The sequence below is a fragment of the Urtica dioica genome, chromosome 8 (assembly GCF_054948205.1).
Source record: "Urtica dioica subsp. dioica isolate 48M chromosome 8, U.dioica_male_clone48M_v1_H2, whole genome shotgun sequence".
NCBI lineage: Eukaryota > Viridiplantae > Streptophyta > Magnoliopsida > Rosales > Urticaceae > Urtica > Urtica dioica.
Genome location: NC_142763.1, coordinates 14,014,768 through 14,157,026, shown reverse-complemented (window position 1 = coordinate 14,157,026; position 142,259 = coordinate 14,014,768). Strand labels below are relative to the sequence as shown.

At 40.7% G+C, this 142,259-nt stretch overlaps 13 protein-coding genes across 15 annotated transcripts; 8 read left to right on the top strand and 5 right to left on the bottom strand.

The window, feature by feature from the left end:
• The first annotated feature begins 3,622 nt into the window (after positions 1-3,622).
• On the top strand, positions 3,623-4,090 carry LOC149388387 (uncharacterized). Its single transcript, XM_089622411.1, has one exon. The coding sequence runs from the start codon at positions 3,623-3,625 to the stop codon at positions 4,088-4,090; it is 468 nt and encodes a 155-aa protein (XP_089478537.1).
• A 4,351-nt stretch (positions 4,091-8,441) lies between these two features.
• On the bottom strand, positions 8,442-10,448 carry LOC149388386 (uncharacterized). Its single transcript, XM_089624410.1, has 2 exons — positions 9,605-10,448; positions 8,442-9,526 (listed from the first exon to the last, which is right to left on the bottom strand). Exons 1-2 carry the CDS (start codon positions 9,809-9,811, stop codon positions 8,684-8,686), a joined length of 1,050 nt encoding a protein of 349 aa, XP_089480536.1. The 5' UTR covers positions 9,812-10,448; the 3' UTR covers positions 8,442-8,683.
• Positions 10,449-18,510: 8,062 nt separating this feature from the next.
• On the top strand, positions 18,511-41,932 carry LOC149388383 (uncharacterized). Of its 2 annotated transcripts, XM_089623193.1 has the most exons (16): positions 18,511-18,524; positions 18,940-18,957; positions 19,073-19,157; positions 19,481-19,787; positions 21,238-21,336; positions 21,452-21,510; positions 21,611-21,880; positions 21,971-22,059; positions 22,148-22,204; positions 22,284-22,512; positions 25,078-25,237; positions 25,338-25,508; positions 25,680-25,713; positions 26,209-26,341; positions 41,404-41,440; positions 41,569-41,932. In XM_089623193.1, the coding sequence occupies exons 1-6, from the start codon at positions 18,520-18,522 to the stop codon at positions 21,466-21,468; spliced, it is 531 nt and encodes a 176-aa protein (XP_089479319.1). In that variant the 5' UTR covers positions 18,511-18,519; the 3' UTR covers positions 21,469-21,510; positions 21,611-21,880; positions 21,971-22,059; positions 22,148-22,204; positions 22,284-22,512; positions 25,078-25,237; positions 25,338-25,508; positions 25,680-25,713; positions 26,209-26,341; positions 41,404-41,440; positions 41,569-41,932. The 2 variants fall into 2 exon arrangements, with proteins under 2 accessions (XP_089479319.1, XP_089479320.1); XM_089623194.1 differs by lacking the exons at positions 21,611-21,880; positions 21,971-22,059; positions 22,148-22,204; ... (5 more) ...; positions 41,404-41,440; positions 41,569-41,932 and having other exon boundaries at positions 21,225-21,336; positions 21,452-21,500.
• On the bottom strand, positions 23,053-24,153 carry LOC149388385 (uncharacterized). Its single transcript, XM_089622410.1, has one exon. It carries the CDS (start codon positions 24,151-24,153, stop codon positions 23,053-23,055), a length of 1,101 nt encoding a protein of 366 aa, XP_089478536.1.
• On the top strand, positions 35,263-35,988 carry LOC149388384 (uncharacterized). The gene is made up of 2 exons (XM_089622409.1): positions 35,263-35,544; positions 35,680-35,988. Exons 1-2 carry the CDS (start codon positions 35,263-35,265, stop codon positions 35,986-35,988), a joined length of 591 nt encoding a protein of 196 aa, XP_089478535.1.
• A 24,423-nt stretch (positions 41,933-66,355) lies between the features above and the next one.
• LOC149388382 (protein FANTASTIC FOUR 2-like) lies at positions 66,356-67,174 on the bottom strand. Its single transcript, XM_089624493.1, has one exon. It carries the CDS (start codon positions 67,084-67,086, stop codon positions 66,439-66,441), a length of 648 nt encoding a protein of 215 aa, XP_089480619.1. The 5' UTR covers positions 67,087-67,174; the 3' UTR covers positions 66,356-66,438.
• A 9,425-nt stretch (positions 67,175-76,599) lies between these two features.
• Positions 76,600-77,342, bottom strand: LOC149388381 (uncharacterized). Its single transcript, XM_089622408.1, has 2 exons — positions 77,217-77,342; positions 76,600-77,172 (listed from the first exon to the last, which is right to left on the bottom strand). Exons 1-2 carry the CDS (start codon positions 77,340-77,342, stop codon positions 76,600-76,602), a joined length of 699 nt encoding a protein of 232 aa, XP_089478534.1.
• Positions 77,343-82,563: 5,221 nt separating this feature from the next.
• LOC149388380 (putative transmembrane GTPase FZO-like, chloroplastic) lies at positions 82,564-89,002 on the bottom strand. Its single transcript, XM_089623218.1, has 11 exons — positions 88,413-89,002; positions 87,018-87,559; positions 86,823-86,891; positions 85,993-86,190; positions 85,341-85,472; positions 84,958-85,044; positions 84,405-84,833; positions 84,096-84,263; positions 83,632-83,859; positions 83,340-83,455; positions 82,564-83,066 (listed from the first exon to the last, which is right to left on the bottom strand). Exons 1-11 carry the CDS (start codon positions 88,900-88,902, stop codon positions 82,784-82,786), a joined length of 2,742 nt encoding a protein of 913 aa, XP_089479344.1. The 5' UTR covers positions 88,903-89,002; the 3' UTR covers positions 82,564-82,783.
• A 4,542-nt stretch (positions 89,003-93,544) lies between these two features.
• Positions 93,545-98,850, top strand: LOC149388379 (ARM REPEAT PROTEIN INTERACTING WITH ABF2-like). The gene is made up of 19 exons (XM_089624435.1): positions 93,545-93,911; positions 94,002-94,162; positions 94,256-94,428; positions 94,525-94,645; positions 94,739-94,813; positions 94,897-94,991; positions 95,258-95,333; positions 95,423-95,530; positions 95,892-96,020; positions 96,294-96,362; positions 96,489-96,548; positions 96,754-96,877; positions 97,147-97,286; positions 97,421-97,484; positions 97,609-97,688; positions 97,785-97,849; positions 97,945-98,062; positions 98,150-98,274; positions 98,465-98,850. The coding sequence occupies exons 1-19, from the start codon at positions 93,653-93,655 to the stop codon at positions 98,559-98,561; spliced, it is 2,139 nt and encodes a 712-aa protein (XP_089480561.1). The 5' UTR covers positions 93,545-93,652; the 3' UTR covers positions 98,562-98,850.
• Positions 98,851-103,408: 4,558 nt separating this feature from the next.
• Positions 103,409-104,068, top strand: LOC149388378 (uncharacterized). The gene is made up of 2 exons (XM_089622407.1): positions 103,409-103,716; positions 103,804-104,068. The coding sequence occupies exons 1-2, from the start codon at positions 103,409-103,411 to the stop codon at positions 104,066-104,068; spliced, it is 573 nt and encodes a 190-aa protein (XP_089478533.1).
• A 96-nt stretch (positions 104,069-104,164) lies between these two features.
• Positions 104,165-108,374, top strand: LOC149388377 (uncharacterized). Its single transcript, XM_089622406.1, has 6 exons — positions 104,165-104,831; positions 104,873-104,984; positions 105,126-105,597; positions 106,974-107,145; positions 107,932-108,031; positions 108,152-108,374. Exons 1-6 carry the CDS (start codon positions 104,165-104,167, stop codon positions 108,372-108,374), a joined length of 1,746 nt encoding a protein of 581 aa, XP_089478532.1.
• Positions 108,375-109,506: 1,132 nt separating this feature from the next.
• Positions 109,507-113,256, top strand: LOC149388376 (phospholipase A1-Igamma1, chloroplastic-like). The gene is made up of 2 exons (XM_089624129.1): positions 109,507-110,612; positions 112,788-113,256. The coding sequence occupies exons 1-2, from the start codon at positions 109,660-109,662 to the stop codon at positions 113,035-113,037; spliced, it is 1,203 nt and encodes a 400-aa protein (XP_089480255.1). The 5' UTR covers positions 109,507-109,659; the 3' UTR covers positions 113,038-113,256.
• Positions 113,257-115,604: 2,348 nt separating this feature from the next.
• Positions 115,605-118,681, top strand: LOC149388375 (P-loop containing nucleoside triphosphate hydrolases superfamily protein). 2 transcript variants are annotated; one of them, XM_089621607.1, is made up of 12 exons: positions 115,605-115,718; positions 115,934-116,061; positions 116,143-116,186; positions 116,299-116,376; positions 116,515-116,707; positions 117,210-117,240; positions 117,335-117,393; positions 117,502-117,575; positions 117,835-117,921; positions 118,078-118,139; positions 118,241-118,269; positions 118,351-118,681. In XM_089621607.1, exons 1-12 carry the CDS (start codon positions 115,652-115,654, stop codon positions 118,444-118,446), a joined length of 948 nt encoding a protein of 315 aa, XP_089477733.1. In that variant the 5' UTR covers positions 115,605-115,651; the 3' UTR covers positions 118,447-118,681. The 2 variants fall into 2 exon arrangements, with proteins under 2 accessions (XP_089477733.1, XP_089477734.1); XM_089621608.1 differs by having other exon boundaries at positions 117,788-117,921; positions 118,351-118,461.
• The last annotated feature ends 23,578 nt before the right edge of the window (positions 118,682-142,259 follow it).

Here is a 142,259-nt window from a genome sequence, read left to right as displayed (position 1 = left end):
GGGATCCCGAGAACAACCACGTACGGGCTCTCCATCAGCAAAAACATTCCTTTCATAGGTACCAAGGAACTCCCGCTACATCAAGAAGTCAACATGTCGAACCGCGCAGCCGTCTCCGAGAGTAGCGCTCCCCGGCGAACAGAGAGCGTGGCGCTCCACACGCGAGCGCCCAGGAAGCCCCCCCGGCGGGCGCAGGTCTATCGACAGGCGCAGTACCGACGACCGACCCGAGCGCCGCCAATACGGCGAACCCCGCCGGATCGGTATTCATCGAGCGAGACGACCGGATGGAACGCCTCGAGAACAGTCTATTCTTACTGGTGAGGGAATTCGCAATAGACAGGGAAGAGCGGGCCATGAGGCGTCACGCCCGGGAGAGAAGCGGACGGGGCGAGATGTCTACTCGGGCAGTCACGACGAAGACGGTCAGGACGACGCGCCCGACCCGAGCATACGAGACATCGGACACAACCACCAAGAGGAGCGACGGACGGCCCACGAGCAGGTACCGCAGCGCTCGGAGACTCGCCGCGACGAGGGGCAAAGAGACCCACGAGCGCAGCCTCGCGCCCCCTTACCCCAGGCGTCCCGCTCTGCAGCCGGAGCAGGGACCGAGTCGCGAAGGTCCGCCTTCGAACATCTAGGATTGGGGGAGGAAGTCGCCGACAGCGGGGACGCGAGGAGGTTCTCACCGCCGCGACGCGCCAGGGCGCCTAGAGCCAAACATGGACTTGAGGCGCTACCTCAATGCAACATGGGAGATCCCTAGGCGCCAGCCTGCCTCAGAGACCCATGAGCAGCAGGAGGTTGCTCCCGCGGCTACGACGACTCTGACGCCTCCGGCGCCGTACGCCACCCAGGCATCGCACGAGAGAGGGCGCACCACTAGGTTCGCGTCGGCCGCTACGCAGGTCGGGAACGACGAGTTGACCAACATGGTCAACGTGCTAAGGGAGGAAGTCTGAGAGCTGCGAGCGGCGCCGACAAGAACCCCCTTGGTGAGAATCATGCTCGAGGGCGTGGCTTTGCCATTCGCGGCACACGTGCTCGCTGACGACCCCCATTTCCCATTTCGTAAAAGAGGCCTCGCCCGAACCTCTATTTCCATTTTGTAAAAGAGGCCTCGCCCGACCCCCCTTTCCCATTTCGTAAAAGAGGCCTCGCCCGACCCCCCTTTCCCATTTCATAAAAGAGGCCTCGCCCGACCCCCCTTTCTCATTTCGTAAAAGAGGCCTCGCCCGAACCCCTAATTCCATCTCGTAAAGGGGGCCTCGCCCGATCCCCCTATTTCCATTTCGTAAAGGGGTCCTCGCCCGAACCCCCTCATTCCCATATTCATAAAGTGGGTCTCGCCCGACCCCCTTTACTCCTACCGTACTCCTGCCCTAACTCTCATCACCTCACTATAAATATCCGAGACAAACACTTATCAAGGGCTTGCTTTTTCTCTCTCTAACCAGACTCTCTCAAAACCCCTATTCATCTATTTCTCTCACTAGAATCACCTTTGAGACTGAAATCAAGAAGAAATAGAATCAAAGCCACTCCACTCATACATTTTCACACAAAAACGAGGAACGATCTCCTTCCATTCTCTCTAGAGTGGGAGAGATAGGTTCACTCTCTCTCAAAACCCAAGGCTCCCGAGCCAAATTATATTCCCTCTACGATCGTGTCCAAGAGCTTGAGAAACCAATTCTCTCGTTCTTCATTCGATAAGAGGAATATCTCATTACAAATCTCACAGATTCGAAGACACGTGGCCAAGTCCGCTCAGGTCACGTGTCCATAAGTGTTGAACCAAAAAATGGCTTAACATTTCGGCGCTAGAAGGAGGGGATCCCGAGAACAACCACGTACGGGCTCTCCATCAGCAAAAACATTCCTTTCTTAGGTACCAAGGAACTCCCGCTACATCAAGAAGTCAACATGTCGAACCGCGCAGCCGTCTCCTAGAGTAGCGCTCCCCGGCGAACAGAGAGCGTGGCGCTCCACACGCGAGCGCCCATGAAGCCCCCCCGGCGGGCGCAGGTCCATCGACAGGCGCAGTACCGACGGCCGACCCGAGCGCCGCCAATGCGGCGAACCCCGCCGGATCGGTATTCATCGAGCAAGACGACCGGATGGAACGCCTCGAGAACAGTCTATTCTTGCTGGCGAGTGAATTTGCAATAGACAAGGAGGAGCGGGCCATGAGGCGTCACGCCCGGGAGAGAAGCGGACGGGGGCGAGATGTCTACTCGGGGAGTCACGACGAAGACGGTCAGGACGACGCGCCCGACCCGATCATACGAGACATCGGACACAACCACCAAGAGGAGCGACGGACGGCCCACGAGCAGGTACCGCAGCGCTCGGAGACTCGCCGCGACGAGGGGCAAAGAGACCCACGAGCGCAGCCTCGCGCCCCCTTACCCCAGGCGTCCCGCTCTGCAGCCGGAGCAGGGACCGAGTCGCGAAGGTCCGCCTTCAAACATCTTGGATTAGGGGAGGAAGTCGCCGACAGCGGGGACGCGAGGAGGTTCTCACCGCCGCGACGCGCCAGGTCGCCAGGGCGTCTAGAGCCAAACGTGGACTTGAGGCGCCACCTCAATGCAAGATGGGAGATCCCTAGGCGCCAGCCTGCCCCGGAGACCCATGAGCCGCAGGAGGTTGCTCCCCCCGGCTACGACGACTCCGACGCCTCCGGCGCCGCACGCCACCCAGGCATCGAACGAGAGAGGGCGCACCACTAGGTTCGCGTCGGCCGCTACGCAGGTCAGGAACGATGAGTTGACCAACATGGTCAACGTGCTAAGGGAGGAAGTCCGAGAGCTGCGAGCGGCGCAGACAAGAACCCCCTTGGTGAGAAGCATGATTGAGGGCGTGGCTTTGCCATTCGCGGCACACGTGCTCGCTGATGACACTGGGGGAAGCTTCCGCCCGCCCGTCATGCCGCTCTACGACGGAAGCACATACCCTCTTTACCACATTCACCAGTACCAGACCAACATGAGGATGGCGGGACAATCCCCGTCAACAATGTGTCAGGCATTCTGCCTCACCCTCACCGGTACCACGTTCGAGTGGTTCTAAAGGCTCGGACGAGGGTCCGTGCAATCGTTCGAAGACCTCCAGGAGAGGTTCCTCACTTGCTTCTCCGCCTCACGGATCCAGAGAAAGGAAAAATCATACATCCTGACGATCAAACAGGGCAGCTCCGAGACGCTCCAACACTACCTTAATCGGTTCATCGAGGAGTCCAACAAGGTGGACGATTACGAGGATGGCGAAGCTGTCTACGCCTTCATTGATGGCCTACGAACCGGCGACCTTTTGACGTCGCTGGTAAAGCAGCGACCTGCTACGATGCCGGAGCTCATATCACAAGCCACCCAGCATATCTCTGTCAAGGAGTACTACGAGAGTCGGAGAATCCGTGAGAGGGGAAACCGGCGCAGGGACGAGGATGAGGTCGACGACGACTAGCGAAGAAAGAAGAGCTAGGGCCCCAACACCGCGTTCTCGAACGTCCGACCCCCGCCAAGACAGAGACCCCTACTAGTCGAGAAGTTCCAGAGGAACACCGACTTCACACCACTCAAAACGACACCAGATCGAATTATGGCCTTGCACCTAGGACATGTTCACCGTGCCCCGAACCTTGGCGAAGGACCCCTCGAAACGCAACAAGAACAAGTACTGCCATTTCCACAAAGATCATGGTCACCTCACCGCCGAATGCATCGAGCTCAGGAGGCAGATCAAAAATCACATCCAGAATGGCGAGCTGAAGGAGTTCGTGATGGCCATGGTCGTCAATCCGGACCCCGCGCCGAGGAGGCAGGTTCCCCAAAACGACAGGTGGCAGGAACGTGGGAAAGAAGTTGTCGCGGGTGGAAACAACAACAACGACACCCGAGGCAACGTGGCCAACGCCCCACTCAACTTGGTGACCACTATATTTGGAGGACCAGAAACGGGGGATACCGCGCACGAGCGAAAAAACTATGCGCGGGCGGCGGCCGGAGAGGGCCCATCCCACCATATCAATCTCACCCAGAGCACTTGCCCGGCCACGCCGTTCAAAACGATCCACTTCACCGAATAGGAAGCCCGCCATGTGATGCATCCGCACAACGACGCCATCATTGTCAAAGCGCAGATAGCAAACAATATGGTGAAGAGGATTCTCATTGACAACGGGAGCTCGGCCGACATCCTGTTCAAGACTGCCCTTGACCGGATGGACCTTGGAGAAATCCGCCCGACCCCAGTCAAGACCCCGCTCTTCGGGTTCGCATGAGAGTGCATTTACACGGAAGGTTCCATAAGACTCCCAATCACATTTGGACATGAGGGGGGAGCCCAGGTCACGCGCCTGGTGGATTTCCTAATTGTGGATCGACCTTTTGCTCACAATATCATCATAGGGCGACCGACGCTCAACAGACTCCGCGCAGTCACCTCAACATACCACCTCCTCATGAAATTCCCGACACCGAAAGGAGTAGGGGTGATGCGAGGAAGCCAAGCCGACTCCAGGGCATGCCACGTCCAGGGGTCCCGCATCAGGAAAGGCAACGCCATGGTAGGGGTCATATGTTAGGTCGGATATGACCTCCCAGGCGAGATCAACAAGGCGTAAGCACTCGAGGACCTGGACCCACGAGAAGAAGCCGACACCAAGAAAGTAGAGGCGTCTAGCGATCTCGTGCTTGTGATACTCGACAATGTCAACCCCGAACAGGTCGTCATGATCGGAGCGCACCTGCCGGCCGAATTAAAAGACCAACTCGAAGCATTCCTCCGAGAACACAAAGACGTTTTCACATGGATGCATGCGGACATGCCGGGATCGACCCAGAGATCATCTCTCATCGGCTCAACGTGCTCCCCGGAGAGAATGGGAAAATCCAGAAGAGAAGGTCGTTCAACTCAGAAAGATACCTCGCGATCAGCGAGGAAGTGGAGAAGTTAATCACCGCCAAGTTTGTCCGCGAGGCCAAATTCTCGAGCTGGATCTCCAATGTGGTCATGGTGAAGAAGTCGAACGGAAAATGACGAATCTGCATTGACTACACCGACCTCAACAAAGCATGCCTGAAGGACTGCTTTCCCCTGCCGAGAATCGACCAACTAGTCGACTCCACCGTAGGACACAAGCTCATGAGCTTCATGGACGCATACTCGGGACGAGCTGAAGACCACTTTCACCACCGATCGAGGACTATTCTGTTACCAGGTGATGCCGTTCGGGCTGAAGAACGACGAAGCCACTTATCAGCGCTTGGTAAACCAAATGTTCACCAAGCAAATCGGGAAGACGATGTAGGTCTATGTCGACGACATGCTCGTCAAAAGCCTCAAGGCGCCGGACCACGTCAAAGACCTGGAGGAGACCTTCACCCTTCTCCGAAAGTACAAGATGAAGCTAAACCCGAACAAGTGCGCGTTCGGTGTAGAGTCAGGGGAATTCCTGGGATTTATCGTCAACCAACGAGGCATCGAAGCCAACCCCGAAAAGATACAGGCACTCCTGGACATGAGGTCCCCAACCAAGGCAAAGGAAGTCCAAAGCCTCACTGGGCGTGTGGCTGCGCTAAGTCGGTTCGTCTCCAAGACCACCGACCGATGTCAGCCTTTCTTCCAAGCCATCAAAGGAGGAGCCGACTTTGAGTGGACCGACGAGTGCGAAACCGTATTCCAGGACTTGAAGACATACTTCGCCACGCCACCACTCCTAGCGAAGCCCAGAGACGGCGAGACCCTCTATTTGTACCTCTCCGTGTCAACGAGGGCGGTCAGCGCGGTCCTAATCCGAGAAGAAGAGAAGATACAATGGCCCGTGTATTACGTAAGCAAAGCGCTCTTAGACGCTGAAACGCGATACCCGGAGATAGAGAAGCTGTCGCTCGCTCTGGCTATGTCCGCAAGGAAGCTCCGACCATATTTTCAAGCACATCAAGTTATAGTAAGGACCGAGTACCCAATCAAGAAAGCCCTGCAAAAGGGAACTTCGACAAGGATGGCCGTCTGGTCCCAGGAACTAGGTGAATACGGGGTGGAGTTCCAGCCAAGAACGACGATCAAGGGATAAGCCGTCGCTGACTTTATCGCCGAATTCACCTACGATGTGAACCTATGTCAGGATGAGGAAGATAAGCAAGGCAAAGAAGTCGTGGAAGACAAGGAAACAGGTAAGAAGAGGAAGGCCGCCCCTGACGGGCCAGTCTGGAGTCTGCACGTAGACGGAGCGTCCAACGTCCGTGGATCAGGGGCAGGAATCGTCTTCGTCAATCCAGATGGGGAAAAGCTCAAATATGCCATCCATTTCCAGTTCAAAGCTTCGAATAATGAGGCTGAATACGAGGCCCTCCTGACCGGACTCGACTTGGCTAGGAAGCTCGGAGCTGAGAATCTCAAGATCTACTGCGACTCGCTCCTCATCGTCAACTAAGTAAAGGGAGAATACCAAGCCAATGAGGAAAACATGGCGGCGTACCTAGAAGAAACCAAGCTCCGACTGGAGTCAATCCCTTGGTACGAGATCGTATAGGTCCCCAGAGGCTCGAACGCCGAGGCCGGTGTCTTGGCTCGAATGGCTTCAGGCGGTGACAACGAAGAGCTAGGTAAGGTGCCCGTCGAAACCTTGAAGCTTCCGTCCATCAGCAAGGAGGAGGTGAATCTAATCGAAGAAGAACCCCAGGTGAACTGGATGACTCCGATCATCAGGTACCTCCGCGACAATATCATCCCCACCGACCAAGCCGAAGCCAAGAAGGTGAAGTACCACGTGTATAAGTATGTCTGGCGGGGATCCACGCTGTACAAGAGAGGGTATTCACAGCCGCTCATTCGATGCTTAGACAGCCGCCACCGACGAGACGCCTTTCTCCCTGACCTACGGGGTCGAGGCCGTCATCCCCGTCGAGATCGGTGCCCCATCATTCCGGACAGAAAACTTCGACGAAGAGAGCAATAATGAAGCCCTCCGGATGGAACTTAATGTGATCGAGGAGAAGAGAGCCGAAGCGTTCACCCGCCTGGCTGCGAAAAAGAGGATCATCAAGAAGCATTACAACTCGAAGGTCAAGGCCCGCCGTTTTGTCGAAGGAAGCCTCGTCTTGAGGAGAGTGTTCCAAAACACCCAAGTTCGTGGGGCATGGGTGCTCGGACCAAACTAGAAAGGGCCTACCGAGTCCGGAAGGTGATACACGACGGGACCTATCACCTCGACAAGATGGACGGCACAGAGATCAGGCACCCGTGGAATGCGGAACACCTCTGCCAATACTATCAGTAGGAGTTAACATTTACTTTCCAAAAGCGGCCTTCGGCCCAAGTGTAATTTTATTTTGCCAAAGCGGCCACCGGCCTAAGTGTACTTTGAATTTCTCAAAAGCAGGCAACGCGCCAAAGTAATGAATGAAGTCGAAACTCACGTTCAGTTTGCCAAACTCAGCTTCTAATTTTTCATACAATTTGACTCAAATTGCATAAAAAACTGGGGGGTTAACGGAGCAAGATGAACACCAAGCATAAAACGCAACGACAAATTAAAAAATACAAATAACATGCACACATGCGAAAATGCAGGAATACAGGCATTGCAATCATGACGATGAGGGCCTCGCGGCGTCAAGTCCCCGACCGACCTCAAAGCGTCTACGGGATCCGAGAAATGGGGTTTTGCAATGATGAAACTCCAAACAAGTCTCGAAAAATCCCGTACGACCTGAGATAAGGGGACTTGCGCCATCAAGTCCCCGACCGACCTCAAAGCGTCTACGGGATCCGAGAAATGGGGTTTCACAACGTTGAAACTCCGAACACATCTCAAAAATCCCGTACGACCCGAGATGATGGGACTTGCGCCATCAAGTCCCCGACCGACCTCAAAGCGTCTACGGGATCCGAAAAATGGGGTTTCGCAACGTTGAAACTCCGAACACATCTAAAAAAATCTCGTATGAGGGGACTTGCGCCATCAAGTCCCCGAACGACCTCAAAGTGTCAATGAGATCCGAGAAATGGGGTTTCGCAACATTGAAACTTCGAACACATCTCAAAAAATCCCGTGCGACCCGAGATGAGGGGACTTGCGCCATCAAGTCCCCGACCAACCTCAAAGCGCCCATGGAACCCCGAGCGTATCTCAAAGAGTTATGTGCGACCCGAGATGAGGGGGCTCGCGTTTTCGAGTCCCCGACCAATCTTAAAACCTTTACAGGATCCGAGGAGAAAATGGACTCACTGCTCCGAGACCAGAAACACAACTCAAAGAATCCTGTGAAGCCCAAGATAAGGGAACTCGCGCCATCGAGAACCCAACCCACCTTGAAGCCTGCTCAAGGCGCAAGAAGGGAAAAGGCGGCAAGAGCCCCGCACAAGCTCAAAGCATTTCCATACAACAGACACGAAGCAAAAAAAAAACAAAAAAAAATAATATTTCACAAGTCTAAAAGATAACACTCTCATTCCACCATTTTGACACCACAAAAAAGAGTTCTGGGTAAGTATCTAGCAAGGTGCACAACCAACCGCACCACCCAAAAGTCATAAGCTAATTAGGTGCACAACGGACCGCACCGAGCAAAAGAAAAACCCCTCAAACAAGGGAGGTTAGATAAACGCTACATCAACGCAAACAAAAGCGAAAGCTAATGCAAAAACTATAAGCCAAAATGCTACGAAAGCAACATCAGTCTTCATCGCCAGAGTCGCCGTCTCGACCGTCTTCCTCGTCGCGCCCGTCCCCCAAGTCCACTTGCGCCTCGCCCTCGGAAGGACCATCTTGGCGATCCCCCTCGGCGACAATCGCGGACAGCTCGGTCGGATCCCCATGAGTTACATGAGGAGGGTCGGGGGGAATGTCTGCGGCATCAGGCACGGCAACCGCAGGCCGAGCTGCGCGAAACTCTGCAGGAGCACCCTCGACGTCAAGGAACGCGTAGGTAAGCGGGAAGCTCGCGTTCTCCTGGAGGAAACCGCGATGGCACAACGCGACTCCCTTCCAAAACATCTTGTCGGAAGCTTCCTCCCACGCGGCATTGGTCGCCTCCAGCGTTTCCTCGGCCAGCCTCTCAAGCCGAGCAATGTTCGCGGTCGCGTCCGCCAAGCTGTCGCGAAGAGGCGCGATCGTCTTCTCGCCATCTCCAAGCTGAGCTCGTAAGGAATCAAGCTTTTCAGCGCTAATCTTCACCTCGTCCCGGAGGGATGTCACCTGCCCCTCGAAGTCAGTAATCTTGTGACGGGCGTCAGCCACTTCGACGACCCGCTCGTCGGATGTCAACATTAGCGCCCTCAGCTCCGAGGTGCGCTCACCTAGTTCTTTCTTCAGCCACTCCACTTCAAGACAAGAAGCCTCCTGACCCTCCTTGAATCCGATGTCCCGTGCGGCCTGGACCTCAAGCTTCAGCCGACCCACCTCCTCGCGAAGGGAGTTCCTCTCCATGGCAACTTCCCTCTTGTCATCTCCCATCTGCCTAACGAGATCGCGAGAGGAGCGGAGCAGCTTGGAGTTGTATGTACTCGCGATAAAGAGCTACGGAATAACACAAGACATGAAATACAAGAATAAGCAAAGTATTGCAAAGCAAATGGGAAAAGGAAAATGACTCACCGTGCGAGAAAGTGTCACCGCGTGATCCATGGAATCGAGTTCACACTTCTCAATCACCGACTTGAGCTCTCGAATCCTAGTCGCTTTCAGATCAGTAACACAGCGTTCGCCGAGATCGTCCACAAGCTCGGTGAGAGTCAGACGGGACCGCGCTGCCTCTTCGCAGGCGGTGAATCGGCACCAGAGCCAGGGCGCCCCGAACCCCATCACCCTCTGATTGGGGAGGAACGCGAGCGTCACAGAAGTGAGTCACGGCCGGGCCTTGGACACCTGACATGTTCTGAAAAGCCGCGGGCAGGTCCAACGAAGGCGTAAACCTCATTCTCTCGCTTGGAGCACGTGAAGCAGATGTTAGGCCGGGATCGCAGGCGCCCGACCCGGCGCGAGAACCAGCGGGAGGATCCGGAGGGACGTGAACTTCCTCCTCTCACGATGGTCCTCTGGAGCCATGCATGTACACCACATAAACAAACTTCGTCAACGACGAACACAAGACAGAGAAGCATAAACACGCGAGCAAGGAAAAATCTCGTCTAAAGAGCTAACAAGACACTAAAACAAGCAGGCTTCTACCATCCCGCGCCTCCATCGACACCGAAGTGGCCGACGAATTAGAGAGAGTTGTCATGGGGGCGGGGTCGCGTGGAGGTGACAGCTCTGACGAGTTTAAAGGAGAGGCCTCCCCCGACGACACTCGGATCGGAGAAGCCGGACCGGCGACACCACAGAGGGCATGGAGGAACCCCCAAGAGACGACGACGAGTCGCCGGCCGCCGATGCATCAATGGGGACAGACTCGCGAAACGGAAACCATCCCGAACTGGCCCACCGCTCAGGTCCGAGATACGCGGCACCCTCGTAACCCCCCTCCACAACCCCTCGAAGTATTTGACAAACTCCACAATGCCGCTTGAGGTCTCGCCCGGAGGAAAATCGATCATCATGCCAAACCGCCTAAGAGCGACCCCCAGCGATTGGTCAGGCGCCCAGGCCCAATCGGACTTCCATGACTTAGAAATTTTCAAAGGAAAATCCTCCAAGAATGGGTCATTGGAGCGACCTCGAGGGGAATACAAGCCTGGCGCGCCCTTGTTGTGATAGAATGTAAACAGGGCACGAAACTCGTCTAGTGTCATAGCGCGGCCGCATTTTCCAAACCACGCCACATGGCACGCCACCACATAGCGATAACAAGTCGGGCTCAATTGCAGGGCGTGGAAACCAAGGGCGACGAGGAGGCGCTGCAAAATGGGTTGGAGGGGAAGGCCCATTCCGTGCCGCAGACTATCGAGATGAACGGCAGTAAAACCCGCCGACGGACAGCTCGGGATCTCCCCCTCCTGGGGTATGCGAAGCTCTATGTCGGATGGGATGCCGAGCCCGTCCCAAAGTTTCTTAACCTTGGCAGAGGTAGCAGAACTTGGCACGTCCAAACCAGAAAAGTCGTGCGACTTCGCCGAAGAACCGCATGGTCGAGGCCGGGCTCGCTTCGGAGCAGGAGCAACCTCGCACGCAAGCGACCCTTCCGGCCCATGTCCCGACCCCGGGCGTGACTTCTTCCTCTTTTTCTTCTCAGGGAAAGGACTATATTCGGGATCCTCGCGGGGGCCGACGTGATAGCCGGCGCTCGTAAGGAGTCCACGCGGACCCTATGAGCCGGCCGACCCGACCCCTTATTTGTCAAAACCAACTTGATAGGAGGAACCCGAGGAGCTTCATCGCGATCCGACCTATGAGCATGCGAATTTTCATCCACACAGGGTTCCGGGTCAAGAAACTTACCCCCGCGTTCTGCGTCCGCGCTCGTCGAATCCGGAGCCACCGAAGTGCGACAACCTTTTCGGGAATGAGTGTCGGGTCGAACTTGTGCCATGTTTGCACTCGCCGCGAGAACTACAGTCCGACCCCGCGAGTCAATCGCTGCCCCGACGAGGACCCGTTCGATGGGCCCCGAAGACGTCGGGCCCAAGACAACCCTCGCCGAACCGGCCTCACCGTTCGCTGTGGCCATGGCGAACAATCCATCCTCTTCGACGAGAGAGGATGGAACCTCTGCCATTTCCAGGCCTGGAAGGCACGAAATCGTAAGCGAAAAACCCCGAAGCGCGCGGCACCAAGGGCGAAAAGTAATTACTCGAATCAGGGAGGGAGATGAGCATACCTTCACCACACGAACCTGAAACGACAGGAGAAGTCGACGTCGAACAAACCAGTCCCTCACCAGGCGAAGCACTGGGCAAGGAAGACTTTGGCAAGCCAAGTTCGGACCGACCCACACTACGCGCGCCAACGAGAATAGACCTGGAAGGAGAAGCCTCCAAGCTTTTCAGGTCTGGGAGAGATGCAGCCGAAACTCGTGAGTTACACGGGTCACAAGGAGCGTTGGAAGAAGTAGCCGGCTTTGCTTGATTCGCTCTAACTTCGCCAATAGGCCGGTAGCTACTCCATACCCGGCCGAAGAGACGAGAAGTCACCACCAGATCCGAGGCGAGACCGTCTCGCGAGCTGGGAAGGCAAGACCGATCACAAAAGGCGTTGAAGCTTGAACCCGAAAAAACCTGGTCCTCGCCAATAAGCTCTGTCAGTGTGGATCTCACCTGGGTCGCGCTGGGAGAGAACGCCGTTGGGTCCAAGCGGGGCGCGCCGTGGTCGCACGAAGAACCGGAGGCGTGTTCGCCGAAGAAAGGCCCGAATGGGGATTTTTCTCGCAGGTCGGAGGAGCTACGCGAGGGAGACGCCAAATCTTGAGAGTGGCACGGGTCGCGAGAGGGCGGCTGGGGGAGAAGGGCCTCGAGGGGAAGGAGATCCGAGCCTTAAGAGACCAGACCCAGCGCCGTCGAGCTGACGCGCGAACCAAGAGGCGTATCGCGAGTAGATCCAGAAGCCGAGCGCGATGAAGTCGGGTCCAGATCCAAGCAGTCCGGCTGGAGTTGGTCCACACCCAGGCCGCGCGAAGAAGATGGGAGCGAGGCAAGGCAATCGCGCGCATCGGAGGCCGCGACTCGGAAGCCGAGCCTCGGAGCGTCACCGGGGAAGACGACCGCCGAGCTTGGGCGACGCCGTCCTTCTTCGCGAGCGCCTGCAAAAATCGAGTCCTCGCCGAGAAGATGGGTCAAGGATTTTTCGCCATTTTTGATTAGTGGAGCAGGCGAAGAAGATGGAGGAGACTGGTGAAGAAGAATGCCTTGGAGGCGATATTCCAGTTCTACCCTTTGGTCTTCATTCAGCGAAGTGGACGAAGAAGAATGGAGGGGAGGGCTGGTGTTGCACGTGACATGAGTTTGACAACTCAAAAATGTGGTTGGTGTGTTGTCTTGACTTTCCAAAGGGTCTGTACAAATGATTCCCTCCAATGATTCGTGTTGGGAATTCAAAATAGCTCTAAAGGATGGACATTTTTCACCATCATTTTGAAAGCTCTTGATGGCGGCCTCAATCATTTTCATCTTCAAACTCAAAAAAGTCACTACATGGAGGTGAGAATGGTAGGTTCGAGTTTTTGAACCCCTCGAAATCACCATTTTCGAGGTCATGGGCCCCACTATCATCATGTGGGTTGGTGAAATCCATCAATGAGGTAGAAGAAGCACGTGGAAAGCAATGGGTGAACAGCAAAAAATCATTAAACTAGAGAAGAAATAGGAAACCCACCTTGAGGAAATATGGATTTTTCTCCAAAGCAAATGAGGCTCTCTCTCTCTAAAGCTCCACACAAGTACCTGAAAAGTGAAAACACAACAACAAAAAAAAAGGAGAGTGTTGAAGAAGAAATTAAGCTAAGAAAGCTTAAATATATATATATATATATATATATATATAATTAAAAAAAAAGGAGAGGAAGCTGTCATCTCCGATAGGCTCGCGTCGGAAGCCGAGGATGATCAAGGGACCAACGGGCACGCTATGACTCACCGGGAATATCACAGAGTTTCTTGAACAACCAAATTCTCCAAGAAACTGGGGGTTAATGTTGTGAGGGATTTTTTCTCACGCGAAAAAACATTAAGGCCCAACCCAAAAATAAAGAAAGCACGGCGAGTCCAACCCAAGGAACAAGGTGGGAAGATCGGAGACTTGACCGAAGGGTATGGAGCGACCCACCCCCATCTCGAACAGGGGACCTCGCCCGACCCTCCTTTTCCCATCTCGCAAAAGAGGCCTCGCCCGACCTCCCATTTCCCATTTCGTAAAAGAGGCCTCGCCCGACCCCCCTTTCCCATTTTGTAAAAGATACCTCGCCCGACCCCTCTTTCCCATTTTGTAAAAGAGACCTCGCCCGACCTCCCATTTCCCATTTCGTAAAAGAGGCCTCGCCCGACCCCCCTTTCCCATTTCGTAAAAAAAGGTCTCGCCCGAACAACTATTTTCATTTCGTAAAAGAGGCCTCGCCCGAACCTCTATTTCCATTTCGTAAAAGAGGCCTCGCCCGACTCCCCTTTCCCATTTCGTAAAAGAGGCATCGCCCGAACCTCTATTTCCATTTCGTGAAAGAGGCATCGCCCGACCCCCATTTCCCATTTCGTAAAAGAGGCCTCGCCCGACCTCCTTTCCCATTTCGTAAAAGAGGCCTCGCCCGAACCCCTAATTCCATCTCGTAAAGAGGGCATCGCCCAAAACCCCTATTTCCATTTTGTAAAGGGGGCCTCGCCCGAACCCCCTCATTCCCATTTTCATAAAGTGGGCCTCGCCCAACCCCCTTTAATCCTACCGTACTCCTGCCCTAACTCTCACCACCTAACACTGTATTATCCGCCAGTTCGGTAACAACACGCCCCGGCCGGCCAAAGCTCGACCTCCAGGCGAGCTCGACCTCAGCCTCACGAGCGACCTCGGCCTCACGAACAACCTCCAGGTGAGCTCGACCTCCACTCGGCCGCCCGAGCTCGACCTCCAGGCGAGCTCGACCTCGGCCTCACAAGCGACCTCGGCCTCGCGAACGACCTCCAGGCGAGCTCGACCTCCACTCGGCCGTCCGAGCTCGACCTCGGCCTCACGAGCGACCTCGGCCTCGCGAACAACCTCCAGGCGAGCTCGACCTCCACTCGGCCGCCCGAGCTCGACCTCGGCCTCACGAGCTCGACCTCGGCCTCACGAGCTCGACCTCGGCCTCACGAACAACCTCGGCCTCACGAGCTCGACCTCGGCCTCGCGAGCTCGACCTCGGCCTCACAAGCCTATCCTCGGCCAATGGGGCCCACCAATGACGCCATCCTATGCTATCCTCTGCCTGGCCTACGTTATCATCTGCCGAGCCTATGTTATCCTCTGCCAACCTACATCATCCTCGGCCAAGGGACACGCCAATGACGCCAGCCCGTGTTATCCTCGGCCAAGGGGGCCCACCAGTGACCTCTTGGTCGCCTATAAATACAGTCGCCACTCACCTTCTCCAGGTAACCCATTTTTGAGCCAAAAACGCTGTAGAACTCAGACTTCACTCGTTTCCTCATCTTTGGCCTCTCACCCTCTAAATCCTCTATACTCCACCTTAATCCCACTAATGTTGAGCGTCGGAGAGGTAAACAGAGGCACCCCCTCTGTTTTCCCTTCTTAGCTCACGGTCCTCTTACCTTTTCCAGGTACCCCGGAGAGCTCAGGCACCATCGACAGCCAAGGGAAGATCTGGGCAACCAGGTCCGACACGCTCGAGCCCAGGCACTTGGTCCGGCCTCGGGTCTAACCGCCTGTGGCTCCTAAATCATTGTCCGAAAAATAGCGACAACAATCGTCCTATCGGTTTGTGGGGGCTTTAACTGTTGATGATCGCTCCGAACCCGTCTTTTGTGCACAATGATTTTTGTCTCCTATTGATATATAGTCATGCATTGTAAGACTTGTATAGTTTGTGCTCAGATTTCGTTGTTTTCTAGTTTCTTTTTTTAGTGTGTGGAAGGCATGTTTTCGCGTCTCTCTTGTCCCAAGTCTTTACCCCAAAGAAGGTTTGAAACAAATGGAAAAATGAAACGTAGTGTGTGATTTGTTCCACATTTCAGTAGTGTCTTTTCTTTAATTTTGTTCCGCCATTTGTGTTTTCTAGTTATCTGTTTTTTTACAATATCATGCCTCCCATTCTTTTTTATGAGACCCTCGTTATGTCCTAATTAACGAGCTCCACTTGGTCAAAGCCGGGACCGTTCTCGCCAACGACACCGCCAACCAGGCGTTTTGCATGGCCAAGGCCGGCTCCGACAAGAAGATGCCTTAGGCCGTGTTGGACTGGGCTTGTGGGCCCGGGAAAGTGGGTTGCTCGCTCAATAAAAGGTTGACTTCCACTGCCGGGGTTCGAACCCGGAATCTCAATAATCGTTTGTGATTAACCATGCGCTACAGCGGATCTTTTAATCAAACTAATGAACTTATTAATATATCTATAACATTGTAATGGTATTTTAATATGAAAGTGGTTTTTTCCCCCCTTATTTGTGTTAAAAGACAATTGTTTTTGCCGATATTTGTTGTCTCAATTGATGAATGTAGATATAATTCTTCATCTTCTGAAAAGAAAAACCCTCTCTGCAATTAGATCACTTGCACAATTGGAAAATATAAGAGTAGCTAATGTCTTCTGTATGTCAAAATTTTGGGACCAAGGTGTATTAGTTTTTTGCTAATGTGATCCTGACATTTCCGTTACAAGTTCATGTTTGTGGTTTGCCGTATTTTTTAGCTTACATTATTCTAAAGCTGTCTTACTATGATTGTCCAAAAACTTACTATTTCCCCTACTCTTCAAATGTTGACGTTTGGAATCTTGAACATATAATAAATGGTAGGTCATCGATTAAAATAATTTATCTTTATCTAACCTTGATTTGGATAGGATTACCGATTTATGGCCATAATTTTGGTCGTTGATTCTTGCAGTCCCCACTTAAGTTTTGGATTAGCAACCAAGTCAAACGTGATCTCTCAATAAACGTTACTTGCTTAATCTCGTCGGGGTTCGAGTATGGTTGTGATACACTCCGGAATAATTTCTAGAATAGACTTAATTAGTTTATGGGCCTATATAATGGAATATATTTCCTCTCTAACTCTCTCTTTACCTCTTCCACTTCCCTTTCCTCATATTTATATGGAGTAAATACTCACTCGAAGAGTGCTCACCTGATAGGCGAAGATTGTATCAAGTTGAGCCTTTCTTATATGACTGAGACATTGAGTTTTTTTTGTCATTTAGCTCAAATAATTGAGCCAAAATTGAGGTAAAAAGATGAAGGTAAAAAGCAAACACTTGTTACAAATTCTAAGATATCATACAAAGGAGTTGTCGTTATATATAGTGTTCATTTTAATTCAGCTTATTTGGTCGATTTTTGTCCGGTCGAGTTGGTGTCGATAATAATGTTGAAAATTTGAGCAATAGCTAACGAAAATCTTTGACCGATTAAATATATGCGGTAAACCAAAAAAAAAAAAGTAAAAAAATTGCCGGGTGAAGACCTAAAAAATGATATATTTAAATGCTTGGTTTCAAGATAAATTTCCCTTTGTTTTTTCCGAGGCCCCTTAATTTGTAGTAAAAAAAAATGAAGGGGGAATTACAAAAGTAACTATTTTTAAGTGTAATATTTTAAAAATAATGTCTATTTTAAATGCTTTAAAAAAAATTAACTATTAAATTATTATTTTTATTTAAATTAAACTGTAAATAATAAATAAAATTAAGCTGAGCCAAAATAGTACACAAATATTTTTAAAAATATTATAAAATAAAATAAAAGTCGGTTTACAACTTAAAAACAAATAGTAAAGCTTTTAAATATGTTAGTTTTGTGATAAATTGCTACCAAAACTATTTCCACGAAAACGACACCGAGTTCCAATATTTTCAAGCTTCAAACTATATTCGTGTATACATTTGTAAAATAGGTAAAAAAGTAAAATTAAAACTGGTTCGAGAGAGAGAGAGAATCGATTTCTGAATCTCGCTAAGATTCCCGTGCCAAACTTGATATTTAATTTCTCCGATGCCACACAAGGCGTGGCGTGGGGGGACTATTTAAATGAAAGGCACTGAGAAGCAGAGCTGGGCAAAATCTCCCTCCAATGTCGCCTCCCACTTTGGAACCAGTGGACTCTCCGTCGCCATCTCCACTGGATTCACTCATCCTATTGGTATATCTCTCCTATATTATAAGTACCTATCGTTATTTACTGTTCATCTTATTTTGTCCAATCAAATTGATGATTCACTTTATTTCTTCTTCTCCATTCTTCCTCACCGCCTCTCTCCCTTACCTCACCTCACCGCTGTCTTTCTCTTCCTCTCTCTCTCTCACCGGCTCTCGGCCCCTCTCTCCTGAACAACGCCACCACCCTTTCCCCCTCTTCCTCTCTCTCTCACCCGCTCCCTCTCCTTCGTCCTCTCTTCCTCTCTCCCGCGCGAGCGCCGACCCCGACTGCGCGCGTGCCTCTGCCGACTGCGCGACCAGCGACCGTGCGCCGCCATCTCTCCCTCTCGCCTGTTGTCTCTCTGTCCTCGCGCTCAAACGACGCTTCCGAAGAATCTCGGTCGCCCGATTCCGCTGTCTTCGTCATCGGCTTCCAGACTTTTAGGTTTGTAAATTAGGGGTTTTATAATTTTTATTTCTAAGGTTTGATATTGGCATCTGATTTGGGGAATTCCGAAATCGTGGTTGTTTGGATTTGCGTAGGCATACATAAAAGCATAGTGTTCACTATCAAAGTAATCCATGTGTCTTCTTAGTGTTGAATTGGCAAATATAGTATAGCATTTACTACACCCCTTATTTATCCAATTTTCTTGATACAATTCCATAAGCAGAGCGCAACGAAATAGAGAAAAATATCGCCCAGGAAGAGAGAGAGAGAGAGAGAGGCAGCTGTAGAGGAAGACAAAGAGACAGCGAGAAAGAAAAAACGAGAACTAAGGAAGCGAGGAATTGAACACGATGAGGTGATTGAGAAGATTCTAACCGCGAAGTCGCAAAGAAAAGAAGTAGTCTCAAATTTCAAAATTATATATTTAGGGTTGTGATTTTGATTCTGAGGTTGAGTCTTGGCCAATGATTATTTTCTTTGTAGCTGTTTGGTTAATCGTAGTTGCTGATTAACTTTGTTTTCCTGGATTCGCTATTACTTCTATTTCGAATATTTTTTATATTACTGAAATTAAAAATAAAAACAACTATTACTGGATTCGCTATAAAATCAACATATTATATGTGTTTGTTGAAGAACAAAATATTAAACTGAAATTAAAAATAAAAACAACTATTACTGGATATTTGATTTAGCTGTTTTTTCATGGTTTTATAGTTTGCTGGTATCTTCGAATTTTCAAATTAAACTTTATTATTGTTTTACTGCAGAGTACTAGGTTCCTATGCGTAATATATGTGCTCAATTCAAAGAATTCAGCTTCAAATGCCAGAAATCGAAATATAAAGTGCGCCATTTGTTTCTTGATCGTATTTCAGATACTTCTATGTCATGTTTATGCAGGGAATTGGCAAAAGATTTTTTGGTTGCTGGTACTGCCTCAGAGTCTCTTTATGGTGCCTGTGAGGCAATATTCAAGACTGACATGGTACTTTTCATACAAAAAAAGTTTTGTTTTTCATCAGTATAAATATTACTCATGTAGCTATTAAATTTACAAACTTAATATTTCTTGCTCAACAACTTGTACTTGAAAAGCAGATGATGCGCTTGTTTTATATTGAGGTTGATAAGAAAGCTGATGTTTAATACTCAAGAGTCAAGACTAAAAAAAGCCTTATAAACTATGGTAATAAGACTTGGTGGGAGATGAAAAAAGACTGCGTTAGGGTCAAAGTAAATCCTTAAATAAGCAATTTGTTTTAATGAAGGCCATTCTCCGATTTTGACTCTTCTTCCTCTCTTTCACAGGTTTTGATTTTCTTGCCTGATTTTGCTTCTTCGCCCCCCACGGCTCATTCGCCGCGACTCAGACTCGGCCTGGAGATCGCCATCACCGGAAGCGATGGTGATAGCTGCATCGAAGTCGTCATCGGTGATGTCGATCGACAGATAGGTCAGCCTCGCGCGGCGTTGCCGGATCAAGTTCCGCCGGGAATCGGTCTTCGATATGTACACTTCTTTCGCAGTCTCTCTCGCCTCCGGCAATCTCAAGCTCGATGCTTTCCACCACCTACATCGCTCAGGATTTTCATTTCCTCAAGGCCTTCGCCCAAGCGTGAGTCTTTTTTTTTGTCTTCTGAATTGTTCAGTTATTTAATATGGCTTTGATTCATGGCCTGTTACCAGCGTTGTCTGATTTGTCTGAATCAGAGGGCTTTTCCTCGTCTAAGAGTTGAAAAATTTGTATCTAAAGGGTATAGGTTAAGCCTATATTGTAATTTTTGGCATCGCTATTAACTGAATGTGTAGGTTTTGCATTTAACTTGATCCTTATAAAAGAAGTAGGGTGGTGGATATAAGATTACCATGAAATTGGTTAGATGAGATATCATTCTTAAAAGAAATTATAATTTTGTCTAGGTAGATTTTATTTTTTCCGTTATTGTTAAGGTTGCCGGAAAAACAAAACCTTAGGTAATCTTTATTAGCTGGGTGTCTTGGGTTCAATTTTCTTTTTCTTTTTTTGCTTATCTATTTAGTTTACTGCTGTAGCGGACAAAGAGTTAGCTGATATGTGATTCTAAATATTAGGCTTTCATATTTGTTAGGAAATTATTTTAGATAAATATATGAATTGGACTGTTTTACTCCTTAAACTTCATATTTGTTTCTTTTAGTTTTATGCATGAACTCACAGTTTTTCTCTGTAATGCTGGATATTGAGTTTGTATGATTTTAAAATACGTATTCCTTTTGGTTAAACATATTTACTTCAAATTCAATCTGGCGTATATCTCGATCAATAGTTATTCGTGTGGATTCAAGATTAGGTTAAGAAATTGTCAGTTTCTTCCATAGATGTTGCTGATTTAGGGGATTTTTTTAGGACAAATATAGGCCCTTTTTATTTGGCGATTATCCCTCTCTCGTTGCTCTCTTATATTTTTTAATTATATTATCAGAGTTGATCATCATAGACCATTTTTATTATTATTTTGAAATCGTTGAATTTCAGTTCCAGTGCGCTAATTTTTTATGGTCTGTAAGTGGAAGCTTCATAAGCTATATTTAGTGTTAATTGTTCAGTGCTTGATTGGACATGACTTTTAAGCTAAGCTTTAAGACTGGACATGACTTATTGTTAATAAATGGCTGAACAATCTGGAGATATCAAGAGAATAGACCTGATCGCACGATGGTACTTGAAGAAACATGTGCAAGTTTTAAGAGTTCGTTCTCATGATATTTAATGGCGTGTTCATGGTTATGATTTCTTCTTCTTCTGATTGTGCGGAGTAAAGTAATGGTTTGTACAAATTATGTATATGTTTACTTTGTGCAACTATATGTATGTTTAGCTTTTTCTTCTTTTTCTTTCCTTTGGTCTTAATGTGATCGAGACAGACGTTTTATGGAACATTCACGAGCCAAGTCGAGGCCATGTTAATTTAAAATTTTACAATGAAACATGATTAGCACTCTGTTTTTTTTTCTCCCTGAAATAGAAATGCCTTTTTTATGCTTCTCTTCGATAATCGTGCTCTTCTTCCAGTATGATTTCAAAGGAAACAAAGATCTGTTCGGTTCGTCAAGGCCATGGGTGAGGCTGGTATGTATGTGCATTTACGGTTCGGTCCTTATGTTTGTGCTGAGTGGAGCTATGGGTTAGTACTGTATTAAATTCTCTCACTGTTTTTCAGTTTGGGTTAATTAGAATTTAGAAGATATATCTATCGTTGTTTTGATTCAAATTATGTCAACATTGGTTTCCATGTGTAGCTGCATTTCATCCCTGAAGTCGAGCTTCGAACTGATAACGGTCCTTAGAAGGTTAGAAGGTCAGGTTCTCATATTTTTCTTCTTCCAATTGTCTTTCACTTGTTTGATTCTTTGCTATGTCTAAAACTAAGCTATACATTCTTTTTATCTATTTTTCAGGCTGAATGAAGCGATTCACCGGCAAGATAATCAGCCTGGTGAAGCAAGAGAAGCTCTACGCTTCACATGGCGGACCCATTATCTTTTCTCAAGTTTGATTCATTTTTTATTTAGAATTTGTTAATCATTGAGAACGAGTATGGAAACACTGCGGAGCCGTACGGGGCTTCAGGGAAATCGTACATCAGATGGTTGGCGGGTATGGCTTTGGCTATGGACACTGGAGTTCCGTGGGTCATGTGCCAGCAAGAAGACACTCCCGATCCCACTGTGAGACCGTTTTCTCCAATGAATTACATCGATCTCTACACTCTTTTTTCCTTTTTTTTTATAATTATTCTAACGAGTGACTTGTTGCAGATCAACACTTGCAATGGATTTTACTGCGATCTGTACAGCCCGAACTCGTACAACAAACCCAAAATGTGGATGGAGAATTGGGTTTGATGGTACTTTTTTTTAAATTCTTTTTCATGTAACCTAGGTCCCTGTTCGTATTTATAAGTCATTTGATGAGTAATTTTTTCCTTCTTCCAGGTTTCTTGCTTTTGGCGGATCATTGCCTTCCAGGCCTACGGAAGATGTTGCTTCCAGGTACTAATGAATTCTAGATTTTCACAAAATACACGACCAATTAAAACAAAAGCTGAGATTTTGATCTCCGGAACCCTAGAAGACTGACCTTTGCTGAGAGATTCCGGCGAGGGCTCGATGGTCTGGAGAGTGAAGGGGACGAAGGCGAGTCGTGGAAGCCAAATGGGGTCTCGGATCTCGTCCATGACCTCGGGAACGGAGACGAACTTGTCGGCGCATCGACCTCGGGTTCGACGTCGGGGCTGGTTGACTCTTGAGGATGTTGGACCAGCAAGGTTTTGGGACTTCTTCATCCGCCATTGTTGTAGGTAAGAGATAGAGAAAGACAGAGCGCGAAGTTTTGTTGATATCTAAAATTCTGAAACCGTAATAACTGGATGAATGGTTTGTTCGTTGATTCGGTTTAGATGTCGTTTTTCGTAATCTCTTTCAATTGTTTGAAAAACGACATGTATTATCTATCCCCTTCTCCCCTGTTGTTGCAGAACCTGAGAAGAGAAAATATATGCACGTAATAGTGATAATATGTAGAACAACAAATAGCTTTGGTGCAGCGAAACATACTGCTTTTCTGAGATTTTTCATTGCTATTTATAATGAGTACAAACATAACGTAACTGAATAAAAACATGGCTTTAGTGGCTACAATTTCGGCCACGATCACACAATTAATTTTGCCTCAGTCCTCCACTAGCCTAACAGACTTTCCTAAAGACCAGGACTTTATTTAAAATAAATAAATATAAAACTAAAGCAATCCACGTAAACGAGATTAAACCAACAAATCACCCCCTTAATCTCGTTACACAACATCAATTGCATCAATTTGCTTGACGCCTATCATGTGACTATTGGTCGGTGTCGAGGTACCGCACGCTGTCAGCCACATCCATGGGCACCGCTTTCTCCTCGTTCAGGTACACCGCCTCGGGCGCCTCTTCGGCAGCTTGACCCAAAGTACAGGTCTGCGCCATGAGCAGCGCCGGCTCATCGTCTTCCTCCGACTCAGCACGCGCGAGATTGGTCTGCTCTTGCTGCTCTCGGTCACGCATCGCCTTGCGGCACTCCTTAGCCCAATGGCCGGCTATGCCGCAATAGCGGCAATTACCCTTCTTGCGTTCGCCGTTGTCGCCTCCGTTTGACGATGACTTTTCCTTTGTCGGAGACTTGCACTTCTTGTCGCCACCGCCGAACGATCCTTGCCCACGCTCGCGTTGTCGCTGCCGGGCTTGCCATTCTTCTTCCGTGAGAAGTAGGCGCCCACCGGAAGGCAGAGGGTCGTCGAGTTCGCCGCGCTCCTCTACGACTAGGAGCCGCCCCGTGAGTTCTTCGATGGACAAAGACTTGAGATCCACCAGCGATTCGATCGCCATGGCCATCTGTTTGTATGCGCGCGGTACGCTTCGAAGGAATTTGAGCACCGCCTTGTGCTCGGTCACCGGATCGCCCAACACCTCGAGGTCGTTGACGATCGCTGTGAGTCGAATGCCGAAAGACTCCACCCCCTCGCCGTCTTTGAACGTGAGGTTCTCGAATTCGGTCCAACGTGTCTGCGCCTTAGCCTCTCGGACGCGCTCGACGCCGACTCGCATGATCTTGAGTGTGTCCCACGCTTCCTTCGCCGTCTCCTTGCTCCCAAGCGTACGGATCAGTTCTGGCGGCACTGCCCGGAGCAGCACCGACATGGCTCGCCGGTCTTCACGGAGATCCCCGGGGCCATCTTCGACGACATCCCACAAGCCTTGCGCTTGTAGTTGCACCTTCATGAGGATCGCCCAGTCCGCGTAGTTGGTCCGCGTAAGGGCCGGAAAGTGCGCTGCACCGTCGCTCTCCCTGACGACTCGCTCCACGATGCGCAGTTCGCCGCTGCCACCGCTGCTCAGCCGTGCCTTCGGCGGAGATGAAATCGCCGCCTTGCTGTTGTTGCCTTCTTCTCCTCGTCCTGCCATTGCCGAAGCGGATCGAACACCGAACAGCTACAAAGGTTTGGATCGAACACCAAACGCTCTGATACCACTTGTTGTTGCAGAACCTGAGAAGAGAAAATATATGCACGTAATAGTGATAATATGTAGGACAACAAATAGCTTTGGTGCAGTGAAAACATACTGCTTTTCTGAGATTTTTCATTGCTATTTATAATGAGTACAAACATAACGTAACTGAATAAAAACATGGCTTTAGTGGCTACAATTTCGGCCACGATCACACAATTAATTTTGCCTCAGTCCTCCACTAGCCTAACAGACTTTCCTAAAGACCAGGACTTTATTTAAAATAAATAAATATAAAACTAAAGCAATCCACGTAAACGAGATTAAACCAACATCCCCCACGTGCGAAGCACGTTTCCCCTCTAGTATACATATATATATATATATATATATATATATATATATATATATATATATGTTTACTTCATTTTCTTTTTATATGTTATGGATTCTCGTAAATCGAATTTCTTCTTCTCAATGTTGGAACCTCGTGGTCGTTATGTTATTCCTATAGCGAATTGTGGCTAGCTACACTGTTGTGTTGTTTATACAAAATAGCCTGCTGTGAATGCACTTTCGTAGTTGAGTCTAATGTAAGATTCATTATGCTGAAATCTACACATTTTGACTGGTTATAGGACGAACTTATGTATGGGTTTTTTTTTTTTTTTTTTTTTTTTTTTTTTTTTATATATATATAAACAGTACATTAGTTTATTAAGTGGATGCACTGTTACGAATCTTCTATACGATTGCCCTGGATTAGCAGCTTGGTAAATCACGGACAATGAAAGTTATAGCTTTGTCCGTGGATTTCTAGTTCTAGGGTATTGAAATGTCATAATTGAGATTAATAGTTTGTTGCCCTGCGTTAATAAGGTCGGTTCTTTACGGTGGTCTCCGCTTAGGATTGTACGAACCCTCGAAGTACGCTTGTAATCAGGCTTTCGGATCCACCAACATCTTCGTCAAGATCGCTTCTGGTTTGTTTTCCGGTGCCATCGCAACTGCTTTGACCAACCCAATCGAGGTTTTGAAGGTCAGACGTAAATTATAATAAGCAATCTTATATACTCATGAATGTCTTGTTTCGATTTCCTCGTTTCTCACAACTGAATGCATTCTCATCTTTTTACCAGGTACGGTTACAGATGAGTTCGAACTCGAGCAGAGGAGGAGCGGGTGAGGAATTGAGGTGAATCGCGTCTCAGGAGGGAATGAAGGCTCTGTGGAAAGGAGTCGGGCCTGCCATGGCCAGAGCTTCTGCGCTGACGGCATCGCAGTTGGCGACATATGACGAAACCAAGCGGGTCAAGTTCTAAGCCGATGCTACTTTTCTTCACTTTGAGTATCCCACGGAAGTAATTTCCAAATCGTTCGGTCCAATATTTAGTTAGTCACTGGAAAGAATTTCTGGTCTATTATGCATTTTTTTTTATTTTTTTATTTTAATATTTGTCCCAAAACCTTTGCTTTTGCAGATTCTTGTGAGGAAGGGTTTCATCTTCATCTTGCGTATGACATCTCAACCCACTTTCATTTTCTTCCGATGTTTTAATGTTCTCTATATTTACTGACTTTGTAGTTGGTGCTTTTTTTATAATTGTCGTTTAGAATGGTTTTAAAGATAACTGGAATAGTAATAATGATAATAATCAAGTAAAAGTTTGCGATAAAGATGGTCTCCTAGAGCATGTCAACATGATGTTGAAAAATGTGTTACTTCCAAATGTATGAAAAACAGATCATAAACTTTTAGATTCATTAAATTTCAGGCTAAAACAAGTTGTTTGTGGTTAAAATATAAACTTTGTCTGGCCTAGAGAGAGAGAGAGAAGGAAAAACCAGCCTAATAAACGGACTAAAATGCTTTTTCCTTGCATTAATTCTTGTGTTTTTATTTTCATAACCTAGAACTTTTTTTTATTATTAATTATTATGTTGGTGAATGTGTTTACCACTTAGCTAACTTTTTATACTTTTGGGGTCATTATTTTGCTTTTGATGAAGTTCAAGTTTGGTTGCTGGTGGAATCAGCACCTTGATAACAGCTCCCATGGACATGATCAAAACCCGCCTCATGTTGCAACGAGTATCTAAAACGGTTGGCAACTACCGAAATGGATTTCATTGTGCATATAAGGTAACCGTCAAATATTCATTTTTTTATATTATTATTGTTACGGGATATAGTAGTCAGATACCGAGTACGGTAGTCGGACCCCCGAGCAGAATGAAGAATCTAGCATCAAGCTCAGGTAGAATAGACCTAATGGCTGTCCATTGAAAAGGAACGACCCGTTCATAAGGTAAGAACGAAACCTACCGATCAGAACTTCGGAGAGGAGAGAAGAGAAGACCGTAGGTCAAAGACTAGTCAAACCAAAAGGAAACATGTTTCAAATACTTAAACGCACACCTTGACGGTTCAGAAATCGTGCAAAGATTAGTAACCGTCCACCTCAGCGAGAGGGAATCAGCAGTTACCTAAAAACCGTCTAGAACGTGAGATTGATCACCTCACGTTCCCCAGAATAACCGTCAGAGCCCGCGACCACAAAGCTACACCAGACAAGTATAAATAGGAGCTTGCGGCACAGGATGAAGAGGGACTTTTTTACTTACTTTCTTTCACTTTGAATCTTTAGAAAACACTGCTCTCTTGTATTATATTCGTCTATATAAAGAGAAAGTCTTGCCTAAATCACTTCTGTACTCGGAGTCCCCGTACTCGGAGTTTGTGTATTTTTGTGAGATATTGTTGTACTAATTTTACAGGTCAACAGTTGGCGCTAGAAGGAGGGGGACACAGCTGAGGAATATGGCTAGTTCATCCACCCCGATCACTGTCCCCAACCAGGAGACGGAGATAGAACATCACAATCGCACTTTGCCTCTCACCCTGGAAGAAATAGCTGAACTTCTCCCGGAACCTAGTCTCGAAGAGCAATTCAGACAGATGCAATAGCGTCTTTCGGTCTTAGAGGCAAATAACAGAGAGCTGAAGAGAAGGCTGCAGGCGAAGAAAGTCACACTGCGAAGCGCGGTAGTGATCCCAGATGAAGAACCCTCACACCGATCAGGGAAAGAACCCGTCGGGCAGGATCCGCAAGTTAAGAAATCTCGGAGACATGCTAAAGATCGGTATGAGAGGATGGAAGATGACTCTGAATCCGAGAAAGAGCAGTCCAGTCAGGAAAAGATTCCTGATCGGTACCAGCCCACTATGGATAAAGGTCATTCAAACACTTTCAGAAATAGCATGGTAAGCTCGGAAACTGAAGACAGCGTGTTAGAACACCTGTTGCCTGATCGTTTCATGATGCCAAGCATCCCAGTATACGATGGAAAGACCGACCCGGGAGACCATCTGGACACTTTTTCTTCTTGGATGTTGCAAGGGGCAGAACCAGAAGTTATGTGCAGAGCGTTCTCTATCACTCTGACTGGCTCAGCCAAAAGGTGGTATAGAAAACTAAAGCCAAACTCCATAGGATCATGGAAGCAGTTATCCAGAAAATTCATGGAACAGTTTGTCGGCTCCAGCTCGGAGAAAACTCCCAAAGAAAGGCTGCTAGCGGTGAGACAAGCCCATGACGAATCATTGAAAGACTTTATTAATCGCTACTCGGAGCAAGCTCTTCAGGTGGACGATCTGAATGACGACTTTAAGCTCTTTGGGATCTTCTCCGGCGTCCGAACCGAATCAGAGTTCTGGTGGTCACTTCAGAAGACTAGTCCAAAGGACTACAACGATTTCCTGAAAAGAGCTCAGAAATATATCAACGCGGAGGAAGCAAGGCTGGCGGCAAGAAAAGCAAAGCCACCAAAGAGCTACCGAGAAGAGCGCAGGGAGCGACATTCTGAAGATAACCGCCCACCGAAGAAGAGCCGGTCTGGAGCATGACCTCTGAAGCCTTTTTCCAGTAAGTTTGATAAATATCATAAACTCAATGCCCCGATAGAGGAGATATTTAGTCTTACACAGGACAAAGAAGATTTCCCTAAGCCAAGGCCGATCAAGAAAGATATCTCAAAGAGAGATAAAACAAAATATTGTGCTTTCCACGCGGACATCGGTCATCGCACTGCTGACTGCTTCAACCTCAAAGAAGCTATAGAAGCTCTGATCCGAAGAGGAGCGTTGAAGAAATTCAAGGCCGAGCACGGGGATCAAGAGGATAAAAAAGGTGAGGCATATGCCGAAATCTCGCTCATAGTCGGAGGACCACATGTGGGAGGAACTTCAAGGAGCGCTCAAAAGAGCTATGTAAGAGAGGCCTACGCGGGACCCCGACAAATCTTGTTTACAGCCGAACAAAGGCCTAACAAGATAGCCAAACCTAGCTCGGAGCCCGTCACCTTTACAGCAGAAGATGCTCGATGGGTGATGTTTCCTCACAACGATCCACTGGTCATATCAGCTCTTATCGGAAACAGGGATGTACACCGAATATTGGTGGACACTGGGAGTGTCGTCGACGTGCTCTATGAAGACACATTCAACAAAATGGGTCTTAAGCAAGACGCATTAGCTCATTCTCCTGAAAATCTCTATGGTTTCATAAATGACTCGATCCAGCCTAAGGGAGTAGTCTCACTCCCAATAACTGTAGGAGATAGCCCGAGGAGTAAAACCACTAACACAACGTGGGTGGTGGTTCCCGGAAAATCTTCGTTCAACGCGATCATTGGCAGGCCAACCTTGCAGTCCCTCGGGGCTATCGCTTCTGTGGAATATATGAAAATGAAGTTTCCTACCGAGCACGGGGTAGGTGAAGTAGTCGGTACACAGGCTATCGCAAGAAGCTGTTATGCAAATTACCTCAAAGAGAGTCAGGACAAAGATGTCCACAAAGTTATGATGATCGACTCGGATTTCGACCCACGCCTTCCGAGCCGGGAAGAGATTGGCCCAGGAGATGAAGTCGAGGAAGTCACCCCGGATCCAAAACAACCTGAGAAGAAGCTCAAGATTTGAAAATATCTTGAATCAGGTACCAAAAATAACTTAATTACTCTCTTGTCTAAAAGCTTAGACATATTTGCCTGGTCACAGTCCGACATGACGAGGATAGATCCTCAAATAGCGTGTCATAGGTTAAATATAGATCCTAAAGAAAAACCTATTAGACAAAAGAGAAGGGTTTTAAACTCCGAAAGGTATATAGCCCTAAAAGAAGAAGTAGATAAGCTAATTTCTAACGGATCGATAAAAGAAACTAAATATCCAAAATGGGTAGCCAATCCTGTCCTGGTCAAAAAACCTAACTGGAAATGGAGAACTTGTGTGGATTTTACGGATCTGAACAAGGTTTGCCCAAAAGATAGTTTCCCTATGTCGAGAATAGATCAGTTAGTAGACGCCACGGCAGGACATGAAATTTTAAGCTTCATGGATGCCTACTCTAGCTACAATCAAATGCCTATGTATGGTCCCGACCAGGATCACACGGCATTTATAACTGATCGATGACTATACTGCTACACAGTAATGCCCTTTGGGTTAAAAAATGCTGGAGCAATATATCAAAGATTAGTAAATCGTATGTTATCTGAATTACTCGGGATTACGATGGAAGCATACATTGATGATTTGCTGGTTAAAAGCCGAAAAATAAATGAACATACGGACGATCTTAGAAGATCATTCGAACTTTTAAGGCAATATCGCATGAAATTGAATCCTCTAAAATGTACGTTCGGTGTCTCTGCAGGTAAATTCTTAGGTTTCATCGTTCATGAACGAGGCATCGAAGTAAATCCAGAGAAGATCACAGCCTTATGGAACATGACACCACCACGGAACATAAAAGAAGTGCAAAAGTTGACAGAGTGCATAGCTGCATTAAGCCGTTTTATTTCGAGGTCGATCGATCGGAGTATTCACTTCTTTAATGCGCTCAGAGGCTCCAAGGAATTTGAATGGACCAAGCAATGCAATGAGAGTTTCGAGTCTCTAAAAGAACACTTGGCATGGCCTCCTACTTTAAGAAAATGTAAAGGAAGGAGAGCCCCTGGAAATTTACTTAGCCGTATCGGAGCATGCAGTGAGTTCAGCATTAATCAAGAATGAGGGAAAGCACCAGGTCCCGGTTTATTATACTTCGCGACGTCTCAACGAGGCGGAAGGAAGATACTCGGAACTCGAAAAGTTAGCCTTCGCCCTCATCACCGCTTCTCGGAAGCTGAAACACTATTTCCTCGCACATCCGATTACAGTCATTACCAATTTCCCGCTACGCCAAGTGCTGCAAAAACCTGATGTGTCCGGAAGGCTAATGAAATGGTCGATCGAGTTGACACAATATGATATACGCTTCAGCCCCGACCAGCAATCAAATGACAGGCAGTAGCTGACTTCATTGCAGAATTCACGTACGACCGGTCGATTTCCCAATTTGGGACATGTACGTAGACGGAGCGGCCAACGAAAAGGGGTCCGGGGTCGGGATTGCGCTATCCAGTCCAGAAGGAGACAAGGTAAAATTCGCTTTAAAATTCGATTTCAGTGCTTCAAACAATGAAGCTGAGTACGAAGCTATGATACATGGGCTACAAATAGCAAAAGATTTAGAAATCAAAAAGCTCAAAGTATATTCGGATTCTCAGTTAATTGTTAATCAAATGAAATTTGAATTTCAGGCAAAAGGCGAAAAGATGTCGCTATATGCCGAGAAAACCAGAAGTCTGGCAAGCGAATTCGAACTTTGCGAAATCACCCAAGTCCCCAGAGCCATGAACGAAGAGGCCGACGCATTAGCGAAGCTTGCCACCCAAGGATCCGACTCGGAGTCAATCCCGGTCATCAAGATTAGGCAACCTAGCATTGAGCAAGCTCCCTATGTGTTTCAGGTCGATCAACGAAAGTCATGGCAAACTCCGATCAGGGAGTACTTGCAGCACGGAGCTCTGCCCGAAGATAAAAATGAGGCTAGAAGCTTGAAGTTCAGAGATGCTCGGTATTTCCTAGAATGTCAAAATCTCTACAAAAGAGGATTTTCTCAGGCTCTCCTCAAATGTCTAGATGAAGACGAAGCTGAATACACTCTCAAAGAAATCCATGAAGGGATATGCGGAAGTCACATCGGATGCGAAACATTGGCACAAAAGATCATCCGGCAAGGACTCTACTGGCCAACGCTAAAAGCCGATGCTCGGCACATGACACAAAAATGCGTCAAATGCCAGAAGTTCTCTAACATCCCGAGGCTTCCTCCTAATCCACTCATCTCCCTCTCATGCCCGATCCCATTCGCACAATGGGGAATAGATTTGATCGGAGTTTTGCCAACAGGCCGAGGTGGATGTAGGTACGCGATTGTAGCCATCGAGTATTTTTCAAAATAGGTTGAAGCCGAGCCCTTAAATAAAATAACAGCTCATGCAATTGAGAAATTTGTATGGAAAAATATTATTACTCGGTTTGGAATACCAGTCAAAATTGTATCCGACCACGGAACTCAGTTTGACTGCGATTCCTTCAAAAGTTTTTGTGAAAAATATGGTATTAACAAGGTTTTTTCTACTCCAGTCAGACCACAGTCCAACGGATTGGTGGAGGCCGTCAACAAAACAATAAAACACAGCCTAAAAACGAAGTTAGGCAAACAGAAGTCAGAGTGGGTGGATCTGCTCCAAGAAGTCCTCTGGTCATACAGAACCACCGAGCACTCCGCAACTGGCGAAACGCCTTTCTCCCTCGCATACGGTTCCGACGCGGTTATCCCGATCGACGTCATGATACCAACAGTGAGAAGAGAAAACTACTCGACAGAGGTAAACAAAGACATTCTAAAAATTAGCCTAGACTTGCTAGAAGAAAAAAGAGAAAAAGCCAGATTAAGAAATCTCGCTAACCAACAAAAAGTTACTCGGTATTTCAACAGGAAAGTCCGACCAAGATCTTTCAAAGTCGGCGACAAAGTCCTCAGAAGAGTTTTTCTCTACACCAAAATCCACCAAGAGAGAGCCTTCAACGCAAACTGGGAAAGACCCTACATCATTCGAGAAGACTTCGGAAACGGGGCATACCGACTACAACAGTTGAGCGGTGATATGGAGAAAAACCTTTGGAATGCCGAGCACCTTCGCCGATTTTACGTTTAAGTTTTTCAATTTTTAAACATTCAAAAAGTGGCTTGGTCGCATGTATTGTGTTTGCAATTTCAAAAAGCGGCTTGGTTGCACGTACTTGTGATTTCCAGAAGTTATTTATCTCACGTTTCTCTACTCAGTGTTAAATCACATGTTTCTTTTTAATTTATGGCTAAATAAACTAGGCGGCAGGATAATTAGCAAACAGTTGTTTAGAAAAGTTGAAATATACTTAGTTATACTTTATTTTGCCAAAATTCAGAAATACTTTTTACTCTATTTTCGCCAAAGTCAGAAACACAGATAAATTAACATGAATTACAGATCCAACCAAAGATCAATTGTTCAAAACCCGAGCGGGTTAACAAAAAATTACATAATAAAAGATCCGACCACGGATCAATTGTTCAAGACCCGAGCGGGTTAATTGAAATTAGAATGCAAAAGAAAATAAAATTCTACTCCTGGTCGCCTCCTCCATCCACTTCATCACTAGCTCTTGATTCCGAATCCTCATCAAGATTCGTAGTATCCAGAGTAGGATTCTTCGGGCCGAGGATCCGAACGGCTTCGTTTATTCCGGCGGTATAAAGGTCATCGCGCATGTTGCGATAATCCTCGGAAGCCTTGTACTCTTCCACCGCTGCTAAACGAGCAGCCTCAAGATCTGCTTGGAATTTTCGCGTGAGCTCCGATCGGGTCTTCACCGTTTCGTCCCTGGCCGCATCCCTCTCCTTGAGAAAACGATCGTTCCGTTGTCTCAAAGAAGTGAGCTCGGAGCCTAATAGTCCGACAAGGCCGACCACACCAACGAAACTCTGTGATAATAAAAAAAGGTCAGTTATAAAATTCGTCAAGGAAAGGAAAGAGATACCGACTAGGCGAGTAAAAACGTACCGAAACCACGGAGTCGGTGACCTGGTTAAGCCTCTCTAAAGGATCAGACCCGAGAACCGCGTGAACTTTCTCGGCAGGAAGATGCTCGCGAAGGAAGGTAACGATCGGAGTTAGGTGGTCGGATGCAGAAGAAGGTTCGATCATGCTTTTCACCGGAGAAGAGCTCGGAAGTTCCGAAACCTTTGAAGCAGACGCGGTCGCCCGCTTACTAGCAGCCGAAGCCTTGGAAGCCTTAGTACGTTTCGGGTTAGGAGGAACCTGTTCGGGAGCGGGTCTCTTCTTCGCCATCTGTGCAATCTCTGTTAAGAAACAAAAAGTAAGAACGAGGAAAATTTGAACATATGCGACTTGATAAGAGACGAATAGAATGCTTACTCGAGTAGGGATAATAATAGTATTGATCGAGTAAGTCTGGGTCCGACAACACAAACGTCGACCGATCAGCCTCCGAAATATCAAAGATCTCTGAATGGAGCGGTCGCTCGTCCTCGGGATACTGTGGAAGGGAACCTGGAACCAAACATAAAACATATGAGGAAACCAGAACAAAAACCTGGTCCAGTTTATCAAATAAGAATTCTGAACTAGAGTCACACCCAGTTCCGAGAACGAAGCTCTTATGGGGCACCTTTCGTAAGAGGCGTTCCCTTCAACCCAAAAGAAGTAATCCTTCCAATTTTTCTGGTTGGAAGGAAGACGAGTAACCACCCTAGATTGGTCATCATGGGCCCGAGCATAATAATAACCATGTTGCCCGGGAGCCGACTTAAACGAATAATATTGCGAAAAATCTTGTAAAGTGACGGGGCGATCGTAAACTTTCGCCCATAGCACAGCCATCCCAACAAAAATCTTATACACATTGGGGACGAGCTGAGTAGGAGAACAACCTAGGTCAGAAACGAACTGAGAAATAAGAGGATGCATCGGTAATCCTCCAATCACGTTCAAGATAGCCTTGTTGAACGCTATCTTCCCGACAGGAGACTGATCGGCCCTCTCATTTTCTAAAGGCGCCGAGATGATAATTCCTTCTGCTATCTCAAATTCCTCCATCAGTTCTTGTATATATTTTTCGGTAACCCGAGAAGTCCAAACCTTGGCCGAAAACTGGCCCTCTTTCCGTTCAAAAACCAAGGCCTCATCCTTTTCCTCCGGGAGATCGACCCCAAATGTCCTCCCGCTCGGACCCGGAGTGCCTTGAGAATAGCCCTCTCCTCGGTCTTGCGAAAGAGAAAGACTCGTCGTATCACGAGATTCCGACTCGCTCCCCCTCGAAGAAGCGAACGAAGACGATATTTCCAAAACCATAGTATCCCTACACGACAGGGAAGACGAATAAAAAATCATTGCCTCGATATCAACCCACTCGACCCAGATCTAGGATACACGCACGATTCTTCATAAGCCATTACGGGACGGTCCCATCCGATCTCTGGGACATGGTACCAAACTCGGCTCCTGAGAAAAGGGAACGTGGTCCCATCCGACAAGATAACATTATCGGGGTCAGGCTCCGATCGCCGAACGACACGGGGGTCGAAACTCAGGTCAGGACGCGCGAGCCCTCCCATAACCCTAAGGAAGTTGAGAAACTATGATCCCTAAAGTCTGGATGGTCCGAATACGAGAAGTAAAGGAAAATACAGACCACCAAATAACGACTTTAAAACAAAAGATATATATATATATATATATATATATATATATATATATATATATATATATATATCGGATTAAGGATAAAGAAACTATAGGAATTACTGATTTGATTTATTTCCGAGTATTATTAGGATTTAGATACTCGGAAATCATCTTGTATATCTGCTGTAATTAGGTAGAGATAAAATAGGAATTAGTTTTTATTCTGGTTTATCCTTTCCTAGAATAGAGGATCTGATTGTATTTAGTTTGTGTATAAATAGGCTATTCAGCCGTGTGGAATAATATACAAAATTTCATCTTCCTAAAACCTACATGGTATCAGAGCCTCTCTCTAAAACTACCCACCCGATGGAAAACACACCAACCAGCCAAAATTCCTCATCTTCAATCACTCAAAGAAACACCATGGAAACATTCCAGTCATCCGTTCATTCTCCTATGCTCATCACAAGGCATAGATTGAATGGAAGGAATTTTCTGGAATGGTCTCAATCGGTGAAACTTGCGATTGATGGAAAGGGAAAATTAGGATACCTAACTGGCGAAGTGAAGACGCTGAAGGCAAGACAAGATGGCTACAACACCTGGAGATCCGAAAACTCGCTGGTAATGGCGTGGCTGCTCAATGCGATGGATGCTTCCATTGCAAAGCCTCACCTATTCATGAAGACGGCGAATGAAATTTGGGTGTCAATCCGGGAGACGTACTCCGATCTGGGCAATTCATCGCAGATCTTCGAATTGAAGACAAAGTTGTGGAAGTCTAGACAAGGAGAAAGGGAAGTAACGACCTATTATAATGAGATGGTGTCTTTGTGGTAGGAATTAGATCAATGCCATGATGATAGGTGGGAAAGTGCGGCTGATTATGCTCGACAGCAAAAGCGCGAAGAGAATGATCGCGTATACATGTTCCTGGCTGGTGTTAACAAGGACCTCGACGAGGTGAAGGGAAGGATTCTCGGAAGACGTCCGCTGTCGTCTATGAGAGAAGTCTTCTCCGAGATTAGACTCGAAGAAAACAGGAGGAAGGTCATGAGTAACACAACCGGGGATTCTGCGAGCCACATCGAGTCATCTGCTCTATTCTCACGCGGGAATGGAAACGAAGGAGAGAAGAAGAAGCCGTAGTGCGATCATTGCAAAAAGCTATGGCACACGAGAGAGACTTGCTGGAAACTTCACGGAAAACCGGCCGGAGACAAAAAGAAGAAGGAGAAGGCCTTCCAAATCATTGTCGAGAATTCTCAGGAAGACCAAGTCAACTCAGAACAGCTTAATCTCACGAAGGATCAGATCGAGCAGCTCCTGAAACTACTAAACCTATCCAAAAATTCCAGCCTCGATACTCCCTCATGTTCTTTCGCACAAAATGGTAAACCAGTATCTTCTATTCCTTCTTCCTACTCATGTTCAAAAAACACAGACACTTGGATTGTTGATTCAGGTGCGAGTGATCATATGACAGGAAATCCAAATAGCTTTTCAACCTATAAACCGTGTGCTGGCAATAGGAAAGTTAGAATCGCTAATGGAACCCTTTCAGCCATAGCAGGTCTAGGGAATATCAATGTTTCAACCTCTCTACCATTATCTAAAGTGCTACATGTCCCAAATTTATCTTGTAATCTGTTCTCTATTAGCAAGATAACAAAAGCCCTAAACTGTCGTGCAATCTTTTACCCATCTTATTGCATATTTCAGGAACTGGACTCGGGGAAAACGATTGGCAATGCTAGAGAATGTGACGGACTCTATATCCTAGACCCAGAACCGGACTCAAATAAGGGAAGTCAAGAGAGTTCTTGCCTGAATATTGTCTCAAGTCCGAATAATAATGAGATTTATTTTTTGCATTTTCGCTTAGGACATCCTAGCTTTCATTATCTTAAAAAATTGTTTCCTGAATTGTTTATTAATAAAGATCTTTCCAGCTTTCATTGTGAAATATGTGCATTAGCAAAGCATCATAAAACCACATATCCACCTAGGGAATATAAATCATCTAAACCATTTTCACTAATTCATAGTGATATATGGGGAGCTTCTAGAGTACCAACATGTAATGGAAAAAGATGGTTTATTACCCTAATTGATGATCATACACGAGTAACTTGGGTTTTCCTACTTAAAGAAAAACCAGAGGTAGAAAATGTTTTCAAAAATTTCTATAGTATGGTTCAAACTCAGTTTAATACTCGGATACAAATGGTTAGGAGTGATAATGGACGAGAATACTTTGCGAAAAATTTAAATAAATTATTTGAAGAAAAAGGGATAATTCACTAAAGTTCTTGTGTTGACACACCACCACAAAATGGCATAGCGGAAAGGAAAAATAGACATATCTTAGAGGTCACTCGTGCATTAATGTTTTCAGCAAAAATCCCTAATTATCTTTGGGGAGACAGTGTTCTTCATGCTACATATTTAATCAATCACATGCCTTCAAAAGTTTTGTCTTTTCAAACACCTATGAGTTTTTTCCAAAGAGAATTTCCAAAAACAAGAGTTTTTAATTATATGCCATTAAAGATCTTTGGGTGCACGGTGTTTATCAAAAATCCTGACCGAAATGCAAGTAAACTCGATCCTAAAGGAAAAAAAATGTGTTTTGTGGGGATAGCCCCAACTCAAAGAAGATATAAATGTTTTGATCCGTCTACACGGAAAACCATAATCACAATGGATACAACCTTTTTTGAAAATATACCTTTTTTTACAACTCATCTTCAGGGGGAGTTTGAAGGTGAAGATTCCGAAAGCTACAGGTTAGATAATTCTGGAATAGATATTCAGGAAATAGAAAACTCTGAAAGTATTGATGTTCAAAAAACAAGTGATATTGAGTCGATGAATTTTTTTAAAGAAAACGAACCAAGTATCACAGAAAATAAATCTCAAGAGGACATGTACAATAATCGGGCAAGCAGTCTGTTTGAAAAAACATATGTGAGAAAGGATCTAGCTCAAGATATAGAAGCTGTCACATCTCCGGCAAGTCAAGAATCTGAACCGGAGAAAGAACCTGAGGTAAGTGAGCTCAACCTTGATCTTGATTTACCTATTGCTTTAAGAAAAGAGAGACGTGCCTGCACAAAAACCCCTTTGTATCCTACCTCTTCATATGTCTCATATTCTAACCTATCCTCTGCTTTTTCTACCTTCACCACAAACATATCCGATATTGTCATTCCTAGTAGTATTCAGGAAGCTTTGGCTCAACCGGAGTGGAAGAAGGCTGTTTTTGAGGAGATAGAAGCTCTTGAGAAGAATCGGACCTGGTCTGTGGAGAAACTACCGAGAGGGAAGCCTATAGTCGGCTGTAAATGGGTGTTCACGCCTAAGTTCAAGGCTGATGGAACTCTTGAACGTCTCAAAGCGCGATTGGTGGCAAAAGGGTTTACTCAAACATACGGAATAGACTATACAGAAACGTTCTCACCAGTCGCCAAGCTAAATACGGTGAGAATTCTGTTATCTATTGCAGCAAACCGTGACTGGCCATTGAGACAGTTTGATGTGAAGAACGCATTCCTCAACGGGAAGCTTGAGGAAGAAGTCTACATGAGCCCACCACCCGGATTTGAAGACAGCTTCAACTCCAACGTTTGCAGATTGGAAAAGGCGCTATACGGGCTCAAACAATCACCACGTGCGTGGTTCGACCGATTCACTCAGTTTGTGAAAGGGCAAGGATACACTCAAGCGCAGGCAGATCATACAATGTTCACAAGATACTCGGAGAAAAAAGGGATTTCAGTGCTGATTGTATACGTGGACGACATAATTCTCACAGGAGATGACTATGGAGAATTGGAACGCTTGAAGGGAAAGCTTGCGAAGGAGTTTGAGGTAAAGGATTTGGGAGAAATGAAATACTTCCTAGGTATGGAAGTGGCTAGATCGAAGAAGGGCATCGTTGTCTCTCAAAGAAAATATATCCTAGACCTCTTGAAGGATACAGGAATGAGTGGGTGTCGGCCGGCTGAAACCCCAATAGATCCGAACCAAAAGCTCGGAAGTATAGAAGATGGAGTTCCGGTGAATGTTCAACGATATCAAAGACTAGTGGGAAGGTTGATTTACTTGTCTCACACAAGGCCCGATATAGCCTTTGCTGTGAGTTTAGTAAGTCAATTCATGCATAGTCCTTGTGAAGAGCATCTCGAAGCCACAAACCGGATTCTAAGGTATCTAAAGAGCTGTCCAGGAAAGGGGCTGCTGTTTAAGAAGAACGAAACAAGAGCTGTGGCGGCATTTTGATGCGGAGCTTATAGGACTTTCCTTTATGGAGACATGGGACCGTAAAAGCCGGAAATAGCTTTAAAGATCATGTGCACCAATTCTGGAGATAGTTGCAGATCTGGTGTATATTTCCTTTAATGAGCAATATTTGTCATATTTATTTTCGTTAATCTATTTCCATGTTTAGAATGATTTGCTGCAACTATTTTTGGTTTATTGCCTCTTTATTTTATTTCCTTTTTTCTCAGACTATAAGTTTTATTCTCTATCAGTGTAATGGATTATTATTATTGAATTAAGAAAAGTCAAGCTCTGCTTGCAATCCTATTGCGTTTCCTTTCGTTTTTATATCGCTCTACATCACATTTACTGACGCGGATTGGGCTGGACCGGGAGATCGGAGGTCTACTTCAGGTTATTGTACCTACGTGTGGGGAAATCTAGTCACTTGGAGGAGTAAAAAACAGAACGTGGTGTCGAGAAGTAGTGCAGAGGCAGAATTTCGATCAATGGCGAATGGTATTTGCGAACTCATATGGATAAAGCGGGTCCTTGAAGATCTCCGCGAAACAGCCGAACTACCTCTACGACTATTCTGCGACAACAAGGCCGCCATAAGCATTACGCAAAATCCAGTTCAACACGATCGCACAAAGCACATAGAGATTGACCGACACTTCATAGAGAAGATGGATGCCGGGATAATATGTACTCCGTACATCAGCACAAAGGAGCAAACAGCAGACATCTTGACGAAAGGGTTATTTAGGCCAACATTCGATTTTTTTGTAAACAAGTTGGGCATGTTTGATATTTATGCACCAACTTGAGGGGGAGTGTAGGAATTACTGATTTGATTTATTTCCGAGTATTATTAGGATTTAGATACTCGGAAATCATCCTGTATATCTGCTGTAATTAGGTAGAGATAAAATAGGAATTAGTTATTATTCTGGTTTATCCTTTCCTAGAATAGAGGATCTGATTGTATTTAGTTTGTGTATGAATAGGCTATTCAGCCGTGTGGAATAATATACAAAATTTCATCTTCCTAAACCTACAGAAACCTTACCCACAAATTAAAGGTCGGAAGGTCTGAACAGAAAAAACAAGAGAACTGAAAGCACAATCCGAATAGGCATGACAAGCCGAGAACGCTCTGAGAGTGAAATTTGAGACGAAAGGCAAAATGAAGTCAAAACTTCGGAAAAGGCCTTATATAAAGACCACACGAACGGCTGGGATTAAGCTTGTCCAAGAAGCCAAACATATCTGACCGTCGAAGCGAAAAGACGCGATGATTCAACAGTACCAGAGACAAACGACGTCGTACGATATCCTGCAAAAAAAAAGAATATAGAATTCTACTCGGGTCATTCCGAGACGAACAAGCAAAAATGAACACGGTCATCAATTAACCGAAATAGTTCCTTACCATTTTTGCTAAAAATACTAAGAAACTGGAGGGCTGCTGTTACGGGATATAGTAGTCAGATACCGAGTAGGGTAGTCGGACCCCCGAGCAGAATGAAGAATCCAGCATCAAGCTCAGGTAGAATAGACCAAAGGGCTCTCCATTGAAAAGGAACGACTCGTTCATAAGGTAAGAACGAAACCTACCTATCAGAACTTCGGAGAGAAGAGAAGACCGTAGGTCAAAGACTAGTCAAACCAAAAGAAAACATGTTTCAAATACTTAAACGCACACCTTGACGGTTCAGAAATCGTGCAAAGATTAGTAACCGTCCACCTCAGCGAGAGGGAATCAGCAGTTACCCAAAAACCGTTTAGAACGTGGGATTGATGACCCCACGTTCCCCAGAATAACCGTCAGAGCCCGCAACCACAAAGCTACACCAGACAAGTATAAATAGGAGCTTGCGGCACAGGATGAAAAGAGACTTTTTTACTTACTTTCTTTCACTTTGAATCTCTAGAAAACACTGCTCTCTTGTATTAGATTCGTCTATATAAAGAGAAAGTCTTGCCTAAATCACCTCTGTACTCGGAGTCCCCGTACTCGGAGTTTGTGTATTTTCGTGAGATATTGTTGTACTAATTTTACAGGTCAACAATTATTATTCTTCTTCTTCCTTTCAAGGTTTTAATTGTTGACCTACAGCAACTAGACAAAGAGCAGTGTCTGTCTATTATACTTTTCACATTCAAATTTATGTCTGTTAAGTAGGCTTGGTGATATCGGGACCCAGATTTACTAGTCGGCAGTTTTAAAATTTAGCGAACACATTTCTTAACTCTTGAACTTGACAAAGTATGTGTGTGCATGTTTTATTCCAGGTAGTCCGTACAGAAGGACCTAAAGCCTTTATAAAGGGTGAGTTTCCTCGGTCATGCCATGCTTCTTTTCACCTTTCATTCGTTTCAGTGTTGAGAAAATAGCATTACGTTTAACTTGGAAGTGTTATTTTCTCGGATATTTATTTGTTTCAAATCTTTTATCAGGGGCTTTGCAATTTTTGCACGGTTAGGTCCGCAAACAACAATAACTTTTATACTCTGCGAGAAGCTACGCGAGCTCGCTGGATTACGAGCAATATAGCAAGATTTCCATTGCCTCTGATATTTGGTTTCTCTCCGACACTCTGATTGATCTTATAGTATAGCGGTGAGTTTCTTCAGATCAGCATAAATTACCACCATATTCATATTTTTTTTCTTCTCTGTTTTTCAACTTCTCCAATGCTATTTGTTGGATATACTATTCCTTGGGGTCCCAATTATTTGATATTTTTATATTGAGCTTTTGCCTTAGATTCTGGCTGTCCAAAATAAATTATTTGATTATGAATCCCCTTCTACTTTTGCATTGATGATATTATTATTATTATTATCATGACGATGCAACTGTTTTGTTATCCCTTATAGTAAATGAAAAAAGGTTCTTATCTTTTTTCCTGATTACTTCTTCTGGGAAAGTTACCTTCGCTTTGAAAAGTGTGGGTTTGTTTATTTATTTATTAGGACTACAAAAGGGCTTGGTTGAGTTAGCTGAGCTGGAAGCTTGTTAAAGCCACGACACGTAATCAAATTTGTCACTTAGGTAAACCTAATATTTCGTTGACTTGTGTTAGGACTTGATCAAAAACTTAAAGCTTCTGATAGGAATTGCATGTTTATGAGTACGACCAGTTCTAGTCTTTGTCAGCGTACCAAAAAAACTCTTGTGTGTTCTAAAATCTTATCTATGCCGGGATATCTTCTCTCGATCTCAACCTCTAAAAACACTCGATCTCAACCTCTAAAAACAACGGTTAGCATTAAAAACAAGAACGTTCACACGACTCCGAAACAGCCTAGTTATGTCTAACCTAGGAATGTATCCCGGTAAATTAATCATTGTCCACGACTAACCTAATCTCTTTCGAGCATTAAGCAATCCTAATATCATGAACACGGTAGCTAATCGAATTCAAGCATTACACACAGAATTAAAATAAACAAACATGACAGAGCATATGAATATTAATTTGACATGATTGAATCCATAACTATATTCCTAGCTTGCTACGCCATAGCCCTTAACGAATTTATTGCATGAATGAACGGAGAATAAACGGAGATGATCAATATAAAGCAATCATGACTAAAAGCTGAATTATATTAATAAAAACGGGAGTTCCAAAAATTCAGAGAATAGAGATAAAAACTGTGAATGGTGGAAACGAGATTGTGGCGACGATGATCCTCTCTGAACGTTGAAAACATATGAAAATGCTCTCGAACTAACTTCTTTTCACTTCCGAGAGTACAAACAAACACATTTATAACGCGCTTATCACTCTACTCCATTAACCGGATTTGCTGAAGTCTTAATGGGTCCTACTCATGTATACCTTTACCCTATAAGAGTTGATATCATCCAGCTTGTTTAAATCAGATTACGGGTAAAATTGCAATCCTTAGTCGTTGGTTTGACGAAGAGCGTTCAATTTCGTTTGTTTGAACAAGAATTTTATCTGAAAAGTTCCTTTATATATTATTTCATTAAAAAAAATTGTAAGCGTGTCATATTTTAAAATTGAAAAAATAGCCTACGTTTAAATTTTTTTTTTAAATATCTAAATCGAATATGTGTGGTAGTTTTCAAAATATTCGATATCGAGTATAATACTCGATAATAAATATGGGTCTTATGAACCGAGATAAACTGGAATTTTATTTTGATCGGATTCGAAGCCCCACTAAAATTTTGTTCCTCAAAATTCTGTTGGAGAATCCAAACCGAACATTCTGATTTTGTTTGGGTACCGAAATTATATGGTACAACTCAAAAGAGGGCTCCCTTAGAGGTAAACGAAATAATTAAAAGAATTATTTATGCGATCCGTTAGATTGAAGATCGTTGGAGATATCCAATGGTTCAAATTTTTATCGTTCTCGTTGAAGTTCTTTTCGATCCCGTCAATACCTAGCACCTCTCCACCACCACAAAAACACGTCAGGTTGTTTAGTGTAATGTTAATCTCTTTTCAAGATTCAATTTTTTTTTTTTTTTTAAATTCAACTAATACGATTTTTAATTTAAATTTCTTAGTCTAGCAACTACGTTCTGTAGAAAACTAAATTATTAAAAAAAATTGCGTACAAGTATCAATTTCTAGTCCGTATCCACAATTTATAACAGTTACACTTTATAATATGAGAGAATTTACGTTTGGTCACACAATGAGGTAATATTGTCACCCCTATTTAGGTAGTTGCTAGAGATTCTATTTTCGCAGTATAATCCCTTAAGTATTACAATCGAAGCTCTGAGAACGGTTTCAAGAATCGATGGAGATTCAAAGTGAACAATGAGCAACAGAGTTTTGGAAGAGAAAAACAAAGAAGACGAAGGAATGAATAAACCTCGCGTCAGTCAATAATGACTTGACGTTTTTCATTAAAACTCAGCTAACCCAATTATTGGGCGTGACACAAACATATATACAGGTAAGAAAAGTACCACGTCAGACTTAAGTCACAACAAACCGACTTAAGTCAAAACGACATAAAAGAAAATAAACGACATAAAAGAAAATAAACGACATAAAAGAAAATAAACTAAACTCAGCAGTCATTTTCAATACGCCCCCTCAAGTTGGAGCAAAGATGTTTCGCAGCTCCATCTTGGACATGAGCACTCGCAACAAAGGAGAAGCCAAAGGCTTAGTTAGAGCATCAGCAATCTGCCCTGATGACTTGACAGGAAGCAACTTCAAATCACCTTCTCGAATGTGATCACGAACAAAGTGCAAGTCAATTTCAATGTGCTTTGTACGCTCATGAAACGCTGGATTCGAAGCAATTTGAATGGCAGCCTGGTTGTCGCAGAATAACGCTGCAGTGTTGCTCTCCTGGACCCTTAGATCAGCAAGTAGTTGTTTTAACCAAAGTAACTCGCTCGTGCATACAGCCGTAGCTCTATATTCTGCTTCTGCAGATGATCTACTGACCGTTGTCTGTTTCTTCGACTTCCAGGAGATAAGGCTATCTCCTAAAAACACACAAAAGCCGGTGATAGATCTCTTTGTATCAGGGCAGGTGGCCCAATCAGCATCTGAGAACCCTGTGAGTCGTGGAGCCGAAAATGCTGAGTAGAAGAGGCCTAGACCTGGCTGAGCTTTGATGTATCTCAATAGATGATGAGCAGCCGAGAGGTGTGTGGACCTTGGTGCAGATATGAACTGACTCAGTTGATGTACCGAATAGGTTATGTCAGGTCTTGTAATGGTGAGATACAAGAGCCTGCCGATCAGCCTCCTGTACACCGTTGGATCCTCAATCAGGTCACCCTGATCTCTGCTTAATGAAGACCTGGGATCCATGGGTGTTTTTGCAGGCTTGCTGTCCAAGAAACCATAGTCAGATAGTATCTGCAGGGCATATTGCCTTTGAGACACTGTAATGCCTGACTTAGCTCTGGCTATCTCAAGACCCAGAAAGTACTTCAGCATTCCCAAGTCCTTCATTTTAAACACCTTCATCAGCTTTGTCTTCACAAGATCAATATGATCCATGCTCAGTCCTGCCACTATGTTGTAGTCAACATAGAGAATAATAGCCACAAAACTTTCTTCGACCCCGGTGGTGAAGAGAGAATAATCAGCTTTTGACTGTTTGAACCCAAGTCCTTCAAGAACCTCAGTGAATTTGATATTCCACTGTCTTGATGCTTGCTTCAAGCCATATATAGATTTGTGCAGCTTGCACACCATCCTAGTATGACTTCCACTGGGTGCTGGCAACTCTTCACCTTGCTGCATGTTGTATCCCAAAGGAATGTCCATGAAGACTTCTTCACTGAGGCTTCCATTAAGGAAAGCATTGTCCACATCCAGCTGGACCAAATGCCAATTTTTGGACGCAGCAAGGGCTAAAAGTAGCTTCACAGACACCAACTTTGCCACTGGTGAGAAAGTATCAAAATAATCCAGCCCCTCCTGTTGAGTGTAGCCTTTTGCCACTAATCTGGCTTTCCTTCTAGCCAAGAGTCCTTCAGCATTGAATTTGTTCTTATATAACCACCTGCATCCTATAGTTCTTTTCCCTTCTGGCAAGGGTACTATGGACCAGGTTTCATTTGCCTTCATGGCATTTAACTCTTCATTCATAGCACTTCTCCAATGTTCATGCTTGGCAGCTTGGTGGTAGTACTCTGGCTCACTTTCCATGGACACAGCCAGCACAAAAGCTCTATAGGTATCTGACAGCCCTTCATAGCTAATCACAGCTGCCAGCTGGTGAGGAGACTTGTGAATTCCTGTTGCCGCCGCCACATCATAGTGGAAATCCTTCAAATAGGAAGGTTTGTGTCTACTTCTAGTTGATCTCCTAACTGCAAGCTCACCTTCTTCAGTTGAGTGTGACTCGTCAATGTCATGCTCTACCTGTTCATCATCACCTGCATTCATCTCAGGTACAGAGATACTAGTAGGACTATGAGAGTTTTTTCTCATGTCAGGTGTTAGGAGGTTACTAGAAGCATAAGGCAGAACTTCATTGTGGTTATTGTGATCAGTGGTTACATAAGGGTCAAGAGTGTTTTCATGATTTTTGCTCTCAAAAGGATAAACATTTTCATGAAAAACAACATCCCTGGATATGAAAACGTCTTTAGTATCCAGGTCATATAACCTATAACCCTTGATCCCATTAGGGTAGCCTATAAACATGCATCTCTTAGCTCTAGGGTCAAACTTGCTTCTGTTGGCTTTCAGGGTGGAGGCAAAAACAAGGCAGCCAAAACTTCTGAGATGATCATAGTTTACAGGTTTGCTTAATAAGGATTCATAGGGAGAGATGTTACCTAGAACTTTCGTAGGTGTCCGGTTGATAATGTAGGTAGCAGTGAGCACACAATCACTCCAAAAATCTGCAGTGACATGAGACTGGAAAAACAAGGACCTGGCTACATTGAGTAAGTGGTGATGTTTGCGCTCCACAACAGAGTTTTGTTGTGGAGTCTCAACACACGAGAATTCATGCACAATCCCTTTTCTTGCAAATAAATCCACAAAAAGTAATTCCTTTGCATTATCAGATCTAAAGCGTTTTATTTGTTTTGAAAACTGGTTTTCAACCATGTTACAAAAGCTTGGAATGATTTGAAGTACGTCAGACTTTTGTCTCATCAAGTAAACCCAAGTGAAACGGCTATGATCATCAACAATGGTCAAGAAATATCTATGACCAGACCTGGAAACAGTATGAAAGGGGCCCCACACATCACAATGTATGAGGTCAAAAGTGGACTCACTTACAGTACTAGAATTAGGAAAAGCCAGTCTTCTTTGTTTAGCCAGAGGACAAATGAGACAAGGGGTACTCTTATCAACATTTTTGAGTTTCAGAACTGTCTTCAAGCTTTCCAGTCTCTCATGAGACAGGTGCCCCAAGCGCGCGTGCCATATGCTAGATGAAATAATGTTGATTGAGGCATCCACCTGAGTCTCTTCATCCTCTGTGCTAAGAACATACAGGTCGCCAATGCATTTACCCCTGCCAATCATCCTCTTCCTGTACATGTCCTGAATCACAAATCCAATATAGGTCAAGGTAACTTCACACTTTAAGTCCTTAGTAACTGTACTCACAGATACTAAATTGAACTTAAAGTTAGGTACGTAGAGAACATCATGCAGGATCAAGGTGGAGTTAATTCTAACATCCCCAAAGTAGTGAACAGGAATACTAGTATAGTTAGGTAAGGTGATACTTGACTTTGTTAGGGGTTTTAGGCACATGAACATGGATCTTGTGTTGCAAATATGTCTTGAAGCTCCTGAATCTAGGATCCATTGCCTAGTGAAACAAGGAACAGCATTAAAGGTTTCAATTAAACAACAAAAACCTGAATTGAAAGAGGTGAGATTGACACTGGATGGGTTAGCCTGAGTGGTGGAGGTAAGCTTCGCCGAGAGATGCTCAATCATTTGGTGAAGTTGCGCATTGGACAAAGATTCCACAGGACTGGCCTCAGCAACATTGGCTTGACTCTTGAAACGAGGAGTATATCCAGGAGGATATCCGTGGATCTTGTAGCACTTCTCTATGGTGTGGCCAGTCATTTTGCAGTGAGTGCAGAATGGCTTATCTTTCTTGGAGGTCTTCTTGACAGTTCCTTCATCGTTGACCGCCATAGCGAGGTTGCTTCCAAGATCCACTGATCTTTCACCATCCTTGATGGATCTTTGCTTCTCGTCTTGAGTGATCATGGCAAAAACCTTGTTGACAGGAATGGGATCCATGATGATGATCTGGCTTCTGATGGTGCTAAAGGCGTCATTCAGGCCCATGAGAAAAGCCATGACGTACTCGTTGTTGACAAACTTCGTCAATTCATGAGATCCGCCACACACGCACTTGCAAGTGCAGATAGGCCTGAAATTATGGAGTTCTTCCCAAAGCGCCTTCAGTTTGGTGAAGTAGGCAGCCACAGATAAGCCTTCTTGGCGCAGATTCGCGATTTGACGTCGGAGCTGGAAAATCCTGGCGCCATTGCTCTGCTGGAACCTTTCCTTAAGATCGTTCCATATGGCTGTCGCCGAGTCGCCGAATTGGATACTAGAAGCAATGTCTTTAGAGACTGAATTGCAGATCCATGAAGTAACAATGTTGTTGTTGCGCATCCAGGAGTTGAGGAGAACGGAATTTTCCGACGTCGGCTTTGTGATGGAGCCGTCAATGAACGCGACTTTGTTCTTCACAGACAACGCCATTAACATAGATCTACTCCATGATGGATAGTTGTCTCCATCAAGAAGCTGAGTGACGATAACAGCACCTGGATTGTCGGAGTGGTGAAGGTAATACGGACTTGTCTGATCATCGATCGGCGATCTTGCAAGCAATTTGTTGTTCTCTTGATCCGCCATGGCTCTGAAGATTGGCTAGGAGGCGTGACACGAGAGATCACAAGAAGAGGATTCTCAGAGGTACAATCGATCAAGAAGAAGCGGATTGAGCTCTGATACCATATTACAATCGAAGCTCTGAGAACGGTTTCAAGAATCGATGGAGATTCAAAGTGAACAATGAGCAACAGAGTTTTGGAAGAGAAAAACAAAGAAGACGAAGGAATGAATAAACCTCGCGTCAGTCAATAATGACTTGACGTTTTTCATTAAAACTCAGCTAACCCAATTATTGGGCGTGACACAAACATATATACAGGTAAGAAAAGTACCACGTCAGACTTAAGTCACAACAAACCGACTTAAGTCAAAACGACATAAAAGAAAATAAACGACATAAAAGAAAATAAACTAAACTCAGCAGTCATTTTCAATATTAAGTAACCATAATGGTTCGAGTTGAAATAGCTTTTGTGTGTGTGTGTGTATAGTATGTGTGTGTGGGTGTTTATATGGTACGTTATTTACAAATAGTTTCTATCATATAAGAAGTATTTTTTTCCGAAATTTAAGACGAACACTACGAGTCTCAAGCTTCCATTATCTATAAAAGTCTTTAACCGTGACAAAATTGAAAAGATAGTGAAACGAAATTACTAAAGTAATAAAAAATAACAATAATTAAAGAAAAAACATGGATTGATCTTCAATACTTCGACGACGAGGACGACGATGCATCGTTGTTTGGATTCCGGTCTTTGGTTTGAGATGTTCTCACATTTTCAGCTTCTCTGTTCATTATGTCAATCTGTAACGCAATACAAATATACAAGAATTTATTTTCAGTCAGTTACACTAATTACTAAAACGGATAAATAATTAAACTGTTCAAATCTGAAATATAATGTTAGTATTTATACTTTAGTTATAAATATATACAAAAATTACATAATATTAAGCAAAAAAAAAAGGATGACATGTGACCAGGCTGAGAAAGAACTCAATGGAGTAAATTTTCTATTATATAATTAGTGGTATTAATTATAATTAGGATTAATTACCTCGTTGGTCATAGCCTGAATGGTTAAATCTGGAGGCGCGTTAGCTGGGTATTGAGCTAAAACATCTGTGTTTTTGCAACCACACATATACCCACTCGTCGATTTTTTTTTCCCATTTTTTTCTTCTTTTTTTCCTCAACATTCAATTCAAAGAACCTAGGAACGCGACGAAGACACACTGATGCCGAGCAAATAAGGCAAGAAATAACCGGGATCACGACCAATCTTCATGCGATTTCCCGTCTTTAATGTGCGATTTTCAGCTCTTTGATTTTGATTATTGTCTCTTTATTTTCTATTATTGCGTTTCTATGTTTAGTTTATTTGGTTACGGGATTTGGGGCATTTGTTGCCTTATAACGGGATGTTTCCTTTATTGTTTGACGTGAATCCTCTATATAAAGGATTGCATATATTTGTAAGAAGTTAGTTTATGATGATATAAAAAAATCGAGCTTTTGCTTGTGAAGTCGAGTTTTATCTCGCAAAGACGTGTTCTTCGTTCTTCCCGTAGTCCGAACTACATCACACACACAAAAGCAAAATTATGAATTTATGGAGACAACTTTATAGTTTTAGAATGAAGTAATAATTTTCAGAAACTTCCGTTTTGTTTATGGTAATATTAGGATAGGGAAACCATGGTCTTTAACTGATTCTTCTGCTAGTTATATATGGTCTTTACTTTTTTCTTCCTTATTATATTTGCAATATTGGCGTATATGCATAACAATTACTTTTTTCTTACTTCCGTTTTAAAAAAAAAAAAAGAAATGCATGCAAGCAATTACTTTCAGAAAATTCCGTGTTGTTTATGGTTATTTTAAAAGAAGGGAAACTTTGGTCTTTAATTGATTATTTCTTAAATGCTAGTTATATATGGTCTTTGCTTTCTTTTTTTTTTCTTTCTTATTATATTTGCAATATTGTCATAAATGTATAACAGCATAATAAATTAATAAAATCTCGTCATCCATTGAGTTGTCTGTAAACTCTTTCTCAAACTTCGCCCTCATTCCAATTGATTTAGTTATAGTTGTTATGTGAGATTTTTCCCATATTAAAAAACATCAAAGCCCAATCCAAACGAGTAAGTATTGTGAGTCCGGTCCAATGAGTACAGCCCGAAATTAAGACAAGGCAGGCTCGCCCTCAAAGGGACACCCCTCCCCTCCTGACGTCAAGGGTCAACCCATGCCTCCATGACATCCAGCCTTAGCATCAAGGGTCGGCTTCCACCCCGACGATGAGGGTCGACCTCCACCCTCTCCTAGCCTCGTCGACGAGGGTCGACTTCCACCTCGACGACGAAGGTCGACCTCCACCCCGGCGACGAGGGTCAACCTCCACCCTCATTATGGAGGCCTCTACTCTCGCCAAAGGCGACCTGCCTCATAATGGCGGCCTCCACTCTCGTCAATGACGACCTGCCTCGTCATGGCGGCCTCCACTCTCGCCGAAGGCGACCTGCCTCATAATGGCGGCCTCTACTCTCGTCAATGACGACCTGCCTCGTCATGGCGGCCTCCACTCTCGCCAAAGGCGACCTGCCTCATAATGGCGGCCTCCACTCTCGTCAATGACGACCTGCCTCATAACGGCGGCCTCCACTCTCGCCAAAGGCGACCTGCCTCATAATGGCGGCCTCCACTCTCCACTCTCGTCAATGACGATCTGCCTCATAATGGCGGCCTCCACTCTCGCCAAAGGCGACCTGTCTCATAATGGCGGCCTCCACTCTCGCCAAAGGCGACCTCCCCCTCATAATGACGGCCTCCCTCATAACGACGGCCTCCTCCCTCATAATGACGGTCTCCCTCTTAACGACGGCCTCCCCTGTCTATTAAATATCAATCAATTTTGTCCATGGAAACAGTAAATCAACATATTATTTACCAAAATAAAGAAAATTCAAGCCAACCCATCTTTTTATGTCACAGAAAAATATAATATCACATTTAAACAATATAAACCTTGTTGCCTTTGTGTATTCTAAAAAAAAAAAACTAAATAACAGCCACTACTCTAATGCATGGAAAAGATAAGCACCAAAGACTAGTCAGAGTGTCCTTTTTGGTTGAAACTCTTGACCAAGCCTTCTTTTGGGTCAGGGTAAGCTTTAATTTTCATGGCTCGCATTAAGTTGCTTTCATTTTCATATTATCCATCATCAAGATTGAAGAGAGCCAATAGTCCAGAATATTAATTTTTGGCGTATAATAAGGTTCGTGGTTTGCAAAGCCAAGAAACTTCTTTCTGGAATCAATTTCCATAGGGAATCATTGTTTTGTTTCAGGCACAGAGCTGCTAGTACCTTTCAGACAGTGGCGGATCCAAACTCGGAAAGAGGGGGGGCCAAAACTGAAATTAGGCTGTAAAAAAAATAAAAAAAATAATTTTAGCCCAAATTTTTTTTTGAGGGGGGGCCCAGGCCACTTGAGCCCACCACCTGGGTCCGCCCCTGCAGTGGCGGACCCACGTTGGTGGCTCAAGAGGCCTGCCCCCCCCCCCCCCCCCCCCCCGCCTTCCGAGTCTGGGTCCGCCACTGCGCCCCTGCTTTCAGATCCCACCACAACAATGATTGAGTAGTTCTTGTTTTTTAAGATGAGAGTTTGAGAAGCCAGCATATTCGATATAGTCTTGTGGCGTGGCATCGACGTGTAAATCATCGAGCGTACGTGGATTATGAAGAGCGGGAAATTAATGGATTGGGTTAGTGATGTGGACGTCCAAAAATTCGTATATAACAAAAAAAAGTGCCGGACGAAAAGGGTATATCTAATTATACAGATTATCTCCAATGGAAGCAACTAAAATAACTTTATTGTTTATTTGGCAATACTATGTCATTTTCAATTTTGTATATTAATATTATGAGTTGTAATGATTATGGCAAAGTAACCAATTCTGACAGCAATGCCAACTATTTTTTAATATATAAAATACTAAACACATTAATGTTTTGAATAGAGTGAGAACCACTTTTAGCAACTTTTGACGCTATCACCAATTTGTATGTAAGATACCACAAATGTTGATGTGGATAAAAATAAATAAACAATATTATTTTTTATGATGTATGAAACAACGTTGCTTGCATTGAAGATGCTCTAACTGGACATATGTGGAAGGCGGTGAGTTTAGACATTAGACACGCGATATTAGTAAGACCACAAATTATTATTGTTGTATTGAGAATTTTGGCGGATATAAAGAACTTTTTGATAATTGATCTATTTTAATGATTTATTATTAGCCCGAGGATGAGAAAGACATCGGCGTTACACGAAATTAAGTGTGGTCGATGATAATTAGTACGTATTATATAAAATTAAAATTATATGTTATCAAAAAATATTTATAAATATCTCGAAGTATGACATTATTCAAAATGAAGAACGTCTTGATTTCACATAATATGAATAATCTCTTCTTCATGTAGAGGTACTATCAGTGTGTAAGAATATTGGGTCTCGTGTGTAACACACGTGTGAAGTCAAGTTTTGTCGTTCTCAAATGAGATGAAGTTAGGAACTTTTTCCAAGGAGGTTAAATATAAATTTGTAACATCGGAGATTATTAATAATTACTTTTTTTAAAATAATTCAATTTATATATCATACATCATATCATCAATTACATTGCACATTTAAGCACAAATTATAAAATCAAATATTCAAACGTCAATAATACGTTTTTTAGGATTGAACCCTTGTCCTTTCGCAGAGGTCACTTCACAGGCAGAAGGTCTTGTCACCCAAGCTAAGCCCTTGGGGATAATATCTATTATTATTATCCAGTGAAAAAATCGATTAAAAATTTATTATTGAAGTTATAAGTTGTAACTATTTTTAAAATAAATTATGGGGTCATTATTCTTTAGAATAAGTAAGGGAATTTGAGGTTAATATATATATATATATATATATATATATATATATATTAATTCGAAACCATTACATCCTCAAGTTGTAACATCAGAATTTGAGGTTAATATATAATTTTTTTTAACTCGAAACCATTACATCCTCAAGTTGTAACATCAATGTTGTAAATCAACAATGCAACATTAAAACATTTGACATATATTATGATATAAAAAATTTGTATGTTTTTCTTAAAGGGAATTGCTGCCGGTATGGGATTGAATCCATAACTCATATTTTAAAGGTGGTGTGAAATTTACCAATAGATCAAACAAGGTATCACAAAAATTTTCTTTGTTAATAAGCAAGATTTATTGTAATAGTTTATTTCATTCAAAGGTTCGTTATAATTAATTAATAGAATTACTTTGATTTCAAGAAAAATAATTGAGAATAGATAGAAAAATTAAATTTTAAATAATAAATATATAGACATAAAAAAAATTAATAAAGGAAAAGCTAGATATATGACTCATTTATACCACTTACGTTGACATTTTAATCTGATTATCTAATTATTAAGAAATATATATAATAATTATCTAATTACGTTTGAGTTTTGCCTATATATCTTTAATATCAAGATAACTGAGCTATAATTTTAAGGGACGGTCTATATTGAATTACTTAGAATAGACTTTCTGAAATAAATAAAATAACAATATAAAACAGTGTACACATATATAGCGCATATAGATATTGATAATATAGTCGTAGACTTAATAGGAATTAGTCAATTAAGACTTAAAGTCTCTAAAACAGTACTCTATTTTTACTGTTAAGTTTTTTACTACCATAAAAGTATCACAGTAAATTGACTATTTATGGTCACAGCAACATAAACCTACAAAGTATAGCTATGTGACCAAATAGCATAAATTCTTATTTACCAATACGAAATGTTGGATAAAATTTTATGGACCCCTTAAACACACGCTCGTTAATTTTGATCGCATATTTCCATATATAACATAATTTCCGTGATGTCCATGTTTTTGTAGGCTCATACGGGAAGTATAATGAAAGTTCTTTGCAACGTTCTTTAAGCTGCATGGCTATATTTTGAAGCAGAGAATTTTTTATTTATTTTGCTATATATGTTTAGCCCCTATTATATATCGACACGTTTCTACTAAAAATGTCCGGAAGTAACTATGGTAGAAAGCTTTTCTTTTTCCCTAATAAAGCCTGGTACGAAACTAGCTAGCTATCAGCTGCTCATTGGCCAATGAATCTTGCAAGCTTTTTTGTTTTTGTTTTTTCTTCAAAATTGTAGAAATCTTGCAAGCTGAGCCCAGTAAAATAAATCTCTCATTGTGACCGTGCTAGTTAGGTATCTGCAATAGATTGTACAAGCACGTGGACCTGGTGGTGTCAAATCATATTTGTCTTTGTGTTGGAGTTATTGTTGGTTTTTTTTTTTTTTTTGGCACAAATATATTATTATAATTCCGTTGTCTTTGTGTTGGATACTTGGATATGGACTCCAAAATTATTATATTTATATGTAATATATTTAATTACTATATCGCCACTATAAGTATCGAGATTATTCCTTGATTTCTGCGATAAACCACTATTTTAATTTATTTTATAAAATATTAATAAATTGATATAAAAGTTTCATGGTTGACTTGTTTTCTTCTACGCCCCTTCATTTTATGTGCTGTAATTGGACGAGTATATATTTCTTATTAGGGGTTTCTAAAGTCTCTCCAAGTTGGAACATCTTGGCAGAATATGCTTTAAGGAATAGATAGTACGCTCGCTTGTGTAATAATGAAAAAAAAAAATATATATATATATATATATATATATGTAGACTTGCATTTGCATGTATTGCGAGCTATCACTACAACAAATCTCACCATTACCGACGATTTTTTTCGTCGCTAATAACCCCATAATCGTCGTTAAATCTCTTTAGCGACGATTTTAGACGATTTTTATCGTCGCTAAATGTCCGTGCCTAAATATATTTAGCGACGAATTAATCGTCGCTAAATATTTACCGACGATATTAGCGACGATTTTTTCGTCCCTAAATGTTTAAACTAGGAGTTTTTTTAATTATTTAGCGACGACTTAATCGTCGCTAATTCCCGCGGGTGAATTTCGCACGCGAATTAGCGACGGTAAAGTCGTCGCTAATAAGTTAATTTTTTAATAATTAGCGACGACATTGTCGTCGCTAATTATTAATTTTTTTTTCAATTTTTTAAATTATTCATTTTTTATGATCGTTAGTTATTATTTTTTTTTTTCGTTTATGAAATTCTAAAATGAAAAATCAAATAAAAATCAAATTATATTATCGAAATGAACTTATATATAAAATACTTGAAATTGAATCGCGGTTTCATTGTTAATAAAGCATTCCTCATCTAATTATGTAAACGGAGAGATATAGCCTCTCATTTCCACTAGAGAAAACAAATAAGACTAAATTTTGAACCACTGACCGTCACAAAGATCTCAATGAACAAAGTATATTCAGCATTACGTAAATATTAAATTAGACGAGGGTCAGCGAAAGTACTTGGCCATCTCGATCGACCTCCTCTCGAACCCGCACTTCTCGTAGAACGCGACGTTCCGATCGCTGCAATCGAGAATCGCCTTGTAACACCCGGCCGAACGAGAGCGCTCGGTCAGAAACTCGACGACCGTCTTTCCCAAGCCCAAGCTGCGGGCCCCGGAATCGACCACGATGTCCTCGATGTGGCCCACTTTTCCGCAACCCCTGAAGAACAAGTTGCCTCGTATTACATTATTCATTGATTTCAAAACTCAACTGTCAAATCCATTTTCAAATTAATTCCTAATCCAATCACAACTTCAAAAATCGAACGCGAAACGGAATAATCACATTTCATCAATCTCAATCAACCATTAAACCAAACAAGCGAATCCTCATCAAAATCACCAAAATAAATAACCCGAGGCTCAGAATCACAAAACGCAATCAGTCAAGACAAGTCCTCGGCCAAAAATAACAACACGGCTAACTCAAATCCTCGGCCAAGATAACACATGGCAAAAACGAGCACTCGGCCAAGACAACAAACAAGTCTCAATAATTCGAAATTCACAACAATCATCACAGCCTCATAATCAACAGAATTTTAAATAGCATTCCAAACAAAACCTCAAAATTCACACGTCCAACACAATTCCAAACCAAAATTCGTCCAAAAAAATTCAACAAAAATTAAAACATGCCCTATCATCATCACCCAACCATTAAACACTCTCATAAACGTCTCATGATCACAAACAAGCCTTAAGAAATCAAAAAGCCCCAAAAATTAACAAATATTTATAAAACTAATTTCAATATTTATAAAATTTATAAGAAATATATAATTCATTTATAACTAATTACTTCATTTATAATTTATAAAATTTATAACAAATATATAATTCTAAAAATATAAATTATGTAAATATAACTAATCAAAATAAATTTATAAATATAACTAAAGTTATATATATATATATATATATATATATATAAATAACTAATATATATAACTACTATATTAATTCTATAACTAACTAATATATATTTATATATATATATATATATAAAGTTTAAAAAAAAAACTTACCGATCCACGGTCAGAGGGAGAGCGCGCGGCCAGAGAGAAGGGGAAGAGCGGCCAAGGACGGCGTCGGCGGGGAAGCGGCTACGGCGTCGGCGGAGTAGTGGCGGAGCGCGGCGGAGGAGCTACAATCGGAGAGACAGAGGTAAGGAGAGAGTTGTGAGGAGAGAGAGAACTGAGGAGAGAGAGAGAGACTTACCGGAGAGGACGACTTCGGCGTCGACGGCGTCGGCGGCACACGGCGGAGGAGGGCACACGGCGGACGAACGGCGGGAGAGGCGAAACTGAGAGAAAACTCGATTTAGGTCAAGGAAAAACGAAATGGGGAAACTGATTCGCGATCTGGTATTTAAAGACATTTAGCGACGATTTAATCGTCGCTAAATGATTAAAATTCGTCGCTAAATCATTTCGTTGTAATTTAATGTGAGGGATTTTTCCCTCTTTAAAATTCGTCAAAATTCAAAAACATTTAGCGACGATATTATCCTCGCTAATTGTATAGCGATGACAAAAAAACATTTAGCGACGATATTATCGTCGCTAATTATTTTCCCGGGAACTTAGCGACGAAAAAAAAGAATTAGCGACGATAAATTCGTCGCTAATTATCTTTGCCGTCAAACTTTAATATTTTTGGCATCAAAAAATTAGCGACGATAAAATCATCGCTAAAAGGGTGATTAGCGACGATTTATTAGCGACGATTAAGTCGTCGCTAAATGTAGTGTATAGTCCTTTCCGCAACTTTTTTTCTTTCTTTTGTTTGTTGTTCAAAGTTCTTTCCACTATTCGAAACTGATAGTCCCCCCTTTTTGTTTATCCTTTAATTTTATGATGTAAAAAATAAGGACGTTTTGAGTGACGTCTCTTTTAGCAAAGCCAATAGCAATAGTTATTTGATATAGCTCCTTGGAAAAAAGAAGGTTCATATGTTTAGTATTATTTGGTTAATCTTAATTAAACAAAAGTTAATTAAGATTCTTAGTTATTACAGACACGTAAAACAGTTACGATTTAGCCTCACTAATGAAACATGGTGATGAAAGCAATGAGCACACAAGAGTTCCTTTTAATAAACGCGTTTTTGTTTTATAACATGTTCAGTCACTTGAATTGAATCTTTACGTCCATCGAGCCTCTAGTTCTACAACTGGACATCGAACATCACCAACATATGCTTTTTCTCCTTGAATGAAAAGGTTGGCAATATTGCTCATGTAACTCGACCCAAATTGGCACTTGGTGATATACTCCTGAATTTGGTGGTAGTTGTTCAAGTAGGACGTGAAATAATATTGTGCTTATTGGTTCAATTGAAGACACTAATTAAGTCGATCACATGGATGAAGTCAGTGCATGGTTTTTTTTTTTTTTTTTTTCTTCTTTTGCACCACCCAGCCCCTCCTTTAGTCGCCTCTCAATAATTAGAAAAGAATCATGTGGAATAAATCTAAAAGGTATCATTTTTTTTTAGAAATATCTAAAAGGTATCTGAGAGAGAGGTAATTATACAACTTCCGAATATATCTTTTTTTTCATATATATTGTTAAAGATAGTTGCCTAAGCTAGACAATCTAAAATACAATTAGATATATCAAATTTAGTTAAAATGTTAAACCAAATCTGACTATTTGATAAATAATAAATATTTTGGTGTTTAAAGACAACCCCACTAAAAATAGTGAAAAATGAATAAAAGTGTTACAGATATTGTAAGCTAATAACAGCTAGAATATTCTCTTTAAATAAATCTGCTTTCGTGACAAATCCAAGTTTCTTCATGGTTTTGCGTCAATATAGCTATCAATTATTACACGATCATATATTTGCATGTGAGATCTCAAATTTTGAGTATTTACTTCACTAAATTGAATAAAAAATTTCCATACCTTAATATTATTTGAAGATAGTCAAATAAATTTTACGCTCAATTAAAATTATACTTTATAAAAATATGAAAATCATAGTCTAGGTCATGCATAAATAAAATGGCGTACACATCTTGTTTTAATTAAGACTATTTTTAAATTATTAGATAATTAGACTAAAATTTTAACGTAATTGTCTAAATAAGTAATATGTGTAGCTCTTGTTGTTACTCTGATGTTGGTTGTTTTTATTATGGCGAAACTGTTATTTTCTCTTATGTTGGAAAAATTCTCTAGAACACAAGTTGTCTGTTTTACACGTTAGAACTGTGACGTGAATTTCTACTGACAGACTTTTCGTTTGATTCGCTTTTGTGTTATTTCTGATCGTTCAATGAGTGTTCTCTATGTGCATTGAAAAACCTTAGCCAATGATACTATGCATGTATGTGTCATATATAAAGTTCGCTTTCTCTTTTGGAAAGTCAACATAATAAATTGACCAAAATTGTCATCGAGAAAATCACGACCGCATGTGCAACGCTTCTAAAATGATCTGAAATCGCATTAGATAAAATCTAATAAAATTCGATATTATATCTTCACAATATATATTATTTTGTCAAAAGTACGTGGCCCATTTTGGAGCCAGATATAATGGAAGTTCTCATGAACTGTACTTGCTAAAGCCCCATTAAGTTGTATGTAGCAAAGTCTGTGGTTACAGACCTGTACTGAGATTCTAATCTAGGAAGGGATTCCCAAATTCATAAGATTTTTGCAGTGTTTTTATTTCCGAAGCAATAATGTCATGTGATTTGTTGCAGTCTTTATGTTCTGTTGCAGTCTTTAAGTGGCAATAAAAAAATTTCCTTACATATACAGTTGTGATGGATGGTGTCGATATGCCATTGGTAAAAAAAAAACTGTATATTTTTTTTTTGCAAAAAAACAAATATTATTTATACTATTTAATTTTTGAAAGGTAAAATAGATTATTAGTTTAGTTATCTCTAATTATAAATCTAATTAAAATATACTTACTTCAATTATTTAATATAAATTGTTTATGATAATAATCCTTTAATATCTTGTGTAATTCTAACACTAAATTTGGAAAATACTGTTTATTTGGTCTAAAAAAAATTCCCAAAAATAAAAATTTGTGTTATCTCTAATTATAAATCTAATTAAAATATATTCACTTCAATTATTTAATATAAACTGTTTATGATAATAATCCTTTAATATCTTGTGTAATTCTTACACTAAATTTGAAAAATACTGTTTATATGGTCTAAAAAAATTCCCAAAAATAAAAATTTGTGTTTTCATTCAAGAACCTCAATTCTACTTATAGAATTAGAGTTCTCATTCTTGCAACTTCGCCATTAGGAAAATCCTGTTTATTGCATTAGTATCTATGTTTAGTCTTTTCTCGACTTTTTCAGTGCTCGAAATTTTTTAGAGCGACTTTTGTGAATAAGATTAATTAATACGACATAAAATCCCACAAAACCAATCCATGTACGGAAAAAGAGAACAACTTGACAAAATCAACTAATATAAATGCCATTGGCATGTCACAAAACTCTCGGGTACGGAACAAAAACGACTAAACGAGCGATACCAAATTTAAAAAAAAAATCTAAGGATGAGAACGAAAACAAATACCACAGAGGAAAGTTTTTAAGTAAAAAAAAAAAAAAAAAAAAGGGGGTCTTAAGTGGCAACCAAATTCGGACGACCCCGCAAAACTCTGTCGTTGTCATTTGTGTTACTGTTATTGCACCTTCCGTACTTCCCAAGCTTCCCATTTACAACTTCATCTCCTTCTCCTTCCGCTTCCTCTTCTTCTCGGCTCGGCTCGGAGCCGATGAGCTGGAGCCTGAGCCGGCCCTGGGTCCGCACCACGCGGAAGAAAGGCTCAGCAAAAGGCACAATCTCAGCCCTGAGGACAAACTTCCCGTCCTCGCGAAGAGACTTAACCCTGACCTCGCCCGCTGACGTCAGCGGCGGAGGAAACACCGCGACGCGGCTTCTCCTCCGCCTCGGCTCACGCGCCGGAGGGTTCTCCCGCTCCGCCGCGGCGGATGACACGTCATTATCGTCGGATCCGCAGCCTGTCTCGCTGCCGAGGCTCTCGGTGCACATGTTGAGGCTTCTGTCGCTGAGCGCGGACGCCGAGCGCCGGACCATCGGGTGTACGTACACCGCCGCCTCAGGGGATCGGGCCGTGACACGTGGCTCGGCTACGACTCTGCTCGTCGACATTTTGTCTGCACCAATTAAACAAAGTCTATTTTTTTAGATAAAATTTAAAAAAAAAAAAACGAGTGTTTTGGAGCTGAGTGAGTTGGTCCTTTATCAATGTGAGTTTGAACTTTGACTTTTTTTTTCTAGGGGAAAAAAGTGGGGGGATAAAATAAATAGAGAAATATAGCAAACAGATCTTGTGTTTAACCTGTTTTGTCCTGCGATTATCAAACAGATCTTGCGGGTTGAGTTTGCCTAATTAGAAAACGACAAGGGACTCGCCTTAAGTTTGAATAAGAATTCAATATCGGTTCGTGTATAGGCAGAAAAGATGTTTGATTTTGAACGTAATTTTTTTAATGAATTGCCAAATATTTATAGGCTGAATAGAGGTATTAGGTATTATCACAAATAGCATAAAATCGGGAATTAAATGTCTACGTCTATTACATGAAACAAAGAATATTTATAGGCAGAATTCAAAGAGGTTTTATTCACAAACTAATGAAATTAACAGCATAAAATCGGGAATTAAATACGTCTAATACATGAAACAAAGAATTAAATGACTCGTTATTGAAATACACAAAATCAGCTACAGAATAGTAACCCTAAATCCTAATATTCCGCTGTTAGATCCAGTCATAAAAATTATAAATCAATATCAAATCTGTGTCGATATTTACAGATATTTATATATCACAGTTTTTATTATCAAAATCGTCAATTTTTGAGATACTACAAAAGTATCGGCGTGAATTAAAAAAATCGTTATTTTGTTTTAACTAGATTTCATTGACTACTTGCTCTTTCTTTCTCAATTGTGCTTTCAAACTCAAAGGCGTATATTAATATGAAATCGCCAAAGTTATTTATAACTTACCAATTTTTTTTTTTTTTTTTTTATCAATTCAGCAGTTTTTATTAATTCGATTTTCCATTTTGTCATTTAGTATTTTAATTCTTTTTTTTTCTTTTTAAATTGAAGTTATTTATTTCCTTTTCTATTGCAATCAAGAAATAACGTAGATTAGTTTTAATGATGTTATTGATTTTCCTAATTTAATGACTAAATTCTGAAAGTTTAGACACTAGGACAAAAATCGTCATCTGGTGTGACGGATGTCGCACCAAATATGTCAAAAGTCGCACCTAATAGTTTATTAGGTGCGACATTATGTGCGACATTAGGCACCGAATAACACTAAACATTAACGAAATTTTTAGTCATCCGGATGAGTATCCGGTGCGACATGTCGCACCTAATATGGGCTTAGGTGCGACTATTAGGTGCGACATATCGCACCTAATACCCTTCCGCACTCAATATGTTAATTTGTAGTAGTGAGAGTAAGAATGTAAGATAACATCTAAATTTTATCTTGGGGTCTAGAATGCATGCAAAATATATAAATAAGGAATCTTTCTTAAGCTCCAATATTTTGAAAACTTTACTCTTATAGATGCTACACACCGTTAAAACATAGCAAAGTGTGCGCTATCATGAAGATGCTCGACAATTTTGTAACAATATGAATAGTAAAATATGATTTAGGTGTAAACGGCCGACAATGCACGTTAGTCATCGTAAAAAAATATTAAGAAAACGGTAAACGATTTTAGCCACTTTTGATGTCTGTTTCGGTTAAGCCATGGCTTCAAACGTGTTCACGCATTCTCTAATAACATCTACGTATCTATCGGTCAAGAAGGTTGTTAACATTAAAAACGACGAGTTCCACCTAATCATATTATCGATATGGGAGATCCTATCCTCAAGGCCAATAAATAAAATGTCTCTTTAGCTCATCTACCTTTTGGTTGGAACTACTTGAACAAACTATTTCATCTCTAATCTTCGTAACATTCCTCGAAGTGTTCAAACCCGGCTTTCACTATTCGGTTACTGATGTGGGTAGCACATCTTTGGTGTAAAAGGCTCTCTTAACAAGGTATCCTACGTCGTAAAGCTCTAACCATGACGTCGTTGTTTGTGACATTGTCAGTGGTTATAAAAATGATTCTCTCACATATGTACCATTCGTCTATGACTTCGGAAAGGATTCCTAAGATGGTATTTGTGGTGACTACCCTATATTATCTTAAAGACTTTGATTCGCTTGTTTGAATTCCAAGCATCATCTAAGTTATGAACTACTACGCTCATGTAATCCATTTTGGCGCGTCCCGACCAAGTATCAGAAGTCAACGCTAATTTAAACTTAACAAATCTTGAATGATTTGAATGGTAGGAACTAAATAATGTACAAACCTACCAAAGCTTTTGTCTTCGACATGTGAAAAATAATTGGTCGAGATAAACTATATATCGAACAAATTCTCTTCTAAACTCTTCGGGATCATGAGAACTTGCATGAGCCGAGGAAGACTCGGTCGCCATGCACATCTTGTAGTGGTGGATCAACGAAGTCCCTTACTTGGTGTTGGCGGCATTGACGAGCTTCCCACATTTGTTGCATTGACCCCGTCATTTTGTTGGTCTCGTGAGTTTTATGGTGGAGGTGGTGGACTTGCTTGAGCCGAGGAAGACTCGGCCGCCACGCACATCTTGTAATGGTGGATCAATGAAGTCCTTTGCTTGGTGTTGGCGGCGTTGATGAGCTTCCCAAATTTGTTGCATTGACCTTGTCGTTTTGTTGGTCTTGTGAGTTTTGTGGTGGAGGTGGTAGATTTCTTGGATCTTGTAGTGGAGGTGGTGGTGGAGGAGCTTATCTTGTGAAATCTACAAAAGTTGTTCTTGATATACCATATAAGTGTCTTCGTATGGATGTGGTTGTGAACTATAAGGTTGTTGAGGTGGTGTGTTGTATTGAGGAGGTTATGTATTATATTGATATTGTAGTGTAACATAAGGGGAGTCTGGGACAATTGGGATAGCTCTTTAGAGTAACCAGGAGGTTCCTATGAATATGTTGGAGCTGGGACGAAAGCATATTTGGTGTTTTTGTTATTGATATATTGAGAAAGATTTAAGCAATTTTGTGGATATTGGATGGCGCGTGGGAGAGGCGGTATTTAGCTGTTGAACTTTGGTTGCTCACGTGGTGGTGGTGAAGGTATGTGAGAACGAGTACGACTAGAACTTCGACAACAACTGTGATGAGTTAACGACGAAGACATTCTCGAGACTTGATAAAAATATAAACTTACTAAAATAAATTGAAGTGTATAAATAGAAATAAATAATATAAACTTTATAGTACGTACTTTGAGATTGAGAGCATAAGATCGAGAGAGAATTTGAGTTTGGTGTGAAAAAAAATGAGAATTCGGAATAAGGATTAAAATTTAATTTTTGAAAAATATTTCGAGCCTCGATAGATATATTAGATGGGCCATTGATACATCAAACATTCATGCAGTGGACGGCTAAGATTTATATAAAGATCTATAAAATAAATACAAATCATTCAGCCCCAATGGTAATTATCGAAAGCAATAACTTATGTGGGGACCACTTCTGTTCCTCCTATCCCACAGATGGCGCTTTTTACAGTTACTAGCTTCAGGAAATAGCTTCTAATGATAGAAAATTAACGTTTGAAAGTGGTTTTTCCATCAACTTTCGCCACTGTTGCCCATATTTAATGCTCCTTAATTTTCAAGCTTAGCGGGTCTAATGACTTAATTCTGATTGCATATTGATAAATTGCGGCACACTCCCAGCAAAGCTCCACATGCTAGTGTAAAATTCACATTGGCGCGCCATGTCATGTGGATAGCGCATGCATGGCGTGCCTTCGGTGCAAGTTAGCTTTAATATTTTGTGTAATTTTTACAGCAAATTAAAAATAATACTATTTATTTGGCCTATAAAAATTCCAAAAAAATTAAATTTTAGTGTTATTATAAAAATACCTCAATTAATTCTATAGAATTGTAGAATTCTCATGTCTTGCAACTTCGTAATTGCTAAGTTCTTATATTGCACGAGATTAGTACCTATGTGTAGTCTTTTCGTATCATTAAATGCCTGACATTTAAAATATTGCCTGACATTTAAAAGAGAAATTTCATTTTATGGACCTAAAAATTAACAAAATATCGAGATTAGACCTCATATTTTTAAAATATCTAAAAATGCACTTTTGTCACAATTTCGGACACAAATACTCTTTTGAACAAATAAACTCATTTCACTTTCACTATCTATCTTCTCAATCTCTCATTCGGTCTTTCACGTTCGATTTCGACGTGATATAACTAAATTCGACGAGATACGAGGGAATCCGACGAGCTATGATGACCTAGAATGATAAAGTTTCACGTGAATTTGACTTTTTCCGCTTAAAATGTCCAAAAAGTATGAATTTTATCGTATAGAATCGTACATTATCGTACACTATCGTATATTATTGTACATTGTAATGCAATTTCATTTGTATGAATTTTATCGTACATTAAAATTATAATGTATCGTATCTCATCGTATTATATCGTACACTATCGTATGATATCGTATATTATAATTATAACGTACGATGCCATACGATATAATTCGATGAGGTACGATACATTATAATTTTAATGTACGATAAAATGCAAACAAATTAGAATGTACATTATTATTATAACGTATGAGAATATACGATAGTGTAAGATATCGTACAATAATGTACGATGTTATACGATAAAATTCATATTTTTGGGCATTTTAAGCCGAAAAAGTCAAATTCACGTGAAACTTTATCCTTTTAGGTCATCATAGCTCGTCGAATTCCCTCGTATCTCGTCGAATTTAGTTATATCACGTCGAAATTGAGTGTGAAAGACCAAATGATCGATTGAGAAGATAGAGAGTGAAAGTGAAATGAGTTTATTTGTTCAAAAGGGCATTTGTGTCCGAAATTGGGACAAAAATCCATTTTTGTATATTTTTAAAATATGTGGTCTAATCTCGATATTTTGTTAATTTTTAGGTTCATAAAATGAAATTTCTCAATCTTTCTTAGGGGGGCTTTTGTGAATAAGATTAATTAATACGCCATAAAATCCCACAAATCCATGTACGGAAATGGAGAACAACTTGACGAAAGTAACTAAAATAACTACCATTACCATGTTACAGAACTTCCAAGTACGGAAACAAAAACGACTAAATGAAGGATACCCAAAAAAAAAAAAAAAAAACACTTAGGGATAAAATCGAAAACAGATAGCAAAGAAATTCAGAGAGACAATTAATCCATAAGTTTTAACTAAAAAAAAAAAGAAGTCAGATTATTGGTGGAATTTTTTAAGTGGCAACCAAATACGGACGATCCCACAAAACTCTGTCGTTGTCGTTGCCGTTGCTGTTATTTCCTTCTGTGCACCTTCCGTACTTCCCAAGCTTCCTTTTTACCAGTTTTACCCCTACCTCCTCTGTTTCTTCTTCCTCGTCTTCTTCTTCACCACACACAACCCCCTCTGTTTCTTCTTCTTCGACGGCTCGGCTCGGCTCGGAGCCGATCAGCTCGAGCGTGAGCCGGCCGTGGGTCCGGCTCATGCGGAAGAAAGGCTTCGCCGAAGGCAGAGTCTCTGCCGTGAGGACGAGCCTCCCGTCCTCGCGGTGAGACCTGACTCTGACCCCACCCAATGACGTCAGCGGCGGAGGGAACGCCGCGCCGCGGCTTCTCCCCCGACGCGGCTCCCGCGCCGGACGGCGGATCTCCGCCGCCGGGGAGGACACGTCATCTTCGTCGGATACGCCGCCGGTCTCGCTCCCGAGGCTCTCGGTGCACATGTTGAGGCTCCTGGGGCTGAGCGCCGACGCCGAGCGCTGGACCATCGGGTGTACGTACACCGCCGCCTCAGGGGATCGAGCCGCCTCGCCCAGCGCCTGGAGGAAGCTCAGCTCTTTGCTCGTGACACGTGGCTCGGCTACAACGCTGCTCGTCGACATTTTTGTCTGCCACAGTAAACAGAGTCTGTGTTTTGGAGCTGAGTGAGTTGGTACTTTGGCAAAGAATTGAGGTTGTAATTTCTTAGAGAGAGAGAAGGGTTGTTTGTGAATAAGAGTGTGAAGGAATGGCCGTGGATTTATAGTGTAAAAAAGCTGGGAGATTTTGTTTGGGTGTTAATATTTATCACTGGTTTTTGTTAGTGTAAGGAGGGAAATAGGACAACTTTTATTATTGCCCACTAGAATTCCACAAATTTTACGCTGCCACACAATATTTATTAGTGAGAGGCGAGAAAAATAAAATAAAAAAATTCGAAAGGGAAAAAATAAAGGGAAAATAACACATTTATACCCTGTGTTTTAGTGAAATGTCGAGTTTAACTCTCGGTTTTCAAAAATGTCGAGTTCATACCCTCTGTTTAACTAAAATGATGAAATTATACCATCTGTTTAACTAAAATGACGAAATTATACCCTGAAATAGACAACAGTGTCACGAATATTATTTTTATTGACTTTTCATTGACGTTGACTATAATATTTATATATAAACATCAATTATCTTTATTCATTCGCGCCATATATGTAATTTATTTAAAAACTAAAAAATAAACAACAATCTATTAATAGTGAAGAACACAGAAAGAGACAAAGGGGTAAACATCGATAGTTGATAGTCATCAAAATCGCATATTCGAACAGATAATCCAGGATTTAGAGTTACAATTCGAACACGGAATGAAGTCATTTCTTAGGAGGTATGAGTTTTATTATTTAATTTCAATTTAAGGCTATTTTTATTTTAAAATTGAGAATTTGGAAGTTAGGGCACTGATTTAGATTTGATTTAGTTTTTCTTATATAAGAGTTAATATCAATGAAAGGGAGATTTGTGACGCTGTTATTCATTTCAGGGTATAATTTCGTCATTTTAGTTAAAAAGAGGGTATAATTTCGTCATTTTAGTTAAACATAGGGTATGAACTCGACATTTTTAAAAACCGAGGGTTAAACTCGACATTTCACTAAAACGCATGGTATAAATGTGTTATTTTCCCAAAAATAAATACCTGTGTGTGTGTGAGTTTGAACTTTTACTTTTAAATGATATATACATAAACAAACAAACAAAAAAAAAAAAAAAAAAAAAAAAAGCGACTCAAGTGGGGGAATAATAAAATAAATAGAACGATTTCTTCTCACTCACTGACAACGAAGGAAATATTAGCAACTTGTGTTTAACCAGTTTTGGCCTGCGAGTATCAAGCGGATCCTACGTTTGTGTTTGAATAATTAAAAAGGCGACAAGGGACTCACCTTGAAGTTGAATAAGAATTCAATTACTTACTGGATTTAGTCCACTCATAAATATTATAAATCAGTATCACATTTGTGTTAGGGATCGAAATAGTCAATTTTTGAGATACTATAATAGAAGTATCGGCGTGAATTAAAAAATCGATATTTTGTTTTAAATAGATTTAATTGACTACTCTCTTATCCGAGTATGATGATGGAAGATTGGGTCTTTGTTTGGGGTCATTGCTGGCCGACAGAGACGACAGTGGATGCGGCGCTGCCGGATTCCTCGGGCAAAGGCGTTGCTGCGGGTTTCATTGGCGGCGGCAGCGGTGCGGTGTGGCTCGTCGACGTTTGCGGCGCGGCCGTGTTCGTCAGCCTTGGCGGTGCGGAGTGGCCCGCTGGCGGTGGCTCGGTTGTGTTCGTAGGCAATGGTGATGTAGAGTGGCTCGCTGGTGATGGCGGTGCGGCTGGGCTCGATCGGCGACGATAGAGGTGCGGTTGGGCTCGTTGACGTTGGCAGTGCGGTTGGGTTCGTCGGCGATGGTGGTGCGACGGGACCCCTCTTGTTCATCTTTCGTCCATCATCTTGGTGTTTTTTATCAGATCTCGGTCGCTCATTTAACGTTCATTTTAGCTTATTTAATTTTCGGTGTTGTCATGAACCTCTCATTTTATTGTTGTGCTTTGTTTTATTTGGTTTGTTTTGGAGTCGGATTATCCGTCGTCCCCTATCCCGTAGTGGATGTCCTGTTAGGTTTTGTTCTATGCAGGTTGAAGAGTCATGATCTTCTTCGTGGTCATCGGACCGAGGTTGATTGGATTTTTCCATCGACCATCTTTGGGTTTTTGAACGAGCCTCATGTGTGCTCTATTTGTGCTCGTCGTTCTTCCCATTGTCGGAAGCATGCATAAAATGTACGATTATCGAAACTTAGTATTAGATTCACTTCGACTTAGGTCTTGGTGTTCCATGTACTAAGGTGTTATTCTCCTTTTTTGATGGGTTTTTTTACCCAATTTTAATTAAAACTCTGTTTCCTCAAAAAAATTGACTATTAAAATATATATATATAGAGAGAGAGAGTGATAATAAAAAATAGCCAGATTGCTTTATTTTTAATAACTAGCCATATTTATTAATTCGATTTACCTTTAGATATTTTAATTCTTTTTTTTTAATTGGAAGTTATTTATTTATTTTTATTGCAAAAATTAAGAAAAAACGTTGATTTGTTTTAATGATGTTATAAGTATTGGTTTTCCTATTTTAAAGGTTAAATTCTGGAAGTTTAGGGTTGTTGTGGCAATCCCTAGCACTTTTTTTTTTTTTTTTTTTGCCGCTAATTGTATTTTGGCAGTTTTAATGATGTCATTAAGTTTGTAAACGTTTTCTTTTAACACACGTGAATACTTCATTTATTTTTTGAAAAAAGTGTTGTAATAACTAGCCAAATGACTAACATTTATTAAAAACTATGCTCGATTATTCATCTGAAGATTCTAAAAAAAACTTAGAAAACGTGTTGTATAAATCTAGTTCACCTCCTCGAATGCTTGGTGGAAGGACTATGCCTTATAAGAAGCATATACAAACACGAAAGAAGGTTTCGCATCTTTTAAAGCATGCGACCAACTCAACGGGGATATATAATGTTGGTCCGAGAAAAAAAAAATGTTTGTAATCGCATGTTCCTCCAACACGTCCTCATCGACCTCTATTCCTTTGTCCTCAGCTTCCGCTCTAGGCTTGTTTAGGCGCGTCACCCTAAAAACATTATAGCACGGGCATGTCGATCGCAATAGGTTTGTCTCCAAATATCTAGGGTTTGTCCAAAAATCTCTCAATTAGCTCCAACAATTAGATACTCGTGACAAATACGAACAAATAATGAAAACTACAAAACTTACTTAAGCTCAATGACTCACTTGGATTTGAGTTCAATAGGATGATAATTAAGTGCATTTAAAACGCAAACTTATCGTGTTTGCTTATTTCGTGTTAGATTTTTTTAGCAATATACACGATAAAACATTTTCTTAGTAAATTTTTAAACAAAACAATGTTCTTAGTTCAATGATACTCGAAATTGATCCGTCTAAACAAACGAACTTCTTGTCATCAAAGAACGACTGTCTCTTTGACTTCTAGCTCTTTCTATCCTAAGCTCATCCATACCAAGCTGAATTATCACGAGCTAGAGCGTATATCCACAGTACCCACTCATGGTTGAATTTCCTGCTTCGAGACAAACAACCCGACATTTTTTTTACCACCTATATAGTCACTTCACGTGGGACGACTAACATATGTTGATGATACAAAATTGTTTTCTTTGATTAATGTATATCATTACATGCATAATTATCGGCCTCCTAATTATTAGTAATTCGGGAAACTTTGCCCTTCAGTAGCAGTTTTTCAAGTATTGATCTCTGATTTGCATATTTGAGTTTGTAAATCATATTTTTTTGGTAATGAAAAATGTAATAAATTAAGTCTCTGTTGGCATTTCTTTCTATGCACAAAGTTATTCTAAAATCTCCATAGCCTTTTTTATCATCTACCATCCACAATTTTTTGTAAAATCAAACCATCAACTACCGACAATTTAATCATTGGACAAATGTCAACAAATATATATATATGAAATCATGTGTATAGTTGTGTTTTACACAAAAAACGAGAAAAATAACTATAACTTAACGGTTACTACAGAAGAATTTTCCATATTAAACCTCAATAGATTGCTTATCATGACCTCTAATTATCATCCATAAACTTTGAATAAATCATATACTTTTTGTTTGTTTTGGTAGCAACTCCGAAAGTTCTTTGTTTTCACTATGCAACGTAGGAAACGAAAGCGTAGATACTGGTGGGAATTGCACTACAATATGTTTGCCATGAGAAGAGAACGATAATGATGTTTGTGAAGTTAGTAAAAGCCTTTGTCTTCAGTCTTTTCCCTATTTAGAGACTCTTGTTGATCTTTCACAGAAGAGCACACTTACTGAATCTAGGAGCGAAATTATATCCTCTTTATCTTTTCTGTCTGTGTTCTTATATATGTATTACAATATGTCCCAACATGTGGTTCTCTATGTTTCTTTCTTTAATTTGTTTTTTTTCCCATTTTGCAAAAAAAAAAATAATAAAATAAAATAAAATAACTCTGAAGTCTGTAAAATACATACAAAAGGCCTTCGTCTGTGTCACTTTCAAATTTATAATAATTTTTTAAATGTCATAGGTTGAATGTCTTAGAATAATTTTGGGACCACTAATGTCATTAAATAAATGTGTTGAGTCATTATTAATTAAGTCAAAATTGATAAGGGTCTAATTTAGAATAAAGTTTGTGACTTAAGAACACATTTGTCATGAGGTTATTATGTGGCTACCATAAATACTAATTCTAATTTGATAATGGGCCAAATTAGAAATAAGTTATAGTTATTAGTAAATGTCTGACAGTTATTAAGCAGTTATTAATAACAGAGTAGGTCCCTGATTGCAGTACGTATCTTTTTTTATATCGCCATCAACAATAATACTTCAAACTCTCAGACAAACTGCAACTAAAAGATCATCACCACCACCATGTTCATTCAATTTAATGGATTCGGTACGCTTACGCTATTTAGATCTTTTACTTTATTCTCTTGAATTGAATTTGGATTAAATTAAGGATTTAAAATCTTAACCACCTATGCTTCAAATTCTAGGTTCTAAACATAGGGAAAATTAATATGGTTGGTCGATCTGAAAATAAAAATATATGGTTGTTTTTTTATTGATAAATTTAATCTCCGAAATATAAAGTATTAAAATTAAAAATATCAGTAGGCCATATAAGTCTAGTATTGTGATATTTTCCCTCTTGGGAGACCAAATACATGTAGTTCTGCAAGTCTCGTTCATTTGAAGCTTTACTTCAGCTCATATTTTTAGACTCAAAACGTTTCATTGAGTAGCTTATGAACCATATCTGATACACAGGTTTTATGGTTATACAACTTTTCAATATCGATGAATATTCAACAGCTAAATATATATACACGTGTGTAACTAGATATAAATTTTAGAAGTAAATTTGTGACATGCAAGTCTTTAAATTCGAAACTACTTTTCAGAATTTTGTTTGCCTTTTTATTCTTTAATCTCTTGTAGCTTAATATTTACACTTTTGTTTAAAGTTTCAAACATATTTGGTTAAAGTAGGAAAAAAATATACAAATTGTTAATGAATGACTAGTATTACACGATAAGATTAATCATGATTTATATGCATGTCACTAAATATATGTCAACTGTGATAGGACTTCATCTCAACAGTATGCCTTGTTTTACGGATAGAGTATTGGATTTGTTTAGAGAGAGAATCAGTAAAACTAAAAGAATGATGAAAGTTTTCTTTGAATTCAAAAAGAGGAATCGTACATTATTTAACAGACAAAACTGTAAAAAGAAAAAGCCTAATTTATCCTCACTTAAAGCATAAAAGAGAGGATAAAAGAGTAAAACACTAAACTTAAACTTAAAAGAAAACGAACACAAAAGATAGCTTAGCGTCTAAGACACATCAACTCTTCACGATAAAAAACACAAAACACTGCTATTTCAACATTCCCCCTCAAGGTGGACGAAAGATATCCTTGAGAGACAGCTTGGACATGATCGATCGCAACGCTGGTGCTGGAAGAGGCTTTGCGAATGCATCAGCAAGTTGATGTTGAGTGCGTATCGGCAACAATTTTATGTCACCACGCTGAACATGATCACGACAAAATATAGGTCGATCTCTATGTGTTTTGTGCGCTCATGGAACACTGGATTTGAGGCGAAATACACAGCCGCTTGGTTGTCGAAAAACAGAACTGTCGGACTTGGACATAGTGTTCTGCTTCTTGGACTTCCACGCCACCAAGGAGTCCCCAATAAACATGCAAAATCCCGTGACTGACCTCCTTGTATCCTGGCATGTTCCCCAATCAGCATCAGAGAACCCCTTTAGCTGAGTAGATGAAGACGCGGAGAAGAACAGTCCTTGTCCAGGAGAGCTCTTGATGTATCTCAGTAAATGATGTGTTGCCTGCAAATGAACATCACGAGGAGCCTGTAAAAATTGGCTTAAAGCATGAACAGAAAAGGTGATATATGGCCGAGAAATAGTTAAGTATAAAAGGCGGCCAATTAAACTCATGTAGTGGGTAATGTTCTCAAGTGGTACACCATCCTCTGAGTTTAAAGAAATTCTCGGATTCATAGGAGTTGACACTGGTTTCGAGTCCAAGAAACCATAATCCTCTAGTATCTGTAAAGTGTATTGCATTTGACTAATGACAATACCAGAGGATGATCTAGCAATTTCAATTCCAAGAAAAAATTTCAAAGGACCAAGATCCTTTAGTTTAAATTTGGAATGCAGATAAGCCTTAACTCCCTCAATGACTGTAGCATTTGGTCCTGCAATGATAATATCATCAACATACAAAAGAATAGCCACAAAATCATTGTTGGAGCCACGTGTAAATAAGGAGTAATCGGATTTTGACTGATGAAAACCAGAAGACAGAATAGCCTTAGTAAAGGTTATATTTCACTGCCTTGAAGCTTGCTTAAGTCCATAGATGGACTTATGCAACTTACAAACACGTTTAGGTAGACAGTTATTGTGTTCCCCCTGTCCATCATAGCCTAAAGGAATATCCATATAGACTTCTTCAAAAAGATCACCATTTAAAAAGGCATTATTGATGTCTAATTGAGCAAGTTTCCAATTATGTGAGGCAGATAAAGCTAAAAGAACTTTCACAGTTGTAAGCTTAGCTACCGGAGAGAAAGTGTCAATAAAATCAACACCCTCCCTCTAGTTGTACCCTTTTGCAACTAGCCAAGCCTTGTGTCTTGCCAAACTGCCATCAGAATTGAACTTGTTTGTGTATATCCATCGACATCCAATGCTCTTTTTGTCGGATGGTAGATCCACAATGGTCCAGGTGTGATTGTCTTCCATGGCCTTCAATTCATCATGCATAGCTTGCCTCCAATGTGCATGTTTGCATGCTTGATGATAATATTGTGGCTCATAGTGGTCTGAAATAGACATGATGTAATGGTAAAACTGATAACTCAATGAGTCATAAGAATAAAATTTAGATATGTGATGAGGAGATGAAAATTGTACACCTGAACTCATCTTAGCCACATTGCAGTGATAATCACGAAGCTTAGTTGGCGGTGCTCTTGGTCTGTCTGATCTCCGGACAGGAACAGAATTATCTTCCTTATTATCATAGGTAGAAGTGTCTTCCCCTTGTTGACAACTAGGCTGAGTAGTTGGTACTTCAACTAGTTTATATGCTTCAGTGATTTTAGCTGCAGGCATGCTATCTGAGTGATGTTTTTCAGATAAATCAGCTAAAGGTAGAGGCAAAACAATATCAGGAAAAAGGTCAATAAGCACAGCTTTAGTCTTAATATTATGGAAGGGAAAAATATTTTCATGGAAGATTACATCTCGTGAGATGAAGGTCTCACGAGTGTGTAAATCCAACAATCTATAGCCCTTTATTCCTAGTGGATAGCCTAGGAAAATGCATTTCCTAGCTCGGGGTTGAAACTTGGTGCGATGGGACTGCAGGGTAGAAGCAAAAACCAAGCACCCAAAAACTCTCATCACAATGTAGTCAACTTCTTTTGAAAAGAAGATGTTATAAGGACATTTGTTGGACAAGAGGGGACTTGGAGTCCGATTGATGAGATACACTGCAGTTAAGACACAGTCAGACCAATATTCAATGGGAATTTGAGATTGGAAATATAAAGCTCTGGCCACATTTAGCAAGTGTTGGTGCTTTTTTTCCACCACATAGTTTGGCTGGGGAGTTTCTACACAAGAATATTGATGTAGAACACCTGTCTTTGAGAAGAAATCAGAGAAAATTAACTATTTAGCGTTATCGGATCTAAACTGTTTGATAGAGGTGCAAAATTGAGTATTAACCATAGCACAAAACTTTGGAGTATTAACCATAGCACAAAACTTTGGAATGATGTTATGAACATCAGATTTGTTCCTCATGAGATAAATCCAACAAAACCTGCTACAATCATCTACAAGAGTCAAAAAGAACCTATGACCAGATCGTGAAGTCACAGCATAAGGACCCCACACATCACAATGGATCAAGTCAAAGATCTTTTCAGACAAATGATTGTGAGAATTAAAAGGAAGTCTACGTTGCTTAGCAAGAAGACAAATGTAACAAGGATCGTGTTTATTTGATGGTATGTAAGAGAGCCTAGATTTTAAAGAATCTAAACGTTTAAAAGAGAGGTGACCGAGCCTGTTATGCCAAGTCTGTGCAGTAATATTGCTGAAAATGGTGTCTGTTACAGTCTTGAGCACATACAGCCCTCCCTGAATTTCACCCTTGCCAATCATCATCTTGGTCATGATATCTTGTACAACAAAGTCATCATGTGAGAATGTAACAATCAAAGAAGAACCTAGTGTCAAAGAACTGACTGAAATCAAATTAAATTTGAAATCAGGAACAAGTAAAACATCTTTGAGCACTAGATTCTTGTTTATGTTGATATCACCATAGTAATGGACAGGTATCACCATATGGTTAGGCAAAGTAATAGTGGAACTGTGTAATCTTTTTTAGACTGTAGAAAAGAGACTTATTTGCACAAATATGTCTAGATGTCCCGGAGTCCATAATCCAATTATGGCTAGGGTTAGTAATGTATCCTGAGCTATGTGCACAAATGTACTTAGAAACAGGAGAGTCAATAATCCAATTATGACAAAAACTGTTAGTACAACCTGAATTATTATCAAAAGTACATGAACCTGTGAGGTAGGATGTCATGTTGATGTCATTTTGACCTTCAGGGGATGGTAAAGGTGATGCGAGTTGACTGGAGAGCATGGAGATGATCTGGTGGATTTGGTCGTTGCTCAGATTTGATGTTGAGCCGCTGGATTCCTTCTTCCCCTCCGATGTTGCTTCAGCCACGTTTGTAGAGTTCTTTGACCTCGGTTTGTATCCATTGGGATAGCCATGTAGCTTGTAGCACTTGTCTACGGTATGTCCTGACATTTTGCAATGAGTGCATATAGGACGATCTTTCTTGTTGTTGACATTGTTACTATTGGCTCTTCTCTGGTCATTCACGGCCATCGATACTGAACTTGATTAGTCTTGACCGGCAAAGATATCAGCACTGATTGACCTTTGTTTTTCATCTTGGCACACCATGGCAAACACTTTGTTGATCGGTGGTAAAGGATCCATTAACATGACTTGACCTCGAACAGTAGAGAAAGAGTCATTGAGCCCTATCAAAAACTTCATCACGTACTCATTTTGCATAAAATTGAGCAATTCCTTAGATCCTCCACAAGTACAAGCACAAGGTGGCCTGTAGTTACTCAATTCCTCCCAGAGAATCTTGAGTTTTGTGAAGTAAACCCCCACAGATTTCTTATCTTGAACCAGATTCATGATCTCACGACGTAGTTCGAAGATTCTCGGACCATTGCTTTGCTCATATCTCTCTCTAAGATCTTCCCAAATATCCTTGGCATACTCTCCATATACAACACTCGATGCAATTTCTTTCGTACAAGAATTCAAAATCCAGGTAATCACAATATTATTGTTCCTTCTCCGAGAATGGAAGAGATTCACCTCAGATTCGTCAGGTTTCTTGATGGATCCATCGATAAAACCAAGCTTATTCTTGATTGAAAGCGCATCCTCATCGATCTACTCCAGGACGGATAATTCTCGCCATTCATCTGCTGAGTTACCAAGATCATACCCGGAGAATCTGTGTGATGCAAAAAGAACGGATCAAGAGAATCATCGATCGGAGATTTCCTCGATGAAATCGCCGCTGCCAATCTTTCCTCAATCGTTGCTTCTTCCGTCGTCATCACCGATCGTCGCGTAGAAAAGCAGAGTCAAAGATGAAAAGGAGGAAGAAGATCGGTGAGGATCCAATGAACCCTAGAGTCACGAAAGTCGCTCTGATACCATTTTACGGATCGAGTATTGGATTTGTTTAGAGAGAGAATCAGTAAAACTAAAAGAATGATGAAAGTTTTCATTGAATTCAAAAAGAGGAATCGTACAGTATTTAACAGACAAAACCGTAAAAAGAAAAAGATTTGTTTAGAGAGAGAATCAGTAAAACTAAAAGAATGATGAAAGTTTTCATTGAATTCAAAAAGAGGAATCGTACAGTATTTAACAGACAAAACTGTAAAAAGAAAAAGACTAATCTATCATCACTTAAAACATAAAAGAGAGGATAAAAGAGTAAAACACTAAACTTAAACTTAAAATAAAACGAACACAAAAGATAGCTTAGCGTCTAAGACACATCAACTCTTCACGATAACAAACACAAAACACTGCTATTTCAACACCTTATTAAAATATATGTGATAAGATCATAAGAACATGACACTAGCTAGCATGAGTTTACGAAAGACGTTCAAAAAGCATATAATTCATAGCAAATTAAAGAACGTCAATTCATAATAAAGGTTATGAACATGATCATGATGCTCTTCTCGCTTTGAACAATTTTATAACTCTTTGTTTTAATTATTATATGCTATTTATGCCATTGATACAGCCAAACAAAACTAAATCAACGTAAAAATATATTTGATTATGTAATAATCTCAAATGATAGCCTCTGCGCTTGATTTTGCTTATTTTACTTATTTTTTGTGATTTTTGGAGCAAACACGTCTAGAAAGAAAGCTTCCTCTAGTACTTGTACTTTTTTTTTACTATTTGTATTTTGATGTCATCGCAGCAAGGAAACAAATATTGTTTGATCTTTGATGGGAGTGCTGAGCACTTTTTTTTCTTCATTCCTTCACCTTTTCCTCTTTTCACGTGCTTTAGTTTTGTACTCCAAAAAAAAAAAAAATTCTTGCAAAAGATAAACACTTGTCGAGTAGTAAATGGATAATTTCATCAAAACATTACATCTATTTAGTATGGCCCATAAAACACTAATTATATGGGCGGTTCCCACTCCAAAATCTGACACTGCACTATGTAACATCAACTTCTTTACATATATATATTTTTTTTTATGTGAGGAAAGAAAGTCTTGAGGTCATCAAATGAAAGGAATTGGAAAACAAAGGCAGAGGAAAGACAAAAGAACAAAATCACTCACTAGATTCCCAATCTAATTTTATGTATGAGGCCATTACTACAAGTTTTTATCATAATATTTTTTTAGACAAGAATATTATTGCTTATTGAGATAGAATCACGTGAGACTTGGACATTGACAAAAATGACATTGGTGGATGTGAAAATTTAATAAAAATGCTCTATAAGTTCACTTAAACAATATCATAATTCATGGTTTAGAATAAAATACATGTTTACTGGTTGCGTAGCTTTGTTGTTGAACTTATAAAAGCTCGAATATAATGATCGCACATATATAGGCATACTCAAGTGGGCATACTTGGTATATATTATTTAGTTTTATGTGTCCAGTACTGTTGTTGAAACTTAAGAATATTTACTAACTCTTACATTTATATATGTCCCTTGAATTTGTTTCTGCTTCAATCATTTTGTATAATCGTAAACATGTTAGTAATCTAAATAAATTAGAACAAACATATACTCATCATTTCTTAAATTGTTTATTTACTTCTTTTTTTTTATCATATGTTAGAAATTATATTTACTACAACGATTTTTATGAACCGTTGGAAAATTTTCGCTTTAGAATTTTCAATCTGTACTGTCGCTCGCCGTCGTGCCTTCGGCTCTGGGGGTGGAGATATAAATAATGAAACGCCACCGGTGTGAGAGAGATCTATCGAAGCTTGACAGTGGAGAGGCGGCGGGAGCTTGGCAAGGCGTCGTCGATTGCGGATCCTCGGTGGCGATGCCATGGCCGGCGGCGCCCATGCGTGGTGGGTTGTTGGCGTTCATGGTGTGGCGCTACTCGTCGGCGGTTGTGTGGCTTTGCACATCGCAGATGAAACCGAGGTGCTTCTCGTTGACGACGGCGGTGCATCGTTTCACGCTTGGGATGATGGAGCGTTGCTGCACGTTGGCGGCGGAGGAGCGGGGTGTCTCCCCGGAGTCGATGCGGCGACAATACTCGGTGACGGAGCTGCGGCGTGTCTCCCAGGAGTCGGTGCGGCGACAATCCTCGGTGACGGAGCTTCGGCGTGTCTCTCAGGAGTCGGTGCGGCGACAATCCTCGGTGACGGAGCTGCGGTATGTCTCCTCGGAGTCGGTGCGGCGACGATCCTCGGTGACGGAGCTGTGGCGTGCCTCCCCGGAGCCGGTGACTGTGCGGCGCGGTTCCTCGACGACGGTTTCTGCGCGGCGAAGGCTCACGTCGAAGGGGACAGAGCGGTACGGCTCATCGGCTACAACGCTGTGGAGTGGCTCCTCGGCGACGGAGTTTCTGCGGCGTGGTCTCGACGATGCAATGGCGTGGTTCCTCGGCAACGGGGACGGTGATGCGAGGCTCTTCAGTGTAGGCTATCGATCTCTGGTGGCGGTTTTAAATTTTATTTTGATTTTTTTCGCTTTAAAAATATTTGAGACTCATTTATTTTGTTACAGCGTTTTGTCTGATTTGGTTTGTTTTAGGGACGGTTTAGTCGTCGTCCACTATCCCGATGTGGATTTCCTGTTAGGTTTTAATCTATGCAGGTTGAAGAGCCACCATATTCGTGGTTATCGGACCGAGTTTGGTTGGATTTTTTCATCGTCAATCTTTGGGTTTTTTAACGAGCCTCTTGTGTGCTCTATTGGTGCTTGTAATTCTTCCCGTTGTCGGAAGTTTGCACATATCGTACTTTTACCGGAATTTAGTGTTAGATTCACATCGACTTAGGTCTTGGTAATCAATGTACTATGGTGTTATTCTCCTGTATTGATAGATTTTTTTATCCATTTTTAATGGAAAATCCGTACTATTCAAAAAAAAAAAAAAATTCCAATCTGTAGTAGTGAAATTAACTCATTTATAAAACAAACCAAATTTATTTTGTTTCAAGTTTCAAGGTTCATTATTGTTGACTCGCAGATCAATAATGAACAAAAAAACAAATAGTTGGAGCCAGAAATGTAAATTTAGGAGGTTAACGTGTTAGAAAAAAAATTAGAGGAGATTAATTTGTAAATTTTGAAGGTAAACTATAAATAATTTTTAATAATAAGAAAAAAAATACTAAATTTTCTCTCCTTGATTTGTGCGACTCTCATTAATCCGCTTATTAGTTTTTTTTTTTTAATTATGAATCAATGAGTGGGAAGTTGCAGAGCATTTACGTAAATTTTGATTTGTAAATATCAGAGCATGGTCATTTATCAAAAATTTACAAAAAATTGTCTATTTGGTCAAATTTAAAATTGTATATGGATATATATTTATTGGACCATTTAAAAAGATAAATAATTAGGGGGTTCTGTGCCTCCGCCCGACGCACACTGAAGTGACGTAATGGGACATAAAGATAATTATGTATACCCAAGGTTTTAAATATCGGCGATATATAGGGATATATCGCCGATATATAGGTTTTTTTGAAGTCTCGGTAAAAAATCATCAATAATCGTTATCGTTTTATAAAATATCCATAAAATATCGGTGATATATCGGTATATCCCTATATATCCGTGAAAAATCACCGGACGATGAAGGATTGTTATGCCATATCGCCGATATCAGCCGATATATCTCTGGTATGAGTATAAAGTTCGGATATTGTTGAATTTTTTTTTCATTTTTACATCGATTTAACTCTAGTTTTGTTGAAATTTTTTGCATATTTGAGATTAGTACTTGATTATTTTTTAGATCCCCAACTTTTTTTAAATTTCCGACGAGTTTTTCAATTTTCCGACGACCCGCCACCCATTTTGACGGCGGCCGGAGAATTTTCCGGCGAGTTGAAAATTTTCAGAATCTTTATAAAGGTTAGTGTAGAAATTATGATATTCCAACGTGTGAATTGGAATTTTATGATTGTGGACGGGAATATGTGATATTGAAATTAGGATAGATAAATTGGAATTGTCATGAACTTTGTAGTATTTGATTTTGTATTTTCATAATTTGGATTCCATGATATATATATATATATATATATATATATATATATATATATATATATATATAAATATATATATATATATAAATATATATATATATTTGGTTATTTAAAAATATCTACTTGTTATAGGATTTATGTCGATATATCCGTCGGTAATCGATATATCATCGATATATCACCGATATCATCGGTAGTCGGTATTGAAATTGTTATAGAATATCCGTCGATATATCCGTCGATACTCGATATATCCGTAAAATCAGAACCTCGGTATGGGTATCGGTATCGATATTTTAAACCTTGTGTATACCCATATTTTTTTTTTTTATATTTTCAACTTATAATACATTTTTGTTAGAAATTTTGTGTGTGTAATTTTACGCATGGAAACTGAAATTTTTAATAATATTTCTTTTTCAACACTCATTATTACAGGTAGAATAATTTGCCACACGCACACATCGCATGAGGTGACAGTGAGAGGAATTTGTTCGCAGCGTATCCAACTGAATAAGAGAAGTTTGATTACCTACACACCTAGGAATGCAATGGATATGGGGGCGGGTGTGCACCATACTCGTTAGAAAAAAAAATACTTGTTAATTCGTACTAGTTAACTCGTTTTATCAAACAGGTCGAATGACGAGTAATGTCTTCTGAGTAGCGGGTGTGAAATTTAAATATTCGTTACTCGTTTACCCAATTCGAAAATAAAATATAAAAAAAATAACCATTAAAAAGTCTAAATATAAATTAAAAACTACAATTTACTGTCAAAATATAATTTAAAGTGGGAATACTAAAGCAACTTAAAATTCATAGTCACAACACAAATAATTTAATGAAATGTGAAAAGTTGGAAAGTAACTAATTTGTCAAAAATAAATTATAACGAATCGGGTAAAAAAAAATTGTACCCGTATCCGTTTGAATGTTAACGAATATTACCCGTTTAACCCATTTCGAATGGGTATTACTCGAACCGTTTCGAACAAATAACGGACGGGTAAACAAGTATCGATTAATAATGCCATCCTTACTCACACCTTCTGAACAAGCCTTTCACCTCAAATTATAATATCATCTAAATTTTCTGCATACCTAGAATAAAGTGGCCGAAAGCAGTTGGCTTTTTTATTTGATTGATATACAACATGACTTTACAAGTTTTGAAGGTAAAATAAATAAATTAAAAAATAAACTAAACAAAGAGGCGATATCGTTTGCCAGTAGAAAGAGTGAGATTAAATCCGACGTCATGAGAAATGAAAGTTCTGAATTTCGACTTGCAGTTTATGTAGCTCGTTCTCGGCATTCGATATCTCTGCTTGGATTGCAAGCAGGTTTTCTAGTTTACGCTGCGCAGCCTCCCGATAAGGTTCAGCCACGATATTTGCAAAGCTCTCCATGCTTTCAAGAGCTTCTGCGAGATCCTTTTGCATTGCCATTTCGAGCTCATTCGCCAAAGCATCCGCAGACTTGTTCACTTTATCTATCATGGCTTTCCTACGGGCTGGAAAGTTTGAAATCGCTATGAACCTATGACATCATCAAACAATTAATTAGAGATTTAGAAACACTATATAAACTAAATCGCCAAAGAGTTCGAATTTTTTTGGCTATTTTGACAAGCGCAATTCTTTGCAGTAGATTAATAGAAAAAATGATTGGGAAAATGAAACAGCAATAGTTAAGCTCAGATTTTTCTGGTCAATATGACCAAAATTTTCATGTTGTATATGAAATGCCAAACATTTAATTATGCTGACAGAAAATAATACATAAAGTAAAAATATGAAGTTGAAGCATTACCCGCCAGCTGAACAGAGGCTGAGAGCAAGAAGGTCCTCTAATGTTGTTGGGAGAACAGACGTTAGAAGTGAAGCAGACAAACCGGCAGCTCCAACTCCGCCAAAAGTTCCCAGAAACTGAATTTGACAATGAATAAGATATCAGCTTGATTGACTAAAGATTGATAAGTTGTGCTGTACACTTCAAACAAAAAAAAAAAAAGTCCTAGTTCTGTTGCTTTTATACAAGCTTAAGTTTACTTTGGCTTCAAATTTTATCAGATATTACAGTTTTAAAGGAGAAAAAAACGCACCACTTCTCGTATTTCTTGCTCAAACGATTTGGAAGCAGCGAGGCCACTGAAGTTCCGTATCACTCCAAGGCTAAGTTCATCAACCTTTTTAAGTGATTCAAATGTCTCAAATTGCATCTCCCTCTTTGGATATATTGAAGGCCAACGCTGTTCAAATGATTCCTTGTACAGCTTCCCTTCACGAGCATTGTTTGATTGTAACCATTGCACATATTCTTCTAGTAAATTCTGCGAGCCAATTTGACATCCCAATCCCAATAGGAATAAGTGAACTAACACTAACTTTGGAATTGAAATATCCGCAGAGATAAACTATCAAGAAAATGAAGCCCACTGTACGGTACGAAGAAAACACGACAGGAACATGGGAATATCTATTCATATAAAGAGAGTATATTATCTGCACCCACACTGCAGGAAAAGGAAGGAAATATATAAGCAAGAATATCAATCTATTAACTTACTTGTGCATCTAAAAGCGCAGGACCAAATACATCATTTTGTACTCTAGACGTAGCGGACAACGTAGTGGAACTCTCTCCTTTAAAGGCGTAGGTAACAGCAAGATCAAGATTTGACAATTGCAGGGTACCTTGTATTAGATCCAGCACCCGTGATTTTGTGCTATCTATCTGCAATATTATTCACAGGTATAACTTGTTACCATAACTAACCCTGAAAACAAAATATCGCTTCATCTTTCCTATATTAGCGTATCAATGCACACATATAACTTGGTGCCATGTGCTAAAATTTAGTGTGTATGAACTCACCAACGATAATGCTTTTCTTCTCCAAGAAATGTTTTCACGCTCCATATTATTGGCATAGTCCTTTACACTCTTAATAATATCATTCACAGCCACCAAATCCTGTTCAGCATACTGGCAATCTTGTCTCGTGCGAATGTCACAAGCACTCAGTAATCTTTCTGCAATTGCAATGGGTGTTTCAAGCTTCAGTTTCATTCGTTCCATTCCTGCACTTGTTGACCCGTCTAAAAAGCTATACATAAACGCTTCAAGTTCATCAAACTTATTGCTCTTCCAGTGCGTCATCGATGGTGCTATTTCATCATTTTCCTTGGATGCAGAAAGCTTTGCTTGAAGGGAAGCTCGTGCAGATACAGGATATATTATTATATGTTCCGTATTCAATAACTTCCTTGTGTTCTCGTTGATAAACGACATAGCTTCTTCAAGCTGCGCGAAATCATGATAAATAAGAATGTTAAAGCCATAAGCAGATTCAGGATGCTGCTTTATTACCCTCAACCAGCCTTAATTGAAATTTAAAAGATTGGTTATCATCAATGTATTAGCAAACCTCACGAGAATTTCTGTAAATGTCGGACTTGTTCAAGACAAAGACAACTTTCTTCTTCCACTGTTGAATATAACGAAGAAAGGTGACCTGCAAGGGAAATAGTTGCCATGAACCGATAAGATAAGACTAACAGTAAGTTCACTGATAATGAAAAACTAAAGATAAATAATAATAATAATAATAATAAAAATAATAATAATCTCGCTCCTTAGTTCCTACTATCGCTGTATTTAATCCCTTGTAAATTGTTCCTAGGATGGGAAAAAAGATTTGCATATGTAGCTTCCACGAGCTTGTGAAACTTTATTATATATTCATTGCCTTTGTACACTAGAAAAAACAATAAGCAAATCATGCATTATTTAAAAAACAGGTAAAATTACCTCACTTTCGGTTAAAGGGCGATCAGCAGATATAACAAAAAGAATCAAATCCGCACGAGGCACAAATTCCTCAGTGAGCCGTTGTTGCCTCTGGAGAATCACATTTGTTCCAGGCGTATCAACTATGTTCATCTGCTTCCAGAAGAAAACTAATAAGGTCCATTTGAAACAATCTTTATCACTGGCCTAGAAGAATATAATATGATATCCTGACATTGTATCTTTCAAGTGATATTAATAATATGGACTCGGAACTTTTTATAAATGTGATAGAATTAGAGCACAGATGTATAAGTAGCCCCTTATTTACTTGTAAAATCCTTCTGTGTGGCAGAACATATGTATACTTGCTCAACTTAAAAGCTCGTCAACCAAAGACACTAACTGTCTTTTAGTGGAAGCAAAAGCATTAACTAAAACTAAAAACTTCTGAAATTAAAGACCATAAGGGAAACAACATTTTCAATGTGGTCTGGTTTGGTTGGTCGATTTGATCGGTTTTTCAATAAATTTTGGTTCAGCTTCCAAGACTAGCACCTATAATCTCTACTTTTTGGGTCACATGCACTCTTCCTCTTCCTAACTGCCGAACCTCTACCCTTAGGGCCACATGTAGAAATTAATAAGACCATTAGTTTAAGTAACCACTTACATCTTTCAGTATAGGAGCGGAAAGATAGCATATATATTGACCATCTGGATGCCTTTCACATCGCTGTGCCTCACCAGACTCCAATTCAGAATAGCACAAGAAAGTGATCTCATTAGTTGTAGGAACGACTCCTTCTTTGAGATATTTACTTCCTAGAAGTGCATTAATAACAGATGACTTCCCAGAATTAAATTCCCCCTACATAAAAAATAAAAAAATAAAAAAAAAATGTCTTAGGACTAAATTTCAACAATTTGCAAAAAATCACATGCAACACATAAAATAACACGAACTCAAGACTTGCTTTAGTCATGTTACGGTACGATCAACTAAAGAAACTGAGAAGGGAAAGGGCAGCAAATGAAGCTTGAACCCATCTGGCACTTCGGGTTTTATCATCACCCGAGATTCATGTCTTAACTGTGGAAATTACCTTCATACGATTTCAGTGAATGTTATTGTAAACGAATAATCATATATAAGGACTGTGAGTCCACAAATGCAGAACAATGACGATTGACCAAAATAGTAGATGTAGTTTTGATCTCAGACATATATTGATGGAATTTGCATGGAAAACTAAAATATGATAGCCACAAGAATCCTTGCAAGGGTTTAAAGCTCAAATACCAATCAAATCAAGTTCTATGTTGATAGGTATGTAAAATCACATGGCAACATACTTTCTTCATGATTAAATCTCAATTCCTCAATTTTGCATGAAAAAACATTGACCTTTTGTTCAATTTTTTTTTTCAAATAAAAGAAAGGGACTCATGTGAAAATAAGAGACAATACCCATATATATCGATGGAACAGCACACAATTACCACTATGGCCAGTAAAAATGGCTCATCAATTTGAGAAGTCGCATCTACCAGAAGCGAAACCTCCTCCATCTGTCAAACAAAACCATGACTGAGTTCATCTAGAAAGAAAAGAAAAAACACTTTAATTTAGCAACAGAATCGAAAATCTAAATTAAGAGCAACTCCAACTACCAAATAGTTTAGTTAAATGATCACCATTGGAGCAGCTTTCTTAATGACATTTATAGCTTCAAGCAAAGCCAATCTTTCTCTTTCTATCAACTGCTTTTCTCGATCTTCCAAATTGATGAAGCCAGCAACTATTTCTTTACCACCAAATCCATTATACATAACCGATGGGTCACAAGACTCATTCCGGGCCCTGGTACTTGGTGGGTCTACCTCGTCAAACAAAGTACTCAACACATTTTCACCGTACTTTTCAAAATCCTTGACAGAAATAACTAAGCCACTAGCACCAGATTTGAGACATTTTGAAGCTTCTTTAGCCAGCATGTCTTCTCCGTATATAGGAAACCTGACGAAAATCGGTATCTTAACATCATCTCTTACAGAGTTGGGCATTGAATCCACATGTGACCCATCACTGACACTATATATAAGAAAATCAGCTCCCTCGGAGTTCGAAGCATTTAAAGCGGTATCAAGGGATTGTACTTTCCGTGCAACCAGTGGAAGTACCACCGAATCAGATCTCGAATCCATCATCGTGCTTCTTGCTACAATGACAGGAAGGCCTACAGAAAGAAAATAGAAAGTTATCTCGACATCCCTACGAAATTCAAATCCTTTAGACGAGTTTTAGTCTACTTTCTCACAAATCATCACCGATTACAGGGGTTAGTTGCATGTAATATTTTTTTTTTTTTTTTAAAGAAACTCAAAAAGGATATTAAAAAGGGGAATAAAAGAAAGCTTCTACTATGAAGAAGCAAAATACAAGCTAGAAAACACTAGGCCAATCTCTAGAAAGATCGGAAGGGCTAAAAGATCTGAATTCGGGATCGAGAGTTGCCAGCCAAAATCCTATAGATCTGAACATACATTTGTTGCATGTAATTTTCAACATGAAATAAAATTAGTTCAGAGACTGATTAGGAATGTAAAGTGAAGTGTACGTTTACTTGTGTTAATTCTAGTCGATATTAGCTTACTACGTAACTCTAGTCTGGCTTGTATTTGAGTTTGTCTTTGCTGTAACAAACTCGACAGATGTAACAATGTATATAAACAATCTGATTATCAGTAACAAGTTAAGAGCTTCTATTATTTCATTCTCTTCAACTTGTTCATTCCCTCTTGATCGTTCTCAGTCCAATGATTCTAAAAAGATTTGGGTGCAAATTTAATATCCCTCGCTTAAAAGACCAAAAAACCTATATATACTCTCTTATCTAGGCAAACTAATTTGTTTTCCTTTCAAATTATGCTTAAAGTTCTAAATACGAAAACAAACAAAAAAAGCATTTCTTTTCCTCGTAAACCTAGTTCACAAGTTTCCTCAAAATTCATGAACTGGAACCGGATTTGTTCGATTAATGATATGCAGAGCATAGTAACTAGAAGAATAGTAACGCCAAAGAAAGAGACCTCGATCGGAGAGCAAAACTCCGCTAGCATTTGCGGCGGCGGCGATATCAACGCGTTCGGAGACCAGCAAGTAAGCTCGATTCCTGACGAGCGACTTCAACCTACAGGCGGCTTCGTATACCTCGCCGCCGGAGGCATCGTCGCCGTCGAGCAAAACGATTCCAACCGATTTCGAAACCGCGCGGTCGACTAGGCTCAGGACGGCATCGTCGAGAGCGTCGCGCGCGTGGAGGTTGAGGACGAGGCTGGGGATCCGAATCTCCGGTCGCTTGTAGCCGCCGGGGAACACCGTCCCCGGCCGCAGAGGCTCTTTCTCTCTCGGCGCCGGGACCTGCGGGGCTTGGGATGAGACCGGAGTGGTGACGTGGCGGCGTCGCATGAGTCGGAGACGGTGAGGTCGCCGGCGGTGGGTTTGCAGGGGAGAGAGGAGGAGGAGTAGAGGTTGTGTGGCGTAGCGAGCCTGCGAGGAGGAGAAGAGGAGGGGCACCATGGTAATTGTGCTCTTTCCACCCTCCCTCTCTCTCGGAGACTGAGAATCCGGAGAAATTTGAGGATATTTGGAGTGACAAAGACAGCCTTATCAAGTCATGGCTGTTAGATTTGGTTGGGCAGCTTTCTATTGCACCTTATCTCTTTTGAACGCACGTGCGTTGCATGAGCGATCATTTGAAAAATTGAAATTAGGAAAGTCTTTGTAAATTATTGTGGTCTGGTTGACCGTTGAATAGATTATTTTGTGGGTTTGTGGAATGTTTAATGGAATCGGATTCACGAATTATATTAATGTATTTGTCTGTAATAAGTTTAGAATTTGACCAGAATCATATACCGAGTCACTCCGAGTTCCAGATTCTATTAAGAAAAATTAGTCGATCTAAGTCACCTGAAACGTTGAAATTGTAATCTAAGCCAACGTTTCGTCTAAATTTTCACTCTACCAAAAAATGATGACGTTTCTTAATTATGTAATATGTTAATTACTATAATATCCTCTACTAGAATTTGCTTACAAAACTTGTAGCCCACGTTTTATCAACCAAAATTTTCGAAATTAATACACATGTATATATTTAGAATTTTAAAAAAAATTCTTTTCGAGCGTTTTCTTATTTCTTTCTAATTTTTTGTTAATCTCCGCTGCTTTGTTAATTTATGTTAATTATGGTAAATTTACATATGTGCAGGTAGAGGTCGATGGTGTTATCAATTGATATTTCTTTTCTTTCTTTTAATACGCATTTAATACGGTGTTATTCACAAGCCGATCAAATTTTCAATACGAATTTTCGTAGTTAATACACGTGTAGTGTGCGAGTGCTAGTTTAAAAAAAGTAGTATGGGTCGTTGGATTTAAATCTAACGGTTCATAATTAATAATAAAAAAACATAAAATATAACGAAAATGACTGGAAGGAATGTCTTCCATTCATTACTGTCGCTTTTGGTCTGCCATCGCAATAAGAAGTTTCGGTCTACCCAGCAACAGAAACGGAAGTTCCGGGGGCATAGTTTCGGGGGCATAAAGTTTATCGTCGGAAATTCTAAAAAATGTTGGTTATGACGCCTTGATTTATATTTTCAATCGCCTAAGAATTATAAGTAGGAAGTCTCTTTCGGCGGCGACAAGAATCGAAGGAGCAATAGTAGGCATTTGAAAGAACTATTAAGAGAGTGAATACTATCGTCATGGTCCAAAAGCTGAATCCTCATATTTCGCTCTCGCCAAAATTTTGCACGTTATGTCAAAGAGCAAGCGAGGACGCCGAACACCTTTTCTTGCAATATAACGTAGCCTTTGAAGTTTGGCGAAGGTTGTTCGGAAATTTTGGAACAAACTTTTGCCCCGTCTCTGTCGAGGCACTGTTTCAACCTCATGTCTCGCCAAGGCGTAATTCCAAATGGGTCGCGGCGGTGAAGACTGGGGTGTTGTCAAGGTGTTGGTGTTTATGGAATACCTGAAACAAAGTGATCTTCAACAACGAGATATGCAACCCTACCTAGTCTTATTGATAATTTAAACCATTGTATCGCTCTATGGCTTTTTTTTTTTTTTTTTTTTTTCTAGTAATGAGTTTAATTAGTTTTCTTTAGCGGATTTGAGTAGAGACTGGGCTAGCACTCTGTAATTTTTATTTTTCGAGTTTCTTTTATGCGGATTTGGGTAGGGACTAGGCTAGCACTCTGTAATATATTTATTGTGAAAAACAAATGATATATTAATTAATGAGAATATTTAAGAGAAATAATTTATTAGAATGTGAGAAATAAATAAAGATTATATATGATTTAAATATTATATATATATATTACAAATATATTGGAGATATTTGACTAATTCTATTCATAGAATACTGTCTTATACTGATTATAATAAAATCAAGAAAGTTACTCTTTTGGTTAATCTAAACATAGCAAGTTAAAAAAAGTTATAAATAGGGGACATATGGTTGATGGAAAATGACCATGACAACACACTTTTCCGCTCTTTGAAAACGTGTAGCCCCTTCCCTATAAGTGTGGTCGAAATTCTTCTTTCCAAATTTGAGAGAATTCGTTCATTACACTTCCTGAAAGAGTGAAAATTATTCCGACATCTTGTTACCGACATCTTGTCGGAGTAATTGTGAGGCAAGAGAGTTAGCCCATGCCTTGGTGCTTATGCATCCGGAGAACGACTTATTATACTTACTGTTGATACACAACGAAGAACTCAAGGATCCCGAAGATCTTGAAGATTGTCAATGGGCATGAAAATTTAAATAGCGAGATTGCATGTGAGTTATTTTTAATCCTCCTATTTATTTATTCTTATTAGTTTCCAATAGTAGTACATCAATAGTTTAATTAATATATAAATTAGACCTATTATTCGTAAAATATAAATTGTTTAAGATTTTTTTTGTCTGCATTAGTGAATCACGATAATTCCCAACAAAATAAAACGATAACCATAAATGTAACTTTATATTTATTTTAGAGAACCGACACTCATATAGCTTCTCATGGTATGTTTTCAGTCTAAATGAATAAAAACAAGGATTTTTTTTGTATGAAATAGCCATTTCAAACTTAGTGTTTAGTAAAATAGCCAAGATTTCACAAGTTGATGCAAAATATCCACTTATAATATAAAAGTACTAATATACCCTTAATTATTTTAAAAAAATTGAATCCTGATTTCAAAAATATAATCCTCTCGTCGATAACGCAAAAGTAGAAAAGGAAGAAGAAGATGTCAAAAACTTTAATCCTGCTTTCAAAAAATTTAATCCATTGTGCGATAAATCAAAAGAATAAAAGGAAGAAGAATAAGATGTCAAAAAATGTAATCTTGCTTTAAAAAATTTTAATCCACTGTGCGATAAATCAGAAGAAGAAGATGCATAAAAACTCGACGACGATCTCCGACGGCGATCGAACACAAACAACTTTGCTTGTTTGGGGCGACAACGATGGAGGAGCATCGGAGAGCACATCGAACGATGGAGTTGAGGCCGAGCGAGCAAATTAGGGCACATAGAAGATCGAGAGGACCATCACCACGTTGGCATCAAATGTGCTTCCGCTGCCACTCGCTGGAGAGTCACCGCCGCAAAAGTTCGCGAGAGTGGTTGTGAAGTTAGGGAATAATAGTTAACCATAAGCTTCCTCGAGTAGTGGGAGGTGCGAGCAAGTTCAACGGCGATCGAGAGCTTGGAGATAGACAGAGTCTCTTCCATGGTTGTACGACGGTGAATCTGCAGAGGGATTACTGAGCGAAGAGAAGATAAAGGAGTGTGAGTATTTTGGAGGTTTTGTCAATTTATGGCTATTTTGCTTCAACTTTGAAAAATTTGACTATTTTGCTTCAACTTTGAAAAATTTGACTATTTTGCTAAACTCAAACTTTAAAGTGGCTAGATAGCCACATCACACTAAAAACAATTCCAGCACAAAAGTAAATACTCAAATTTAGAAAGGGAAAATATAAAGAGTATCCCTCGTGTTTAATCGAAATGCGAGATTTATCCTTTCTATTTCTATAAATTTCAGACATATCCCTTCAGTTTAATATAAATGACATATACCTCCCATAAAAAAAAGTTATATTACAAATATCACCCTTTTCGTTTATTTAAAAAAAAAAAATTTGAACTCCCCAAACTACCCTTAATAGAATAAATATTTATTTACTATTTTATATAAAAAAAATTAAAACCTCTCTTTATAAAAAAAAATCCTTAACTTTTTATAAATTTTTTTAATTTAATTTTGTTTGTATATAGAATAGAAAATAAAAAATTATTTCATTAAGGTTATTTTGTGGAGTTCAAATTTTTTTTTTTTGGTAAAAAATAAAGGAAAATGGTGATATTTGTAATATAACATATTTGTAAGGGAAAAATATTGTAATTATATTAAACTGAAGGAATATACCTGATATTTCTGAAAACTGAAGGTCTAAATCGTATATTTCGATTAAACACAATAGATACTTATGATATTTTTAGAAATAATGATATCGTCTAAATTTTTATCCAAACAGATATGCTATCAAAGAAAAATATACTCAAATTTATATCTAAATTTCTATCAACACCTATTGAAGATATTGTGGGGTTGAGTCACAAGTTATACAAAATTATAGAAAAAAAAGATTCTACTAAGTAGATATTTATTTATTCATTATTAATAAACAAAATTGTACAAATGGAAATTAAAAGCATATATAGTATCCTAAATGAAAATTGTGTAACACTATTTATTTTATTTTGTGTAAAATTTAATGCAAATATTAAATATTATAATTTAATTAATTTATATTAAAGAATTAAATTGTATATATTTTAGATTAACATGTGTAGATATTAATCTAAGTCAATCAGACTATTATATATTTTTAGAATATTATATTTATTTATTAAAAAATATAGTGTAATACTATTGGAATTAAATTAATATAATATAAACATCATGTTTTTTTGTTTTTGTTTTGTTTTTGAATGAACATCGTGTTTAAGTTTTAAGTTTTAAGTTTTAACAAGTAACAACATTGATTATATTTATAACAGTGAGCCCATTTAACCATAAAACATTCATCCCCAAAATTGTTAGCGGGAGTGAGCGCTAACACAAGAATTCGGGAAAGGCAAATTGGCGGGCTCTTTCAAACACGGTCCTATAAAAAGAAAACACCCCTTCTCATATCGCCCCCTTTCTCTCTATCTTTGTCTCTCTCTCTCTCTCTCACATTTGCCGCCATGGAAAGCAATCAGACTAAACCCTACTCCGCGAGGCAGAGCTTGAAGCGGAAGCTGGAGCCAGAGTTCCAAGGGCATCAAGACCAATCCGATCGGCCTCTAAAAATCCCTTCCCTCCATCAATACAGCGACGACGACGAAGACCAAGATCTGCTCGCCAATATCCGATCTCACCTCCGATCCCTCGAATCCGCCGCGCCGGAAGATCGCGCCGCCGCCAAGCGAGCCTCTCACGCTCTCTGCGCGGTTGCCAAGAACGGTACTGGTTTCGTCCCAAACCGAATCCTGTAATTAATCGGTCTTCATTTATCGGTTCTGGAAAACTGATAACCCGCGGTTTTCTCTGCAGAGGATCATGTGGACTCGATAGTGGATTGTGGAGCCATTCCGGTTCTGGTCGAACGCTTGAAGCCGCCGACGCCTCAGATCGCCGACGGAGCAGAAGCTATTAAGTACGAGTTTGAAGTGGAGAAAGCATGTGCACTTGCGCTCGGGTTAATTTCTGATAAAGTAAATTCACTGCTTGCCTTTTCTGCTTTCAATTCTGATGTACTGGAGAAGTATGCGTGATTTATGTATCCAATGTTTAACTGTGTCAAACAGTCCGAGTATCAACAGCGCATTGTTGACTCTGGAGCTTTGTCGCATTTAATCGAGCTGCTAAAGATCCGAGACAATGGCGTTAGCTCTCGAGCAGTGAGTGGAGTTTTGAGGAGAGCCGCCGATGCGATCAGCAATCTCGTTCATGAAAATTGCGCCATAAAAAGAAGAGTCAGGTTTGTTCCTTTGATTTGTAAATTTATTTGTGTTTCAGCCTCGAACTCTCCTGGAATTGCTGATTATGTTGTGTATGTCTTTTTTTGTTTGTGTAGAATTGAAGGTGGCATTCCTCCTCTCGTTGAGCTTCTTGACTACCCAGACGCAAAGGTGCAGAGAGCTTCTGCGGCGGCCATTCGGACCCTCGCTTTCAAGATGGACGACAACAAAAAACAGGTATGAAAAAAAAAGCTAATACCCTTTCACATGTTCTGTTGCTGGAAGATATATCCAACGTTCCTGGATGAAAATCGAGTTTATGTGTTGCAGATTTTGGCATGCAATGCATTACCTACCCTTGTCCTAATGCTTATGTCTGATGATTCCGCCATACACTATGAAGCGGTTTGCACTTGCCACATGTTTTTCCCCCATTATATTTTGATGGTTCGTCTTTGAGCATTATCTGAAGTAATGAAGTTTTGCAGGTTGGCGTGATTGGTAATCTTGTCCACTCGTCCCCTGATATTAAGAAAGAAGTTATCCTGGCTGGTGCATTACAGCCTGTGATTGGGCTACTAAGGTAAATAACCAGATTTTGACTTATCTCAGTGTTACCTGCTACTCAATTGTAAACCATTTGCACTTATCTTATTTGAAATGGAATTACATAGTGATAGAACTAGAAGTTAAGATGTGTGGCTGAAGATATATTATTTTTGTAAAGACGAATTTGGAACTTATAAAAAAAATATTAGAGCGACCCCAGTGATTGCCTTCTGTGCTTTGTTGAATGTGCTATGACCATCAAGCTCTTGAACATAATTATAATAAGGGCTTTGATGACAGCTCTAGTTGTACGGAGAGCCAAAGAGAAGCAGCTTTACTACTTGGCCAATTTGCCGCAGCAGATTCGGATTGCAAGGTGATCAGAGATGTTTTGGTTTTCTATTTTCTTTTCCTGTATTTCGCTTGTGTTCTTTCTTATGTGATTTGTCATTGATATTGTAACAGATTCACATTGTACAAAGGGGAGCTGTGAAGCCATTGCTTGCGATGCTTCAGTCTTCAGATTCACAACTGAAGGAGATGGCAGCTTTTGCAATCGGGAGGCTAACCCAGGTTCTTACTTAATCTCCTTTAGGCATACAGGAGAGTTCCACATTTCAAATTAGCAAATTCTTGAATTGTCCCAGAACCAGATGTTTTATTTCTAATCTGACCTACTTTTACATATTTATTATTACAAATAAAAAACTGTACATGTATATTTACCTAGTCTAATTTAACAAGAAACTAAAGGAAATAATCATTGAATCCAACAATCGAACACACTAAAATGTTCGCAAATTATTTGTTAAGTTAAGCAGGTCTAAAAGATTTATCTAGTTACATAATTTAGGTAGTAGACAATTTCCAGTAAAACATTGTTATGGTTAAGGGATGAACAGAACCTGACTGGATAGATTGTTCATCACTGTAGGATACACACAACCAAGCAGGCATTGTTTATGGTGGTGGCATGGGGCCTCTCCTTAAACTCGTTGATTCAAAAAATGCACTGTTACAGCACAATGCTGCATTTGCTCTATATGGTCTTGCAGATAATGAGGTAAAAATATTTATCTTAATTTTCTTTAGACGTATGTTTCAAATATTTGTGTTCTTCGTACTTCTACTTCAATAGATGTAGAGTGTTAGCATCTAGAATTTTTAGGCTATAACAGTAATAAGAGTTAATTAGAGGGGATTATATATTAACTAGTAGAAGTTATATTAGCCTATAAATAATGGAGATTAAGATGGAAAATGTTATGAAAACAGTATGAAATTATACCGGAGCATGTCATAGAGTACTGAAACTAATTTGGGAATTCTCTTCCAGGATAATGTTGCTGAGTTTGTGAAGCTTGGAGGCATTCAGAAACTACAAGATGCAGAATTCAATGCCCAAGTACAGTTTTATTACCTTATTAGTTGCCGCTTGTGTATTGGTTAAATAATTTCCTTTTCAGCATTGGCCATCAAAGTAATTTTGTTATATATATCTTAATTCATTCATTTATTTATTTGCTTGTAGCCAACTAAAGACTGTATAGCAAAAACTCTGAAACGATTAGAGGAAAAGATCCATGGGAGGGTGAGTTTCTCACGATTTCAGCTCTTATGCATACTCTTTCCACATTGGCTTTAGCATTTTGTACTTGATCATATTATCAATCGATGTACATATTCATATTCGTTGTGTGTCGCAAAATCTAGTTGCCATTATATCGCGTTTTCTGAAAGAAGAAAAAAAAAGATTTAATAGATTTCAATTCCTTTCTTGTTTCTTCACTTTGCAGGTGTTAAATCATCTACTATATCTGATGCGAGGTCCAGAAATAACCATCAGAAAACGAGTGGCGTTATCTCTTGCTCATGTTTGTGCTCCTGGTGACCGGAAGACTATCTTCGTTGATAACAATGGTAGGCTATTAACTTTGTTAGAATGATATACTCTATTTTAGTTTATGCATTTAGTGGGGTTTCGTACGCCCATTTGGTGTTGCTTCTGAGCTAGGTAAAGATCATTACAATATCTTTCAGTTATTATAAACCTGTATCAAAAGCACTAAAACAAATAATGATTAACCAATCAAATCAGAAGTGAAAGACTTGTTATGAGATTCAAAGTCTTGATCACATTGATTTGAATAGTCAAGTTCCATCTTGCTAAATTCCTTTAATTCCTACAGGGTTAGATTTATTGATAGAGCTTCTCGAGTCTGGTGGCATCAAACACAAAAGATATGCTTCTTTGGCCTTGTTCAAGCTGGCTACAAGAGATACTTCAATTTCTCCTACTGATGCAGCTCCACTGTCACCAACTTCGCAGGTCTATTTTTAACTTGCATGCTTGTTAGCATTGCTGTCCATACCGGCAGATAAAAAGAAATATATTATTAACTCAAGATAAACTGATTTTCTGCAAGTCAAACGTGTTTCTTTATCTCACATAATCTTTTTCAGGTGTACTTGGGCGAGCAATATGTAAATAATGCCATGCTTTCGGACGTCACATTCTTAATTGAAGGTGGCTTTCCATTTCATGAGCTTTAGCATTGATATTCGTTTAAAGGACTTCATGTATATTGTAATTAAACAATTTACTCTTTTAGCTTGGAGGCTTATACTAAAGCTTTCTTTTGTTGTATCAGGTAAGCAGTTCTATGCTCACAAAATCTGCCTGCTTGCCTCGTCCGATGCGTTTCGTGCAATGTTTGATGGTGGTTATAGAGTGAGTGTAAATTTATCTCCGATTATTGAGTCAACATATATTCAGCAAAATGATTCCATATATTAATCATTTCAAATTTTTTTTTTGTTTTGGCAGGAGAGAACTGCCAAGGATGTAGAGATTCCAAACATACGATGGGATGTTTTTGAGTTGATGATGAGGTATGCCTGTGTGATTATTTCATTCCGAACTTCATTTTTCGTGTTTATTTTAGCGGTGACTTATGCGTATTTCCTTTTGGTTTTTCTGGCCGTAGATATATATACACAGGATGTGTACACATTGAACGGGACATTGCTCAGGATGTACTGAGAGCTGCAGATCAATATCTCGTGGAGGGACTTAAGCGTCTCTGCGAGTATACCATTGCTCAGGTAAGCTTTTCACCGTCTTTCTTTTTTCCTTTATCTAAATCCTTCCCTTCTGATGGTTTTCTATTTTTTTTTTCTTCCTTTCTGCAGGATATAACTGTTGAAAATGTTTCACCTATGTACGAGTTATCGATTGCTTTCAATGCTACATCGTTAAGACAAGCTTGCATTGTGTTCATACTGGAGCAGTTTGATCAATTGAGCACCAGATCATGGTGCGTAATGAATCTCCAGTTTTCTCCTTTAAAAGAAACTGTTTATTGCTTTATGACGTACATTCCTTGAATCAAACACTATCAGTAGTTGTCATTCCAACAAAAGCTTGTTGTACTAGGAGTGTGAAGTTCTTGGGCCGTTACAACTGAATTTCTGATTTTTATTTTTATTTTTTTTGTCAACGCACAGGTATCCCCGTTTGATTAAACAAATCACACCCGAGATACGGAGATCTTTTACAATCTCATTTTCAAGACCAGTCCAGTGTGAATTACGGCATGGATAGATTGTAAAGTCATAACTTTGAACTTTTGATTGTAGAAGACTCGATTAAATAATAAAAAATACAGTAGAAGACTCGTGCATATAACTTCTCATATATGATAGTATGAAGACGTACCATTTTCTTTCGGTTTTTTTTTTCAACCCAATTTGGTTCATGTAATAGAGCTATAGTTCGGTGTCTTGAATCTGTCTTTTAATGTATAACACCTTGGCATGGATTTATGTATAAACCTGAATAGGTTTCATTTGGGATGAAGAAATGAAACCGTAGCTAACTATTAACATCAAAATCATTCCGTTTTCCTTGACTCCATTCAAAGTTCAAAATAAGTTGCAAACACCAATCTGTTTTAATAGCTCTATTGGGAATCCCACAAGCATTTTGTGGTATCAACATTATAATTGACTTAATTTATATATGTGGTGATACATTTGACTTTTTGCAATAAACAATGTCAAATTTCAGAAATACTTTTGTTGAGACTAAGACATTGAGAAAACAAAAAATATAGGAAAAATCTGTACTCTCAATCTCTCGACTAGGGATGACAATTTTACTTATATACCCACGTATCCGCAAGATCTTACCCACCAAAGGTAAAATCTTATTCGCGTAAATATGTAATGGGTAAGGTACATGTATTACCTATTAAAAATTATACAGGTATTGCCCATTAAAAATTATACGTATATGAGTAAGACCATCTCCAATGGAGCGCTAAGCGCTCCACTTGAGTTGTATCTCCCACGCTATAATAGCGTGGAATGTTGTTTTACAACAGTGCAACGCTACGCTGTTAACTGCTTTTTTTTTTATTTGCCAAAATGCCCAAATTTTATATAATTATTTAATATTTATCCATAAAATTATTTAATTTATATAAAATTTATTATTTTGCATAATTTAAAAAACAACAATATTTTAAAAAACAACAATGATATTCCAAGTGGCGTTGCCTGATTGCATTTGTCTTCTTCAATTGTTCAAGAAGTTCTTTATTTCCTTCCTCAATACCACTAATTCTAGATATTATTCCATCATCCATTTTTTTTAATTTGGCTTTCTTCACCCCAATCGGCCGCTCAGGAGGAGATGGATGTCTAGCAGATTCAGGAGTTGGATTTTCTGACTCTTGTGGACAAGATGAACCTCGAGATGTTTGTCTTGCACTTGAGGCTCCATCTTGGAATTTTTCAAAATTCTTAATAATGTTCCACACATGATCAAACTTCCAATCTTTCTTGAATTTTTCATCTTGTGAAGGCAATACTTTAGCTTGATCCATCTGAAAGTTGATAAAATAATGGTTAAGTAAAAATCTAATCGTGAGAAAACAATAAACTATAGTACTCACAAAATCTTCAGTTGAAGCACCGCTTGGGTGTCTATTCTCAATTTGTCGAATGCATGCATGCATCTTCCTTGTAGCTTTCTCAATTTGTGAAAACAATACTTTAGCTTGATCCATCTGAGAGTTGATAAAACAATGGTTAGTACAAATCTAATTGTGAGAAAACAATAAACTATAATACTCACAAAATCTCCAGTTGAAGCACCGCTTGGGTGTCTATTCTCAATTTGTCGAATGCATGCATGCATCTTCCTTGTAGCTTTCTCAATCACTTGAATACGACACTGGATTGATCGCGTTGAATGCATCTCTGAATCCGGACTTTTGCCGCCGTTGTAAGCTTCCGCAACATGAGTGCAAAACTGATCGGATGATTGGTATATACCGATGATTAGGTCTTGCGAAATCTCCATGTAAACCCGACAAAGGAGTTTGTCTTCATCTCGAAAGTAATTAGAAGCTCTAGACAGTTTTTTAGTAAGGTGAGTGATGTGGTGAAATTACAACTTATGAAGGCAATATTAATAGCAAGATTCTCACGTTTCTCAACTCGTTCCGACGCGATTTGACTACTCACTTATAGATTCTCACGTTTCTCAACTCGTTCTCACATGAGTTTTAATACACACACTCATTCTATTATGAATATATTAATACACATTCTCTCATTTTATCTCCCAAAATGAATACTAATTCGTCCTCGTCGTTATTCCTCCGCATAAAGGATGCTGTTCAAGGTCATGACAACTACTTCGAGCAACGGGTGTATCGCGCTGGCAAACTTGGTTTGCCACCCCTTCAAAAGATAACAGCTGCATTTCGGATGCTGGCATACGGTGTTCCGGCAGATGCCACAGACGAGTACGTCAAAATAGGAGAGTCAATGACGATTGAAAGCATTATAATTCCGAGTCATAATTGTTTGTGTTAAAGTTACTTTTATTTGTTGTGTTGTAGCTTGTTTTACTTTATTTAATTGAGTTGTGTTGTAATTTTTTTTTAATTTTAATTGTGTTGTATTTTATTTTTAGTGTTGTGATTTTTATTAAATAAAATTTTATTTTATTTAATGTGTATTTATATTTATAATTATAATTAATTTATAGAGTAATATTTTACTCATTATCATAATTCTTCTAAGTTATCTAATTAGTAATAATAAAAAAAATATAGGGGTATAAGTATAAATAAGAGATAAGGGGGGGATAAAAATAGAGTGAAAAATAGAGTTCGGTTGGAGAGAAATCACTGTTTACTGAAAAATAAAGTGATAAATAGAGTGAGAAATAGAGTGATCGGTTGGAGATGGCCTAAGGTATGATTTTTAAGTATCCAACCTATACTCTACTTGCTTGAAATTATTTCTATATCTATGAATTTTAAAGCATATTTTAGTGTATGTATTTGTTAATTTAATTTTTTTAGCTTTATTTTTTATTCAAGTATTTCTTTTTCGATTAATTTATTTTTATCAGTAAAATTTAATATCGAATGGATTAATTTTTTGTTTTTAGGAAAATAACCAACTTAAACGTTTGACATTGCTAAATAACCAACGTTTGGTAAATAACTATTTTCATATACCGAACGTTGGCTATTTACCAAAAATTTACGTCTGAAAGTGGCTCGAGCGTATTGATATTTCAAGTACAACTAAACCCTAAAAGAATAATGACTTTTGTTATGTTACAGCTAAATGAGATCATGTTTATTTAATTGAAACTGGCAAAACGGAAAAGGCGCTACAACATGGTGGTTATAAATATAAATGTTGATAATAATAGTTTGTTCTTTCTACTCCTAAATTTTTATGGATGTTTATTTGTTTGCTGATTTGGAATTGGAAGAAAATTTTGTTTTGACTTCTTATGTCTTTGGATACGGATCGTTGGAATTCCTCCTCCAATGGTGACTAAGAAGAATGTAAGCAGGATAGCGGAAGCGGCATGCAAAGTCGTCGACCTAAAACTGGAAAGCCTGGAATCAGCATTGTTTAAAAACTTCGTTCGATGTCAGGTTGATATTCCGGTGAACGGTCTGATATGCCCGGGGAGGTTTGTCCCGTATGATGGAAAGAAGGTGTGGGTGACATTCAAATTTAAACGCTTTCCATTTATATGCTACAGGTGCGGCAAGATGGGTCATGAAGCGCGTTCTTGCGATTCTCCGACTTTGAAAATTTTAATTCCGGATAGGATTGAATCTCTAGCATTTGGAGACTGGTTGAGGGTTGAGTTAGCACGTGGGAGTGCGGCAGTGACCGGAATTACTGACCGTAAATACAAAGGAGTTTCTTTGGAGGCGCATTAGAGTGGGAGGTATGCAGATCTGGGGAAGCGTAGTAAGTTTATGAATGGCTCAAGTTCCATGAAGATGTATGATGATGGAGCACAAGGTTCAAAAGAGTGATCGGGGACTGCGGGATCGAGGAGGTTCCTTTCGTTGGGGAATGCTTTACTTGGCGCCGTCTGAATCAGATTAACATAATCCTGGAAATGCTGGACATGTGCTTGGCCAATTTGGAGTGGCACGAGTTATTCCCGAAAGGCGTGGTAAAACATTTGGAGTTCTGGGGCTCTAACCATCGCCCTATTTTGCTATTGTCAAACAGTGAAGAAGAATGAGCAACGGTCTCGGCGTTTTTTCTTTGAGGAGGCTTGGTGCAACGACGAGGAGTGCGAGGACCTAATTTCTAAAGCGTGGCAAATTGGGGAATATGGTCAGAAAGATTTTTTTAAATCCATAGGGAATGTGCGCGAGTCCCTTGGTCAGTGGGGAAGGAGTAAGTTTAGAAAACTTCGAAATGCAATCGAGGTACAAAAATATGTCGTCAACAGGCTGAATGCGTCTTTGATGGTGGCATCGGTTGACGAAGTTCGACGAGAGGAGAAGAACCTTGAGGCTTTACCGGACAATGAAGATAAGTATTGGTACCAGCGGAGTCAGATGGAGTGGCTCAAAGGGGGCAATCGTAACACACGCTTCTTCCATCGTAAAAGCATCACTAAGAAAAAAGAAGAACGCTATCAAAGGGTTGTGGGACTCGAATGGTGGCTGGGACGAAGATCAAGAACAAATCAGCAAGGCTGTGGTGGACTATTTTGGTGGAATTTTCAGTTCTTCCAAGCCTTTACCGGACCGGATCGCATCTGTGATCAACGACTCTGAGCATAGAATTTCGGCAGAGATGAATGAAGAACTGTTGATGCCTTTTTCGAGCAAGGAGGTTAGACGTGAGGTATTCAAGATGGCCCCTCTAAAAACTCCGGGGAAAGATGGTCTCTTGGCCTTATTCTACCAACGCTACTGGAGGATCGTAGGAGAGAAGCTCTCATCGATGTGACTTGATATCCGGAATTCTGAGGCGGTGCCAGGTATCCTCAATGAGACTATTATTTCGCTTATCCCTAAGGTAAAGGAACCGAGGTCGGTTAAGGATTTCGGAGGCCGTAATATTCATGATAATATCATAACAGGGTATGAGAGTATTCACACGATGCAGTGTGGTCGCTTTGGTAATGGAGATGTTGCGGCGTTAAAACTCGACCTATCTAAAGTGTACGATCCAGTAGAGTGGAGCTTTCTCAAAGCTATGATGGGTCGTTTGGGTTATGCGCCACAATGGATAGCGAAAGTGATGAAATGTGTTACGTCGGTGAAGTTCAAGTTCAACATTATTGGCAGCCTTGTCGGTTCGGTTACACCTCAGAGAGGTTTGAGACAGGGAGATTCTCTCTCTCCTTTTCTTTTCCTCTTTGTGGCTGATAGGCTCTCCGGTATGCTTCAGAAAAAAGGAGGAAGAAGGTATCCTGCGTGGTATTCGGTTCGGGGCTGGAGGACCTCGAGTTATGCATCTCTTATTCGTCAATGATAGCTTTGTTTTTGTCAAAGCTACGATCGACGAGGGGCTAGTGATAAACTCTACTCTCTAGGCTTATGCTGCTGCTTGGGGCAAATGGTGAATTATGACAAGTCTAAGATCTGTTTTGGTCGGGATGTGAGCGAGGTTATGAGCAAGGAGATCGCGAGGAGGCTGGGTGTCATGCATTCCAAGTGCCATGAATTTTACTTAGGGTTCCCCACAGTGGTCGGTCGCATGAAGAAGGATATACTTGAGTTTGTGCGGAAGAAAGTGTGGAATAAGGTTAAAGGTTAGAAATCGTCGGTGTTCTCGTTAGCTAGAAAAGAAGTACTTATTAAATCGGCTATCCAATCAATCCCAAACTTTGTCATGAGTGTTTTCAAACTCCCGATGAGTCTGATCCGCAAGATTGAAAAGCTTATGGCAAAGTTTTGGTGGGGTAGTATGATCGAGAAGAAGAAAACCCACTGGGGTGCGTGGTTTAAGCTTTGTAAACCAAAATCTGAGGGAGGTATGGGTTTTCGTGACATCACCTTTTTTAATCAAGCTTTTCTGGCTAAACAAGTTTGGAGCCTATTACGACATCCCGAGTTGTTAGCGAACCGTGTCCTTAAAGCTTCGTATTTCCCTTACACAGATATTATGAGAGTTTCGACATCTCGTTCAAGTTCAAATATTTGGCAAGGAATTATTTGGGGAAGGAGTATTATTGAGAAAGGCTCTAGATGGAGAGTGGGGAATGGAAAAAGTGTGGAGATCGTTGAGGACCGATGGATTCCACGAGCCGATAATTCTAAACTTTTAAATCCACCGTTCATTCCAGCTGGTCTCCGAGTGGTGGATTTAAAGCTTGGGAATGGTAATTGGGACAAGGAGTTTGTCACCACTTTGTTAGGCGATGATGAGGCGCAAGAGATTTTCTGGATCCCGTCCTCTAGATTAAACCCGGAAGACGACCGAGTTTGGAACTACTCGCCAGATGAAGAATTTTCAGTTATTAGATCAGCCTATCATGTCGCTCGTAGTGGATGGGTGCAAGAAGGAACATCGGACACAAGTATTATGAAAAAATAGTGAAAACTTTTGTGGGGCTTAAAGATACCTCCGAAAGTCAAACCATTTGTTTGGAAGTTGGGCAAGGAATGGCTGCCAGTGAAAGTGTCTTTGGCGAGACGCCACATTACGCGGGAAAGCTTATGCGAGAGGTGTGGCATTAAATCGAAATCAAGCATGCATGCTCTGGTTCGATGTCACGACTCGGTTCGTTTCTGGAAGGCCGCTAGTTAAGTGCCATTCAAGGGCAAACCGGAGGAAATTGATTGGGTGCTGGGGACCGTCGGGGAGATGGCAGGAGAACGGGATTGGAGAGGCTGCTGATGCTCCTATGGCAGAGTTGGAATCTTCAAAACTCGGCCATTTTCCAGGGCCGTAAGGACGAACCTCACAGGATGGTAGAACGGGTGCTTCACTTTCCGAGTGACTTCCGTGAAGCCTATACCGCGACTAAACCTGCTAGACCAGAGCGTAAAGAAACTACCAGATGGCCAGTTCCTCCCATGGGCTGGGTAGTTGTCTCAGTTGATGCAGCGACCGACTATGTACGAGGTAAAGTCGGCGCATGGGTGATTATCAGATATTCGAATGGTCTAGTTATTTCGGCCATGATTGACCCCATATCGAGCTCGTTTAGCGTAGTGGCAGCGGAAGCAAGGGTTGTGCTTATTGGTCTCCAACATGAATTGGAAGTGGGGCATAGGGAGGTGGCGGTCCAGTCCGACAATGCTCAGGTGATCACGATGCTGAAGAATAAAACTACTTCTCTGGTTTATTTTGGAACAGTTATTGACGATATTTTCTATGTTAATAGCCTGTTGGATTGTATTTCTTTTTTTATTTTATTCCGCGTAGCTGTAATATGCCAACGTATTGTCTAGCGAAGATGGCTTTAATTTTTTTTTTTTTTTTGTAAAAAATAAACGAAAAATGTGATATTAGTGAAACATATTTTTAGTGGAGTTATATGTCATTTATATTAAATTGAATGGAGATGTTTCATATTTCAAAAAACGGAGAGAATAAATCACACATATTAATTTAACACAAGGATACTATCGATATTTTTCCATATTTTAACGTTAAAAGACACGTACTTTCTATGGTAAATCTTCTTTAGATCAAGGATTTAAATCCCGGGGGAACCAGACGGGAACCGGTCCGGTTCCCCCTTTTTTGAAGTACCCGGCACCGGAACCACCAGAACCGGAATTTTCCGGTGATTCCGGGGGAACCGGACCGGGATCCGGGAAGGAACCCGGTTCCCACTTCTCGGTCCGGTTCACTTAAAAAAAAATCGGCTATAAAATGCCGGATCCCCTTTGAAAGTTGTCATTTGGTTCGGTTTTAGGTAGACAAATTCCCGACGCAGCTCAAGCATTTTTTTCCCAGATCCCGGTTGGATCCCGCCAAACCGGCCCCTTCCCGACGCCAGCACAGCCATTTATTCCTATTTCCCGCCGGATCCTGCCTTTCCCGGTGAGGTTCCCGTCCTTTTTTAGTTTTTTGATGATTTTGAGTTTAAATCTTGAAATTTGTTGATGATTCTAGAAGATTAACTATAAATTGATAGTTGTGACTAGTTAGTGAGCATGAATGTAGTTTTTATTTAAAGTTTGTGTTGATGTTTAAAATTTTTTTTGTATTAAATCCGAATTACTTAGTAATTTTGTGATTAGTTAGTGATGATTAAGGTTATGTTAACTTGTTTATTGATTTATGAAGAAATTGTTATGAATTGTTTTTAATTTTAGAGTTTGTGTTGATGTTTATAATTTTTTTTATTTAATCCGAATTATTTAGTAATTTTGTGATTAGTTAGTAATGATTAAGGTTATGTTAACTTGTTTATTGATTTATGAAGAAATTGTTATGAATTGTTTTTAATTTTAGAGTTTGTGTTGATGTTTATAATTTTTTTAATTTTTAGTTAGTGATAAACTGATAATTAAGGTTATGATGAACTTGTTTATTGATGTATGAAGAACCTAACAAAGGAAAATGATTAGGAAGATAAAAAGTCTCACTATTTCTTCAAGATACGAGCTTTGGTGGTATTTGTACCCCAATGTGATAAATTAGCGGTTATATGATCATTTTGACCGACAACTATCTTTACGTGTTGAAGGATGACGTGGGTGATTAGAAAGACATAGCAGATGATGTGGTGGCAATGGACAGCATGGCGGTGGCGGCGAACAGTCTGGCAGTGGCTTTAGACAACTTGGCGATGGTGGACGACAACTTGGTAGTGGTTGCGGATAGCGTGGCGGCGGCGGGCAACGTGATGGCGGTGGGAGATAATGTGGCGGCGGATGGTAGGATGTAGGATGACATGATGGATAAAGAGGATGAGGAAGATGAATAGCATCGCTATTTTTTTTCATGATATCAGATGCGGCTGTACCCTGTTGTGACAACTTGACAGCCATAGTTTGCAATGAAAAAGACTAGACCGAGCTTGTCGACATTGAGGCTGAGAACCAAGCAGTGGAAGACGGAGGAGCCGGCAATAAGGAGAATCTAGAGTCATGTTATGTGCAATTAAACTATGTGAGACTCGATGTCTATGACCTTATCGCCATCACCACTCTTTTTTTTTTTTCAAGAAGTCCAAATAATTTTATCATATCTTATCAATAACTTTGTTATACTTGAGCAGCCTGTTCTAACTATATATCTTCGAATTTGAGTCATAAGCTCATTGTAATAGTATTTAGCCTTTTCTCATCAATATTTAGCCTATTTGATTATGTTGTGTTTTGTCGTAGAACGCTGCAATAGAGCGTTTAAATAACTTTAAAATATTTAATTTGTACATAATCACGCTTTCGTAATATAGCACATCGAAGAAGAAAAAGACAATCATGCCCTCGAAATCAACTTCCTAATAAGAAAAACGCGTTGTATTATGGACTATTTTTGTCAATCAGTTAATAGAGAATTAATAGAGAACGTAAACCAAGTTTATAATAACTAATTTTTACATAATCACGGTTTGGTAGTAAAGCACATCAAAGAAGAAAAAGATCATCATGCCCTCAAAATCAGTGTCTCAATAAAGAAAGCGCATTTTTTAAATACGGGGTACTTTTGTCATTCAGTTAATAATGAGCGTAAACCAACTTTAAAATCTGTACATAATCACGCTTTCGTAATAAAGCACATCAAAGAGGAAAAGATCGTCATGCCCTTGCTATCAACGTTTCAATAAAGAAAGCTCTATTATATTAGTTTATGGGATATTTTGTCAATCAGTTAAAGAGAGTGTAAACCAACTCTAAAATTAATTAATTTGTACATAATCACGCTTTTGTAACAAAGCACATCGAAGAAGAAGAAGAAGAAGAGACCATCATGCTCTCCAAATCAATGTCCTAATAAGCTTAGCAATAAGCGTAGTGCGAGAACAACCGAAATAATGCACTGCAAAGCTAGCCTAGCCACTTGGTCTACCCGCCTTTCTTCTTGCGTGGGACCCACATACGCCGCCGCCACTGTTCTTCCAGCGGTGGTGGGCTTGAAAGGTGTTCTTCAGGCTCGGTGACGGCGCGCAGCGTTTCGGCCGGGCCCGGACTAGCGATTTTTGAAAAATGGTTAGGCTAAATCGATCCCTTTACACTACAACAAATAGTGGCAACAGCCACAATTTTTATTCTCAGGAATAGCCACGACAAGTCGTGGCTAAATAGCCGCGACATTAGATGAAACAGCCGCGAGTTGTCGTGGTTGTTTCTATTTTCATCTATTCATTAGAACGGGCTTATTCCCGCGCTCATTATTTGAGATTATAGATTAGCCACGACTCTCAAAAAGGCGAAATTCGGAACTCGGTCCGAGCCTTATTTAAAAAATATTCACTTTTGTTTATAATTTATGTTTTTAAATATTAGAAGTGTAGTTTTCACACTTAAATTATAATATATTTATGAAGTCTGAAGATATAGTTGATTTTAAAAGATATTGTCGTTTTGATTAAAAAAATATATTTATTACGTTATAAAGAATTTAGATTTAGGATTTATTAGGCCCGGTTTAAACCTTTTTAAGTCGGGGTTCGGCAATCAGCGCCGAAATTCGAGCATGAGAAGTTATAAAAGCCTCTTGGCAGCGAAATTCCTTCCGAATTTTCGTTGGCATTTGAAACCGTCACGTTTTACAAGCCATCTAATTGATGTTACTTGGCAATTGCAATTGATGTCCGAAGAAATGACTACTTTGCAAGATAATGTTTAACAGATATCCAAGTCTGAGTTTTATTGTATTCTTTCCACCAATGAATGAATCCCACACCAAATGCGAATGAATCATAGTCCAACTAAAATATATATATATATATATATATATATATATATATATAATGACATTTTAGTTGGACTATGATTTATTCGCATTTGGTGTGGGATTCAATAAATATATATATATATATATATATATATATATATATATATCGTCCAATTACTCCCCTACCATATTATCACATGGCATTACAAAATTACTCGTAACTCTCCCGTACCAGAAAAATTTAATACGTCTTACCCTCAAATTCAATGAACATTCTTTTTCCCATCATTGACATCTTCCGGGTTTCTCTCTAGGAAAAAAAAATGGCCATTTCCATGCTCAATCCCAACTCAGCCCTTCTCTCACTGATCCAAAACACCGACTCATGCAAAACGCCCCACAAACGACTCTCAGCCACTAAATGCAGAGTCGCCTCAACAACAAACAATAACACGTCATCGCTAACACCGGAAAAGCGCCGAACTTTATCAGATTCGTGGCGGGAAATCCACGGCAGCGAGGACTGGGCCGGGCTGACCGACCCGGTAATGGACCCGATCCTCCGATCGGAGCTCATCCGATACGGCGAGCTGGCTCAAGCCTGCTACGACGCCTTCGACTTCGACCCGTTCTCGAAATACTGCGGAAGCTGCCGATTCCACCGCCGCGAATTCTTCCAAGCCCTAGAAACCCCCTCAGCCGAAGCCTCCTATGACGTCACTCGGTACCTCTATGCCACGTCGAACATAAGCCTCCCGAACTTCTTCAAGAAGTCTCGCTGGCCAAAAGTGTGGAGCCGAAGCGCGAACTGGATCGGATACGTGGCGGTCTCCACCGACGAAGCCTCGGCTTTCCTCGGACGCCGAGACATCACCGTCGCGTGGCGCGGAACGGTGACGAGGCTCGAGTGGATCGCGGACCTCATGGACTACCTCAAGCCCGTGCCGGGAAACCCCGACCGGAGCGTGAAGATCGAGTCGGGGTTTCTCGACCTCTACACTGACAAAGACGAGGCCTGTGGGTTCTGCAAGTACTCGGCCAGAGAGCAGGTTTTGGCCGAGGTGAAGAGGCTCGTGGAGGAATATTCCGGGGAGGATCTGAGCCTGACTTTCACCGGCCACTCGCTCGGCTCGGCGCTGGCCATGCTGAGCGCGTATGACGTGGCGGAGATGAGGCTGAATATGGGGGTTATTCCGGTGACGGTTTTCTCCTTCTCCGGGCCACGTGTCGGGAACGTGAGGTTTAGGAAGAGGATCGAGGGTCTTGGCGTGAAGGTGCTTAGGGTTTTGAACGTTCATGACGTGGTTCCGAAGTCGCCGGGGCTGGTTTTTAACGAGCACGTGCCGGCGAGGGTGATGAAGCTCGCGGAGGGTCTGCCGTGGAGTTACTCGCACGTGGGAGTTTCGTTGGAGTTAGATCACAAAAACTCACCGTTTTTGAAGGACACTGTTGACCCTTCTAGCTCACATAATTTGGAGGCTCTTTTGCACCTCATTGACGGGTCAGTAAATCTCTCTCTCTCTCTCTCTCTCTCGGAGTAAGAGTTCACGAGTGTCAACATATTTTACTAACGTTTTGAGTCTTTACATGAAAAAAGAAGATCATGGAGTATGTTTTTCATTTATATATACTAAAAGCTTATCATCTATCTTGAAAACTGTGTACATATAGTCATTAAAAAAACAATGGTAGAGCTTAGGAGAATACACCGATCGATGCTAAAACTGAGAAATAATACAAAACAACATGATGCTCTAAGATATTGAGTCACCGACAAAAATAGTATATACAGATATCATGGCTGTCACGTTTAGTCATGTATGTTGTTCAAACAAAAACAAAAATATAATAATGAACAAATGAAAGCGTAAACGATACTCGAGCTGATGTCAAGTGCTATTGTTATCCTTCTCGTTATTATTATTATTTTTTTTTAAGATAACTCGAGACTTTTCATTAGAATTCGGGTAGAATAGCACAAATACATATATCAAACTCATTCTCCTTAGATAGTCTATAGTATATATTCAGAAATTAAGAAAAATATAACCTCAGACTATTTGTTGGGGGTAATTAACACTGAGCATCCAATCACAGCACATATAAAAAAGTCTCGTATCTTTTTTTTCTTTCTTGATATATAAAATTATATCCACTTGAGTCACAAGCTGTATTTGTCAAAATATAAGACACCTACCCCTAGCTCACCTAACAAATACTTAAATTGGATTACTGGTAACAACTGTCATTGGCGAATAATTTAAAAAAAAAAAAAACGTTGTCTGTTTCCAATTCCATGCAAATTGTAGAACGCAACATATAAACAATACAATTAAGCTTTTGAAATCAGCATTTTAGTAAGAAATGTAAAAGTTTCAAAGAACACAAGAATATATTATTGTATTTTGCAAGTCTTATACAAATTTGTGAAGGGAAAGGTAGATCGAAGGACAAATTATGGGGTATATTTAAAGTTAAGAGAGTAATAATAAGAAAACACAGTATGCAAATGTAAAATTATCAACTGAGTATGTTTTATATATAGCTTAAAAGAATTATTTGTCTATCTACAGCAGTAATGCAGTATGTTCTGGACGATAATTCTACACAATAGGTATAATTAGGTGCGGTGAATGAGATATTACTCGAGTCGCTTTTGGATTGAAAATAATTAGGACCCACCAAAAAAGTTAACCAAAGTGTACTATGCAAAAGAATCAATCCTCAATATCTTATTATTTTAAATTTTAATACAAAATATTCAATATAAAACAATAAAACATACTACAATTCAATAAGCAGACACAAGAAAGTGATAAAATATGATCATTTTGAACAACTATAAGTGTTATTCACATTAGAGTATTTATTTTATATTTTTCTAAAATATGATGCGGATAAAAAAAAAATAGGGTGACGTAGCTAAATAGCCAATTTAAAGTTATGAATTTATAAAATAGTTAAAGTTTGCCTTAATTTAGTGAAATAGCAAAAAATGTGCAGCAATCTAGTTTCAAAATTTTTTTGACACCAATATTAATTTTTTTGAAAGTGATAAATTACTTATAATAATCGTCAAAATTTTTAATCTTAGTTGTCAAAAAAATTTGGAAAACGTGAATTTGGTTCATTTGCTGAAAAGTTGAAACTTTGACTATTTTGTTAATAAATAAGTTTCAAATGACTATTTTGTATAATTTTATAAAAAAATATATATATATATATTTTTAGTGACACGTTTAAATTTGGCACCTCATAGGTGTTCAAATTCAAATATGACTATTAGTGTTGCCACGTGTTAGCTCCTTAAGCGAAGTTGGAAGTATGGATATCAATTATATATGCATTTACGGTGAACTATATGACCATAGCGCTAGCTAGTAGACAATTGACCTAAATTAAAAGCGATTCACGACATTTGAAAAAAAAAAAAAAAAAAAAAAAAAACCTCCACGTGACGCTATGTAATTCATCGGTTTTACTAATGTAAGTGTAAGATTATTTTATTCAAATTTAGCTAATATCGACATTTTGTAACGCCTTTAAGAAAAGCGTCTTTTAAATTAAGAGGAACATTTACATGTCTAGTATATGGATGATTATTACGATATATTAATTCTGTTTTTCCTTGCCACTAAATTTAATTGTTTCGTGGCTGATCCGATCATATGTGTAGTTATCATGGAAGAGGACACGGATTTGTACTATCAAGTGGAAGAGACCCAGCGCTAGTGAATAAGGGTTCAGATTTTTTGAAAGATCATTATATGGTCCCACCATTTTGGAGGCAACACGAGAACAAGGGCTTGATTAGGAACACCGATGGCCGTTGGAGTCAACCTGAGCGTCAAAAATTGGAAGATCACCCTTTAGACATACATCATCACCTCAAGGAAATTGGTCTCCATACACCTGATCATCGATGATTATTTTCCTATTGATTTATTAATTAGTTTGGTATATTTCTACCATGTATAAATTTCTCATTATAAAAATTTAATGATCCGACTACTTGTGAGTTGTGATTAAAATTAGGGATATTAAACCACCCACCACTAATAAATGCAGTGATAATCAACGCTTCCTATTTTTGGGCATTTGTCGAGTCTCCCGAAAATCTTTAATCTCCAAAGAAATTTAAACACCAGCTCATGAGGGTCATTTTGAGGGGGGTTGAAATCTGAACCCCATCGCTCTTAGATATTGGCGTGGTGTCAAGGCCATAATGATCTTCCACTATAATGCCCTTTAGTAGCGGAAGATCCTTAGTGATCAATTATCTTCCATAACATTATCAATTTATTTTTTCTGCAACGTCCTCATCCTTGGCTCCATCCAAGTAAAAATTCCAAAAATGACCTTCATTAAGCTTATCTAGTACCTCGACCAATTTAACATGCATCCTTGGGGCAACATGGCTTAATTTGATGACAAGTATGTCATGAAATTTTCAAACATACACCGATTTAAAGTCACGTTTAATAGATTCTGACAAAAACGTTCAAACTTCATACTTACTTCAAAAGTAGACCTGAAAATTCTTTTAAACTCAATATTAGACAATTTCTCGTAATTAACCATGAATACTATCAAAGAAAATTTAATTTGTTACAAAAAATGTCAATAACATGAGATCGGGATCTAAAACACCAATCTTAGTACCGGTGGAGATAGTCGACGCGGAGAACAAGAGACGCGACAATGATGCATAATCCTAGTTCGATGGAGATGTGACAATAAAGAGCATGTATATTCAAGGTGGCTATTGGAAGGAAATGGAAATACCATTTCCAATAAGCCACATTCCATTGCTTATTGGAAATAGTATTTTCATTAGGCTAATTGATGCCTTCCATTGCTTATTGGAAATGAAATTTCCGTTAACCTTAATGGAAATATGGATTAATGAAATGGACTAAACTGTTAAATTTTTAAAAAAAATACTAATATGTAAATTGAATTATATAATGAAAATTTTAAAAACTTAACTATATAATCAAAATTACATAAACTAAGCTATATAACAAAAATTAGATGAAAAACTTAATTATGTAATAAAAAATTTTAAAACTAACTATACAACAAAAAAATAGAATATAAACTTAACTATATAATAAAAAAATTATAAACTTAAGTATATAATTTATATGAATAGATTGTTGTAGATCCAATGGCTGAGATTTAATTAAAAAAAAACATCACTCATATAACAAGAAGTCAGTTTGAGACCCACTGCCTCTTTTCATTTTAATGTGCGTACAACTTTTTGTAGCACCAGTACACATACACACACAAAACCAACCATATTATATGTATACGTTAATATGAAGTTAACATATACACAAAACCAGCAGTACACACAAAAGAAAATGGACTAAATTGTTAACCATTTAAAACTTTTTGGCCTATATATAAGTTACATAGTACACAGTACACACACAACAAAGAGCCATATATATACGTTACACACACACACACACACATCCTCAGTCAATCCAACGGCAATATGCCTTCCGACAGCCTCTTCCATTTCCGTGTGCCACGCGGAAGAAAACTGCCATTTCCGTGCCACGCGGCAGACGGCACTTCTGCGAGCCCACTTCACGTGCGGAAGCCGTTCCTTCCGTGGGACTCCTGTCCGAGAAGCCAGGATGACGTATACTGTGACATATAATAGTTCTAGATTCTTGGAGGCCGTCAATAAAAAATAGATAGGCAAATAAAGTGAGAATGCCGATAACGGCGTGTGATAGATCGATGAGGAGTTGAGAGAGAAAGAGGGAGAACGAGCGTGACGAGAGAAAGAGGGAGATCGAATTTCATGAGAGAGGGGGAAACATTATAGTATATAATCCCCTCTATTTTTTTTGATTTTTTTTTTTTTTTAAGAAAAAACTAAGAGATTAGACCCTAAACACAGTTTTGTTCATTCATACCGATTTTTTTTTTTTTAATAAAAAAGATAAAATGTCTTAAAAAAAACTTTAAATACATTTTTTACAAACTTAAATATTTTTTGACATGTCTCTATATATTTCAATCCAAATTAAAATATATTAATTATTTCACAACAATGCGCAAACACACTGCTTGTTAAATTAAAAAGGCAGCAAATCTAATGAAGGTAAAATTGAACAACAGCAATTTCTCCCTCCTTACATGAATGCCTTAATTATGATTTTGGTTTATTTTGATAAAAAAAAAAAAAAAAAAATCCAATTTTTTTTTTTTTTTTAGATATCTGCTTCCAAATCCCCACCTAAGTTGAAGGTTTCTCTCGTTGGATAGCTAGTTGACCCGTTTGTGGTAACCCGGCTAAACCGTCTAACCCACCTCGAAGAAGTAGTTCTACACTTCTACTTTTGAGTCAAAAGTCTTCTAGATTCGAAGTCAACGATCTTCAAAATTAGCCATAAATCGTATTTTACTGGGGTAGTACATGTACACGTCAGCTTCCTATCAAGTACATATAAAAATCAACCCGCCGCAATACACACAAAATAATAAGAGGTAATCATAACAAAATCAAATTCCATTTCGATGATGACCATGGAGATCTCTCTGTCTCCGGCGACCAGAAATAGCTATTTTTGCGCTTCTTCGTCAGGTTCGCTTTCCTTTTTAATCCTCCAAACTTTAGAACTAAACGATACAGCGTTTTTCTCTTCCCAGCCCTTTGATTCTCTGTTTCTCCCTTAAAACTGCGAATCTTTCCTTGGTTTTATTTCGAAACAGTTTAAGATCAGTTGGTGTTATATAGCATTTTACTGTGGTGAATATATAATAACCAAATTCTTCATACACTGATCAATGTATATGCAGAGTTATTGGTCCTGAAAAGGGCTATTAACTTTCAAAGGAATTGCTTCTCAAACTCTCAAGCCAAAAGATTGGCTCAACCTTTAACTTTAAAGACTTCACATCAAATTTGGAAGAATCACTCCACAAAGGTATTTAGTTTGCAATTCAAACCTTTTTATATTCAGGAATCAAATTTAATTTATGTTGATACACCTCTTTTCTTGCCACAGATTAGGTGTTGTCAAAAGAAGGAAGTTTTTGTGGTAAAAGGCGGGTAAGAACTCAATTTTTTTTTTTCATTATTTAAATAACCACTGAGCTTGGAAAAAAATATGATGTTTATTTCTAATATATATTTATTTTTCTGATTCTATCTGTCATTGTAGTTCTGTAGATGAAATATATGACGCCTTAGCCTTGCATCTTCTTCCAAAAGCAAAAGGCTCATCTAGTTCTGGATTAAGGTAAGTTATAGCTTCCCATTACAGGAATAGACTTGGGTTCTATATAAGATTTTGTGCTTGTTACTCAATCCCACTATCACATATTGGGTTGCTGAATATTAGAATTGAATTTGGTAATACTTGGGGATTCTGATGCAGATACATAGTTGGTTTGGCTGGTCCACCGGGTTCTGGGAAGAGCACAATAGCATCTGAAGTAGTGCTGCGAATAAACAAGCTCTACTCACAAAACGCTGCTCCGTCGGGTTCACAAGTTGAGCCTCAAGATATCGCCGCGTTCCTTCCCATGGATGGGTTCCATCTTTATCGTTCCCAACTGGATTCAATGGAGGTTGAACTTACTTCGATACATTCTTATTTGATAAACGGAAAAATTATACAAAATAGCCATTTGAAACTAATTGATTAACAATGGATTCAATGGAGGTTTAACTTACTTCGATACATTCTTATCTGGTTAATGGAAAAATTATACAAAATAACCGTTTAAAATTAATTGATTAACAAAATAGCCAAAGTTTCAAATTTCCTCAAATTTTTATTTTTATCTTTTTTAATGTCATTAAATTTTTTGATGATTTATACAAGCAATTTATCAAGTTCAAAACATTTAATCACAGAGTATTGATACATGTTACTTGCAGATTTTGACTATTTCACTGATTTTAGACAAATTCATGGATCTAGGGGGACCTCTACTCTTTTTTTTTTTTTTTTTTTTTTTTTGCTATTATTTATTTATTCATATTAGCTCCCTCTCACTAATGAGTCTAGCTCCGTCCCTGGAAAAATGTACATTGAATTTAAAAATGGTTTCGTTCTCTTGCTTCCAGGATCCAGAGGAAGCCCATGCAAGAAGGGGAGGTAAGATTTTCGAGTACGGTATGGATATTATTTTGACTTTAGACCTTGTGACCATCGAAGTTTTAATCTTTTTTCCGGATTTGGATGATTCAAGCTCCGTGGACATTTAACCCTGAGCTACTACTATCCTGTCTGAAGAAGCTTAGGAACCAGGTGATTCTTTTGAGAGAATTTACGTAGATTTTAAACTGGATTTAGGGGATAATATCATAATATGCGACTTTTTTACTGATCCGGATGCTCAAAGAAAGGGTTTTTCAGGGGACTGTTTCTGCACCGTCATTTGACCACGGTGTTGGAGATCCGGTAGAAGATGACATACTAATCAGCGATCAGTAAGTAAGCTTTGTCTTTTATATTTACGTTTATCTGTCGCTGTAATTATGATTGTTACACCAAGCCTGTTGAGTGTTGATATTCAACTGCAACAGTCAAAGAGTGACTGCGCTTTTGTGCAGAATCCTAATGATAATTGTTTTTGTTTTTTGATTTTTTAATCTAAGCATGATAATCTGAACCAATAAACAGAAATTGCATGTTGGATCAGATCAATTTACGACCTGCAACTCAAAGTCTTTAATCTTATAAATTCAGTCACAAACTTGTTATCGTGGAAGGAAATTATTTACTTTTGGATGATGGAACGTGGAAGGAAATATCTTCGATCTTCGATGAGAAATGGTAAGATAAGATTTTGCGTTTCTTTAGAGCTTCAAAGCTGAACATAGTTCTTTACCTTTATTTATTTAAAAAGAGTACTATACTGATTGATACATTCGAACATAGCGGGTTGGTTGAACATTTCAATTTTGATTTTTTTCTTCTTCGTGTTTTTAGGTTTATTGATATTGACATTGACAAATCTATGCAACGAGTCCTAAGGAGGCACATCGTAACAGGTATCTATTAGTCCTTGACTTTAAGCCTTAATTTTTTTTTTTAGAGTATCATAGACTATAATGATTTTATAACTATTCATTTTGCATCTTTTGCCTTGAAGGAAAACCTCCGGACGTTGCCAAATGGCGGGTAAGTTTGTAATTCATTAGCTCAACAGAGTCGTTTTTGCTAGAGAAAAAAAAACATGTGAACGGTTCGATGTTTTTACAGATAGAGTACAACGATCGACCTAATGCGGAGCTTATACAGAAATATTCAAATGCCAACGCTGACTTAGTGATCAAGTCAGTCGACTTCGCTGAGTGAAACTTGTCTGTCTGTAGCTATAATAATGTGCTTGTGTTAATTAACTCAGGCACTAGTGAGCTTGTTATTTATACCCTTCTTTATTTTCTTCAAAATAAAGATCTATCTAACCACATCTTCAAGGAGATGTTTGGCTTTGACCGAAGCGTCTAGCCTATGCAATGATGTTGACTTTTCAATCTTAGCATTGTCTTTGACGGCTTATTCGACATGCAAGGAGATATACATTGAGCTTTTTTTTTTTTTTTTTTTTTTTTTTTTTTTTTTTTTTTTTTTTTACGCATGCCTAGTCATTTTCTTTGATGTGAGTGTGACCGATGAGTGAGTCTTAATCGGGCGAACAAATCATTGGGAACATGATGATTTTAGTTGTAGCAGATTTCATGATTCACAATAATAGAATATCATAGTGAGATATGTTATTTCATGTTTATACTGGACTGCGAGGTATAATGATAGTTGGATCAATCAATATAATGTGTTAGCTTGGCTTAGTCACATACAACATGAACATAATTAGTTAAATGAAGGAGAGCTTAGATATGTGAAATGGTAATTTATGCTCGACTCAAGTCAATGACAATTGCGGAATGTCAAAATGATATCAACCGAATGAATTGAACAAACATATCTTGTGCAAGACTCAGAGCACCGATTTTTTTTGTTTTTGTTTTTAATTTTTTTATTGGAGTGTTTTCATGTTAGAATAAAATATCAAAAATGGTGACAAATTAATTTGAATATTTTTATTTTAAGATTGATTGCGTTGATCCATTAGATCTCTAATCTAGCTCCATCTAAACGACAAAATGATATAAACACAAAATTGAAATTGAGAAATGGGAAAGTTGCATGATGGTGTTTTTAAATGTGCAGCAATTTGTGTAAAATATATGTGCATAAATTCTAAGTTTACAATATGTATATATTTAGATAGTTTTAGTTTTAATATATTCTGCAACAATATTTACGTTCGGTTTTCCATTGACATATCAATTAATCATGGAAAACGGTATTTGAAAACGGCATATCAATTGTTCTTTTTAAAAAAATGCATTCTATTTTTCGTAAATCAAAAAGTTCGAAACAACATCGAAAATAACATTTTGAGTTTTGGATTAAACAAGATATGTTTATTTATATTTATTTTTTTATAACGTGGTATAGGGTATAGCTTTATCGTCCACAGTCTCGGGAGAGTGAGCATACTAGCCCAATCAACCCACCAATATTAGGAGAATAGCTCAAGTTTGAATAAATTAAGTTAATAGCTCAATTAATATTTCACTACCTAAATTACCCTCATATATAAGAGCAAACCTCAATTTTCTCAAAACCTAAATCTAAATTCATTCTCTTCTTCGTCCATTTCACGTCACCGATCCACTTCACGCCGCCGTGTCGTCGCCAATCGTCGTCCATCCTCGTTGCTGATCCCTAACGTCGCCGGCGAGATCCGCCATAGACGACGTCGATTCCGTCGAGCTCCGGCGGCGGCGATGCTCGGAGAATCGACGGCTTAGATTGACTCGAAAATCAGCGGAGGGAGAGGAACGGCGGCAGAGAGGAAATTGGCGACGATGGAGGATATTGAGGAGAGGAACTTTGTATATTCGCGAATCGGTTAATTTAATTAACCTACAGTTAGGTTAATTAATTAACTGATTCGTGAAGGATTTGAAATTCACAAAAAAATTACAAAAATCATAACTTAAGTCAATTGATATTCAAAGCATTCAATTAATTAACCTAATTCCGAATTCAATCATTTAGTAAATTAACTTTACTCACAAAAAATTCAGAACCTAAACTAATATTCACTCAATAAGTTAATTAATTAACCTAACTCACTCCAGTAGGTTAATTAAATTAACTTATTCGCGAATTTACGAATGGCGTTTGGTCTGAGCCGAAAATTTGGGCTATTTGTTTAATAAAATAAAACCTGGGCTATTCCCCCAATAAAAATGATAAATTTGGCTAGTTACAACAAATTTTACTAAAATTTTTAAACACGGTTAGTTTTATTTTTATTTTTAAAGGCACTACCATTTTCACTGGAATTGTTTTTTGTTTTGGTTAAATCGTGCTTGAATGAGGCCCAACACTCTAATTGGACAAAATTGTCTGGCCTAATTTACACAGGGGCATTTTTCATGTTATAGAGAAAGTTGAAAATTAAGTGTTTTTTTTGGGTGATTTTCTTATCTAAGAGTAAATTAAGGGAGATTTCCAATTTCCTATTTTTTTCAAATATTTACCAAACTAAGAGTAGTCAAAAAAACCATACCCTAAGTCAAATGAGAGATAATAAACTTTTACCTATTATACCCTTAGCAACCTATCTCTTTTCTCTTTGTTTACCCCGTTCGCTCAGCCTATCTCACCCTAATTTTTTTCCCAGCTCACATCTCAGTCCAGCAAAGCTTCCCTTCTCTCTCGGAATCACGTCTCGGTGGTGGATCTCTTTCTCTCGCAGTCCAGCCCTGCTTCCCTTCTCGCTCCGAGTGTTCGATTTTCCTGTCAGTCCACGTAATCATCTCTCTTCCTCTCGGAATCATCGCTGTTGTGGATCTCTCTCTCTCTCACTCCAGGTTCCCTTCTCGACCGGAGTCATCGCTGCCATAATAGGTCCGTCGTCGTATCCTCTGAATCTGCAAACCTTTGTTCCCCTAGGTCGAGGATCTGCAAACTTCGAGTCGTGGCGTATAATTGATCAGGTCCGTCGAGGGCGCAGTCCCGTGATGAGGTCTGTAGCAGATTTATGGTGAACGACACGTATAATTGATTTTGTGTGTTTCTTTATTAGTGACATGTTAGTGTGTCGGGGTAGGTGATTAGTGAAATCATAATATATTAGTGACATGTGCATGTAGTTAATTGTTTTAGGTTTAGTGACATGTTTATTGATTAGTGACATCAGTATATATTAGTAACATGTACAAGAGGGAATTATTTGAAGATGTAATGACATGTAAGTTTATTAGTGACATGTACAAGAAACTATTTGAAGATGCAGTGACATTGTTATTTGATTAGTGATATATACTTGAGTCAATGATTTGAAGACTTAGGGACATGTTACCTAATTAGTGAAATCTGCATGTATTCGTTTAGTGACATGTCGTGTTTCAGATTTTTGATGTGCAGTTATGAAAGGAGATATTTTTACGTTCGTCAAGCATAACGGTGTATGGCTCAGAGACGACTATTACCAAGCCGGTGTTACACATGCATTGCTTATACCGCCGACGATAAACTACGAAGATTTTATGAAATTATTGTTTGTGGGTTCAGAGGGGAAGTTGAATCCAGAAATACATAGGTTGAATGTTAAATACAAAACTGAAGGAGCGGTAAAACCTGTAACGATTGACTCTGACATGAGTTTGGCTTGTTATTTGCACATTCGGAAACAGAAATCGGATACAAGGAAATTCTCCCTGGTTTTGGATATTTTACCTTTGGGCGAAGAAAATGACACTGCGCGTGTGGGTTCAACTCCGAACACAGTCGAGAGTGGTTGTGCAAAAGCTGAACCTGCAGAACTCCCAACTCCACAAGAACGAGTTGCAGTCGAACCACCTCGAGAAGACCAACTCCTAGAAGACTCCACTCCAGCCTTACATGAGATGGGTAATGAGCGCGGCAGCGATGAAGGTGATGAATCGGGTGTGAAACCCAAAAAAAAAAAAATTCAAACCTAATAAAGAACGTTAAAACTTTTATAATTTAATATATAAATCTTTTTTTTTCTTAAAGTGTGATTTTTATATCACATATATGTATGTAAGTGAAGAAATATATATATATATATATATATATATATATATATATATATATATATATCAGGTACGTCTAAAATAAAGTTAATGTACAAAGTATTTCTTTTAATATTCGAGTTTTAAAAATTATGTTCTGATAGTTTAGTCGGAGATATAAATTCAAGAAAAAGATGTTAGGTGAAAGTTTGTTTTAAATCATAATCATAATACTTATCTACATATTGCACAATATATATATATATATATATATATATATATATATGCATAAATGATAGGTTAGAATATTTTATGTGTATAAAGGAAGAGATTTTGTGGGTAGTTAGTTATGCTTTTTTATATATGTACACGTGACACGTTTAATACCTCCGCCTGATAGTTTAATTTCAAATTTAATATTTGTTTGTTTTTTTTAAATATCCAAATATACCACGGAGAGATTTTTGGGAAGAAACAGTAAAAGCAGGTTTCCCTAGTCTTTAGTCTTTAGGTTAGGTTGTTTCCATATACCAAGAGAAAAGAAGGTCTTTTAGTCCCAGATTCACGAGATCATTTTCTTCTCTATCTAACTATTCCACTTTCTCTCTTCATGAATCTCTCCTTCTATAATTTTCCTTCTTCAAAAAAATAAATAAATAAATAAACCCTAGCCACTAAATAAATAGATCTTGCCCTCTTCGTTCTTGAGTTTTGTGAGCGTTGAAGACTTACTTTTCACAATCGTCTGAGAATTTTTGGTATGTATTTCGTGGTATTTCTCAAATTAACTTCTATATTGTTTGTGATTTTATTTTTGATTGAGTTTTAGATAAAAAAAAAAAAAAATTGTTCGGATTTAACCAAACGCTGATTTTCATACGCTTATGTTGGCTTCAAAAATAATTATTTTTCATCGATTCTTTTTGGAAAAGTTAGGTTTATATTTCTTCTATCTGAATCTTTAATCGAAAAATATTTTTATGAATTACAGAATATTTTCCGAATATTTTCAAATCAGTGCACAGATCTGAGACCTATTCCCGATTTTCAGACTTTAAATGCTTACCGTGGATTCAACAAATTTGGTTTTGCGTTGATTCTTTTTGGAAAAGTTAGGTTTAAATGTCTTCTATCTAAACCTTTAATCGAAAAATATTTTTATCAAATACAGAATATTTTTTGATTATTTTCAAAAAAGTACGCAGACAGTTTTTGACAAAAATTTTAAAGTTAAATTCTAGCGCTTCTTTTATTTTTAATAAATAGTTAAAATGTTATTTTGGTCGTGCGGCCTTTACAAAAAGTGATCCATATTATGTTTTATACGTACTGGATTTTTTACAGAAGTTTTCTCAGAGTTTTAATTTTTCACCGAAACCCTAATAACCAAGGGTATTTTCGTAATTTCACGTTGAATGTCGTTTCTGAAAATTTCCAGAACCTACAGTATATCTTGAATCCTTTGCTTAGCTGATCCCCGGTAGCTTTTTATCCCAATTAGGTTCCGAGTCGTTTTGAGCGCCCTTTTCTTTCGACGATCTACGATCGTAACCTTCGATATCCAGGTGAGAATAATCTCACTGCAACACAGATTAGTTCAAAATAAATTTGATGAGTGTTTATTCATGATATGACTTGTTTATAGATTTATATGTTTGAGTATGCGATTTGTTATTTGATTGCGTGACTAGTTGAAGCAGTTTGTGATTTATGTGTTGTATGCCATGTGGTGTTATGTTAAAGTATATTTGAGATATATGTTTTATTCTAGTCATGTTTTTGGTATGAGAATATATATAAAATTTTTTATGCTCATCTCATATCAGTATGTAACGTAAGATTCAAAGTGAAAAGATAAAGTTAAACAAGGGAGTCATACCGCCTCGAGCTACGGAGGTCTTATGTAGAATTTCTCGGGCCGAGGCTCAAATGGAGAAATTTTTCGGGCCGATGCCCTAATAAGTTTATTAGCTAGATTGAGCGAAGTGTGGGCTTTGCAACCCCATATCTTTGTCTCTAAAGTGATCACTGAAATATGTATGACTACCCTAGGGGCACCCCGAACTAAAAGTTGATAGAAACAAGAAAAGAAAGATTAAGTCATCAATTAGTTTAAAATACTAATAACTGCTTCATGCATTGCATTACCCTTTTTTGTGAGCTTTATATTATTCTCGCTGAGCGTAAGCTCATCTTTTCGAAAAAAAAATATACGTCTGTGTTGTAGGTAAACAACTTGCAAGGAACTGAGCAGGACGGACTAGCGGCGTCGATAGCGAGAGGGTTGGGTCATGGTTTCCATTCACGAAATAAGTCTTCCGCTACGAGTTTTTAAGAAATAATTTTTAAAGGTTTTTATTTTCATTTATTTCGAAGTTTCAAAGAGTTTAATATTTTGGTTGAGATTTAGATTATGGATTATGTTTTAGTACGTTTGCTGTTATGTTTTGTTTCAAATTCGTATTTCAATTTTGGTTAAATACTTCTCATGAAATGTTCGATATGCAATTTTCATATTTTTTAAAACTACTTTTGTTTCTTTTTAAGATCTTTAAAATTTTAGTTCTCCTTGATTCGACGTGTTTTAAAAAAAAAATATTCCTCCAAGTTTTCTAAAGAATTTTCTAAAGTTTAAAAAGCAAGATAAGTAAGACGGTCCGAAAAGTCGGGTCGTTACATCGGGTGAGAGCATTTATTCTGGTGAATCCGATGCGTCTTCTGAAGCGCATGGGTTGACAACGAGTATGGATGAAGGATCCGTCGAAGTGGTTGATATCGATTCCCCGACAACTGTTTATAAAGGAGGAATGTACGCGAACAAAAAAGCATTGCAAATGCATTTGAGCTTGTTTGCGATTCAAAATCATTTCAGTTACAAGACCAGAGGCTCTACTAGAACGTATATCCATGTGTTTGCCGCGATCCTACGTGCACTTGGGCTGTTCGGGCAGTTAGGATGAGGAACACGAGCATATTTCAGATTCGGAGGTGATTAATTCTGCCACTTACAAACTTGGTTTTTTTTTTATGATTATTTTTATTTATCTGTATGTATGAAGTATGTAGTCAGTAGGGACAAGTTTAGTTATATGCAAAATGGCTTAAGAATTAAGTAGTGACGTATTTATCGATTTAGCCGTTGACATATGTCATAACATCTGATCTTTTCAGATTCGACTCTGTTCATACATGTTCGACGGAGTTCAGAAATGGAACGCACCCCCAGGCCACCTGTACTTTGATAGGGAGTTTTATGAAGGACAAATACAGAGATCCCACATTGTCTCCGTATAGGCCGAGAGACATCATGGCTGACATGCAGAAGAATTATGGGGTGGCCGTGAAGTATAAAAAAGCTTGGAGAAGCAAAGAGAAGGCGTTGGAGTTGTTATACGGCACCGACGAAGAATCTTTCGCTAATTTACCTTCTTTGAAGTTCATGATAGAGCAAACAGATCCAGGTTCTTCCCTCGACGTTGTGACCACTGTACAAGGCCGGTATTTCAAAAACTTTTTCATGTCTCTTAGCGCATGGAAACGAGGATGGAAATGGTGTCGTCCTGTCATTATCGTTGACGGTACATTTTTGAAGAATTATTTTAAAGGTACTCTCTTTTCGGCCTGCGCGATGGACGCAAACGAGCAGATCTTCCCCCTAGCATTCGGTGTTGGAGATTCGGAGACCACATCTGGGTGGGTTTACTTCTTGACGAAGTTAAGAGAGGCGATCGGGGAGAGGGAACATCAAGTCATCGTGTCCGACAGGAACAAAGGAATAGCCGTCGAAAAGGTATTTACTCACTCGGAGCACGGATATTGCATGTTCCATTTACTGCAAAATGTGAGAAATAAGTTTAAAGAATTGACGAAACAAGCGAAGTGGAAATTTTTCGGTCCTGCAAATGCGTAAAAAGGTACTCTATTATGACATCGAAAAGGTACTCTATTATGACATCGAACAATGCCGAGTCTCTTAACGTAGTACTTCTTAAAGCTAGGGAGTTCCCGATATCGAAGATCGTCGATTTCTTGAGGGAGAGAATGATGTTGTCGCACAAAAATGAACAACTATTTAAAACCTCGGGCGGTTCGATCCAAGGCCGGACCAAGTGATCGCACTCGGGCCAAGAGTGGGAACTCGATAGTCTCGAGCTAGGGTTTTCCCCGATCAACCCGCCTCTCGGGAGAGGTAGAGGGTGGGGAGGAAGAGTGACCGTGCCTTGGTTGTCGGCTGCCTACGTACCCGTGTGTGGGATCAGGTCAGAACGTAGTTCAAGCGTATATAACGCAGTATGAGGCGCGGAGCCTTGGTGGAGAGGCGTGCTCGACGAAGGAGACGGGGCGCGAGGAGTCCTCGGCGGCGTCTCAGGGCTTCGGAGATCGTGAGCGCGAGAGAGAATGTGTGTTTTCTCTCTTTTGGAGACGTGGAAGACTCTAAGTCAAGAGTTCCTTGTTGTGGCGGAGATTCCGGACGCGTAGGCGATTCCTAGTTGGAAATGCTGGACGCGTAGGTCGCGCGTGTGTCTAGTGTGTTAGACGCGCGAGGGGAACTCTAGTCGAGAACCCTAGGGGCGTGCTCGAGCACCGGAGAATGTTCGGTCAGAGGGAGCGACGTCCGGGAAGTCCCCGTGAGTGCTTCGGAACCTCTGAGAACGAGAGAGAGAGGAGAGAGACTACTTCAGGCCAAATATGGCATCCAGAGAAGTAGTTGTGAGTAAGAAATCGAGCGTGTCGATAGGAGATGAAATGATTTATTGGATAGATTTCCCCTTAATGGGAGGGGGTATTTATAGGTGTTTGGGGGCCTTAGGAGGCTCCTTTTTCGTCCATGTGGGACTAGGAACGCATGTGGCATCAAGTGGAGGCGCACGGCGCACAAAGTGCGGCGCACAACGCGCGGCGCGCGGCGCGCGGCACAGGGGGCGCGGCGCGCGGGTCACCAGGCGCGGCGCGCGATGCGCGGCGCTGGATGTGCGGCGCCGGATGCGCGGCGCGGGCGTGTCATCGCGCGGCGCGTGGTCTGCCTGGCGCGGCGCGCGGCCTGTCTGGCGCGGCGCGCGGGCTGCTGCGCTTGGTTGGCCGGCGCGGCTGCGCGCGCGGCGCATGGCCCATCTCGTCGGGCTCTTGCGTGCCTTCGAACACCATTCTTGCCACATGAAATATGAAGGTTTCCACTTGGCGAGAGTGACTCGATTCGAGGAGCAACTCGAGGCTCGACTTGAGGAGTGAAGCTCGACTCGAGGAGACCGACTCGAGGCTCGACTCGAGGAGCAACCCCTGGCTCGACTCGAGGAACGACTCGAGGCTCGACTCGAGGGGCATGAGGATTTGGCACGAGGACTTGTCAGTCGACTCGTGAGAGAAGGCTCGCCGCTCTTTAGGACCTCCGGCCTGACCATCGGCCCTTTGAATGGCGTGTCTTCTTGGCGTCTCGGGTTTTCCGAAAACGACCGACAACATTAGCCCCCCAAGTTCATTGCTCGGGAGGCCCCGGGCGTTGAACTTTTATTTGTTTCCGCCGGGTGTTTGAGGAAAATAGACTTTCCAGAGCTTCACTGTTGCGAAGCCTTTGTGATTATAAAGAATACTCTCACAATCGCGAGTGCTCTTTCTCGCTTTTCCGTCTTTCTCGACACGAGTGTGTGATCGACACGTGGAGGAGGATCCAAGCAGATAAGAGACGTAGCTCGACGTGGACGAGGCAAACGCGCTTGCGTCCGTCGCTCTAGCCCCGGAGCAAATGGGATATGCATGCGCAAATGGGGCGTGCATTTATGTAGAGGCGTGCCGGCGTGTCGCGGCTTATTGATCTTTTGGCAATGTTACGCCCGAGTTTACCTTCGATGGCGTTTTGTTTGATAATATCATCAATCCGGAGTCCATAGGACTCGACGGTGACTAGCAGGGTGGCGATTGTGTAATCGTGACCTATTAGGGGAAGATCATGGCGTCCATCTCGGCCAGCTTGGAAGGCGACTGCACTTTTGCGTTCCGCAATGGCGTGCTCATTCCGAGGTCTCCGTGATGGAGGTTGATGCTGCGGGCTGATGCTTCGAGAAGACGGAGTGGCACGTGGTGGGAGGCTCTGCCGCACCAGAGGGCTTCGACTACTCGGGGATCAACGCTAAAAGTTTGACCACGCATCAAGCATAAATCGGTCTCACGGGGCATCCGCCATTCCCACCCTGGTGACGCTTCCCCGTCTACATTCGGAAGATCGGCCCTTATTCCCCAGACGTGAGTGCGGGTCTCCGCTTTGGCTAACCTGTTCTTCACGTCGCTCCAGGTGCTAGCTCGAGGAGCGGGACTCGACTCGAGGAGATTGACTCAAGGCTCAATTCGAGGAGCGGAGCTCGACTCGAGGAGACTGACTCAAGGCTCGGCTCGAGGAGCGAAGCTCGACTTGAGGAGACTGAATCAAGTCTCAACTCAAGGAGCGAAGCTCAACTCGGGGAGCCGACTCAAGTCTCAACTCGAGGGGCTAGGCTCGACTCGGGGAGCCGACTCAAGTCTCAACTCGAGGGGCTAGACTCGACTCAAGGAGACTGGCCGGTCATTAAGGAATATGACTCCACTCAAGGAGCGATGCTCGACTCGAGGAGTATAACTCGATTCGAGGAGCAAGACTTAACTCAGGGAGAATGACTTGATGAGTGATTCTCGACTCGAGAGGGATGACTCGAGGAGAGTGACTCGACTCGAGGAGCATGGCTCGACTCGAGGAGGGTGTGACTCGACTTGAGGAGCAGTGCTCGACTCAAGGAGAATGATTTGACTCAAGGAGCAAGACTCGACTCAAGGAGCGTGACTCAACTCGAGGAGCGAGGCTTGACTCGAGGAGAATGACTCGACTCAAGGAGCGAAGCTCGACTTCGAGGAGAATAACTCGACTCAAGGAGCGAAGCTCGACTCGAGGAGGATGACTCGACTCGTGGAGCGAAGCTCAACTCGAGGAGAGTGACTTGTCTCGAGGAGCAAAGCTCTACTCGAGGAGACTCGACTCGAGGAGCGAAGTTCGACTCGAGGAGAATGATTCAATTTGAGGAGCAAGGCTCGACTCGAAGAGAATGACCCAACTTGAGGAGCAAGGCTCGACTCGAGGAGACTCGACTCGAGGAGCAAAGTTCAGCTCGATGAGACTAACTCGACTTGAGAAGCGAAGCTCGACTCGAGGAGGATGACTCGACTCGAGGAGACTGACTCGACTCGAGGAGCGAAGCTCGACTCGAGGAGCGAAGCTCGACTCGAGGAAAATGACTCGACTCGAGAAGCGAAGCTCGACTCGAGGAGGATGACTCGACTCGAGGAGCGAAGCTCGACTCGAGGAGAATGACTTGACTCGAGGAGCGAAGCTCAACTCGAGGAGACTGACTCGACTCGAGAAACGAAGCTCGACTCGAGGAGGATAACTCGACTCGAGGAGCGAAGCTCGATTCGAGGAGAGTGACTTGTCTCGAGGAGCGAAGCTCGACTCGAGGAGGATGGCTCGACTCGAGGAGCAAATTTCGACTCGAGGAGAATGGTTCGATTTGAGGAGCAAGGCTCGACTCGAGGAGAATGACCCAACTTGAGGAGCAAGGCTCGACTCGAGGAGACTCGACTAGAGGAGCGAAGTTCAGCTCGAGGAGACTAACTCGACTCGAGAAGCGAAGCTCGACTCGAGGAGGATGACTCGACTTGAGGAGCGAAGCTCGACTCGAGGAGAATGACTTGACTTGAGGAGCGAAGCTCAACTCGAAGTCTCAGCTAGTTCAGGCCGAGCGAGGTTCTTTCTCAGAGGCGGGGTTCGCGAGTTTTTGCGAGCAGCTTCAATTAATTCGCATGGAGCGGGGATTCTCCCAAGGTGAGTGTGATCGTGTTTAGTTGGCGATGGTGAAGATGACATGAGTTGCGCCTTGTATGGCTGTTCAGGTGAGTTCCGATTAGTCATCATACACAGCGCCTTGCGGTGACTCAGAGCGCGTCATTAGAGACGGTTGCGTGCGTTGTTTTAGGCATCATAGGCACGTCGTGAGGGATGGCCTAGATGCGGCATGTAGGTTACTTAGGTGTGTCAGGAGGGACGACTTGGTTGCGCCATGTGGGCGTCTTAAGTGCGCCATGTAGGCGTCTTAGGTGCGTCATGTAGGCGTCTTACGTGCCCCATGTAGGCGTCTTAAGTGCGCCATGTAGGCGTCTTATGTGCGCCATGTAGGCGTCTTATATTGCGCCATGTAGGCGTCTTACGGGCTGCGCCTCTACGCGTCTTACGTGCGCCATGTAGGCGTCTCAGGTTGCACCATGTAGGCGTCTTACGGGTTGCGCCTTTACGCGTCTTACGTGCGCCATGTAGGCGTCTTAGGTTGCGCCATGTAGGCGTCTTACGGGTTACGCCTTTACGCGTCTTACGTGCGCCATGTAGGGGTCTTAAGTGCGTCGCAAGGGACGGCTTTAGCCTGCATCTCGGGGATGTCTCTTGGGCGCGCCGCGGAGGCGTCTTTAGCCTGCATCTCTGGGATGTCTCTTGGGCGCGCCACGGGGGCGTCTTTAGCCTGCATCTCTGGGATGTCTCTTGGGCGCGCCGCGGGGGCGTCTTTAGCCTGCATCTCGGGGATGTCTCTTGGGCGCGCCGCGGGGGCGTCTTTAGCCTGCATCTCGGGGATGTCTCTTGGGCGCGCCGCAGGGGCGTCTTTAGCCTGCATCTCGGGGATGTCTCTTGGGCGCGCCACGGGGGCGTCTTTAGCCTGCATCTCGGGGATGTCTCTTGGGCGCGCCGCGGGGGCGTCTTTAGCCTGCATCTCGGGGATGTCTTACGGCGCGCCACGGAGGCGTCTTACGTGCACGCATGTTCCCGTTTTGTGTTCGGGTGTTTTGTTTTGATGGAGCGTGCTTTCTTTTTGTGGAGCGTACTTTCTTGAGGATTTTGAGCGTACTTTCCATTGCCTATGGCACTAGCCCCCCGAGTTTTGGGTTTACAAGTGTAATCTTTGATGATTAAAAATCTTTGATAAAGTGGATTTTGAAAGAAAAACATCGAACTTTATTAATATTGCAAAAAATTTGAAATCCTTAAACGTTGGCTCGTAGGCCTTATTGAATGTTTAGAAAGCAAAGAAATAAAATGGGGGGATCGCTGGCTAGTGGTAGTACTCTCTTCCAGTGTTCCGCATTCCACAGGCGATAGATCGGTGTCTCGTCCATGTATGACCTGGTAGACCGTGTGGGGTCCCTGATGAGGACGCCGTTACCTTGCACTTGGGTGTCATGCAGGTGTCTTTATGGACTTCGCGGAGGACCTTGGTCGACTCGACGCTATCTCTAAGTTGAGAGATCGTGTTAACCGTCTTTTTAGCGGTCTTTCCATCGATTCCTTGGATGTAACATATTCTGGCTTGGGATTGGTCTCCAGCCATGATGCCGATTCCATTCTTGGTAGGGAACTTCACCAGTAGGTGGTATGTTGAAGTGATTGCCCTTAGCCGGTTCAACGTGGGTCGCCCAACGATTACGTTGTAGGGGGACTCTTGGTCGACCACTAGGAATGGGACCATGTGAACGACTTCAATGCTTCCGGGAGTTCCGAAGGTGACCGGTAGATCGATGATGTCTTCGGTCATGACTCTCTCCCCAGTGAACCCGAATAGAGGCGTTTGAGTCGGAGTTGGGCGTAGCCCCCCGAGCTTCATGCGCTCTAGGGTGGACTTGAAGATTATGTCGGCAGCACTGCCGTTGTCGATGAGAACTCTTTTCACCAAGTTATTACCTACTTGGGCTTTGAGCACAATTGCGTCATTGTGCGGATGCACAACTCGCTTGGCCTCTTTGTTGGTGAAATGCATCGTCTCGTGAGGCACGGACGGATGTTCTTCATACGTGAGGTTGACGTGCATAGCAGCGTCTTCTTGAGCCACGGCCCTTAGGAATTTTTTCCGTTGTCGGGCCGAATCTCCATCTTGTGGACCTCCCAATATGGTGGTCACAACGTGGAGTTGTGGATTGGCATTGGCAGTAGCCGTGGTTCGGTCGGCAGAAGCGGCTGTTCCTCCTCCCCTGCCAGACTGTGGTCTGTTCGAGGTGGGGCCCGCAGCGCTAATCATGCGTAACACGAACTCTTTTAGCTCACCCCGTTGGATCAATGTCTCGATCTGCCTTTTAAGACTATAGCATTCAGAGGTCAAGTGACCGTATTCCTGATGGAACTCGCAATATTTAGATCTATCGCGAGTCCCGGGATCTTTGTTCATTGGAGCCGAGGGAGTGAACTTGTCACGCGCTAAAGCTAGGATTTGTTCCGGCGTTGTGTTCAACGGTGTGAACGACGAGTAGCCCTTAAAGTCTTCAGCAAGTCGCGGCTTCTGGGGCATCGGAGGTCGTCTATTAAAAGTCTGACCTCCTCTGTTTCGCCTTTTACGAGAGTTTCCTTGCTCGTTGCTAGGCTCGTCTCGGTGGTGAGGGCTTTGATCATTGCCCTTGCGACCATCGAGGTAATCTTCGACTCCCATGAAGGTCTTGGCTCGAGTCATTAACTCGGCCATGGTAGAAGGGACACGGCCGACGATGGACTTAAGGAAGTCACTTGTGCGCAAGCCTTCAGTGATGGCGGTGATTGCGTCTTTGTCGTCAAAGCGGTCGACCTTATTCGATTCTTCAGTGAATCGGGCGAGGTATCGTCTAAGAGACTCGCCATCCTCTTGCCTGATTGACCACAGGTACATCTTGGTCTTCTTTTGGACCATAGACGTAGCGAACCGTGCTAGGAACATGTCCTTCAGGTCTTTGAACGAGCGGATGCTTCCCGGCCTTAAGTTCTTGAACCACTCGAAGCCGGGTCCGGCGAGGGTAAGACTAAAAGCTTGGCACATAGCGCCGGGAGTGACACCCTGCATCGTCATCCAGGTTTCATAGTGCTGTATGTGGTAAGCAGGATCTGCTTTTCCATTATATGGAGCGAGGTTCGGGAGTTTGAAATTTCCCGTACATACCTCGGCCAATATCTGAGCCGTGAAAGGCGAGGACTTCTCCTCAACGACCCCATAGGCACTTCCGCCTATTCCGTGTTCTCGGAGATCTCGTACTTCATTTCGAAGATTGTGGATCATTGTGACCACATCGAGACCGGTAGTCGGAGTAACTCCCTGTTCGGGAGGAGTCACCTGTCGTCTTTCATTTGACCCTTGACCCGTGCGGCGGTTCCCGTTAGTTGGGGCTGCTACGGGGACGTTTGGCCGAGAGCTTAGTCGCTCTCTTAAGTCATCGCCACGCTCAATGCGTTGGGCGGTGAGGTGATCCCTAAGATCGGGGCTGGACATACGGAGGCGCAGGCTTCGTCTGCGACGGCGCGCTCTCCGCGTGCCCTGACTCTCCGTAACATTCTCCCTTTGACCTAGTCGGTCGAAGGCCGAGCGTCGGGAGTTTCCCTCTTGAGAAGCAGCCGGTGCGTCGCCTTTCCGGGGTAGGGGATTCGAAGGACCGGCTTCAAACACGGCGGGGGGTTCCCCGTCCTTCGTGAGAGAAGTCTCGATATCCTCTAAATCGCCAGTACCCTCGTAATCAGGGTCGCGGTCACGGCTTTCCTTGTTGAGGTTCTCAGGATCCTTGTTGAGGGTTATTGTGTCATGCGCGGGTTGCTTCGCAGCCAGTCGGCTGTGGTACCTCGCGTTCTTCGCCTTTAGTTGGCGGATACTCTCCTCCAGCTCTATGATGCGGTTGTCCCTGCTATCAGGAGATGGAGATGGTGAGCGGGTCGAGCTCTCTTCGTGGAGCGACTCTTCGTCACCATGCGCTCGGGAGCGCAAGAAGTATTTCTTGGTCCCAAAGACGTTTTCGGGGTTGTTCACGCCCTCAGAACGTACAGGTGGTTGATTACTCATCGTTTCTCAAGTTCGAGAAAGTTGAGTTCGCAGAAGAAAAGAAGAAGATGAACATAAGGGATTTCGGGCTGAATAGGTCGGGAAGTCCCCTCCTTCTAGCGCCAAAATGTTGTCGCACGAAAATGAACAACTATTTAAAACCTCGGGCGGTTCGAGCCAAGGCCGGACCAAGTGATCGCACCCGGGCCAAGAGTGGGAACTCGATAGTCTCGAGCTAGGGTTTTCCCCGATCAACCCGCCTCTCGGGAGAGGTAGGGGGTGAGGAGGAAGAGTGACCGTGCCTTGGTTGTCGGCTGCCTACGTACCCGTGTGTGGGATCAGGTCAGAACGTAGTTCAAGCGTATGTAACGCAGTATGAGGCGCAGAGCCTTGGTGGAGAGGCGTGCTCGACGAAGGAGACGGGGCGCGAGGAGTCCTCGGCGGCGTCTCAGGGCTTCGGAGATCGTGAGCGCGAGAGAGAATGTGTGTTTTCTCTCTTTTGGAGACGTGGAAGACTCTAAGTCAAGAGTTCCTTGTTGTGGCGGAGATTCCGGACGCGTAGGCGATTCCTAGTTGGAAATGCTGGACGCGTAGGTCGCGCGTGTGTCTAGTGTGTTAGACGCGCGAGGGGAACTCTAGTCGAGAACCCTAGGGGCGTGCTCGAGCACCGGAGAATGTTCGGTCAGAGGGAGCGACGTCCGGGAAGTCCCCGTGAGTGCTTCGGAACCTCTGAGAACGAGAGAGAGAGAGAGGAGAGAGACTACTTCAGGCCAAATATGGCATCCAGAGAAGTAGTTGTGAGTAAGAAATCGAGCGTGTCGATAGGAGATGAAAGGATTTATTGGATAGATTTCCCCTCAATGGGAGGGGGTATTTATAGGTGTTTGGGGGCCTTAGGAGGCTCCTTTTTCGTCCATGTGGGACTAGGAACGCATGTGGCATCAAGTGGAGGCGCACGGCGCGCGGCGCAGGGGGCGCGGCGCGCGGGTCACCAGGCGCGGCGCTGGATGCGCAGCGCCGGATGCGTGGCGCGGGCGTGTCATTGCGCGGCGCGCGGTCTGCCTGGCGCGGCCTGTCTGGCGCGGCGCGCGGGCTGCTGCGCTTGGTTGGCCGGCGCGGCTGCGCGCGCGGCGCATGGCCCGTCTCGTCGGGCTCTTGCGTGCCTTCGAACACCATTCTTGCCACATGAAATATGAAGGTTTCCACTTGGCGAGAGTGACTCGATTCGAGGAGCGACTCGAGGCTCGACTTGAGGAGTGAAGCTCGACTCGAGGAGACCGACTCGAGGCTCGACTCGAGGAACAACCCCTGGCTCGACTCGAGGAACGACTCGGGGCTCGACTCGAGGGGCATGAGGATTTGGCACGAGGACTTGTCAGTCGACTCGTGAGAGAAGGCTCGCCGCTCTTTAGGACCTCCGGCCTGACCATCGGCCCTTTGAATGGCGTGTCTTCTTGGCGTCTCGGGTTTTCCGAAAACGATCGACAACAAATGACAAAATGGTTTTTTGAACGGAGGCAACGTGCCACTGAAACCGTAACGCATCTTTCTGTTAAGGCACACCTCAAATTAGTCGGCTACATCGCGGAAGCTTCTGGAATGCAGGTACTAATTCAGTAAACCACATGTCGTTAGTCTTTGATATAAGTATTTTATTTAGTTACATGATCGACTTTAATGACATGTTACCTTTGTAGTGACATGTTACCTTATTAGTGACATGCGACCTTTTTAGTGACATGTTACATTTTGTAGTGACATGCTGCCTACTGCACTATTGACAAGGTTAGTGACAGGCGCTATCAAATTCGTTGTTTGTACAGGTAAATCCATCCTCTGTGTATGAATTCGAGGTCATTGACAAATTTGGAAAAACATGGGCTGTCAACTTATACCACAAGACATGCATATGTCGTGTGTTTCAAGTTGACAATTTCATATGCCCTCATGGGATTGCAGCTTGTCGGCATCAAAATTTCGTTGTTGAAGATTATATTTCGACATACTATACATCAGAAAACTGGGCATCTGCTTACGCAGGTGTAATTCATCCATACGGCAACAAAGAGACATGGCAAATCCCGGAAGAAGTGAAGCAAATCATTGTTGAAGCACCAAGATGTTACAAGCGAACCTAAGAAGACCCGGACTCCATCTCAAGGGGAAGGGGACGTGGCTACTGGAAGAAAATGTAGTCGGTGTCGTGGAGTAGGGCACAATCGTGCCACATGTCGAAACCCGATCCCGTTGAAAGTCCGGCGTGCATTATGACACTCAATCCCATATCGTTGAATGAAGACATTGATTATTCAATTTATTAGTTTTTCCTCAGACATATTTATCACCATAATTTGTAAGCAGGTTGATGTCCATAGTGACATGTCTGCGTCTGTAGTGACACACATGTCGCTATTGTTGTTGGGACTTTTAGTGACTCATTTACGCGTTCAATAATATCCTTAGTGACATATTACGTTGATTTGATTTGTAGTGACATTGTTGGTTGGTAGCAATAGAACTTTGTAGTGGTTAACGACATTTAATATTATGGGTAGGAATGGCAACGGGTACGGGTTTTAGCGGGTACACCAATACCGGTACCCGTACCCGCCTATTCAAATACACGTTAACCCGTACCCGTTAACCCGATTTTCCCAACGGGGCGGGTAACGGGTATACCCGCCGGGTGACGGGTGCCAAAATTGAGCACCCGCTAACCCGTTTAAAAAAAATAAAAAAATAATTTTTAATAAGAATCAAAACAACAACCTACTCATTATGATGTAATCTAATGTTTTCTTAAAAAAAATATCTAGTTTTTTTCCATAAAAATAATTAACGGGCGGGTTAGCGGGTTAACGGGGCGGGTTTAACATTTTCGCTAACCGACCCGTACCCGCTAAAATACTAACGGGTAATACCCGTTAGCCCGTTAACTCATTTTGAACGGGTATTACCCGACCCGTAAAGACTGGGTAACGGACGGGCTAACGGGTTTCGGGTAAAAATGCTATCCCTAATTATGGGTAGGTAACTACATCTCTGCATCTATAAGTGACTAGTTATTTGCGGTTGTAGTGACATGAGGATGTCATTAATGACATGTTTATGTCCATAGTGACTTCTTTTCGTCGCTAGTGACACCCTTGTCACTAGCTTTCGGGTTTTTATTGGCTCATATAGGCCTTGAAATTTTTTGGCTTTTTAACTTTTTGGAATTTAACCTCATAATTTAATAAACATTTTGTTGGTTGGTGGCATTTACAACTTTGTAGTGGTTGGTGGCATTTACAACTTCGTAGTGGTTTGCGGCATTTAATATTATAGATAGGAAACTACATGTCTGCGTCTATAAGTGAGTACCTATATGTACTTTACTGACATGTTGATGTTTGTAGTGACATGTTTATGTCCATAGTGACCTATTTGCGTCTGTAGTGACATCTTGATGTCGACCAACCAACCTACCAGCCAACCAACCAATTCCCTCAATTAATTTTTTTGGGTAGTTGTGGTGGTTGTATTGTATTTATCACATTACAGGACATTTAAGTGGTCATAATTTCGGTAGATAGCAATTAATAAATTCCCATGAAATATTGTTTATGTTTAAAAGGACGTGCAAGTATTGTGTAAACGCTTTCACACATCAATGAATATCAACAAGGCAAGCGGTTCGAAGGTTGACGACAAGAAACACACCGACGCGGAACTCCCTGAGGCAAAACTCACCGACTATCAAATCAGTGAGGCTGAATACAAATGGTATGTGGATACTTATGATGAGAGTGGAACAGGTCCAATTCACTGTGTCGAATCCGTGTTGAAAGAAGTTTATGGAGATGACTGGGAGGACGTCTTGAAGCAAAAGGGAGATTTTATGGAAGTCGTGCCCAGTGGAAAAATAGTGTTTATGTTGAAAAGGCAGAGAGCGGATATCCTCTACAACAGGAGGATTAACAAGAAATGATCTTTTCTGTTAATTTATGTGTACTACGTACTTTTGTTTTCCTTTCCTTTCCTTCCATGCAAGTTTTTATGTATTAATTAGTGATTTGTAAGTTATTGTAGTGACATGTTTCTAGCCATAGTGACGTGTTCGTGACAGTAGTAGTGACATGAAAAACATTAAGTGAGAAGTTGTCCCGTTGCCTACATTTAAGTTGGTAGGTGGAATTAATCAAGTGAAATTTAAGTATATTGTTGGCATTTAATCCAAGTACTTGTAGTTGGTGAAATTTTACATGACAGCTTTAAATTAAATAGTCACTAAATGGGGGAATTAAATAGTCACTAAATGGGGGAATTAAATACTCACTAAACACTAACGACAAATGTGTCAGTACAGACGAACATATATTACTAAGGATATCAACTTAACGTGTTGACATGTTTTTAGTGACATGATTCTATCCATAGTGACGTGTTTGTAACATGCGTAGTGACATGAAAACATTTAGTGACAAGTCAGTAGGTAGAATAAATTAAGTGAAATTTAAGTATATTGTTGGCATTTAATCCAAGTACTTGTAGTTGGTGAAATTTTACATGAGAGCTTTAAATTCTAACTACTCATGTTTATGGGGGAATTAAATAGTCACTAAATGGGGAATTAAATAGTCACTAAATGGGGAAATTAAATAGTCACTAAACACTAGCGACAAAGGTGTCAGTACAGACGAACATATATTAGTAAGGAAATCAACTTAACGTGTTGACATGTTTTTAGTGACATGATTCTATCCATAGTGACGTGTTTGTAACATGCGTAGTGACATGAAAACATTTAGTGACAAGTCAGTAGGTAGAATAAATTTAGTGAAATTTAAGTATATTGTTGGTATTTAATCCAAGTACTTGTAGTTGGTGAAATTTTACATGAGAGCTTTAAATTCTAACAACTCATGTTTATGGGGGAATTAAATAGTATCACTAAATGGGGGAATTAAATAGTCACTAAACACTAGCGACAAAGGTGTCAGTACAGACGAACATATATTACTAAGGATATCAACTTAACGTGTTGACATATTTTTAGTGACATGATTCTATCCATAGTGACGTGTTTGTAACATGCGTAGTGACATGAAAACATTTAGTGACAAGTCAGTAGGTAGAATAAATTTAGTGAAATTTAAGTATATTGTTGGCATTTAATCCAAGCACTTGTAGTTGGTGAAATTTTACATGAGAACTTTAAATTCTAACAACTCATGTTTATGGGAGAATTAAATAGTCACTAAGTGGGGGAATTAAATAGTCACTAAATGGGGGAATTAAATAGTCACTAAAATTAGTGCCTATGTAAATAAATACCAGTAAGAATCAGTATTAATCCACAATACGCACTACCTAAAGATGGAACGTCCAATGGATGCTAATGAAGAGAAAAAGAAGGGTAACCCCGAAGAGGCTGCTTCTAGCTCGGACCTCCAGTCCCCTAGTAATGAACTCTCACCCCGTTTGATTGTGGAATCCTACTGGAAAGAGACTTTCGGCGAAAACTGGTACGCGTATTTGAAAGCAAGTGGAGCAATTGTGTCCGAGCCTAAGAGTGAGGAGAGTGTGGTTCCCAAAGAAGGAGCCATGAAATAACTGGACGTAGTTATCTGTACTGTTCGTTTGTAGCGTGTACTATGTAATCAATTAATTATTCTCGTTTAAATGTCACTATTTCTATAATCAAGTCAATATAGATGCTAAAATGTGTCACTAATGATAACACCTGATGTCTATAAAATGTCACTAGTAGTTATCTGTAATGTGACATGTTTCTAGTCATTGTTACGTGTTTGTAACACGAGTAGTGACATGAAAAAATTTTAGTTACAAGTTGTCCCGCTTTTTACATTGAAGGTGGTAGGTAGAATAAATTGAGTGAAATTTAAGTTTATTGTTGGCATTTAATCCAAGTAGTTGGAGTTGGTGGAATTTAATATCTCGGATTTGGTGGTTCGGTACTAACTTCAAAAATGAAAAAAGAAGAAGAAGAAAACACAATAAAAGAAAACAAACAAAAAAAAAACTATCTTACTTCCAAAATGGAACCTGAAGAAAAAGCTCTCATTCCACCATTAACTTCCCCCAAAAATCTCGACTACAACAACGAAGGCTTAACAGATTTAGTGGTTAAGCGTTCGAGTGGGAAGCCAATTTTAATTGGGGAAATCGTGCTTCGAGAATTGCTAGGCCATAACTGGGAGACTAATTTGAAAGCCACCGGAGCTCTTCTGAAAGTACCAACTACGGGAGAGATAATTTTTGTTCAAAACTCTGCCATTTCGCGAGAATTGTTTGGCGATAAGCCCGATATTCTCAATATCTCATGAATATGTACGTAACTATTTTTCACTACTTATCTGTAATGAATGCTTTTTTATCATCTGTATTTATGTGTTATTGGTGACATCATAATGTCACTACGTCTTTGTGTAATTACTGTCATGTTCAAGTTTGAGATGTCATTACTGACATGTTAATGTCTACACTTCCCTGTAATTTAGTGACATGTTAGACTCAATCCAGATATAACTAGTTACTAATTATAATAAACTCCGATGTAACTAGAGACATGTTACAATCAACCGTTGTAACTCGTGACATGATTGAATTAATCCAGATGTAACTACTGACGTTTTCTGGTAAGTACTGATAACAACATGTTCTAAAAACCGATATAAGAAAACCAATACAATTCCATATGAAAGAAGAAAAACAAAATGAAAAAAGAAAAACAATTCCAACTCCATCGTACTAGTCACCGGTAGTCATTCATCGACCTCGGACTCGCAATTGTTCGCGGCTTTGATTGCACCATGCCTGAAAAGTTCCATACCCAGCTTTTTCCTGTACATTGTCATATCTTCTTGATGCAATTCAGTCAGAGGCAAGCCGTGTGCAAGAAATTCTGCTGTTTTAAAGGCAAACATGCCACAATCACCACTGCAAACAAACACACAGGTTACTATTTAAGTCAAATTTTGAATTGTTTATGTTTCGAAAAATTACCCGTTCAATTGTTGTGGCATGTAACCGGCGTGAACGACCTGGAATGGTGTGGAGCTGGGATACACTTTAGAACGACCATCATACACTCGTTTGCACATGATGACGGGGATCAGTTCAGCCATTTTAGAAATCACCGGATGCACGTACTCTGTGTCACACCGTAGAGAGTCATAAACGGTGAGGGTTCTTCCGGGGACAGAAACTACGACTAGGAGCCAGTGGTTGTTGTTGACGTTCAGTACCGGAATGTAAACCGTCTGAGCCTTGATCCAGGGCAACAATGCATCTTTGTTGCATTTCGGTGAAACAATTGTAGTTACGACACCGCATTTCCTGGTCCAGTCATAAGTTTCTTTGTCCTCGTGTTTACTTCATTCTGCATGAACCATACCAAGCTGGATGCTAAAAAACGAGTTCGTGGTCGTGTATGGATGCGTGATACCCCTGACAAAACCTTTCTTTCGGAGGTAATAGAAGGCCACATCCAAGTGCTGAAACAACATATTTACATGTCACTAATTTTTACATATACATGTGACTTCCCTAATATTTACGTTAAAAAAAACATGCACTTACATCTCCAGACAACCACTTAACCGAGGTCCAGAGCTGGTAGAACCAAGTCTTCGAACGTGTATCAAACACCCGGTAATTGAACCTCCTGTGCAGCTTCTCGTGGATGGCGGCGTACCCAACATCATGTTTGGACCTTTTTTTTTACATAGTTATTGTAGCAGCAATCCAGTACTTAAATTATGCAAAAATTATGATGTATATGTTACCTCTTCAACCCTTTTTTCAACCACGTTGCCATGTCATCCACATCAACATCAGACGGCGCTGCCTTAGGCTCCGAGAGCGGATGCTTTGCTGGCTTCTTTACTCCGATGGTGAATTTAGCGTAGACCTTCGGCACTGTGAGAGTGTATGCTTGTGGACTTCTCCTAACCCTCTTCTTCTCCTGTAAGATTAAAATTTATATTTCCATTCAGCGAATGTCACAAACGCATAAACATGTCAATAACTGAAGTACATTTCAATAAACAAGAACGATGTCACTAAGGCTCTAACATGTCCCTAACGTAGATTCGGGTCACTAACTTCAGAACAAGTCACTAAGGCAGACTTAGATCACTAGATTCAGAAAATGTCACTAAAGGCGAATTATGTCACTACATACTAAACATGTCAATGGACTTCTCCTAACCCTCTTCTT

Bases quoted from the DNA above. Each gene is read 5' to 3' on its own strand.
- LOC149388381 (XM_089622408.1), bottom strand. From the start codon at position 77,342: ATGACGACGGAAGAAGCAACGATTGAGGAAAGATTGGCAGCGGCGATT. The intron at 77,173-77,216 runs GTAACTCAGCAG...GTCCTGGAGTAG, and splicing joins ATTCTCCGGGTATGATCTTG to ATCGATGAGGATGCGCTTTC.
- LOC149388383 (XM_089623193.1), top strand. The intron at 19,158-19,480 runs GTACTTTTCATA...TCTCTTTCACAG, and splicing joins CAATATTCAAGACTGACATG to GTTTTGATTTTCTTGCCTGA. The intron at 19,788-21,237 runs GTGAGTCTTTTT...ATGATTTCAAAG, and splicing joins CTCAAGGCCTTCGCCCAAGC to GAAACAAAGATCTGTTCGGT.
- LOC149388379 (XM_089624435.1), top strand. From the start codon at position 93,653: ATGGAAAGCAATCAGACTAAACCCTACTCCGCGAGGCAGAGCTTGAAG. The intron at 96,549-96,753 runs GTGAGTTTCTCA...TTCACTTTGCAG, and splicing joins AGGAAAAGATCCATGGGAGG to GTGTTAAATCATCTACTATA. The intron at 97,485-97,608 runs GTGGCTTTCCAT...TTGTTGTATCAG, and splicing joins CGTCACATTCTTAATTGAAG to GTAAGCAGTTCTATGCTCAC.
- LOC149388382 (XM_089624493.1), bottom strand. From the start codon at position 67,086: ATGTCGACGAGCAGCGTTGTAGCCGAGCCACGTGTCACGAGCAAAGAG.
- LOC149388375 (XM_089621607.1), top strand. From the start codon at position 115,652: ATGATGACCATGGAGATCTCTCTGTCTCCGGCGACCAGAAATAGCTAT. The intron at 116,377-116,514 runs GTAAGTTATAGC...ATTCTGATGCAG, and splicing joins TCATCTAGTTCTGGATTAAG to ATACATAGTTGGTTTGGCTG. The intron at 117,241-117,334 runs GTAAGATTTTCG...GGATGATTCAAG, and splicing joins AGCCCATGCAAGAAGGGGAG to CTCCGTGGACATTTAACCCT.
- LOC149388380 (XM_089623218.1), bottom strand. From the start codon at position 88,902: ATGGTGCCCCTCCTCTTCTCCTCCTCGCAGGCTCGCTACGCCACACAA. The intron at 85,045-85,340 runs GTAATTTTACCT...TTTCCCTTGCAG, and splicing joins GCCCTTTAACCGAAAGTGAG to GTCACCTTTCTTCGTTATAT. The intron at 84,264-84,404 runs GTGAGTTCATAC...ATAATATTGCAG, and splicing joins GAAGAAAAGCATTATCGTTG to ATAGATAGCACAAAATCACG.
- LOC149388384 (XM_089622409.1), top strand. From the start codon at position 35,263: ATGGAAACATTCCAGTCATCCGTTCATTCTCCTATGCTCATCACAAGG. The intron at 35,545-35,679 runs GTGTCAATCCGG...TCTTTGTGGTAG, and splicing joins AGACGGCGAATGAAATTTGG to GAATTAGATCAATGCCATGA.
- LOC149388385 (XM_089622410.1), bottom strand. From the start codon at position 24,153: ATGGCAGGACGAGGAGAAGAAGGCAACAACAGCAAGGCGGCGATTTCA.
- LOC149388377 (XM_089622406.1), top strand. From the start codon at position 104,165: ATGAGTCTGATCCGCAAGATTGAAAAGCTTATGGCAAAGTTTTGGTGG. The intron at 104,985-105,125 runs GCATTAAATCGA...GGGAGATGGCAG, and splicing joins AAGCTTATGCGAGAGGTGTG to GAGAACGGGATTGGAGAGGC. The intron at 107,146-107,931 runs GTAGGATGTAGG...TTTGTCATTCAG, and splicing joins AGATAATGTGGCGGCGGATG to TTAATAATGAGCGTAAACCA.
- LOC149388387 (XM_089622411.1), top strand. From the start codon at position 3,623: ATGTTCACCGTGCCCCGAACCTTGGCGAAGGACCCCTCGAAACGCAAC.
- LOC149388376 (XM_089624129.1), top strand. From the start codon at position 109,660: ATGGACCCGATCCTCCGATCGGAGCTCATCCGATACGGCGAGCTGGCT. The intron at 110,613-112,787 runs GTCAGTAAATCT...TCATATGTGTAG, and splicing joins CTTTTGCACCTCATTGACGG to TTATCATGGAAGAGGACACG.
- LOC149388386 (XM_089624410.1), bottom strand. From the start codon at position 9,811: ATGGGGTTCGGGGCGCCCTGGCTCTGGTGCCGATTCACCGCCTGCGAA. The intron at 9,527-9,604 runs GTGAGTCATTTT...GTTATTCCGTAG, and splicing joins CGGTGACACTTTCTCGCACG to CTCTTTATCGCGAGTACATA.
- LOC149388378 (XM_089622407.1), top strand. From the start codon at position 103,409: ATGCAGTGTGGTCGCTTTGGTAATGGAGATGTTGCGGCGTTAAAACTC. The intron at 103,717-103,803 runs GTATCCTGCGTG...TTTTTGTCAAAG, and splicing joins CAGAAAAAAGGAGGAAGAAG to CTACGATCGACGAGGGGCTA.